General features: G+C 49.3%; 7 protein-coding genes and 1 long non-coding RNA gene across 11 annotated transcripts in view; 5 read left to right on the forward strand and 3 right to left on the reverse strand.

The window, feature by feature from the left end:
* Window positions 1–1,513: 1,513 nt before the first annotated feature.
* Window positions 1,514–13,811, reverse strand: MRRF (mitochondrial ribosome recycling factor). Of its 3 annotated transcripts, XM_050980905.1 has the most exons (7): window positions 13,751–13,811; window positions 12,743–12,940; window positions 12,336–12,491; window positions 11,005–11,123; window positions 8,285–8,376; window positions 3,071–3,230; window positions 1,514–2,027 (listed from the first exon to the last, which is right to left on the reverse strand). In XM_050980905.1, the coding sequence occupies exons 2-7, from the start codon at window positions 12,915–12,917 to the stop codon at window positions 1,950–1,952; spliced, it is 780 nt and encodes a 259-aa protein (XP_050836862.1). In that variant the 5' UTR covers window positions 12,918–12,940; window positions 13,751–13,811; the 3' UTR covers window positions 1,514–1,949. The 3 variants fall into 3 exon arrangements, with proteins under 3 accessions (XP_050836862.1, XP_030087413.1, XP_050836863.1); XM_030231553.2 differs by lacking the exon at window positions 12,743–12,940 and having other exon boundaries at window positions 13,751–13,804; XM_050980906.1 differs by lacking the exons at window positions 1,514–2,027; window positions 3,071–3,230 and adding an exon at window positions 3,275–3,521.
* Window positions 13,812–13,865: 54 nt separating this feature from the next.
* Window positions 13,866–24,031, forward strand: RBM18 (RNA binding motif protein 18). The gene is made up of 5 exons (XM_030231552.2): window positions 13,866–14,014; window positions 19,497–19,623; window positions 20,155–20,241; window positions 21,985–22,070; window positions 23,416–24,031. The coding sequence occupies exons 1-5, from the start codon at window positions 13,902–13,904 to the stop codon at window positions 23,573–23,575; spliced, it is 573 nt and encodes a 190-aa protein (XP_030087412.1). The 5' UTR covers window positions 13,866–13,901; the 3' UTR covers window positions 23,576–24,031.
* Window positions 24,032–27,372: 3,341 nt separating this feature from the next.
* On the forward strand, window positions 27,373–43,513 carry LHX6 (LIM homeobox 6). 2 transcript variants are annotated; one of them, XM_050980902.1, is made up of 10 exons: window positions 27,373–27,447; window positions 27,973–28,113; window positions 28,401–28,583; window positions 28,660–28,781; window positions 34,142–34,362; window positions 36,585–36,685; window positions 36,782–36,877; window positions 38,070–38,244; window positions 38,769–38,872; window positions 40,510–43,513. In XM_050980902.1, exons 1-10 carry the CDS (start codon window positions 27,373–27,375, stop codon window positions 40,528–40,530), a joined length of 1,239 nt encoding a protein of 412 aa, XP_050836859.1. In that variant the 3' UTR covers window positions 40,531–43,513. The 2 variants fall into 2 exon arrangements, with proteins under 2 accessions (XP_050836859.1, XP_050836860.1); XM_050980903.1 differs by lacking the exons at window positions 27,373–27,447; window positions 38,769–38,872 and having other exon boundaries at window positions 27,642–28,113.
* A 1,062-nt stretch (window positions 43,514–44,575) lies between these two features.
* Window positions 44,576–57,492, reverse strand: MORN5 (MORN repeat containing 5). The gene is made up of 4 exons (XM_030232868.2): window positions 57,346–57,492; window positions 56,997–57,108; window positions 56,002–56,133; window positions 44,576–44,810 (listed from the first exon to the last, which is right to left on the reverse strand). Exons 1-4 carry the CDS (start codon window positions 57,490–57,492, stop codon window positions 44,716–44,718), a joined length of 486 nt encoding a protein of 161 aa, XP_030088728.2. The 3' UTR covers window positions 44,576–44,715.
* A 399-nt stretch (window positions 57,493–57,891) lies between these two features.
* On the forward strand, window positions 57,892–60,421 carry NDUFA8 (NADH:ubiquinone oxidoreductase subunit A8). Its single transcript, XM_009093343.3, has 4 exons — window positions 57,892–58,008; window positions 58,093–58,256; window positions 59,556–59,721; window positions 60,176–60,421. Exons 1-4 carry the CDS (start codon window positions 57,958–57,960, stop codon window positions 60,311–60,313), a joined length of 519 nt encoding a protein of 172 aa, XP_009091591.1. The 5' UTR covers window positions 57,892–57,957; the 3' UTR covers window positions 60,314–60,421.
* A 12,924-nt stretch (window positions 60,422–73,345) lies between these two features.
* LOC103819109 (carboxyl-terminal PDZ ligand of neuronal nitric oxide synthase protein-like) lies at window positions 73,346–101,576 on the reverse strand. Its single transcript, XM_030232867.2, has 11 exons — window positions 101,428–101,576; window positions 97,755–97,826; window positions 80,939–81,031; window positions 80,272–80,330; window positions 78,719–78,827; window positions 78,260–78,401; window positions 77,702–77,862; window positions 76,512–76,679; window positions 75,682–75,859; window positions 75,103–75,451; window positions 73,346–74,998 (listed from the first exon to the last, which is right to left on the reverse strand). Exons 1-11 carry the CDS (start codon window positions 101,530–101,532, stop codon window positions 74,524–74,526), a joined length of 1,911 nt encoding a protein of 636 aa, XP_030088727.2. The 5' UTR covers window positions 101,533–101,576; the 3' UTR covers window positions 73,346–74,523.
* Window positions 101,577–103,787: 2,211 nt separating this feature from the next.
* On the forward strand, window positions 103,788–107,353 carry LOC108962502 (uncharacterized). The gene is made up of 3 exons (XR_001991139.3): window positions 103,788–104,071; window positions 105,856–106,002; window positions 106,950–107,353. It is a non-coding gene; the product is annotated as an uncharacterized LOC108962502 (long non-coding RNA).
* Window positions 107,354–108,272: 919 nt separating this feature from the next.
* TTLL11 (tubulin tyrosine ligase like 11) overlaps window positions 108,273–138,567 on the forward strand; it is a 35,776-nt gene continuing 5,481 nt past the window's right edge. Inside the window, 7 exon segments of the mRNA XM_050980899.1 lie at window positions 108,273–108,973; window positions 114,218–114,314; window positions 115,634–115,767; window positions 120,774–121,349; window positions 121,908–122,003; window positions 122,522–122,640; window positions 137,455–137,682. Coding sequence (XP_050836856.1) covers window positions 108,290–108,973; window positions 114,218–114,314; window positions 115,634–115,767; window positions 120,774–121,349; window positions 121,908–122,003; window positions 122,522–122,640; window positions 137,455–137,682 — 1,934 coding nt within the window. The 5' untranslated portion in view covers window positions 108,273–108,289.

Below are 138,567 nucleotides of genomic sequence, written 5' to 3' on the forward strand. Positions count from 1 at the left end.
CCCTTCCCCTCCTGGGTTATTTGGCACAGCTGGAGCTCCTTTCCCACCCGCCAACAGCATCAGCTGCAGCTTCTTATCAGCTCTGGGTGCAATCCAGGCTGGAACCAAGTGAGAGGTTCCTGCTGGTGCCAGGGGAGGAGTGTTTGGAGCAGGCAGACCTTGTGCTGCAGCTCCTGATGTGGAGCAGCAGGTGATTTGTGCTGCAAAGGGAAAGTGGGACCTCTCCAGGGCCGCCCTGTGAGCCAGCCAGTGGTGAGTGCCCATCCTCTCTTTTCCTGGGGGGTTCTGTGTGACTGGGAGGGGTTGGGGCTGTGCTTTTTTTCTGCTTGTCCTGCAGGGAGCAGGATGGACAGAGGGGGCACAGCTCCTCAGGTTCATATCCTGCCTGCCTTACTTTGGTGGTACCAGGGCTGAGAGCAGTTTCTGTGGGCCCTGTGGCTGCTCCTGGCTGATGCCAGGGCACAGGGGTGAGAGGGGAGCACAGGTAAACGGGCTCCCCAACCATCCAGGCAGCTCTGTCCCCAGCCCAGCACCAGGGTAGTTTTACCACAGGCTTTATTCCTTGTGTAGTGGTAAATATTTGGGCAATTCCCATGTGTAACCCCCTGTAGCTCCACTGCCTGCCTCCACCAACTCACTGCCACCACCCCAAGGGCTTGGAGAATGGGGAGAGGCTCCAGAAGCCTCCATGAGCAGCAGCAGCTCTCCACCTGCCCTGGCTTTGTGGAGCTCACAGCCCAGCAGCTGCTGCTCCTGCAGGTATCAGGGAAACCCTTCCAGCCCAGGCTGCTGTGGGGATGCTGAGGCTGCAACAATGGCAAAAAAAAAGCCCAGTTGATAAATGTCAGAAGAAATGCAGCAATCGGCTGAAAGCAATTTCCCGAGCTGTGGAACCGCCCTGGGCTCGCCATCTTCCTTTATCCATTTATCATGGTAAGGGCTTTGGCCAAAATACACAAAGCAGAGAAATTGTTGACATGTGGGGCCCTAGCAGAGCAAATCCTTCATCCTCCTCCCCCTCCCCGTGGCACACAAACTAACTTTTGGGGAGTTGTTTATTTAAGGAGTGCAGAGCACTTGGTGCTCTTTGAACCCAAATGCCTTGGGAGCAGGGCTGGGGCTGCCACCACCTTCCTGCTGCTGCCACCCCCGAGGCCTCTGCTGCCCTCGGGAAGTACCTGCTCCCAGTGAGGAGCTGAGCTGTGTCATGAGCTCAGGACCTGCTCTGCTCACACCTCCTCCAAGCCCTCAGCTCTGCTGCCAGAGACTCACAGGAGTTTTGTAGATGGCTGGGGAGGCAGATGCTGCTTTTGGGAAGTTCCTGTGTTGGCTTTAGGTCTTCTCAGTCCTGGCTGAAGCAGCTGTGCTGACAGCACTGGTTCCAGGGTACTCCCCACAGAGCCCACCCTGTGCTGAGCTCCCTCATCCCTTCCCACCCTGCTGCCCTGGCAAGGGGCAAATGCTTGCTTTGGATTAAGTGAGCCAAGGGAACACCAACCAACCAGGACCTGGCTGTCGTGAGGCTGCTGCTCCACACCTCCTTTGGACTTTATTTCAGGCAGAAATAAGTGCTGAGGTTTGCAGCAGGACAGGCAGGTTCCTCTCGTGGGTGGCTGAAGTTGTGGGGCAAAGATGGGGCACAAAGTGAGCAGGGCAGTCCTTCCTCTGTGCCTCCAGCAGTTTCCAGTTCTCCTTCCTGGTATTTTATTTTTGATCTCAGTTCATCCAATTCCGTTCCCTCCTGGATAAAGGACACAAGGAGAGCTCCCCCCTCCCTCCAGCACACCCCAAGGCAGGCCATGGCAGCAGCCAAGGCACAGAGCTGCCCCTGCCCACCCCTGAGGCTGCTGGCCCTGGGCAGGGGTGGGTGCTGGGGCTGTGGCAGTCCATTCCTGCTCCAGGGGCAGCTGGGATGATGTTTCTGATGTTTTTGACAATTGGGATGGTGTTTATCCAAGCAGCTCCTTGGTCTTTGCTGCCAGCAGCTTGTCCATCTCTGCAGCAGCCTCATCTGCCATTTGCTGGATCTGTGGCAAGACAGCACAAACCAGAGCTCTGTGAGAGGGGATGCCACAGCTGAAAGGGAAAGGAGGGAGCAAACCAGCCTTTGGAACAAGGCCTCACGTGACTGGTGATTGCTGAAGGCCTCTCCAGGGATCAGCTCTCCTGGGAACAAGGGATGGACACAGGCAGGTGAAGCCTGGAGCACACCCTGTGCTGTGCACTGGCTCCAGGGGAGTAAGATCTGCTTCTCCACAGGGCCTGACAGTGGCCTTTGCTCATAATGGAAAATCTGGGTACAAGAAAGGAATTCCACTGGAGCTGTCACCTCCACCAGTGCAGAACACATCTGTGTGCTCTGGGAGAGCCTTCCTGCAGGATTTGGTTACAATGGCATGGCCATTTTTCCTGCCTGCACAAACCCTCTGTCTATGGATGTTTATTTTTGTGAGCACACACAGAACTGTCCCAGAGCATTTGCAATGTATCTAACTTTAGCTGTTAATAAACAAACAGCTAAGAAGTAATGGCCTGCCTTCAGAGGCATCAGCTCAGCAGAACTCTCAGGCTTGTGCCTGAGTTTATGCCCAAGTAATTGACTTCAGTGACATCTGCTCTTAGGGAATCAGGCATGTGCTTAAGTATTTTCCTGAACTGGAGCCAAAAACTCAGAACAGAGATAATCCTGCAGGCCTTTTCATTAATAACAACTGGAGCAATGCTCATTAACACATTAGCAGTGGCCAGGCATGGCATGAGTGGTGGTACAACCATGGTCATGGGTTGTTCTGCTCCCTAAATTCTGCTGGTTTGTGCAACAATCCCTCCAAGTACAAAAGCTTTTGGGGAATTCTTTTTCCCTGTGTGAGCTTACAATGGCTCATATCTTAAATCTGGCTTTGAGATTGAAGCCCCAAATCTCACAAAGAAAAACCAGATACAAATGTCATTGCCAGCTCCAGAAATCCAACCCAGGGCTGTCCATTGCCCCACTGGGGTCTCAGTGCTGAGGATTTATCAGCAAGGGCTGGGACAAACCACTGATATGGCAGAAGGAAAGAAAAATTACCTGTTTTTCTAGCAGCCAGATGGTATCTTCTGACACTTTGTTCTTGGACTTCTTCACTTGGGTGATGCTTTTGCTTCTCACCTTTCTCAGGGCCTCTTTGGACTTGTTGGTGGACTGCTTGGCCAGCTTGGCCAGGCTCTCCCTGTGCTCCCTCGTGACCCTGGGAGAGAGAGGAGAGGAAAAACACCGAAAGGAAAAGCAGTGTCATGTGCAGCACAGCCAGATTTATTTTCTGTGGAGGACTCTGGGTGAATGAGTGATCCTCTCCAACTGGTGCTGCCCTGCTCAGGGACACACAAAAGCTGCTGGTTTTAGGTGGAGCTGGCTCTGTGTGGAGACACTGTCTCAGGGCAGAGGGACTGAACAGCTCAGGACACCTTTTCGTTCTGCTTTGGTCCACCTGGGAAGATCTGCCAGCTCTGCACAGCATTCCAAGGAAGCAGTCTTGAACCTAGAATGGAAAATTTCCAGCTCAGCCCTAAGCTGGGGATCTTGGACTGAATCTTGCTTTATAGTTCTTGCTGCAGTGCCTGAAAGTCATCTTGAAATGTTCAGACTTTCCTTACTGCCTGCTGCCAAAGCATGTGTGGGAAAGAGGAAAAATCCAGCTCCAGACTTGAAAGATCAAGTGAAAAGTGTCATCCTAAAAAGCACAAAACTGCAAAGCCAGGAGGAAACGTCTGCTCCTGAAACTGGGATTTGCCTCCCTACAGCTGAAGAGCCTGAATTATCTACCTGGAATCTTTCACTCAATCTTATTCCAGCTCACCATGAGCAGGATTTCCCACCAAGACGGAATGAGCACCTGGGATGACAAGAGGATGCTGCAGGACATGGTAAGCCACAGGTAACTCAGACCAGGAGAACTCCTGGTGAACCCTCCCCCTGATGTGGGGCCAGTTAATGCTGTGGTGTCACAAAAAATTGTTCAACTTTCTATCCCAAACTAAAAACTGGTGATGAGGGGGGCTGTGAGAAAAGGCTCAGGAATGGCTGAGGTGTCCCCTCAGCTTGGGTCATGCTCCAGCACCTACAGCTAACCACTGTCAACTGCTAGTGCTAACATTAATATTTTAATTATTTTTATAGCTCTTGGAGTTTCCAGACTGCCTGAGAAGGAAAAACCCCAGTGCACTCCCTGAGACTCACTAGCAGGAGAATGCGTGGGGGTGATACTGCAAAATAAACATTTCACAGGAGTATTTAGAAATTGCCTGGGTCACCAAAACCCTGGGGCCAGGACTCTCTCCACAGAGGGCTCAGGAAATGTGGGGTGAGAGTGCCTGGGCTGTGCCCCTCAGTGGGTGTGGGCTCTGGGGGCACAGCTGGACCCCCAGCCTGTCCCCACAGCCAGGTCTCTGGCAGCCATCCCCATTTCACAGTGCCAGAGGGAAGAGGTTTCCCAGAAGCAGTTAGTGTTTACAGGAACTCAGGATGGCCAGGAGAGCTGGCAGACCCAGAGAGCCAACCCAGCCCTGGCACCCAGGGCACCCTGGCCTGTCCCCTCCCTGTGGAGGGAGCTGGCCAGGGAATGTCATGTGGAATCTCAGAAAACCCTGAGCTGGAAGAGTCCAACTCCTGGCCCTCACAATCCCACCTGGTGCCTGAGAGTGTTGTCCAAGCACTCCTGGAGCTCTGGCAGCCCTGGGGCTGTGCCCATTCCCTGGGGAGCCTGGGCATGGCTCCACCACCCTCTGGGGGAAGAACCTTTCCCTGAGCTCCAGCCTGACTCACCTCGTGTGGCAGGAGGCTTCTGGTCAGCACAGGCTGGAGCCTGGCCCCAGAGCCTGAGCAGGAGGGAGCAGGGATCCCTCCCTATGGTTCCCCTGCATCCCAGCACTGATTCCTCTGGGCATTCCCACATCCCACCTCCCAGCAGAGCCCAGGCACGACCAGAACCCCCAACAGAGCTCACAGGCACAGCTCTGCCTGAGGGCACCTCCTCAGGCAGCTTTTTGGGGGGAAGTGGGCAGGGACTCCTGGCTGCTCAGCCTGCAGGAGGGAGCTGGGGGTCTGTCCCATCCCTGCTGGCTGGGAGGGAGCAGCTCAGCTCGGGGTGGGAGCCCAGCCCCGCGCTCGGCTGGGCCGAGGGTATCGCTGGCCTGCCCGGGGCTGCCGAGCCTTGGAGGAAATGTTTTTGTTTATGCAGCACTGCCAGATTTCCTCTGCTTCTTGGCACGGGGTCACAGCTTTCATGCCTCCCTGTCTGTCTTTATTAACACCAATTTCTTTTTATCACCGCGCAGTGCCGGGGAGTTTCTCAGCGGGTTTTATGTTCCAGCCAGACTGTGTGTAAATTCTCAGCAATGCTACCAATAATGCCAGAAACAGACACTTTTCCAAGCAGATGCTGTTTCTGGTTAAGGAATCCATCAACACGAGCCAGGCCCCAGGTTTCTAAGGACAGTTGTTCTAATCCTGCCCCGAGATCTGGGACTTTTAAGCTGTTCTTAGGTATGTTTGCTTTGCTGTCTAGTAACCATTGTCCCTACCCCCTCTCCAAGCCAAAACAAAGTGTGAAGTGAACTTGGGGAAAGGGGGTCAGATGGGGAATGAGGACAAGCTCCCACCCAGCTGCCCTCCCCTGCAGCCCATGGAGCAGCAGGGTCAATCCCTGCCACTCCCCCAGGGACAGCCTTGTCCTGCCTGGCCCGGGGCAAAGCCTGCTCAGTGACATCTCGGGGGGGGTCACATCTCTTTTTCTGAGGAATATCTTTTTTTCTGCCTCCCCCAGCACTGCAGCCCTCGAGGTCCCACCCCTGCATGTGGCAGAGCAGACCCTGAGAGGACAACCCAGCTCAACAGGAGACATTTCTCTGGGTAAGAGTGATTTCTGTACCTCCAACACCAGGAATTTCCTGGGAAGGAGAGGGATCAGCTAAAGGAAAGCAGGCTAAGCTAAACACTCTGCATTCATAATTGCAGATAAACACAGGCTGCAACATTTATTGCTCAATAAAACACAGGGAAGAGGCTCCTGATGATGAGCAGGAGCAGCTCACAACAGCTTTGGGGTGTTTCCAAGTGAAATTTTTTGGTCCTTTCTCCCCATAGTAGGTATCTGCTTATTTCTTAAAGGGCAAAGGGAAAAAAAAGGCTCACAATGAGTCATTAAACTTTCAAATGAGTCATCTGGCTTTCAGTAAAGCATGTGTAAAAATATTACTGATTTACAAACAATATCCAGTGTAACACAATGGGTCCAAAAAAGATGAATCTAAAAATGAGGCAATACCATAAAAGACACAAGGTCAGGTCAAATTCGGCCAAGAGATCAACCAATACAAATGTTCCCATGGATGGTTTTCTTTCTTTTTTTTTTCATCTTTTTTTTTTTGTAATTTTTATTTTTAAACCCTCAGAGGCTACTTTTTATACAAATAAATATTGCCTATGCAGTGCTAGCCACACAAACAGGAGAATGCCTTGGGGAGCAGAGGCATCCTGGCAGGCAGCAGAAGTAAACACCAACCACACGAGTGTATTTTTTCTGTTAAAACTGCATTGCAAAAACTAAACTGACAGAACAAATACTGAAAAGCAAACTCCATTTTTTAATGCTCTGTTGAAACATTCTGGAGCACAGCTGGACCTGCACAAAGCAAAATATGGCACATGTGTGTCCAGCTGATAGGTCAGACTGAGGAGGGGTTATAATAACAGGTAAGGACAATTTGGATTTGGTTTCATTTTTACTGTGCCTCCCTTCATGAAAGAACCAAAGTCCTCAGAACCAACATTAATATTGTCTCTTCATTTCTGATTTGCTGCTTATTTTGCACACCTGATGTAATTCTGCAATTTCACTGCATCTCTCTGTCATATTCTTTCATGAACTGCTGGAAATAATGCAAAACTTAAAAAAAATTGTTAAAAGTAAGTGAGGGATAGAATTATCTTTGCCCTTCCTTTTTCATTAGGGGGTTTTAAAAGGCTGGAACTGTTTGTCTTTAAGGTGAGTGGCTGGAACTCCCACAGCCCCAGACAAGGAGCTCCCAGGATCCTTAACTCAGGACTTGCCAGCAGCCAGGAAGGGACCAAGAGCTGCAGCCCTGACACAGGAGGGAACACAGGAGCACAGAGGCAGAGCTTCCCCGGGAAGAGAAGCCTTGTTTTCACTCTGCAGCACCACAGAAGATAGTGACAGACTTACACATTTGTTTAAAAACACGGGATTTTGTTAAAGCTGGGGATTTGCAGTTTTGGAGTTTCCTCCCCTGCAATTCGTATTCAAGGATGACCCAAGTGCCCATTAACAATCAAACCACTGTGCAGCAACCCAGGAGCCTCAGCAATTACAAAGATAATGGTGCCCTCCTCCTCCTCCTCTGCCTCCTCTCCTGAGGAATGGGGGAAGGGCAGGGAGCACAGGGAAGGAAAATCAGCAAATAGAATGATAATGTCATTCCTCTCACCGACAGCCACGGAAAGCTGCAATTAGACTTCTCTGATCAAAATGCTGGGTAAAATTCCACAGAATGTTTAAAGGAGGTTTACAGCACACCAAATGCCTGGCTCATCTTTACCAAGAAGTCACCTGCTTGTGCAAGGGGTTTGTGCATGCCCTGTGTGGGAGCTGTTTGTCTGTACCATGGTGGGACACCATGCCCAGGGACACCAGGGAAGTGATGCTCAGCCCTTGCCCAGGGGCAACCTGCTTTTCCAGCCCCATAGCCATTTTCCATACAGCCACCACTGTGTTTTACACAGGAGAGTGAGCAGATTTTTTTGTCAAAGCTATAAATTTCCTTCCTCTCACTTTCATCAGTTCCTTTTAGTGCTCTCTGCAGCAAGGTGCTCCTCTCCCTATACTGCTGGTTCAACACTGCTGTTCTGTGCTGGTGTATTTGCAGGTATTTAGAGCAGGGCAGCAAAGAATCAGCCCCTGAATTAAAGCAATACAGTTTCAAAAGCCTTTGGCTCTCTCTTTCAAAGTGCTGCAGCCAGCCAGGACCAAGCTTCCTCTGCAGAGGGAAGATGAAAAATCAGACCAATCTCCAGATACAAGATGTGGTGACAGAGCTCAGACACTCCCAGGAGGTTTCACAAGACCCTTCCAAGGGCTCAGATTTTTTCCTGAACCCAAACTACAGCTCTCTGGAAAGCAGCTGCATGGGGACACACAGCAATCGTGCATGTTTCCCCTCTGAAGGGCACTGACTGCAGGGCTCTGTGCTGTCCTGCATGGTGCAGAGCTGGGGCATCCATACTCACTTGGGCACTGGCACCCGAATCACCGTCCCGTCCACCTCGGGGTTCAGGTTCATGCCACTCTCCCTTATGGCCTTTGCAGCTGCAGCTGTGCTCTGTAAAACAGATCAAAAGGTAAAGGGAATTAGGAAATAATCATTCCCATATGCCAGAACTCTGTCAATAGTTGGCAATCCATCTCCATGGAACATGGAAACATTTACTTGTGTTACCAGTGAGATCAGGAAGTGACATTGGTGCAGAGAGCTTTGATCAGACCGAGTGGGAAACTCCAGCCCCTCGTGCTGGGGTAGGGGGCACGCAGGGAGGAGAGGGGAAGGGAAGCAACAACAAAAGAAAAGTGCTTTGCTTCTTTGAAACTGTTTGAATGGTTTGAGGCAACGCAGAGTGAAACCGCAACAAATTCCCAAGGCAGGGCCCGACTGTGGCAAAGGAGATGAAAGATTCTGAGCATTTGAAAATTCCAGCTGAATGTTTCCCCCCAGAAATCACCCAGTGCCAATTCTGAAACCCAAAGGAACTTAACCACTTCAGCACCACAAGCTGACCACAGGACTCTTCTCAAAACTCCCCTGCTGCTGGCTGGCAGCCTGCTGAGTTTGGAAGGTGGGGTGGCAGGTTTGCTTGGTGACTGCAAGGCTTCACCCCCGTCACAAGGTGAGTGCACCTCTACAGAGTGCCAGGCTTTGGGGTTAAAGCAGAGTTTGGCCAAGAACACCCACAGGGCTCTGCCAGGTCACTTCATTCTTGACTCTCACAAGCCCCAGGAGTTTTTTTTCTGTGGCACTCGTTTCCTACCAGGCACAATGCTATTTCTGATACTCTCTGCCATCATTAACTTTAGCTCCAGGCTGCTGCAGTATTTATGTAGCTCAGACTGTATTTATAAAGCTCAGCTTTTGCCAACTGAGGCACAAACTAAAGCTCTGCAGATTTGTTCAGGTCCCTCATGGGTGACATCACTGAATGAGATGAATGCTCTGCTGGTGTTCTGCAGGAGACAACTGCTGTCCCCTGAAACTACAAGGGCAGAGAAAATGCAACCAAAATGATCTCAGCTCTCCAGGAATGTCAGTGTGTTATTCCATGGACAGTGCCTGGTCTGCAGGAAAGAAATACTCAGTAAAAACTGAGTTGTTTAACACAGATATTGGAGGAGATAGAGGAGGAAAGTAATGAGAGAAGGGAAAATATTGCAATATTGCCTCCATCCTCTTGTAGCCTGTGAAAAAAATAACTGTATTTAAAAACCCAGTGTTGTTTGGTTTTATAACTCTTGAGAAGACAGACTTTGGCTCTGCAACTCCTCTTCTATGATTATTTTATTTCTCAAAGTCTTCAGGCAATTTTATTTGCTTCTCAGTGTCATGAATTACTGACTGTGTGCTGTAAATAATGACAGCAAGTGATCATGTCTCTAATGGTTTTAGCCCAACCTATCACAAAACAGGTGTGGGCATAAAGCAGCTGTGGTGAGAGAAATGTTCAAGTGGTCCTTTAGCACAGAAAGCAAATGTAGGCAATGCTAGCTAGAGGATATTTAATTTCTCACATGCCCATTTCTCAGCCTGAGCTCCTGCCTGGACATGGGATAAGCCATGGAGGGACTTCCCTGGCCCTCTCAGCACTGACACTCCGTGGGACCTCGCTGATGAGGGGCCTCCATTCTTCAGAGCCTTTAAACACAGGATTCACTCTAAGAAACACTCTGGCATCAAGTGCCTTGCACTGACCTCCTCTGAGACTTGGCTGACTTAATTAAATGGGGAAACCTTTGCAAAATAAATAGAGATAAGGCCTGGCACTGCTCCAGCCCTGGAGCAGGATGAATTGTTGACCTTGTGCTCACTCCTGCTGCCCTGTGCCTGGCCCTGGGACCTGCTGCAGGTCCTGAGCTGAGCTGGGATTTGGGTTTGCTGCCTCGTTCAGGGATGGGCCTAAGGCTCCTGCAGAAAATTAAAAGAACTTGTGTCTCACAGAAGATAAACCAGAGCCCCTGATTTGGGTTCTGACCTGGAGGAGCTGCCAAGCTCAGCAGTGCCCAAGTGGATCTCAGTGACAGCACTCAGCAGGGGCCAGCTCAGCCCCACCAGGGAAGTTGCTCAGAAGGTCACAGGCTCCATCACAGCTTCTCTCATGAACTCTCAGGGCTATCAGCAGCCCTGGTAATAGATAAGCAACTTTCAGAGGTGCCTGATGAAGTCCCCAGCACAAATTCCAACTACACATCTGGTTCTGTGCATGGCCACGTCTTAGCAAGGAATACAAAGGGCTGACAGAGCACTGCAGCCAGGTGAGTGTGTGTGCTCAGACTTCTCATAAATGCATGGAAATGAGGAGGGCTGGAAGGGCACAGTGAATCCAGCATCTGGTTCATGGTGCTCCATGCTGTTTTGCAGATCCAACTGAGGGAAAGCGCCTGCAAAGCAAACCCCTGTCACTGTGGCACTCCTTGGATACAACCCTGGGAGCAAGCACAGCACTCAGTAACTCTCCTGTGAGCCTGTGCTGCTGCAGGTGAGCTGCTCTGGGAGCCACGTGGGGCTGGGGAGCTGCTGTCAGCAGCAAAATGCCCCTTCTGTTCAGTGTCAGCTCCAAGTGACAGAGCCCAGCCCCAGGCTGCAGCCCTGCCACGTCTGACTGATTTTGTCTAAATGCTCCTTTGCTCAGCATCAACCTGTTTGTTCCTGTGGCAATTACCTCCCCTCCCCATGTGTCCTCACCTCTGGGAAACTGGTCATGTTCACTGTCAGGAGCTGAGGTGACTTCTGTGAGATCTGCCCCAGCTGGTTCAGCGGAAACTTCCCATCCTTTGTCACCACAGTTATGTGATCCAGGGCCCCTCAAAAGAACCAAACACAGGGAGCTTCAGTGGGACAGAACACTGTGCAGGGATACTGAAGAAAAACGTGTCCACATTGTCCCACTTCCCTTCTGCCATGCAAAATGCAGAGGTTACAAAGGAAAAAATGGTGTTTACTCAGACCTCAGGTGCTGTTTGTGTTCAGGCATCCCCTGTGTATTCACAAGGTAAATATTTCAAAGCTGCTCTAAAGCACAAAAACATGAAAAAAACCCTCTTGTTTGTTTTTGCTACTAGAATAGGAAAACTAGGCAGGATTGTTAAGAATTAAAGGGAAATGGTTATTTTTTTTAATTCTTACAACTTAAAGAAAATCAAAATGTTGCTATAAAAATCAAGACAAATATTGTCTTTAACTTAGCAGCGCTATCTAAAACCCCTCTATTTTTTTCCAGGCCCCGAGAGGGGTGTTGTACACTGCCCAATTTAAAGTACCCCATTTCTCCCTGAGCTACTCTTAACCTGCTCTCTATTTTCTGCTGCAAAATGTTAACAGGCCAAAAGGCACATGGGACAGGAGGTACTTTATCAGGGCAATTTAAAAAAATACCTATGGTTAAAATAAATAGTTAAGAGACCAAGCTATGCTTCCCAGCTCCATTAAAGACAGAAGTGCCCCTGCCAGAGCTGGGGTGGTGAATGAGTCAAATCTGGCCGTTGTTTAATGTTAAATTTTATCCCTGAAACTCGATATGCTCACAAATGCTCCGAGTGTTACAGTAACTGCAGCTTAGGCAAACACTCACATTTCTTCCTAAAACACAGAATCCATGAAGGAGGCTCCTACAGGTTACTACACACTAAGATGCAGGGCAGAAAAAGAGTTTGTATATGCCAGACACCAGGCCAATGGCAATTTCCAAAAGGATCATTTAATGGCAATTGGGTTTTTCCTGCCCTACTGCACCATTAGCTGACAACCTGCTTCTTCATCACATCTGCAAACAGTTCAGTTAGACACTTTTGACATCTCCCACTTAAAAAAGCTATTTCCAGGAAGCTATTAACAAAAATGGATCCTTCCTGGTCAAGCTCAGGGTGAAGAAAGCCTCTAGCTGGGGATGTCAGGGTTGTAGGAATTGGATAACTCCAGGAAAAGAAAATTGATTTTGAAAAAATCTGAGCTGTCTATTACTAGGATTTGTATCCTTATTGACAGGCCACAGAGCATCACACAAGGAAGTTACCAACCTGGTGAGGTTCTAACACTGAGATTTCTGCTGAAATCTTCTTTCAGAGCTTCTATGACTGCCTGCATATCTTCACTGGTTTCTTCCAGATTGATAATATCCTCAACTAGGGCAGCACTGATATTCACTTTGGCTTGACTCTGCCCTTTACCTTTAGCTGCAGATCACACAAAAGATTAGTTTCTATTTCTGACAAGTTAGTTAGAAAGTTCAAGAAGATATTAAAGTCCTCCTCAGGTTTAGAACCAAGTCTAAGATAAACTAAAGTAAAACCAAAGTAACTGTATTTTTAATGAGTAAAGAGCTCACCACCTGAGCACTTCAGCCAAAATAAATAAATATATTAAAAATACTTAATAAGTATTGAAAGAGAGGTTGCAAAACCATGAGAGAAGCTGCCGTTTTTACCTTTTTTGGTAGCCAGCTGTCGGCTCGGCAGCGTGTGCTGGCCACAGGGGCCGCAGCCCCCCGGGAGCGGGGCCGGGCAGCCCCCGGGAGCGCGGGGCAGCGCCGGGGCCAGGGCAGGGGAGCGGCGGAGCAGCAGCGCCGGGAGGGGCCGGAGGGAGCGCAGCGCCAGAGCCATGGCTCCGGTCCTGAGTGCCGCACCTGCAGGGCAGAGAGGCAGGAGGGCAGCACGCCGGGCATCGGCCCTGGCCGCCGGGAAAATGCCGCGGGAAGGGCTCGGCGGCTGCCAGCGCTGTCAGCACGGCCTCTGCACATCTGCCCAGATGTGCCCGTGACACAAACCCACGGCTGCCCAGCAGGAGCATCCCCCCGGTACCGGCTGTGCGCACATCAGCGGGGCTGAGGCTTCCATTTCTGCCTCAGAGCTCTGACACCCCCATATCCACAGGGTTTATTCCATTCCAGCCGGGCCGGTCGGGGCTCCGGCACCCCCATGTTCACAGGGTTTATTACACCGGGCCGGTCGGGGCTCCGGGCAGTGTCAGCAGCCGCGGAGCTGCAGCAACACACACGGGACTCGGGCCCCGCGGAGCTGCCGCTGGCGGCCACCGGAGGCAGCGGCCCTCCCTGCGCCGGGGACACGCGACCTGACCCTGCCCCCGGCGCCGGTCCCCGTCCCCGTCCCAGTCCCGATCCCGATCCCGATCCCGATCCCGGTGCCGGTGCCGGTGCCGCGCAGGTGCGCACAGGCCCCGCCCCACCCATCCATGCCCCGCCCCACCCATCCATGCCCCGCCCAACCAGACCACGCCCTGGCCCTGGTCCCGCCCCCACCGCTGCCCCTGCTCAGGACGGCCCGGCCCGCTCGCCCCGCTACCCCGTGGAAAGCCGCGCCGAGGAGCGGGGATCGGGGGCCGGCGATCGGGAATCGGGGGCCGGGATCGGAGGCCGGGGGCGGCCAAGGGGAGGAGAAGGGAGGTGGGGGAGGGCGGGCGCCATCTCCTCGCTCACCGTAGCGCGGCCCTGCGCGTCCCGGAGAGCGTCATCGCCGCGCCGCTGCGTGACGTCACCGAGCGGTGCCAAGGGCGGGGCGAGGCCTGCGCGGGGACGGAGCGGCCGCGGCCCCCGGGGACGGAGCGGGCGGCGCGGGCCCCGCGCGGCCATGGAGCCGGGCCGGCAGGCGCTGCCGCTGGAGAACGCCTCCATCCTATCCGAGGGCGCTCTGCAGGATGGGCACCGCCTCTGGATCGGCAACCTGGACCCCAAGATCACCGAGTGAGTGACCGCGGAACCCCCCCGGCACCGCCCCCGCGGCGGCACCGCCCCGGACGGGGCCATGTTCCCGCAGCGGCACCGAACCTCCCGGGCGGTGCCGCATCGCCCCTCCCCGGCCCCGGCGTTAGCCCGAGCACTGGCCGGCCCCCGGTGCCCGCAGCCCTCCGGGCGCTGGGGGTGCCCCCGCGGCCGGGCGGGTGCGGCACTCCCGGCTCTGGCTCTGCCCGCGGCCGGCGGGGCCGATCGCCCGCTGCGGGAGATTTGCGCTCCGAGGAGCGGCCCGTGCCTGCCGGGTGCTGCTGCGGGCAGGAATCGCCCCAGCCTGGGTGCGTCTGTGTGCGCGGTGTCCTCCCGCCCCCAGGGGCTCAGAGGCTGCAGACAGCACCCCCTGAAGCAGCGCTCGGGCTGGGAGCCCAGGGGCTGAAAACATCCCCGTGCTCCGAACTGGGGAAATGTAGAATATCAGGGTGACCGTGCTGCAAACAGTGGTAAAGCAAGGCATAGCCCTGGAAGCTGTACCCAGAGTGGTTGGGGTCTGGAGGAAGGAAGGTGGGCAGGGCAGAGCTGACGGGCAGGCATCTGTGCCAAACAGCAGCTCTGCTTTGGTGTTTTGCTGAGCGAGAGTTCAGAGAAGAGTGGCTGCAGCAGTGGGTGGTGAGGAGGTGCGAGTGGTGGGACTGGCTGCTGTGGTGGGTAAATGCATGAATCAAACGTGTGTGTGAGCATTTCATGTCTTCTCCAGGCTATGGATAATTATCTCCTGTGCAAGCATAACATTTGAACAGCTAAATTGTCAAGGGAATATGATGTGCTGTCCAGTATTTGGATAGGGTGCTGTGAAATCACTGTTGTATAAAATGGAAAGCAAACCAAAACAATTTGGGCTTTACACACTCACAACAAACAAGCATTTTTGATTAACTATTGTGTGTGCCTGTCGTGGAATACTTTTTCCTCCTGGTTCTTTTTGTGTGTGTGCAGGTGCTGGGGTTTATTCTGAGTGTGGTTCATCTGAGCAGAGCAGCTCCCTAATAGCCTCTAAATGGAATCATTAATGCTTTGTGATTTCAGCCATTCAGCTTGGGAGGTTTCTGCATTAATTACCACTTCTATCCCACAGCTCTGTCCCTGTGGTTTGTCCACATTCACTGACCACGTGAAATTAGATACAGGAATTCTTGAGTGGTGTTTGCTGGCTCCTCAGGGATTCAGGAGCTGGGTGAGGGTGAGGGTAGGGTGTGAGTGCATTGGATCCTTCACTGCCCAGGGGGATCCTCAGTGCTGTTAAAGACCCTTTCAGGGTAGGTTGTTCCTTTTAGTCTTGGCCAGATAAGTAATAGGTTTATACGGCAAAATTTACTGTTTCCATCACTTGGATGAAGTGAGTTTGGTGGTTTCTCAATCCTAGAGTGCTTCCATGCTCCTAAATGTTTAAAGTTTGCCCAGGGATGAGTGACAGTGCTTGCTGCTTATTTCAGGCTTTAAAATTCTGTGTCTTGCCTTTTGTTTTGCTTTAAAATGGCTCTTCTCTCCTGCAAATGATGTTGTATCTCCATTTCCTTGTGAATAAAAGAAGAGGAAGCCTATTTTAGCACATTATCAGTGTAAAGAAAGTGTGTGGTCAGTGAATTTCTATAAATCATCTTGATCCTTACTCTCTCATGCTAAGGGCTTACTTCTCTTAGTTCTAGTTGCTCCTCTGAATTATTCCTGTTGAGGTTACTACTCACATGACTAAATCAAACCCCTGAAAATGAAATGTTTCTGCATTTGCAGCTTTTATCTGTTTTTTAGAGAGCTGCCTTTGTTATTTCTAGGTTGGATTTGTTTAAGGCAGAGTAAGGTTGATTGAGTTGTTGGCAGAGTTAATAAGTGGTTGTGACACTCTCGAGCAGAAATGAGATCAGAAAGTCTTGAATCAATCCAAGACTTCCATTTAAAGAGCAAACTGGAGCTGCAGTCAAGTGCTGGGGAGTTAATAGGTAATGCACACATTGGAGCACAAGCTGCAGGAGCAGCATTTATAAATGTAGGGCTGCCCACGAATTTCAGCCTGGGAGCTGGTGCTTTTGGGAGGTTGTTGCACACACTGAGTGACTGTGACTCAGCTGGGGGTGCTGACATGCCCTGGGCACTGGGTTATGGTGGCTCTTCAGCTGGGCATTCCTCTCTGCTGCTGCTGGTTGTGGGTGACTCCTTTATCCAGCACCCTTAAAGCATTGCCTGCCATTGGGAGCAGGTGCTGTTGGGAGACTCCTGAGTGTGCTTTCAGCAGCTGGAAGGAGCACAGCTGGCACCAGGGCACCTCACAGCTGCTTGAGACATAGGATGGTGTCTCCAGGCTCTCTGGAAGCCGTGAGATCCCTGCCATGGGGTCTGCATGAGGATGGCAGCAGGTGTTTCCTTGTGGTTTGGTGTCACCACCGCCATTTGTGCCCAGCAGGGAAGGCCATGTGCTGTGGCTCAGCTGTGTGCTCTCATCCCACCCCAAGGGGCAAAGCCACGCAGTTCAGTTCTGTCTCCCTGTGGCAGGTGGGCTAGAATTGCCTCCTCTGCCCGTTCCTGCTCCTAAAGCTGCCTGAGACTTTGCAGCTTTTTGGCCAGGCAGAGATTTCGTTTTCAGCTCTCTGTTCACATGATCTGGTTTCCCGTAGCCTTTCAATGCCCATTCATTTTCCACGGGGACGAAGTAGGGGTGTTGAACTTCCTCAGCTGCTGTGCTGCTTGTCGAGGATCCCATCTCGATGAGTGTCACCTAGAAAACAATGTGTGCACAAGCTGTTGTCACAGCCCCCCACTGGCAGCTCCCAGTGGGGCAGAATTCCTGCAGTAATGGTTTCTGCATGTGGCCCGGCCCGCGCGGGTCCTTGGGACAGCATTGTTCAGAGGAAGCCTTGCCTGCGTCTGAATAGCGCTGGGGGTGCCAGGAGGAAGAGAGGAGGAAAAGGAAACGGGGGAGCTGCAGGTTTGTCTCGCATCCACATCAGATGACAGGAAGTGGAGATGGAGCTTGGCCGCGGATCCGCGCTGGGGCCGCAGCGGTGCCAACGCTTCCAGGCTCTGGGGGACCCACCTTGTCCTTGTTGCCATAGTAAAGCTTCTTACATCTCACCTTTTTTTTCTTTTTTAAATAATAAGGCTTCAGGTTTTCCATGACAGTCTTCTTCTTCCTTACCTCTTGGCCTGAAGAACTACTTGTCAAGTTACTGTTAATGCCCTCAGTATTTTAACAATAACAAACTGTAATCACAGCCTAAAACATTAATTATACAGGATTTCTGAGCTGCTCTACGGAGAGGAGGTGGCCTGCAGTTGTAAAATTGCAGGCATGGTTGGACAAAGGGTTCTGAATAAAGTAGATGACAAAAGTTACAAAGTAGATGACATAAGTTACTTCTAGGCTGTTGATGAAAATTGTTTTAATGGAAAAATGTTTTAATGATGAAAATTGTTTTAACGATCACCTCACTGTGAAGAAGATATTATTTGAAAGCAGACTCTCTCAAGGAAAAAAGAAAAAAAAGAAAAACACCCCCCAAAGAATTCATTTTGGCAAGGTAGCTGTGGGGATTTTTAGTGCAGAACTCAGGGAGAATCCTCCTTGCCCTTCCTCTGCCTCTGTAATGGCCAGAAGGGGAACAGCGTCCTGGTGTAAGGACTTTATTTCCATGCTGCTGAAATTCCAAGGGCTTTCTGGAGCAGTATGTTTACAGAAACAAACCTGAGGTGCGTTTACATCTCTTGGAGGCTCTGGAAGTCCAACATGTGGAGTTTTTTATACATCACATCTCCGAAGTCAGTGTTTTCACTTGTACATCTGTGTCTGCTTTTTGGAAGTGTGAGGTGGTGAAATTTGGCTACTGTGTAATCAGCTCCTTTTCTTCGCCCTGCTCTTTCCAGTTGCCCTTGCTTTCAGAGCAGTTTGAGAGCTCCTAGGTGTTGCAAAGGATGTAGGAAGCCTTCCATAATCAATGACAATGTGTGTGTTCCCCTGGGGGTAACTTGGCCCTCCTGCACTGCTCGTCTGCACACACGCTGCACCTTCACCTCTTTAAAAGTGCACATCCTGAATGTCCACTGTGACCCATCCTGTGGGATGACTCACATTCCTGGAACTTTCTTGCCTGGCTTCTGAAGCTTAACAAAGGGCTAAGGCTCTTTTCAGACATCCTATCAGGCTTTATTAGGAAAAATGTTGTCTGCCCTTCCCATCTGGACAGTGCCTGGAGTGCCTGGTGCCCTTGGCTGCCTCGGGCCACTGCTGGCCACTCATGTCTGGACATGGGAGGTTCATCTGGTGCCTGCTATTATCCTGGTAGGTTCTCTGAGCACTGAACACTGGAAACACTCAACTCAAACTCTGAAAACTGGGGTTAGACTGTGTGGCTTGCTAACAAACACTCTATAGCTGCTCGGGAGATGGGTCGTGACTAAGACACCCTTATTAAACACTTCAATAATTCTGAAATGTCAGGGATGGGGTCAGGCAGCGAAGGAGCAATGAGTGTCACTTTTCTCCTAGGTCAGCCAGTGTTGTTAAACACTTCAATCCCAGGGAACCAAAAAAAGCTGCAGAGAACTCTTGGGATTAGATGTGGCCTGTACAGCATATGTGCTCCTTGTTTTAAGTTGTTCAGTGCACCAGATACTAAGCAGACAGATTTACTCTGGCTTTCCCCAGTTTTATTGGAAACAGCACACTCCCCACTGGAAGGCAGGAAGATAATTGGCTAAAAAAGTGTCTGACTCCCATGAGCATGTCACTGAAAAGCTGTCTGAGCCAGAAGCACTGGCAGATTTAGGCTGGATGATACTGAGAGCTGGCTGGTGCCTTTTTTGCTGGGGCCTGCTGGCAATTCCTGGTTGTAGGTTGTTCAGTTTATTCTTCTGCCTTCCTGCATCTCCATCTTTTCCAGGCAAGTGTCTGTGTGCCCTGGGGTGTCCTTGCCAGAGCACTGACACTGGTTAGCACAGGACAGGGTGGGTTTGTTCTGGGAGATGGAGGGCAGCAGGAGCAGCAGGGTCCTGAGGGATGCAGGTGCTGTGGACTCAGAGTGCTTGAGCTGGGACAGGAGTACAGCTGGGATGGAGCTTCAGGTGGTCACATCAGGGCTAGAGAGGTGGAGACAGGAGGATTATGCTTAAAAGTAGGAGTGATTTAGTGAGGCAGGAGGCAAAGCCCTCCCAAACCCCTTGGGAGCCATTGCATAATTGTCCAAAAGGCAGCTATTAATAGATCTCTGTGCCCTTCAGCTGGCACTGCTGGGAGGGAGCTTTGTGCCTTGGGGCTTTGGAAAGTCACTGGTAGTGCTGCTCAGAGCTATGGATGCTGAAGGGGTGCTGCACAGGGCACCTACCTCTGCAGGGATTTGGGATTGTGTGTGTGACAGCTGAGTGTGAGCTCTGTGTGTGTCAGGGGTTCCTCTGTATCTGCTCACTGTCAGTGGGATGAAACATCATAAATGTTTTCTCTTCCCTTCAGATACCACCTCCTCAAACTTCTTCAGAAGTTTGGCAAAGTAAAGCAGTTTGACTTTCTCTTCCACAAGTCTGGTGCTCTGGAAGGGCAGCCCAGGGGTTATTGTTTTGTCAACTTTGAAACCAAACAGGTAAGTTGCTTTTTATCTAAAGTTCTGATATAAATGATGGACTTCTCTCCCATTTTTTTAATGCTAGTTCAAAGCTACAACAGGAAAGGTTAAATTCAATACTTTGTCTACACAAACCCACAGATTCTAACAGCTCTGCTCTGTCACAGCCACTTTGTGACTGCTCCTGGAAGTAGCAATAGTGATTTTCTACCTCCTCTGCTGTTTTCTCCTGAATCCTGTCTTTTAGTGCTAACCAGAAAGGGCCAGTTCTTTGGTCCATTTTGCAGCTGTGATAAGGAAGTCGGAAGAGCCCTAACACTGCATCTAGAAAATTAATCCCAGGAGGGTGGAGCAGCAAGGCAGATAAAGTCTGATTACTGGGAGTCTTTCAGAGGTGTGCCTGCATTGGGGTACAGCGGGATAAACTTTCTGTGCTGTCAGTGAGCTGCACTTACAGCAGGCTAAATAACAAAGAGAAAAGGGCTCTTTCCATGTGAGTGGGTTTTGACTAGAGGCTTGGTTTGTTTATGGAGCTGTCTTCCTGTGCAGGAAGCAGAGAAGGCGATCCAGTGTCTCAATGGGAAGCTGGCCCTTTCCAAGAAGCTGGTGGTGCGGTGGGCACACGCACAAGTCAAGGTAAGCTGGCTGCTGCAAGGAGGAGTTTAGTAGTTTGCAAAACTGAAAAGATTTAATAATAAAGCCTTCTTATCAAGGCAGTCCTTGCCTGGCAAAATAATTTCAGTCTGTTCTAGGAAATAACTCGGGGAGTTGATGTTTACAGCTTCTCCTGTCTACCCAAGCTGTGCTGGATTAGCTGTGAGTGAGGACAGGCCCTTTAACCTGGGGTTCTTTGGGAGGGGGTTTCTGCTCACAGCAGTGTGAACAGATTACTTCTCTAAATGCCCATGTTTTTACTTTTCCCAAACTTAGTGAGTAATTGGCTGGAAGTTTGAATCCTTCCCTTTGTGGTTTTTTTGCATAGGAGAGGTATGGAAATTCCCAATTACCGGTTGCTGTGTTACTTGGTTCCACTTCTGAAAGCACTTATGTGGCAGCAGCTCTAATTAGTTTTGACTTTAAAGTAACATACTCTGCATCTAAGCTAAATATCCTTTTATTCCTTGTTCCGTCACATAAACAATCAAGTTTTTAAGATTGACTTAGGCAGTTCCTTCTTTAACATCCTTCTTTTCATTTTTTAAAGGTCTTGTCCTGTTTCTCCTACAGTTATTGCTTTATCAAATACAAGATAGTAAATTTATTTTTAATAACTTTCTTTGCAGATAGACAGATTTTGGGGGAGACAGAGAGGAGAGATGCTTGTTGCTATTTTCCTTTGGGTAGTTTTCTTTTAGTTGATTATTCTCCCAGCAGCTTTCTGCTTTGTCTTATCAAGTATATTGGAGCATCTGCTTAAAAAGCCAAACCAGGTATCTTCATTAAAGGAGACCACATTGTTTTAGTTACTGACTTCAAGGGCTCTTGTCAGCACATCCAAGCTTGTGCAAACCCAGTCTCCATTTTCTGGATCTGTGGAGCTGCTGGAGTGCCACGTGCTTCTGGATGCCTGAGGAATGATTAGGCCATGCAGGGAGTCTGAGCTGGAGGAGTGAGTGTCTGCCCAGCTGCTCCTGGGTCTGGGGAGGAACATGCATAAATAATCACTCACTTCACATGGCATTTTCCAGTCCCTGAATGGAAAGACTTAACAGCACAAGCCTTTGGCTCATTGTAACAAGAGTTGTTTTAGACAGGACCAGCACGGTGCTGAGCAGCTCTGGGATGAGTGGCCAAGGCTCAGCAGACGCTGTCGGTTTGAGCAGCTCTGCTGAAAAACAAACCTGACTCTGTGCCAAGCGAAATAAGGAAGCAGAACACTGCAAATAGTTCAGGAGGCCTGTTGCCCACAGAGATGACAGACTCACAATCTGCCTTCTACAGAAAGGAGGGGGTTCCTGACTGATTTTTTTTATTTTTTTCCCATCTTTTCTCCCAGGACTGCCCAGTTCTGTGCACTCATGTGCTTCGGTTGCCTTCTGGCTCTGCACATAAAGAGCACAGCAAGTAGTGCAGTAGTTACCTTCAAGTTTACCATCTGTGCTTCCTGCCTTATGTAGAGGGGAACAAGGAGTGACAGGATAAGGTTTAAGGATCCACAGTACAATGCACATAACTGTTCAGTATCCAGCCTGCATTCCATGGTGGTACTAACCAAATATTGTGGTTGGGATTTGTTTCAGTGTTTGGCCACCAAAATCTTTCCTAGCAAAAGCTCCACAAAACCTGAGGCAATGCTAATCCAGCTTTAAAGTCCATCTGTGGGAAATGTTTCTTTGTTCCTAATTGCAGCTGACTCAGTCCTTGGTCTCTTGCTTGCAGAGATATGATCACAATAAAAATGAGAAGATCCTTCCAATCAGTCTGGAGCCATCTTCCAGCACGGAGCCACCCCAGTCCAACCTAAGGTAGGAGATGGGTTGGGTGAGAGGTGACCCTGCTGTGGGACTGGCAGGGCACCAACTTCTTCCATTTCAGTAAGATTTAGAGTTGTTGGCATTGTTTGTGTTAAAAATGTAGCACAGCAAAAAAAGCTGGTTTGGAAAGGACAGTGCCTGTGAAATTGCTCACTTGATGTGGGACACTTCAGACTGGAAGTTTATTTTCTAACGTGCAAAGCCAATGGGTACTAGGAAGGAAATGGGGTGAGATCAGGAATTGGGAATGCATATCACTCCATCTCCTTTGGCCAGAATCTCTGCACTTCATGTGAATTGGGTTTTTACTGGACTAATTTGGTTCAGCAAAATTCTTATGAGCAAGAAGTTCCACAATAGTGGCAGAAGATTAAAACAAAATCACAGGTAGTTATTTCACATAAAACTAATTTTAATTTTTTTTTGCTAGTGGTTTTTTGCCCGTAGGTCTTGTCTGTGGGATGTGGTTAAATTCTCCAACCACTGCATTTACCTGAAGCACATAGTTGCTTTGCTAATTCAGTTTGTTTGTGTGGTTTTCCTCTGTGTTCTGTCAGTGGGACCCTGTGAGGAACCAGGACCAGATTAATGCACTTGCCCAGAGATAAAATGAGCTTGTAACTCAGAAGTAACAGGCTAGGAAGGAAAGAGCAGAAGGGTTTGAGTCATGCAGATTGTTAACTGCACCAGTGGCACAAAGGGGTTGTTCTAGTGAGGATGGATGGTGCAAGAAGCCACAGTGGGGCAGGGAACATTCCTCCCCGTCCATACCCAGTGGAGGACAGTGAATAACAAAAGTCCTAGGAATTTGGGGTGTAACCTAGGATAGCTTCTCCCTTTGGGATAAACCCTGCTAATGCTGAAATAATGTTTCTTCCTGACCTAATTAGAGTCTGGGGTTTTCCCATCCCGAGCGGGCTGTAGCTGGGAGGAAGTCTGGCTTTCATTTCTCTGCTGTTCCCAGCAGTCAGCTCCGAGCTCTGCTCTGCTGCACATGCTCAGAGCTCCTGAAATGACATCATGTCACATGAAGGAGGAAGCCTTGCCGTGTTCTTGTCTCATTTAGCCTCCTCAAGGAAGCTCTGAATAGGTGCAGGGGCCGTTATTTTGTGGTGCTGAGGTGTCTCTTGGAGGAGCAAACCCGTGCAGAGGTTGAAATGCAGCAGTGTGGGCTCTGAGCTGTGCATTCCTGCCTCACTGTGGCTGCAGCAGTGGGGGCTGCCTGGCCCCTCCTTGTGCAGGAAGGATTCTCGTGTCAGCAGAATCTCTGGATTTCTGTAGTTGGGTTTCATGCTAAGATCAAGCTCAATTTCCATTCTGCTCTTTCTCTTTCCAGTGTCAGTGCAAAAATAAAGGCCATTGAAGCCAAGCTGAAAATGATGGCAGAAAATCCAGATGCGGAATATCCTGCAGCACCTGTTTATTCTTACTTCAAACCACCAGATAAGAAAAGGACTACTCCTTACTCCAGAGCTGCCTGGAAATCCAGAAGATGATGCTTCTGAATGGATGATGGTAGCAAGAAACACTGCTTTGTATACCTGGAGTCCTCCAATGCTTTTGTACTTTTGTAGAGTGGGAAGGACAGTGCCACCCGAGCAGGGCACGGCCAGCACAGCCCGCTGTCACACCCGAGGGTCTGCACGTTCCTGCCTGTGCAGCTCACAGCTGAAGGCTGTTCAGAGAAATAGGTTCCCTTCAAAACCTCTGCTGAACACACAGGCAACCTCTTGTTAGTGTGCATTCATTAGCCAGATTAGGAACAGTAACCAGCGTTCGGAGTAAAGCACATCCAAAAATACTCCATTTAACTGATTACTTTTTAAAGTATTTTTGAACAAAATGTATTCCAATTCATGTTTTAATGGAAGGGGAAGCACTTGGTTTTGATTAACATGCTGTAGTTATAATGGAAAAACTTTTTCATCTCAATAAAATTCATTTTAAATAGATCTTGCAACACCTTTAGTAACTGTGCATGCAATATTTTATATGCACCAAGGCCAATTGATTTTGCATTTTGATTTGCACACTCCACAATGTTACTTTATGATATGATAATGACACAGCACAGGTATTTCCAGTGTCATTTAGGCTGGAGGTGTGTGCCTGCCTTCAGGAATTAGTGTATTTACACATCTCTGACGTCTGTGCTGTGCCCTGAGCTTTGGCATTTGTGTTCAGTATCCCCAGTGGTGGCAGCTCCTCGTGATCCAGGTGTGGCAGTGTGGGAGTAACTGCAGCCTCTGAGACATCTTCAAGCCATGAACTTGGTGTTTGCCTCCTGTTCTGCCCAGCTTTGGTTTCCACGGGCTGGTAGAGATGGTCAGCTGCCTCTGGTGTGAGGTGGCACCAGGGTTTGTGGGGAGCTGGGACTGCCCCAGGGGCCAAATCCACAGATCTGATGGAAGGCATTGCTCTGAACCATCTGATCTGCAGCACATTTTCCCCCTAAATGTCTGCAAAATAGAAATCTGAGGAAAAAACACTTTCTGGCAGCATTTTCTCCTTTGTGCACACAGTGCTGTGACTGCATGTGCCAGGAGGATGTCACAGAACTCACGTGCTCAGGTCCAGGTGACACTGGTCTGATTTTCCCTCCCTAGTCCTGTCAGACCTCATCGGTCACTCTTGAGCTGCTCCCCCCAAGCTGGGTAATGGTGGTCTCAAACAGTAGGAGGAAAACAATTTGGAACCAGCCCCAGTTAGTGCAGGCAGGAGTTGCTCAGTGGCACAGCCCAGGGAGGTTTGTATTCCTGCAGCAGCAGCACACCTCCCTCCAGGCAGAGCTGGCTTCCTGCTGCCGAACCGAGCACCTGGAACGGAGCCGTGCCTGTCTGTGGCAGGGGATTGTTGAAAGCCTCAATTGTTCTGAAGTAGGTCTCGTGCTGTTAATGTTTGTTTCCTAGTTTCTGGGTACCTGAGTAGAGGGAAAAGTAGTATTCTTGGGAGTTTGTACCCCTCTGAATGTGAGTGACACCCGTTTGCATTCCTCTGTGAACAGCTTGTGTTTGTTCCTGTGTGCTCTAACATTTGTAGCTTTCTGGGTCTGTATCTGCATTGTTTAAAACAGCTCTGAATTCTGTTCCCATTAGGAAGATACCTGAAGATACCTGGCTTCAACTGGGTGTGTGGCTGTGCTCCCCTCAGAAACATCCTTTGATATTTATTTGTATTTCAATACAATTTGTTGAAATTCGTACAGCTCTAAATAAACATTTAAAATGCATGTTTTCCTCCAGGAAAGCCGAGGGTGGCAAGCAGGAAGTGAGTGAGGGTGGTAAATGCTTGGCATCAGCCGAAGTCCACTGACAGAACCGGGGTACAATAGCATCAGTCTTTTATTTTTAATTCTTTCCTTGCCCTGCCGTGGTCGCTAACAGAAGTGCCTTGTCTGTCCAGCCGGGCTCAGACCTGGGGGAGCTTTATTGCAGGTCGGTGCTTGTGCTGGTCACTGCTGCTGCCGCCGGCCTGGCAGGCACTGGTGCTGCCGCCTGCTCTCCCCGGGGCCCAGAGTTCCTCACTCTGGAGCTGGGAGGAGGGAAATGCTCAGAAACTGTTTTTTTTTTCATGAGTATCAGCCCTGGGACTTTGCATAAGACCGTAGTGAGAGAGATTTGAAGAGCGCCGGGGAGCGCGGCATCGCTGGAGCCGTGAGTAGGGAGGGTGGCAGCTGGTGGTGGGAAGGAGAGCTGGGCTTGGTGCCTGGCTCCTCCGGAGGGGAATTGGGCTGTTTCTCACCTCCAGGATGCCCTACTGTCCTCTGAGGGGGTTCCTTGCTTCCCCTGTATTTCCAGCAAACCCATGGGAGCAAGGTGGGTTACTGAGGGCGATGTTCACCATGGCCACAGTGTGGGGTTTTCCTTGGTATTTGAACCATTCTGCCTGTGGTGACAGTCCCTCACTCGGGACAGGCGTGGAATCTTCCCTCTGGGAACACAGAACATTCCCAACCCCAAATTCTGGGATTCTGGCCGAACTGCTGCTTGACACGCTGCCACCTTGTTGCTGCCTTGTGCAAACTCCAGGGCTGGAGGAGGGAGCTCAGGGGGGTAAGTACAGGGATGGACTCGGGGCTGATACCTGTGAGCTGCAGTGCTTTGCATTCCCCAGTCACTGCCCAGGCTCTGTCCCTGGTGCAAGATGCATGTGTGATATCTGTCTGCTCTCAGCAGGCAGTGAGAGCAGGACACTGCAGAGCCAAGACTTACTCCCAGGGCTGGAGAAGGGCAGAAGCTGGGCTGGAGTCACCCCATTCCTGAGCCTGCTCTGGCTTTGCCAGGTCCAGAGAGCTGGGTCTGTAATCATGAGAGCAGTGCAAGCATCTGCTTGGCTGAATGGTGCTGGCCCGTGGTGTTGAGCCGTGGCTGCCAAGCCCAGCATCGTTCTGGGGATGCAAATAAACCCCGCACGGCCCTGCCTCGACCAGTGCTGCGTAGGGGGACAGACAGCTTTCGTGGCTGTGTCCATGAAAACTCCTACGTGTTTCTCCTGGAGCAGCCAGAGCTAATTCAGGCCCCACCAGTGAGAACGAAGGGTTTAAATTGTCCTTTCTCAGCATCTCGCCTCTGCACTTGTCCGTGTCCCCCCGCACTCGGCCTCTGTGGAGCCGGGGACAGGGGAGGACAAGCTGACAGGCCTTGGGTTCCGTTTCCTGGGGGTTTCTCGGGCTTTCCTGCAACCTCGATGTTTAAACCTAATGCCTTGTATTTATTCTAAAATGGCTTTCATCTGATTTCCCTCTCGGTTAACAATTTAGCTGTCACAATCAATAACGGCGAGGATCCATCCCCGGCCGCCATCAGCTCACGTTACCGTCCTGCAATTACCCGGCGGTGGCACCGCTGCCGGGGCTTTGCTGGGGAATTATCAGGTTACTAATGAAGCCCGGGCAGCGGCGGGCGGCCAGACGCCGCGGCGGTGGGCGCGATCCCCGCTGCCGCGATCGGAGGGGGGCTGCGGGGCCGGCCCGGACCGTGCGCCCCGTCGGGGCGGGAAGCGGCGGGGGAGGACCGGGACGAGCCGGACCGGGCTGCCCCCTCCCCGCCGCGCCCCCGGGCGGTGCCGCAGCCGGTGCCGCCGCCGCAGGTAGCGGGGCCCGGCGGGGCGGGCGGCCCCCGGGGCGCGGCGGGGGGGCGCCGTTTCCTGCCCGGCCCGCGGCCGCCCCCGGCGGGGGAGCGGGGCCGGCGCGGTTCCCCGCCCGGCTCCCCGCCCTTCCTGCCGCGGCCGCGGGACGCGCCGCCCGCGGGCACGGAGAGCGGCGGCGGCGGGCGGAGCGGGGCGCGCCCGCCCCATGCACCGGAGCCATGGGGGCGGGCAGCCCCGGGGCCCTGGCCGCCGCGCCCCGGCCGGCGCCCAGGCGGGCAAGGTGAGAGCTGCCGCCGCCGCCGCTGCCGTCGGGGCCGGGAGCGGGGCTGGAGCGGGGCCGGGCTCCCCGCGGCGGCCGGTACCGGGGCTGGGGCCGGGCCGGGGCCGGGGCCGCTCGCTGCCTCCAGCGCCAGAGGGGTGGATTTTTCCATCCCGGCGTTTTCTGGGGCGTTTTGTGCTCGGCGGAGGGAGAGGGGGAAGAATTTCGATTTTTAATTACTACCATTAAAAAAATCAAATTTGCAATTCTTTGGGTGGCCTGATGGATTCCCTGATTGACAGCCGGAATTGACACTCTGGTACCTCTTATCTCGGGCATTTACGGCAATTTCTAATTGCAGGTAGTTTGGGGGGTTTTTCAGCGCCTTGGCTCGCATGGGAACCGAGCGATTACTTCAAGAGGCCCGGGTTAAGTGCAGGCAGGGGGAGAATTCAATCCACATTCAAATTGCTTCATTAAAGAGACGCAGCTTTTGTTGCAAAGGATTTAAATGGCCACTAGAAAGTTCTTATTTATTGTTTTGAGGCGGTTTATATAGGGTGCCCCGCGCTCGCCCGGCGCATGGAGCCGCAGCCTCCCTCTCCCGCTCTCTCCATCAAGGTGATGCCGCCGGAGCCGCTGCCCAAGGGGAGCGCCCGCTGTCTGGACCCGCACTCCCGCGCCATGGTAAGCGGGGCCGGGGGTTGCGGGTTCCGGCCGGGACAAGCCGGGCCGGGAATGAGGGGCCGCACTGGGCCGGGGGTGCCTGGAGCTGTGGGGATCCGCTGGGCCGGGGGCTGTGGGGACGCGCGGGACCGGGGATTACGGGGTCTCGCCGGGGATGTCAGGGGTTTGTGCGTACCCGCCGGGCCGGGGATGCCGAGGACTGCGGGTACCCGGCGGGACGCTGCGCTTCGGTGCCGCGGGGAACGGCGGGGCCCCGGCTGACGGCCCCGCCGTGGCTCTGCCCGCAGTCGCAGCCCGACGGGGAACCTCTTCCTGGAGCCCTGGAGAAGGAGGACGCCCGCTCAGCGCCCAGCACCCCTTCCACGCCGTCCGTCTGCTCCCCGCCATCCTCCTCCTCCTCCACGCCGTCGGCCGGCAAAAACGTCTGCTCCAGCTGCGGGCTGGAGATCCTCGACCGGTACCTGCTGAAGGTGAGCGTGGCGGAGGGCGGCGGGGGCGGCGGGGGGCGGCGGGTGGCCCCGGGTCTCAGCCCCTTCTCTGCCGCAGGTGAACAACCTCATCTGGCACGTCCGGTGCCTGGAGTGCTCCGTGTGCCGCACCTCGCTGCGCCAGCAGCACAGCTGCTACATCAAGAACAAGGAGATCTTCTGCAAGATGGACTACTTCAGGTAGGGACCGGGCCGGGGCCGCTCCGGGGGCTCAGCCCTCGCCGGCTGCCGCGGGGTCGGGGCCGCTCGGGCGCTGCCGTGGGGAAGGTTCGGAAAACCCGCCGGCCTCACTGGAGCAGCCGAGTGGGAGACGACCCTCAGGAAACGGGGAGAAAACAAGGAAGGGAGCTTGGGGTGCAACTGCACAACCGCCCGGAGGGATTCCTGCCCTATGGCCGGGCTGTACGGGCCGCCCCGAGCCCCTGCTCCTCCCGGCTCGGCGGCGACCGCGGCGGGGAAAAAAGACTGGAGCGGCCTCGTCCCGGCTCCTGCCGGAGGGGAAATAGGCACTGCCAGCCTGCGGTGCCCAGCGGCTTTCGGGGAGCCCCTGTCAGCGCTGTGGGCCCGCAGTGGCCGGAGCGTCCGCGGCGGGAGCGCGTTACGGAACGGAAACGAACGACGGGCGGCAGCTGCGGCCGGCCGGGGCTCGGCGGCGGCCCCGGGGCTCGGTCCGGACCCGCACACCCGGGGCAGCCTGCCCCGCAGGGAGGATGTTCTGGCTTCGACAGGCTTTCTGTTCTAAACCTTAAACCACTAATTTTCCTCCGATTTGACTCGCACGAGGGGACTGAGTATTTTGAGCTCCTCGCCGGGGTTTGACTAAACATTGGAACCCCCGCTCTGACTTTTCCCACCCTACCAGGATGAGGGAATGCTGTTTGACCCGGGAGAAAGGGGAATGGCAGGCAGGAAATGGGAATGACCCCGGCGGGGCGCGGGGGGCTCGGAGCATCCTCCGGCCGCGGCAGAGCTCGGGGCTGCCCCGACGACAGCGGGCAGGGGAGCTCGGGGGGCACCTCAGAGATTCCTCCGGTGTTTTTTGTTAAAGGGTCTGCGCTTGCCCGATTTTCCGCAGCTCAGCCCCTGCCCCCGCCGGGCTCGGTGCGGTGCCGGGAGTGCGGAGCTCACGGAGGCGGGTGTGGGGCTCGGAGAACCGGGTCAGTCCCGAGGCTGCGGTGCTCTGCGTCCTGCCCTGTGATGGTTTTTGTTGTTATTACTATTATTATTGTTATTATTTTCAAACCGCAATTTTCGGTGATTTCAGGGAAATTTTTCCCACTCAGCACAGAAAGGCACAAGGGGGTCCCGGGGCCGCGGTGCTGTTTCGGAGCACTTTGAGCGTTTTCATTCATTTATCGCCGTTCTGGTGCCGTTCATGTTTGGTTTCTTTTTCGTTTGTTTTTAAGAGTGTACCTTTCCAAAGGCGGTTTTAAAGTAGCGCCGGGATCTCGAAATGACCTTTGAGCAAATATGGCAAATAATAATGTTAAAATAAATCTGTTTCGCGACCCCCCCGTCCGAGAAGCTCCGAGCCCCTTCCCCGCTGGGAGCAGCCAGGCTCTGCCCGCCGGTACCGGCGGGGCCAAGGGAAATAAAACGAAAATCGCGGAAGCCGCCGCAGGACGCTCCCGGTTCCTGCGGCACCCGTTCGTGGGGCGCGGGGGCTCCCAGCCCGCGCTCCGCACTTGTCTTTTGCATAGAAAGGTGGGGGTTTGGAGAGATTTTTAAATTTTATTTTAGTGAATCCCTGAGCGGGGGCAGCGACGGCAGCGGCGGCGCTCGGAGCCCGGCGGGTGCGGAGCTGCCTCGCTGCTCCCGACCCCGCGGGGATCGCTGCGGCCCCGGCCGAACCCCGGGCCGGCCCCGCTGCGGTGCTCGGGGGTGGTGGGCGGGGGTCGCTCCCGCCGCCTCCCGCGGCAGAACCCGCCGGGCTGAGCCGCCGCCGTCGGTGCCGATGTGCTGCCGGGACCCGCTCGGCAGGGCTGGGGTCCTCCCGCTACCCGCGGCAAACTCGCCCCGTTGTCCGTTCTCTCGGCTGCCTCCTGCACCCACCCAGCCCTGGGAGCATCCTGGCTGGCATCTTGCTGACTCCGGCCAGTGAAACCTGGAGCGTGGCACGGGCTAAACCTGATCCTCGGGATGGATTTGGAAAATTTTATTTATTATTTGAGGCAGATTAAATGTGTGGGTTTTGTTAAAGCAAAGCAGAAACCCCATGCTGAGGCGTGTGGTCCTTGGTGCCGAGGCAGAGGGAAGGGGCAGTGAGATGCTCTGCACAGGTCACACGGATGCTCTGCATTCCTCTGACACCGGGGCTGCTGGGGGACGCTGAGGATGAAGGCTGTCAGGCACGGGGCTGTCATGTCACAGCCCCACTGCCCACGGGGAGTGTGGTTAGGCCTGCTCTGTGCGAGTGTCCTTTCTCTGTCCCCATGAGGGGCTGTGTAGGTGCTGGCTCTGACGTGACTCCATGGCCTCATGCGCATTTTTAAGCAAATGCTGCTGTTTCCTGTGTCTTGTCAAATAATTACATTTGGCATCTAAGGCTCCAGCGCTCCAAGGAGAACCAAATTAAAATTGGAGCTCACTGAGTAGAACACTGTGTTCCCAGCCATGCAAGGGCTGCTCACAGCCAAGCTCCCAGGCTCCGGTCACCGGAGGCCCAGCGTGATCCTGGTGTGATTCCTGCTGTGACCTCAGTGGGCAGTCTGCAGGCGTGTGACCTTGGGGTCCCTGGCCTGGCCGTGGCTCAGGTGGCCTTCATCCCTGAGGTTGTGTTCCTCCAGGATGATGCTCCTGCTCAGGCAGCGTGAAGGTCCTCGCTGAGGCACCGCTGCTGCTCCGCCGTGGGACTGGGCAGATGTGAGCTGCAGCTGGCTCTGAGGGCTGTGCTAGAGGCTTCCTACAGGGGGGACAGGAGCCAGGGGGCACAGGGATGTTTGAGCTGTGCCTGGCCCTGGGGCTGGGTGCCCCTTGCCCTGTCCTCACAGGCAGGGATGGACAGGAGGGCTGAGGGAGCTGTGGCACCTGGGGACAAGTGGCGTGGGAGAGACAGGATGCAGCAGGGGCGTCCTCCCGCCTCTGCTCTTCCTGCACCCCAGATGATGCGGCCGCCCCTGGGGAGGTGGGATGAGTCTCCCTGGGATGAGTCTCCCTGGGATGAGTCTTTCCTGGGATGAGTCTTTCCTGGTAACGTTGCTGTCAATTTCCATCTCCCACAGTTAACATTTGGGGAGAGCATCTGCTTACCTGACCACAAACCATGCATGCAGGGCATGAGCCCATGGCTCTGGTAGTGTTTGGTAATGCTGCAGTTTGTGCCACTGTTCTGGGCTTGGACAAATCCACTGGCTCTGTGTCTCTTGCTACAGTGTGGTCCTGTCCCCATCCCATCCCTGTCCCTACCAGGCAGGTAGCAGGAGTCCTGTGGAGCCCCTTTCCTGGGGGTCTTGGGCTCTCACTGCCCTGTGAGCTCAGTGAGCTAAATCCTGTGTTGTGTTTGAGCTGTTATTTGCAGCGCTGATGGTCGGGGCAGATTTCTTGCAGGCATTTCTCTCCCCATTCCTGTGTCCCTGGCAGTGGTGGTCCCTGCAGTGTCCCCTGTGTGGGGTGACAGTGGGTGCTGGTGCCTGGCCCCAGCCCTGTCTCTGCTGGCTGCAGCGGTGCCGCAGACGGGAGTTGGCCGAGAGCCGCAGGCGCAGCGTCAGTGCTGCTGCAGCTGCAGGCTGTGCAGCCCCGTGCCCGTGCCCGGCTGTGCTGAGCCTCGGCCTCTCTGCAGGCTCTGCTCATGGTGTGGCCCTACAGGGACAGGGACAGGGACATCAGCCTCTGTCTGTGCTGCTGCCACGGCCACAGGAGCCCCCGCGTCTTTCAGCAAACCCTGCCCAAATCCCTGGGCACTGCTGCCAACCTGGGGGTCCTGCCTGCTCCTCAGGAGATGCCTGGGTGTCTCCCCAGGGTCCAGCTGATGTGTGACCTTTTCTGTGTGGTGCCTCAGTTTCTCCTGCCTGTGCTGTGCTCCCCTGGCTGGGGCTGGAGCGGGGAGCGGCGATCACCACGTGCCATTAGCTCTGTGCGCCTGCCCCTCGCTTGATACTGTTCAGCAAGTACCACTGTTTACATAGCACATTGTTCAAAGTAATTCAATTTACAGGAATGATCTTTATTTCTAAATAAAAAATTAATACAGTTCTTTTGTTTGTGCGTTTATATAAACGAGCTGGCACAAAGTCAGTTTACAATGTTCCCATCTGAAGTAAATTAGTGAAGTCTCTTAGCTAAGTCTCTGTATAATTTCAGCACAGAAATGTCCTTTTTTTTTTTCTTCTTTTTTGGTCAGCTATGGTCAGGCTGAAAAATTTAGACCCTTCTTTTCCTCCCAAATAGTTTTGCTATTAGTAATCCCAGCACAGGACAGTATTTCCACATCTTGCTGGGCCCATGGTGGGCAGCAGTTCCTCGGTGTGGGGTCGGGCATGGGCAGCGCACTGGCCCTGGTGGCCTGGCCTGGGCTCTGTCTCTGCCTGTGTGCAGAGTTTGGGGCTGCTCTGGTCACTGAACCAGCGGGTTGGTGCTGCAGGGTCTTTCCTGTCGCTTGCTGTGGTCATTTCTTGTCGGTGTTTTGTGCCTGCTCTGAGAGATGCTGGAGCTGCTCGGGCAGGGCTGCCACTGGTTCTGCTTCCCACTGTGGTGAGGGGCTGGCAGGAGCCCTCTGGAGCTTGAGGTGACAGTGGCAGTGCTGGGGCTGTGTGGGGAAGTGCATTGACTGTGTTGGAGCCAGTACCACCTCTGGGGTGGCAGAGGAGATGCTCCCTTTTCTCCCGATGCTCTCACTGCTGTTCATTGCATTTATTATTTTAAGCAGCAGTAGAACTGAAAATGCAGATATCAAACCTGCCTGGCACCTCATGTCAGACACTGACCTGGGGGTTCAGGGCCATGGGCGCCACATCTGCTGCTCCCTGTGAATCACCTGCCCTTGACCACCAGCATCCCGACAGGAATGGGGGTTTTCACACAATCACCTGGTGAGAGGATTCTGGCTGTCTTGTTGCCTCTTGACTGTGCTGAGCTACCTCCCAGCATAGCTCACTCCAGCACAGTCATCATCCTCTCACAGTGAGGAGACCTCCTCCACGGGGGAAAAAGCAGATGTGTGCGCCTGTACGTGTGAGGAGAACACACATGGTTTGATTTATGGCAGCGGGAGAGAACCAGCTCTGACACAGTTTCCATCCGAGTGTCACACTGGCTGTTATCAAAATAAAAAACCCACGGGCTGGGAAGCTGATTCACAGGGCTGCAGTGAGTTACACCCACTGCTGCCCACACCTCTGCCACTGCCACAGCACGGGCACTGCTGGGGCGGCCCCACTGCATCTCTGCATGCACGGGTGCTTGGGGTGCTCGGGGTGAGCAACGCGGTCGGCAGCAGCACCTGCACGCTGACACGGTGCTGCCTGCCCTCCCTTCCTGCCTTCCCTGCCTGCCCTCCCTCCCTGCCTGCCCTGCCTGCCCTCACCTGTCTGCTCTCCCCGCAGCCGGTTCGGTACCAAGTGTGCGCGCTGTGGCAGGCAGATCTACGCCAGCGACTGGGTGCGGCGGGCACGGGGCAACGCCTACCACCTGGCCTGCTTCGCCTGCTTCTCCTGCAAGCGGCAGCTCTCCACCGGCGAGGAGTTCGGCCTGGTGGAGGAGAAGGTGCTGTGCCGGATCCACTACGACACCATGATCGAGAACCTGAAGCGCGCGGCAGAGAACGGTACGGAGCGGGCACCGGCACGCTGTCACCCTTGGCACAGGGTGCTGGGGAGGGTCCTATCATTGCCAAAAAGGGGTGATGCGTGGTCCTGGGGGGGTTGAGCACAAGGCCCTGGGCTGGAAGAGGGCTCACAGGGTGGCCAATGTGCTGGCAGCACCTGCGGCTCGTGGCAGACCTGTGTGCGGTGGGCAATGCCAGGGACAAATGCCTGGTCCTGCACAGCCTGGAGTGCAGAGCGTGAGGAAGGCGCTGGGAATTTGAGGCTGTGAGTCATGAATGTAGAAGGTGGGACTGGCAATTGGACAAAACCTTCCCATCATTTTCCACCGGCCCTGCCCATGTGAGGCTGTGGCACAGCCAGCCAGCCAAGCTGGTGACACTGGGGTCACACAGCACTGCAGCTCCTGTCCCTTCCCCAGCCTCCTGCATGGCAGTTCCCAGAGGGATGCTCAGAGGAACAGATTTGTGGGGTTAGTCCAGAGTGGTGCTTAGGGAGGCCAGGCAGTGCCAGGGCCTGTGCTGGTGTGGAAAGGGCTTCAGCACACGGTGGGCACAGGGAGTGACGTGCCGTGTCCCGGCCCATGCAGCATGTGGAAACCATTAACAACCTGACAGGAAAATAATATGGTTCAGTTTACTGTGTTTGAGAAAGAGGATGGAAACAGAGTGCCCAGTTGGGCTGGGAGGGCCCTGGCTTGGGACGTGGCTTGTGACGTGTTGGTCCATCTGGTCAGCTGCTGCGGGTGTGAGGGAGGTGATGGGGAGCAAGGATGGAGGGAGAGAAGCCACGTGTCCTGGGGGACCAGAATGGTGTGAGGACAGCAGGGTCTGGCACTGGGGAGTCCCTCAGAGCTGCTGCCCTGGCTGAGGGCTGGGATGGTGAGTTTGCTGCTACTGCTGCTCAGAACAACCTGCTGGTGTGGGCTGAGCACCAGTGTTGGGCAGTGCTGGGGCACCTGGTGAGTGTCAGGTGTCACTACCTGTGTCCAAGGGGTTTTGAGAAGGGGGTGGGATCACTTTGGAGAGCTGTAGCTGCTGTGGAGTTGCAGGGCCACACTCCCCCCCTCCAGTAATTACCCAGCAATTTCTTCTGCACATGAGGTTTTACATACAAGAAAAATAAACAGATGTTGCTGAAGTCAGAGTCCCATTCATCATCCGAAAAGAACAAGTCAAACTATATGAGAAAGTCCTTCAACTCAAGCCAAGACAATCACAGCCTGGTCCAGCTCGGGGAGCGCTCTCCGGGCTGTGCAGGCGCATCCTGGGAGTGGGGCGAGGCCAGCCCTGCTCGCTGCCCTCCCCCACCATCCCCGCCCGCCCCTCCCTTAGTGGGGCTTCACCCACCCACCCTGCCCGAGCAGCCAGGCTGGCATGGGCTGCAGCAGGGCCCAGTGAGCAGCCAGGCTCTGGGCACCTCTCTGAGGCTGCACAGCAGCGTGAGCACGGCTGGGCTCACCCTGACACAGGGCTGGTGCCCCCGGAGTGTCCCCTGGAGTGTCCCCTTAGTGTGGCTGCTGCTCCTGCATGGCCACCCCAAGGCCCTGGGGACGGTGCTGCTCCTGCTGCTGCTCTGGGACCCAGGCAGAAGAGGAAGGTCAGGATGCTGGGACAGTTTGGGGCTGGGGAAAGGAGCAAAGAGCCCATTGAAATGCTCTGAGCAAATGAAAGGACTGATGGAGGCAACGCCCACGAGGGAAAACGGGGTCACAGGGGGCAGCAAGGGGCAGGAGTGATGGATGTGGGTGAGCCTGGCAGAGACAGGGTCCCTTCCCAGCCACTCCCTGGAGAATGTGGCCAAGTGGTGAGCGGGAGTCAGGGCCAGAGGGACATCAGTGCTTGCCCTCACACACCACCTTGACCCTTTCTTGCTGCTGTCTCCCCTTATTCCCTGTGGCCTTCACCACTTGCTGCATTTTTCTTAATTCCACAGTAAACTCTTGGGGAATGATTGTTTCTCCTTCCCTGTGTGTGGAGGGGCTCAGCAGACCAGGGCAGCTCCTGGGTGGCCATGCTCCACTCTTTCTGCTCCCACTGCAGGAAGAGGTGCTTTAGCTGTGCCAGGCTGTGATGCCAGAGCTGTTGTCCCTCCGTTGAGGGGATGCCCTGGGTGTCCCACGCTGTGGTGCCACCAGGTGTGGTGTCCCCCAGAGCAGCAGCTTCTGCACGTAGTGGGGCAGGCAGGCTTCTGCCCTGTGCCTCAGAGGACTTCTCCCCTGCAGGCAATGGGATCACGCTGGAGGGGGCTGTGCCCTCGGAGCAGGACAGCCAGCCCAAGCCAGCCAAGAGAGCCCGCACCTCCTTCACCGCCGAGCAGCTGCAGGTAGGGCAGGGGCCAGGGGGCTGCGGGGGCTGGGGCTCCCCAGCCTCACCCAAGCCCCTCTCTTCTCTCCTCTCCTCTCCCCTCCTCTTCCCACAGGTCATGCAGGCACAGTTTGCTCAGGACAACAACCCCGACGCACAAACGCTCCAGAAGCTGGCAGACATGACGGGGCTGAGCCGCAGAGTCATTCAGGTGAGGCAGGGACGGGCAGGAGTGGCCACCATGGGCCAGGCAGGACAGGCAGGGCAGGCAGGGGGCACCTGGAGGCTGGCACCAGCCAGGGCTCACACTCACAGCCCGTGGCTCCTCACCCCCGGACCTGCAGCATCCATCCAGCAGCTCCGAGCCGCCTCCCTGCCTGCCCTGCTCCCGCAGCGATGCCAGCACTGTTCCTTCTCTGTCTCACTCGTGGGTTTTCTATTTGTTTTCCTTCTTATGATGCAATGAATCAAACCCCACAGCCCCAGCCATCCTCAGTAAATCACTGGGTGGGGAAGCTGCCGGTAGCAGCGGGTCCTGGAGCACTGTGCTCTGTCCCAGCTGCTGCCGGGAGTGGGAGCTCCCCCGGCAGCCACCCCTGCCACAGAGGCAGAGTCAGGAGGAATTGGCTTTGAGAAGTTTAAAGAAAAAGGAGTTTTGCAGCTCCAGAGGGTGCTGTGGAAGTCCCCACCTCTGATGTGGGAGGGGAGGGCGGGTGGTGCTGTGGGGACTGAGCAATGTCCCCTGTGCAGCTCCCAGCTCCCAGCCAGCTCAGCTCTGCCTCTTGGTGACGTTTGTACTCATCACTTCAACGTTCTGCTCGCATACTTTCTGCATACAACAAAAACACGAGTGGTTAAAATAAATTTGGAGCTTTCATCCGAGATTGTTTTGCCAATGACACTTTTGAATTTTATGTGTGAAAATCTGACTTGAGCCTCTGATATTGAGATTCTTCATTTAGCTAAAGATCAAGCAGGCTGCACACCAGGTGATTTTTTTTGTGGATGTTTTTTAGAGCTGCTTTGAACAGGAAACAATTTGTCAAATGCTTAGAGTGTTTCCTTCTTTATGATCCTGTGTGCTCTGCCTTGGAGAACTGATCTTCACTCAGTCTTGGAGAAGGTTTTTACTCACAGCTACCTTTCAGAAATTAAAGCATAAGAAACAGATCACCTCTTTAGCATAAAAACCCCTTCCCATATATGTTTTAACTCTAGGATGGAATTCCCAAACTACTCCTTTAATTCAAGGCAGTGAGATATGATCAGAGATCTCATACCTGCTGCAGTTCATTCCTTTTGTAAAGACTTAGAAGAAACACCCATCCAAGGACCCTGGTGAAGGAGCACATTTTAACCCATTTGTCCCTCAGCTGCCACAACGCTCGCTGCTTTCTTTTCAGGTTTGGTTTCAAAACTGCAGAGCCCGCCATAAAAAACACACCCCGCAGCACACGGTGCCGCCCTCGGGAGCGCCCCCGTCCCGCATCCCCTCCTCGCTGTCCGATGACATCCACTACTCGCCCTTCAGCAGCCCCGAGCGGGCCCGCATGGTGACGCTGCACGGATACATCGAAAGTAAGAGATGCCAGGGCTGGGGCAGGGCTGGGGCAGGATTGGGGCAGGGCTGGGGTGGTGGCAAAACCCTCCTGGTGCTGCGGGTGCAGGGATGGTGCCCGTGCTGCCGCTCCTCCTCTCGTGTCTGATCAGCTTTGCCCTTGGGGTTAACTCGTCCCCAGCCAAGTCAGTGCCGGGGTTTCACTGCCTGGTCCTCGGCCCCCCTGTGCTCTCTGTGTCATGGAGAAGAGGTGTGAGTGTGCCCTGTGGGGCTCGGTGGTCAGTGGTCTCCTTCCTGCTCAAGTTGCTTTCTCTGTTCCCAGTGAATGATTTGTGAGCAATGGGCAGCTTTGGTCATGCCTGGACAGAGGTTTTTGGCTCTGTGGCTCTTGTGGGGTTTCTCCCCTCCCTCACCCACGAGGTCAGGGCTGTGCCCCTGCCCCTCCTGCTCCCCGTGTTTCCTGGTGGAGCCCAGCTGTGAGCACAGAGGGCTGTGGGCTGTGTTGTTTGCAGTAACAGAGGCTGAAGCCCCTTCTCATCCACAGGTCAGGTACAGTGTGGACAAGTGCACTGTAGACTTCCCTACACTGCTCCACCAGTGCACCTCAAAGCAGACATGGAAGGACCACTGTCTAATAGGGGTGAGAAGGTAAATGGAGTCCCTGCTCCAGGCTCTGGGGCCAACCCTCGCTGTAGCAAAGATTTGTGTGTGACATCATTGCCACCTCCTGTCAGCATCACTGCTTCTCCATGACCTCCACAGCTGCCACCCACCCATGTGTCTTCCCTTAGTTTTGGGGGTCCTAGATGCACCCACTGTTGGTCAGAATGGCATCACTGTGTTTTCCCTTGGGCACCCCTCGCTGTTGTGACGTGCTGGGACTCTTTGCCTGCATCCACTGAGGGCTCTCACATCCTCCTGCCTGGATCCTCCCTGGGTTCCCCTTCCCGGTGCCCTGAGCTCTGTCTGCTCTGTTCCTCAGGCCCCTGCACGTGTGGTCAGTGTGAGCAGCACCTGGCTGGTAACAACAGAGCAGGGGGGACCTCTGACATGTGCTAACTTCCCAGTTTTCCACGAGTTAACAAAAAAGATTCATTTATTGTGGATAGCAGTATTGCTTAAAAATAATAACAACTGGCTGTTACAATATCTGAAGTAGGAATGTTATTTCACAATGTCTGGCCAGGAGACAATATTTATTGCATGTTGATATTTTTCTGTTCAGCTCTTACAGTATCTGTTCTAACACACAGCTTATGGGGGGCAAGAATTCTCAAGCATGCTTAGGTTTGGAAGATTTTATTTAGGACCCCAGTTTCAGTGACTTCCTTCTGAGGCAACAGCGAGCCTTTGGCAATTCTGAATGGTTTTAGCTTTTGGCTTTACTGTTAGAAGTTCTCAGCACCTCTCTTTTCAGATCTCTCTCTTCTCAGTGCAGCAGCTTATTGAGCTCTGTTTCAATGGGCAGAAGCAGGGGCACAGCAAAGATACCTTTTCAATCTAAATTCTACCATTTTGTCATATGTGCCCAGCAAGCTGCAGAGTTTTTAGAAAATATTATACAGTCCTGCTGCTGTTGTTAGGGAGGCTTCACTGCAGCAAGCAGCTCCTGATTTAAATGCAATTACTGGCTCACAGCTGTTGCAGAACAGGGTTCTCAGGACACGGAGCTGCCCCCCAAACAGCTCCTTTTCTAAACAAACTCTTGCATGTTGAATTCCTGAAAACTGAAGTAGCTTTTTTTCCCCACATCTAAAAATTTTTAAAAGCAGAGATAGCTGAGATCCTGGGAAAACACATTTCAATGCTGAGTGTGTGTGTGTGTGTGGGGCAGCCCCACCCTCCTCTGGGGATGCCCAGAGCAGTGGCTGGTGAGAGGTGAGAGCTGAGCTGTGAGCAGCCCAGCAGCTGCTTCCCCTGGGCCTGCAGAGCAGCGAGGTGCAGTTTGAGGGGAGCCTGTGCTGGTCACTGGGTGAGGTGGACACTCAGGACTGCTGGGCATGGTCTGTGTCCTTCTTGGTAGCTGCTGTATCCCAGAAGAGATGCAGGAAGTGCCGTGTTTGGGGCGCTGCCCGGTTGTGTTCGGTTCCACAGCCCAAGGTGTCTCCTGTCACCTCCCACCTGGGCTCCTCAGTGGCAGCTCCTTCCCTGGGCAGGGCTGGCAGCTCCTGGGCAGAGAGGGTTTCCTGCAGGAGGAGGCTGCCCTGGCAGAGCCCGTTCTGCTGCTCCCTGCGGTGCGTGGCCGTGGCCGGGGCCGTGCCGCTGACGCTCCCTTCTCCCCCCAGGTCATCCTCTTCCAGTACTGACTGCACAGACTCCTCCTCACCTGCCCGTGGCCCTGCCAGCCCCGCTGCCCCTGAGCCGCTGACAGTGCCCGGCCCGCGGGAGAAGCTCAGCCCCAGCACTCTCAGCGCCTCCCAGTGAGCAGCACCTGACGCCCGCTCCGATTGCTCCAGCGACACTCTGTGTATGTGTGTGTTGAGTGCACAGTTACATTTTACACTTGTTTCTTGTGGACTTGTAGAATGACCGTGAGTCTCTCCAAGGCAGTGCCAGACACAGTCAAAACTGGTGACTCTGCTGTGCTTGCAAGTCTTGCTCCCAAACCCACGGGAATACGAACAACCCAGGACACGCTGAGTCTCAGGGGGGTCGATGATCGCCTCTGAACGCAAAGGAAGGAGGAATTTTCGTGGTTTGGCCTGATTCTCTTTTTGCACCAGTGAAGCAGTTCCTGGACATCCCTCCTTCTTTCCACTCGCATGTGTGAAATCTGAAATTGGCTTTTTGGCTCAGCAACTCGATATATAGACAGACCTTCCTGAGCCAAACTCGCAGGTAGCTGAGACTCCACTGAGTGGAAAACATGATGCCAGCTGGAAATAGGCAGTTTTCCTTCCTCCTCAAAGTGCTTTAGAATCACATGTCCTTTGATCACTCAAAGGTAAGTAAATCTTAGTGTTTTTCCCCCCGTTTTATAGGAGGGGAAGCAGAGATGTCCTAAACTGAGAGGAACCATGAGGGTTGGTGGCAGAGCCAGGTTTAGCACCCTGAAGTTTTTGAATGCTGACTTGTTCTTAGAACACTGAATATCTCTCTCCTCTCACAGCCATCTGCCAAATCTTTTTCGTTTTTTTTTTTTTTAAAGTTTTTTACTCTCATTCTTTATTAACAAGCTACTTTATTTCCTTGGAGTCATATTGGATCACAAATGGGTGATTTCAGAATGTACCTACAGAAAACTCTCAGACAATCCATACTCTGGGACTGGGAAATGCTCGATGGAAGGAGGCCATAAAGGTGTAGAAATGTTCTGCCCTGCTGTGGACTCAAGTTCAGTCAGTGGAAAGAGTTGGGTAGAAACTGGAGCCCAGTCAAAAAGGTGAAAGCCACATTATGGCCAGCAGGAACCATCACTAGCCAAGTGGACATTAAGGGGATGGCATCTTCCTTAGTCTGGCAGCATGGCTCTGATCCCCTCTGCCCTCCTGGTCTCCCTTGCTGGGGTAGGGCTGTCACTCCTGCCAGGCCCTGGGATGAGGGTGCATCCCAGGAGAATGGCTGGGCTCACAGGAAGCACTCAGCAGTCTGGCCCCAAGTCAGGAAAAGGACTCCAAAACGATCCCATCCTTCATTGATGGTAATAACGAAAAGTAAACAAGAGACCTCTGCCAGCCCTTCTCAGTTTGCACCGAGCCAGGAGCAGGTCTGTAACAAAACCTCTCTCCATGCAAGCACATGGGTCTGTCCTGCTGTGAAGTGTCTGTGAGGCTGCTCTTCCAAGAATGTGAAAGCCTCCCCTGAGCCACAGCCAGTGAGGGATGGGACTGAGCCGTGCCCGAGGAGCAGGAGATGGGAATCCCTCTGTTCCATGACTTGTTTGTAATTGCAACTGTAGATCCACGTGTTCTCCTCTCTGGGAGATCCTGGATCAATCCAGGTGGGAACCATCCCACAGCTCTGGCCAGCCCACACTGCCCACATGGGGAGCCTCCTCCTGCCCGTGTCCCTGAACTTTGTGTGACACCAGCAGCCAGACACGTGGCTGCACTGAGCCCCCAGGAGCGCCCCGGGAGCGGCGTGGGGAGATGGGGACCTCTGCTGAGGTGACCACTGAGATCTCTTGGCTTGAGTAACAGCTGAGTACAACAAACACACTTTGATATTGGAACAAATCCACACCCCCCTCCTGTGTGTCCGTGTACTGAGGGTGATGGCACTACCTGGGACAGCTGGGCCAGTACCTGCCAAACTGCAGCCAGCAGCTCTAGTCCAGATTCAAAGTAACCTTTGAAAGGAGAGAGGGGAATTAAGTCCACAAAATGCTATTGTCACTTCCAGATGTGTGAGTGACCATTTGCAGAGTGTGACCAGTGATGAGGCGCTGCCATATGCCTGACCTGACTGGAGCCACCTCTGCAGAGGTGTCCCTTGGGGAGGGGACAGTCACCAGTTGCTCCAGGTGCATCCTTTTTGTCCTTTTCATAGAATGAGGGAAGGGTGAGTGCTCCCTTGGCTGGCTGTTGCTGAGTGTTTGTCATCACAGGTTGAGGTGGTTGCTGTGCCAGCCTTGAGATGCTCGTGGGGGGTCACTGGGGCCTGACTTTGTTCTCCATTTGTGCTTGCACATCCTAATGACCATTTAGTTGTGGAATTAGTGCCATAAAGGAATGGGTAGTTACTCCATTTGACACAGAAGGAGAGATCCAGGCTGGAACTTGCCCTGACATCCCACAGTCTCTGAGATTGCCACAACGGTTCTGTTGAGGGAGAAAAGGGTTTGATGTGTTTCTCCCTTCTGTCCTGGCAATGCAGTGAAAGGGGAACGATGAAATATGTATCTGTTAAACACCAACTTGATCAGAAAAACCCCACTTGGGAATGTCCTGGGTATCCAAGGGTCTGTAAGCAGTGCCACGGCAGGGCTGAGGGAATGTCGGTGTTTCTCTCCAGGGATGTGGGCTCACCACAGACTGTGCTCGGGGCACTTCCCCCCATAAGTAGCCAGGAGCAGCTTTGCTAATTCAGAAATCAGGCTCTGTTTATATTAAGCCCAAATTGTTTGCAAAAACTGGAAGCAATTCAGCTTGTGCAGTTTTAGAGCTAATTATGTGTATGGAAAATACTCAACTGTACCAAGAATGTAAGAAATCTTCTAATTTATTCAATACATTGTTTCACAACATATTTCACACTGACTGTTGCCACTGAACCAAACCTTATCTCAGGTCATTTGCATTCATCTCCTGTCTGTGGATTAAAAAAAAAATAAAATTAAAGTCATTCTCATTTTCTTAGTTTATTCAGTAATTGCCAGATGGGTTCTGGTGCAGCAATGCAGACTCCACGCACTAAACTTTCCCAGTTGCTATTTACAAACCCTTTTGCAGACAGAATCCACTGAGGACAGCCAGTGAAAGGCTCTTCACTCCAGTTTAATAAGGTGACTAACAGAGCTCGGCTCTGGGAGAGGGATGGTTTCAGGTTTTCTCACCAGTGATGTTTCCTGGCTCATGCTGGTTGGCCCAATGCCCGAGCTAAAGGTGCTTACAGAACTCACTCGTTGGGACAGGGAGTGGGAACCAATCCTGCACTACCATCAGTGATTTATCTGTAGGATGCCAACTAAACACCAGTTTTATTTCATCTGCCAATCATTTTGTGCAGCATGTTGCAATTCTGCATGTCTTGGCTACAATGGTTAAAAAATTTTTTCTCTGAACGAGTGGACAGTCAAGACTAATATTTATTTTAAAAAAGTAAAACAAAATTGTAAGCACTTTTTGTAAAACCAATGTCTGTTTTGTTACATACTTTTAATGTTGTGCTTTGTAAATGTCTTATTTGTGTAATAAATAAAGTTAATGCAAGTAGAAGTGCTGGCACTTACATCCAGAAAATGATGTAATTCCATTTTATTTTATTTTTAAATACTTTCTGGCTTACTAATCAAGCAGCAACCCACCCAGTTTTCCTCTTTTATTATTTTGTTAAACTCTGGCTTCAGGAGAGTTCAACAAACGTTCGTAGTAAATGGATATAATTTCCTAGTTAGCAAACCCGTCATTAAAGAATACCTCTGGTGTACATTATTACAATGATCAATCAATATCAAAGTACTGAGCAAAAAGAGAGGAAAGGAATTCACCAGGACAGCTAACTAAAATCTGGGAAAATAATGTTGATTAAGATGGATTTGAATGACTTCAACACCGAATCTGAGGCACTCTTTTTAACAAATTGTTTTCAGGCTTAATAATGTTTATACATACTACACTGCACACCTCTCAGGAATATTATTGTGAGTACAGTTGGCTCTTTTGCCGTGGCTTTTGCTCAGCATGACTGATTAAATGATTATTTCCATTTTTCTTTGAGCTGACAAAGATGACAGAAAGATTATATTCCTGTCGAGGGAAAGGGTGAGACAAATCCACGAGGACAAATTGCATTTATTGTGAATCAGATCACCTGCTTTGCTGGAATACTGTCTAGGAGAGGCTCTGGGATGGTTTTGGTTCCTGCTCATCCATTAAGTCCCAGGCTTTCCGGCAGGTCCGAAGGATCCATTCGTGCTCATCATCGTCTGAAAGGGAGAGAAAGGAACCTTAAATATCCCTGTGCCAGAGCTGCTCCTTGCACCCCTGGCCTCCAGTCAAACAAGCCATTTTCCCCCTGAAAAAGAAATCCATTTTTTAGCCATTGGCATAACACTTTTTTTTTTTTTTTTTGGTGTTTGTTGAAAAGATTTTGTGCTGTTTGTGGGAATTTGTCAAGGCAGGAGGGACTGGCTCTGTGGCAAGGACTGATTATTCATCTGTTTGATAAGCTTAGCTTGGGTGAGCCACGAGATTTCCATGCATAGATTTTACATTTTGCCTTTTTGGGCAAAATACACAGGAGAAATGTTGAAACTATCAGAAATGAAGACAGGCATTTAAAAAATACTCTGGCTGTGTTGCCTGTTGGTTTATAAAAAGCGAAGGTAAAGAAAAATTGTCAGTAAAATCCCAGGTTCTTGTCTTGGAGCTTTTCTTTCCATGCTGTTTCTGAGATGGATGTTGTGGCAGGTATTGATAAGCTGATGTAGTGGCTGAGAGATATTTTAGACCAACTCCTGTGTCCCTTGTTAGTATTCATGTCTGTCGTATTTATTCTGAGAGCATAATGACAGTGTGGAAAGAAAATAAAAGCAAAGACAATGTAGGAAAAAACAACTGACCGGCAAAGTTTGAATAGTAATTTTCTGCATGATTTGCAAAAAAATAGCTTGGTGAATGTTAAGTTGTGGCTTCTTAATTTCAGGGATTTAAATTGTCTTGTCTCCAAAAACTGTTCTGCAGCCTTTTCCTTTGTGTTTGTGTAGGAGAAAAGAGATCTGTATATTAAACCAGGAAAAACAAACTTCAAAAAGCCTTGGGGAAAAAAAAAAATCAAAGTATTACTTACAACAATACCTGTATTATTTTTATACAAATGAAATATATTCGAGCTGCTTCTTGTGTTTACCACTGTCTTAACAAATTCATATTAGCTGCTTGTGATGTGTGTAAAAATGTAAATGTTGAGGGTTTGTGGCAGCCCCTGTTACGTACAAGAGCAGATGATGGGAGGAGGATGGAGCCGAGGGGGTGTGACCCCTGTGACCATCACGGTTCCATTTTTTCACCCTGCTGAGCACCTGCCTGGGCAGGTCAAAGAAAAGGGAGAAAGAAGCAGGTTGCTTCTTTAGGAGTCAGATTTTCGGGGAGATCTTTTGATTGTGGAGTTGTAGCTTCATGCTGAAGTGCCAGAGGAGCATTGAAATGCAAAGGGGAGGAAGGTGCTGGGAATGAAGTGCTAAGCTAGGAAGTTTCCAGAGGGTTATGTGACAGATTCAGACGCACAGGTTTGGGGGTTAATCCTATTCACTGTGATGGCTATGGAATCGAGCTTTGTCTTTTCTTTTTCTTCCCCCATTTATTTTTTTCATGCTGCCCTCCCTTTTCTGCCATTGCTGGCCCAGCAGCTGGGGGCACACCCTGAGGTGCTGCTCACATCCAGCTCTGCTGGCACCCTGGTGCAGGCAGGAATGGTGCCAAGGTGCTTGCTTTAAGGGCTGCAAAATAGTCATCATCTGGATCAAATAGCTAAGTTCAGCTCTTTCTGTGTTTCACTGATTTTTTTTATTCCTTAGAGATCCACAGATCCACAACAAAATATCCTGTTAATGGCACATTTCTAATTTGGGTGTAAAGTAGGTGAAAATAGATGCTGAAAAAAATATGCTAAAAGGGAAATTAAAAAGATGAGCACAGAATCTTGCTTAAAGACCATGCAATTCTCACAGGCAGATTCCACCGAGGGCTGCAACAGGAATGCAAATGTGGTCCTTAAGCTTTCTTAAAAACAACATCCAAGCCATAATCAATGTGCTGGCTTTTGTTCTATGCACTAGGTGTTGGAGATGGGATCACGTGAGCCTGGCCTGTGACAGATATTGTCCACTCCGTGTGGCTCTGTGGGTTTAGCTGGAATTGCCTTAAGTAAAAAAAAGATAGTTTAACTGAGCTTGGAATAATTGCATGTAAAGGGAACTTTTGTCTGTTTCTGTCATGGTGAAGGAATAAGAAAACTTAGAGATGCTGTGCATCACCTTGTCTGGCTGGCAGCTGGGCACACCTGGCTCACCTGAGTGCTAGAAATAACCAGCCTGAGTCTGACTGAGCCCTTGGCAGCTCTCACTCAGCTGAGCATCAAGGGCTTAGGCACAAAGAAGGGCAGATGCTAACTTGGCCTCACAGGTTTCCAGTATACTCTGGGATTTCCTAGTCTAGGAAAGCACCCAGGACAAGTCACTCCAAGGATCTTGGCCCTGCCGGACTGACTCCCAAAATGTCTTTAGTTTGTGCAGTGATCTGAGCCTGGGCAGATTCAATACATGTTGATAAGCCCTGCTTAATCTGCTTGGAGTTTAACCAGATGTAAAAACTGGAGAGGTGTGAATTTCAACTTTGTGGATGGAAAGGAAATATAGATGGGATGACTCAAGAAGTAAATGCCCAGAACTGCCACCCAGCCCAGTGTGAGGTACAGCTGCTCCTCGGTCTAGGTAAGGGGAAATGAAAGAATTGGTCCAGGCTGGGAAGAAGAACCACAGCCCAGGGATGAGAATGGCTCCAGGGCTGGCTATGGGAGAGGAGGCAGGGAAATATTAGAATGTAAAGAGTTAAGCTATGGTAAAACATACTTTTGCTACACTAAAGAAGACTGGTTGATAATTACTGTAGTTTTAGGGCTATTTGAATCAGTGCAGCTGCAACCTCTTCAGTAGTAACCCCTGAAACAAGACAAACTGGGTTTATTGTACTGAACAAGTCTTAAAGCTCCTCCCTGATTGTTAGTAATTGGCAGCAATGGACTTAACAGCCTCTTGACTACCCTTTTTACACTCTACCTGACTGTGCAGCTAACAATTTAAATCACAGATGCCGATCCTTCTTTGTGGCAGCTGCTTGTTAACTACACGTTCCTCTTTTTCTGCCACTGGCTGCTTCCATAACCCTGCAACACCAGGGTTAGATTGGAGAATCACATTTCATCAATATTTAAAATGGAATTAAACCTTGAAGTTTGATTAATGCTACCAGATAGTGAGTTGTAATTACTATTTTGCAAATTACAATTGTTTGAATATGTTAATATGATTGTCTAAGCACATCTTCACCTTCAGAAGTAATTTTCCTTTTAAAAAAGATTTGAAAAAAATACAAACTCTTTAATCAGTGCTAAATTATCACCCTGTGCACAATTAGGTAGAATGGGGTTCTTCGTGTGGTGTGCTGAATTTTGTGTCAGCATATTTATCTTTAAAAGTTTATCCATTTTTTTAGATTTTCCTCAGCAGAATAAACAGTGATGGAACAGACTTTGCTGAAAGAGGACTAACCATGCTGGTGTTTGAAGGTGAAGGGAAAAAGCTTTGTCTGAGCATTTCACTGCAATCTGGTGTATCCCTGTACAGTTAGTAAATGTTACCCATTTTAATTCTTCCAAAGTCAGTGAAATATTATCATTATTATAATGACATATTATTGGAATCTTGAAACTGAAACAGCAAAAGATTGTAATGGATGAGCTCTTGAATTATTTCCTTGTGTCTCAATCAAAAATGAGATCAGTTTCTAGCACCCACTAAATATATCTGGAATATTGTGGGTGAGCTCCTCAGCCAGCCCACACTGGGACAGCTCTCTGTCATTTTTGGGATCAGTTCAGGCTGTTTTCTGTGGGCAGGCAGAGGCACAGGGAGCCAGCCCTGGCAGCCACCTGCACCACTGCTCCCAGCAGCATGCAGGAACAGCACCAGCCCACAGGAGGTGGTTAAGCAGGAGGGAAGTGTCCTGGTGTCCTGCTGGACACTGTCACCCCACAGGTCACTCTGGGGAGCCTCTTTAGGTAAAGCTGAGGCTGTCATGTGTTCCCCTAAGGAGCCCATTGCAAAATTGGTTCTTCTTACCAAATATTGCCTGGCATGTTTCTGCCTTGTTTTGGGGGGCTTTAGGAGAAGTTCTAAATGTTGGCCAAGTCCAAACAGGTGTGACAGCCACTGTTAGGTGTATTCACAGTGAGTTCCAAGTGCAGCCCACGAAAATCAGTGGATTTCTGCTCTCTGCAAAATGAAACCACTTGCCTCCTTTCCAATGTTCAGGCTAAAAGTAGTGGCAGAAGAGATTTCCCCAAATACCACACTCCAGATTTATCTCTCAGCTGGGATTAGAAACAGCTGAAAATTCAGGGTGGCCTTGCTTCAGGGTGCTTCCAAGGGATGTCATGAGAACACACTGTAATTGAGGTGCGTTTAATCTTGCTATATTAAATGCATATTGCAAAGTTTAGAATTATTTGCTTTTAACTATCATGTTTCTGTGTTGCTTATGGAAACCTCAGCTGTGAGAGGCTTCTGAGGACTCTGCATGCTTAGGTGCCTGCCATGGCACAGAGCTGAGGCTGACAGCACTGGCACTATTGTCATGGAGGCTTCTCTTAACTATTGCTTTCCCAGAAAAACACCTAGAAGTTTGCTAAAATTAGAATGCCCAGTGGTTTGAGCAGGGAAAAAATGATATTGTTCACCTTTAAAACCTTGCCTGACTCTGTTAGGTCTTGGCAGCTGTATGTGTGCCTGATGTCTCAGAGGCTGTGCACTCTGAAATTCAGATCCATGGCTCCCTCCCCTGCCCAAGGGCAAGCTGGGACCTGATGTGAGTGGGTGCCAGCCCTGTGTGTGCCCTGTTAGAGCCCAGGAGGGGAGGCAGAAGTGAGATGTGAGTGGGTGCCAGCCCTGTGTGTGCCCTGTTAGAGCCCAGGAGGGGAGTTGGTGTCCCTGGGAGGTGCCACCACTGGCACAGGGAGCACTGGGAGCCCTGGCACAGCCCAGGCCCAGCCCTGCCCAGAGCTGCCCACAGTTTGAGGGGTGTGTTTGGATGGTCTGTGTTTACAACAAAGCATCCTCCAGCAGCAGCTGAGCTTCCTCCCCGTTTGCAGAGGGCCAAGCACACGCAGCCCATTGTAAACAACAATATCACCGAATTCTTTCACATCCCTGACTCCTCCCAGCACCCGCAGAGCAGCTCATCATGTTCTTCCACTGCACAATCACAATGCCCTGTGATAGCATCTCAGCCATGGGCTCTGCCTGGCACACCCCTTCCATTTCCACTGCTCCCCCCCCGGGTCCCTAGCACCCCTTTCCTTACTGCACCTGACCCCAACAACATCAAGGCTGGCAAGAAAATGGAAAATATGTTTTCAATTAACCTTTGCTTCCACCCACAAATTCTCACCCTTCCACTCTCTTTTAATTACTGTCATTCCAAAATGGCCCCCAAATGAACTTTCCATCTCTTGTAAAAGTTGTTTTCACATGAGCTGTACATTGAATTAAGTGCCTATAAGATTGTGTGTAACCTATTTAATGGATTCACAATAGGATGGTTAGCACCCAAACAAAGGTGTTATTCTTGGCATGCCACTCTTTGGAACTGAAACTTCCACAATTTTCAAAAAGATAAGGCCAGGAAACCAGAAGGAACAATATATCTGCAAAAGCTATAGCTACTGAAATTACTGTGGTAACTTCCATCATGATGCAAATGTTAATATTATCACTGCTGGCTAGAGCCTGGAATATAAATTATCTTGGTTCATCATCTATTTTGCTGAATGACGGATGTTTCAGATTAAAACATGTAAGCCAAATTTAATCTGAAAATGTTCTTGGTTGCTCAGATGAGAAGTCTCCAAGTGTGTCTGTCTGTCACCTGAGTAGGATTTGACATTGTGAAAGATGCATGTATGAATTTTGCAATGGCATCCAAAATGTGCTTGATCTTCACACATTTCTATACAAAAAGATACAAAAAGAGCATGTGATGGGTAGGAACATTGGCCTAACATTTAAAAAAGTGTTTAGGGTAGAGTAAGGAAAAAAAGGCTTCTCATAGGAGTCTGGGAGTGTCATTTGAAATGAAGGGGACTCAATTTCTCTCTGCCATCTTCACTGCTCAGCCCTTTGCCTTGCCCACTCAGCAGTCCCACTGTGATACCTGCCAGGGTTCTGCCTCTCCTCCTACTGAGATCTGGCTCCTCAATTAATTTATTGTTAAGCATTGAGGATTATTGAGATCCAGAGCTCTGACATTGGAACAAAAACTAACTAAAAAAATAGGAAGAGGTAGATAAGTGACACTTTGAAGATCCAGATCAAAGAGCTATAATACAATTTCTGACCTGCTTCTGGATGTAATATTTTTCAAAGCTTTTGGCTACCACAAAGTCTGGAAAGCAAGTACCAGAAAACTGGAATTGTATGAATGTGGCTAAAAACCCATGTCCTGGAACTAGATCCAAAGGAAAAAGGTATGTGGGAGATGGAGGAGACAAGAGCAGAAGGTGAATTTGAGGGTGAATTTGTAGGTAGCTCTGCAGAGCCTTGTGGGCAAAGACAATAAGCTGAATGCCATGGCAGAGAGAGAAAATATTTTTTGCAGTGGTATTTTGGAGGAATATGAATCAAAGAGGCCCGAAGGAGGAACTAGCAGTAAAAAGGACAAGCACTGCAGCTGTTGAAAGAAAAGCAGAGGGCTACTCACATTCATATGCTCTGCTTGTGTAAATGGAGAGCAGCACTGGCTCTCTGCTTTACAACCCTGCTTTCAGAAATAAGTTTTTCAGCCAAAGTAAAGAGAAAAAGATCAATGGACTGCAATAAACGGCATTTAACATAAAAATGAGTAAAATTTACAATCCAGTTAACTTGTTAAATGTTACAAAATCAGCAAACAATAGACACAATTTGTTTTGTTCAGAGCCCAGAGGTAGAGACCAAATCCTCTAAATTAATTTCTGCAAAAGCTGGGGTTTTTTTCCAAACAGGTCTGGATCCTATTCGTTGTAGAATATACTGATTACCAACTATTTTTAAGAGCTTTACACAAACATTATTTCTTTTGTTGTGTGAAATGCAGAATCAGCCATCTGGCAAATGCCCCAGAGCTAAAATCTTTTACATGACATATAATTCAAAATGATTAAATATACAACAGAAAATAGCTATAGCATTGCACTTAAAATAGCATGAACTTTTACTGCCGATCAAAACTGATTTCTTTAGCCTAACAAGTATCCAAAGAACAATTATTTGAAGAGCTTTTAAGAGTTTCAATATGTAAGAACTAAACCTCATCTAAATTCAGTATCTTAAGTCAAATAAAAAAGAAACAAATGTACAAGAGATTAAATGGTCCTGCCTTATAAGTAGACATTTAAATCTATGGGAAGCTAAATTCATGAGAACAAAAATACTATATTCCCTCTGTATGTGCATTGCTGGGGCTTTCCTCTGCTCACTCAGGGCATCTGCCAGAACAACTCGTACATTCTTAGGCAATGACACGGGGACTAGCCTGGAATCAGGCTGTTCATCCCCTCCCTCCATCAGCAGAACGGGCAATTTCAAAGAAGAGCAGGGAATAAAGCTCCGTGCATGATCCCTCAGTGCAGTCAATCTTTTTTCCTGCACTGCAGTTGACTCGAAGTTAAATTTGCTGTCTTTTTTCCAGAAATACTCCAGGCCTGAAAAATTGCCAGGTCCTCATCCCACACCCAATTCTCCAGTAGTTTCTGAGAAAGAGCACGCAAACATCTGCATGTATTTGGGGTACATGAGGGTAGGTATAGAAATATTACCCTGAGCGATTATTGAGTGGTTATGGCTGTTTCTCAACTGCATTTTTCAGACAAGTCAAAGTCTACATTTCCCAAAAAGCACTTGGTGCAAGTCAGAGCTGAGCTGTGAGGGAGAAAAGGCCAAATGTAGAGATTTCTCTCATGGATTTGTGTACTTGGATAAACCTGAAATGGTTGAACACATCATCGCTGACTGTCCAAAATATTTCTGCTTCTCAGCTCTTTCAGACCAAGCATGAGATCTCCATCCCAAGGTAACAACATGAGGAAACTGTAAGTCTGTGATTAATAAGGCTTAGAATTAGAATGGCTTTGCTCCCTTGCTTGGGGAGTTGGGCCAGCCTCACAACCTCAGACATTCTAACCCCAGACTTCTCTAAACTACACGAAAATAATGTTCTTGAATCTTGACCTTTTCAGCTCATAATGATTCCTGAAGCAGCAGGATTTTTCCTGCTGCTTTTCACGAGACTTTCAGCCTTGTAGAATTGCTGATTGCTGGCTGGCTTGGGACTGCAGCAACACCAAAACCCCTCTTAATAAGACACTTGTCCTGGCCTTCCAGGCCTAATCCTGCTCTTAATTCAGTTCCCTGCCTGAGCTCTGAGTGAAAAGGCAGATTTTGTGTCTTTCTGCTCTTGATTTATAGGAAGAGGTACAAATGTATTTCAGGTAATACTGACTGCACTACAGGAAGCTCCCCTATGGACCATGATAATTAAACCTGAAGAAGAAATATGAAAATAGTAGAATAAATATTCTCATATTAGAATGAGGGAAAAGCCTGTTTTATATTATTTAACCCATCCCTGTGAAACCACAGGAGAAACAAGGCAATTTTCATCAAAAATATCTTTGCTTTTCATCAAGACAGGTGACCCAGGCAATCTGCTGAGATCTTTTCCATCTCAGTATAAAAAAATTCCTTGGTTTTGATGGTATTTTCTCTTTGAAAGTTATGGGCTTTTCTGATATTCAGAGGGCCTAAAATCTGACTGTCACAGCTCTTCTTGTACCTCTCTGCTTTGCATTAAAAATAATGTCTTGAAGTTTCTACTTTTCACTGAAAAACTGGGAAATCTTCCGATCTTTCTATTGACCAAACTCTGTTACAAAGGTGCCAGGAGTCCTATTTCTGAGGGGGAAAAAAAAAAAGCAATACTCCTGGTGAAACAGGAGCCTGGTCCCGGTATCTATTAAAAATAAACAAGGTATCTTCTTACAAATGAGCCTTCCCATTCTTATTTATGTGCTCAGTTCTGCGTACTTCGCAATACTGGCAAAAGGAAAAGCTTGAAGAACACATGGAGAACCAGGAGAAATTTGAGCATCCCCAAGGAAACAGAGGTTTAGGGACGGAGTAATAACTGCGAGGCTGTAATGAGAATTTGGAAGAGTTTGCTAGATAAAAACTAAAACAAAGCTGCTGCTGTCATTTCATTCCCTGGGCCCGCTGATGTTTTCACGAGGGGCCTTTGCTGCTCCAGCAGCGAGAGCTCCGCGAGCAAACGAGGATCAGAGCTGGAGCTGAGCAGTGCAGGGCTGGCCAGGCTCCCCAGGAGCCTCCCTGGGCTCCCCATCCTCTCATCCCCACGGAACAGTGCTGCCAGCAAGCTCAGGGGGTTCCAGGGGGCTGCTCTGCCCTGCCTGGAGCTGCACCTGGCCGTGCCAGGCTCAGGGATCCAGGGATGCCTCGCTCTCTTCCACCAACAGCCCAGAAACAATCAGCCACTGCTTCAGAATAGGGCCGGGGTGAAAGGTGAGCCCTGGAGCATTCTGAAGCCTGCTGCCAGGGCTGAGGAAGATAGTGTCATTTTGGTAAACCTGTCAAGCTGTTGTAAGAACTTCCTGAATGCTTCCTACCATCTGCTTTTGATGCTTTCAAGACTTGGCTGGAAGCCTGGAGGTTTTCCTGCTCTTTCCTGCCCAACCTATAATGGAGTAATTCTGGATCTGTTCCCTGTCATCTCAGCCTCTTCCTCAGTTTCTTCTGCTTACAGCTGGGGTTTTTTTTTTACATTTTTTTTCTTCTCTTTGCTTCAGCGGCCTTGTGCCCTGAATCATCTCTCCTGGGGCGGCCGGAGTTCCTCTGATGTTGAACAAGTGCCGGGCTTTTCAATTGTGTTCGTGTTCTTGAGAGGAAGGGTCTGGCCTACACGACACATTCCTTCTTCACCCTCACATCAACAACTTGAACTTTGTGTGCAGGCCTGGCTGGAAGGGCCACACCAAGGCCATCTCCAGCGGCCTGGAGGCCGCACGCTGCGCCCGCCGCCGGGCCCGTATTGATTGGTATAATTTGTAGGGCTTGAGATAAATGTCATCAAGGACAATGAGTTCAAAGAACAGATTAAAAAACAATAAATTGAATTCCAAGGCGTTCCCTCCTGTACTAATCTGTGGAGGTTCCTGTGTTTTTGGAAAGCATGTTGCTTATCTTCCTCATCAGTAGGCCCACTGCATTCCAGTGTTTTGGATCAATGCCATTTGTAATAATCTAGATCAGTTTTTATTCAACGTTTATAAAACAGGCCATGTATCACAGGGTATATTTTATAGCAGATGGTATCTCCAATTCATTTAACCCCTCCCCACTTCCCTCTCCAATATCACAGTGCACACTCACAAAAGCTCTCCAAAGTAGAGCGGAGCAGAATTTTTTTACAACAAACAGTAAATTTGCTGAAAAATGGAGTTTCCAAGCAACAAAACTGTTAAACTGTAGCACACTGAAAATGAAATGTTCTGTTTCCCAGAAAAAAGAGGTTTTGCAATTTGGACATTTGAAGAAAAAAAAAGAAAAAGCGGGGTGGGTGGCTGTTTTCAGAAATCAGTTTCATTTTAAAACCCTCTGCATCGAAAAGGTGATAAACACAAAGATTAAATAGCCAGAACACAAAGTAGGGTTTTATTACAAGTCAGATTACTTTTTTTTTGGTTATCCCACTGTCAACTGTTTGGGGATCTTCTGTGGATTATAATTTGAAAAGTTTCTCTTTTGACTTGGCAAGAACTAATTTTCCCCAAGGTTTATTAATTTGAGGACCTATCCATGTATTTGCCAGACTCTGCTCCCAACACAGCTCTCCAAGGTGAAGGTTTCCTTTCAGGAAGGTAAGACCCAGACTCATTTTAATAAACTGGACTATTCCAGCACGTAGAGATAAGCAGATGCTTAGGCACTTTGCTGCTTGACAACATGGAGCTTTTCAGCTTTCAGGATCAGTGATGTGCCCCTCACAACCACTCCCTTGCTTGAGATCATGACAGGAGAGACTGAAGATTTTTCTGAGATTAACATACCAAATGGTAATAAAACATATTTATTCATATATGCTTGGGAATACTTCATTGTAATTTTGCAAAATATGATTTGTACAGCTCTGGGGATACATAAATCACTGATAAAATAAATAAGTTGAAGATATTTTAGCTCAGTGATAATAGAAGCAGGTCATGGAGTTGTTTATATTTTGGCTTAAATCAGGCAGCCTAGAAGATATAATAAACCCTTCTTAGTTTACCTTGCAGAAGAAGTTAAATCATACCTGCATTTCTCAGAAACTTGCGTTTGTAGTCAACAACTATTCTGGTTTTGGGGTTATAGAATCCATCACCACAGTCATAACAACCTTTTGGGATTATTTTGGGAGGATCCAGATTTGTAAGCTGAGCAATGCCTGAAGGGGAAAAACAAGGTTTAATTTTTTTTTTTTTAATTTATGCCTTTGATCAAGATCACTAACATACATCTCCATGGTGTTTGCCATGAAAATAACAGAGTTACCTCACAATAAATTTTGTAAAACATTTCATCAATTTTGCAGATGGGGAAAATGAAAATGGAAAAATGCACACACAAAGATTGTGTGATAAAAAAACAATCACTTTGATTTCCTCATTCACAGCCCTGTGATTCAGCCCACCAAGTTAACATTACAAGTCCAACCCTAAAATCCAAAAAGGGGCCAGGAGAGAATCGCTGGCTTCACAGAACTCCATGTCATCACTAAAATATTCTATGTATTGTGTGTATTAAATTACAGATTTTACTCACTTTTTTCCTTTACAAACCCACCTTTTGACTAAAATAAATAACATTATAAAACTCTTCAGCAAAAACATAGACTGAACACAAACATCTGTTTTGGCATCTTCTAAAAAGCTACGTGGGGCAGATGCTTGAATTTTCATTTGGTGTGCTGGATGCAAACCAATTGCTTTTGCTCGACTTCTCTGTATCAAAAGCACCCTGCTGAGGCAGTGAGGGTGAATGGTATGAAAGGGTTAATCAGGATGTCAAAAGCTGCAGATGATGAAGGCCTGTCCTGCCCCAGGAGAGTGCTGTGGGTGCAGAGCTGCACCCCAGGCTGTGCTGGTGGAAGGTGCTGTCCACATTCTCCAGGCAGCATCTCAGGCTTGTATGAAATTAGCCAGAGCATTTCTGCTCCATGTTACTCATGTAGCTGAATTAATCTTTCTTAAGCAAAGTTGTTAGTTTAATTCCTTCCAGACTCTCAGGATCGCAAATGCAATTTAGTACCTGGTGGTTTAAAGCCAGAGCAGATTTCTGTATAGAATCTTCTGTCGTAGCCGTCGCAGTAAAGCCATTTTTCCTGCTCGTATTCGAGACCATCTGTAAAAGTGTATTTCCCCTGCAAAACACGTTTGAGTGCAGAGTTAATAAACATGATGGATGGACGGAACCAAGGCCAGGTCGCTCCGGCAGAGCCGCAGCAGGGCCAGCGCGGCTCCGCTCGCCTTTTGTGGGGAACCCCGCCTGCGGTGCCAGCAGCCTCCCCCCACCCACCCCGAGGGGTCCAACACCGCTCTGGCTCGGAAACCCGCGTGTTTCAGCCCAGGCCCCTGGGGGCGCAGCCCCCCGGCCGTACCTGCGTGGGCAGCCCGCGGTCCCAGAGCGCCCGGTACGCGCCGCCTGTGGGGCGCCGCAGCTCGCCCTGCCCGTGGAACATCCCGTCCCACAGCGAGCCCCGGTACTCGGTGCCCATCGGCAGCGTGTAATAGCCGAATCCTTCCATCCTGGAAGAGATGGCAAGGGTGGACGGTGTCAACCCCGCGCCCCCGGGTCCCACCAGCTCTCCGCGACCCCCGCCTTGTCCCCATGGCCCATCTGCAATGCCCGCGACTCCCCTGCCCTCCCAGTACCCCCCCGCTCCCACGTGTCTCCTGCGCACCCCTCTGTGCCCTCCGTCTCCACGTGCTTCCCCCCGCCCCTTCGCGCACCCCCCGCCTCCACCCGCCCCCGGCACCCCCCGTGCCCCTTCCCGGTGCCCCCGTGTCCCCCGTGGTGCCCGGCCCCACCTGCCGCGCATGACTCCCCCCAGGTACCGATCCCCCACCAGCTCCATGGCGGCCCCGACGGCGCGTCCCGGTCACCGGGGCAACGGCCCCGCCCTGGTCCCGCCCCCGCCCTGGTCCCGCCTCCCCGCGGCCGCGCGTGCGCGGTGCGGGGCGGGCTCTGAGGGCGCTCAAGGAGAGCCGCCATGCCCGGGGTGCTGCGGGTGCCCCCGCTCGAGGAGCTCGATGTGCAAGAGGTGAGTGCGTGAGGGCCGGCGGGATCTTCCCCGCTCTGCCCTGCCTTCCCCGCCCGCCCTCACGGCCGCTGTTCCCCGCCGCAGGTGGCGGTGAGCTCGGCCGTGCTGAAGGCCGCGGCGCACCACTACGGCTCGCAGTGCGACCGGCCCAACAAGGAGTTCATGCTGTGCCGCTGGGAGGAGAAGGACCCGCGCAAGTGCCTGAGGGAGGGCCGGCAGGTGAACCAGTGCGCCATCGACTTCTTCAGGTGAGCGGCCCCCGGCCGGGAGACGCCGCCGCAGACCCCGGGCCTGGAGGTGACGGTGCTGCGGGGCCGTGCCCGGCACTGTCACTCGAGCGCTGGCGGTCACTCGTTCCAGCGGAGCGCCTGTGCTGTGGAGACAGGTTGGGAGAGCTGTTCGGCCTGGGGAAGAGAAGGCTCCGGGGTGACCTTAGTGACGCTTTCAGTACCAGCAGGGGCTACAGGAGAGCTGGAGAGGGACTTGTGACAAGGGTATATGATGTGACAGAACAAGGGAGGGTGGCTTCACACTGACAGAGGGCAGGTTTAGTTTGGGTGTTAGGAAGGAATCTTGCCCTGTGAGGATGGTGAGGCCCTGGTACAGGATGCCCCAGAGAAGCTGTGGCTTCCCCATCCCTAGGAGTGTCCAAGGCCAGGTTAGATGGAGTTTGGAGCGGCCTGGCATAGTGGAAGGTGTTTCCTGCTCATGGCAGGGAGTGGAATAAGATGAACTTTAAGGTTCCTGCCAACGCAAACTATTCTGTAATTCCTTTATTCTAATTAAAAATGCTGCCACCATCACCACGTTCAAAACTTTTATACCTTCTTCTTAAACTTTATCTCCTGGGAATAGAGGCCATGTGTATTGTCTTGCCTATTTCTACATGGGTTTATCCTGTCACTTGAAGCTCTTGTGCCTTTGTTCCAGAGCAAGCAGCCTGGGTTTTTATTGGGAACTCAGGGCAGTGGTGTGAGGCTGCTGGACCTTGCAGCTGTGTGATGAACTCCAGAAACCAACCTGTGTGTTGCATTGTCTGTCCCTGTCTCACAGGTGAACCACTGAGAAAGCTTGAGCAGGTGCACCACCTGCCTCTTCTGACCAAACACGTAGCTCCAAGGCACATGCCAGTACTGTTTGTACAGAGCCTAATCTAATTACCTCAAGGCATATCCACCTCCAGCGCAGCAGCTGAAACATCTGCTCTAAGCATGGCTCTTTGAGCTTCAGACACAAAATTATTTAGAAGCATTAGAGCACCATATAACGTAACTAAATTACTTGGCAAAACAAAGATGTCCTGTTGTGGTGTTCACCACATCCCGTGGAGGAGCTGTGAGCATGCACCCAACAAAAATCTCTCCACATTCCAGTGAAGTAATGGAAATTTCACAGGTACCTTTACCAAATACTGCCTTGAGTGAAGGTTTAGCTGTTCCTGAGGACTTAAAGCTGCGAGACCCGCTTGAGCCCGAGCTGAGGTTGGGGTAGAGGAGCCGGAGTGGCTGAGTGGTGGTGCTGAGGGGTTTGTGCTGTGGTGTCCCCAGGAGCATCCGGACGCACTGCGCCGAGCCCTTCACCACCTACTGGACGTGCATCGACTACACCGGGCAGCAGGAGCTGCGCCGCTGCCGCAAGCAGCAGGCGGCCTTCGACTCCTGCGTGCTGGACAAGCTGGGCTGGGTCAGGCCCGACCTAGGAGACCTCTCCAAGGTAACTTCTGACCCCTCGGGGCACGCAGGCAGACCCTGCTCTCCTTCCTTTGCGCGCCTTTTGTCCAGAGCAGGTCTCCGGCACCTCTTGGCCTGATGGTGTTTCGTGAACTCGGCGCTGGAAGTTTGTGGGATAGTAGAAGTCAAGAATGGCAGCATTTTCCAGGGTTGCTTTTCCAAAAGACTTACTTAGACAGTGAAATGCTTGCTTTTTTGCTTTTCCTGGTAGAGGCTTTTCCTTTAGGAATGAAGCTCGTGCTCACGTGGAGCTATTCTGTAGTTGTGATGAAACACCCCTCCCTTCCCTTTTCTTAGAAGTATTGAGGAGCTCTCATCAGCTGAACGATGTGTCCTTACTATTGTTTGGTTCTTGGTAGTTATTCCTTGAAGTTCTGACTCAACCTGGCTATTAAATGCTGTGAGAAGTTGTATCACTTCTTTGCATTTTTTTCCAGGTTACGAAGGTGAAGACAGACCGTCCTCTGCCTGAGAATGTCTATCACTCTAGACCCAGACCGCAGCCAAACCCACCCACAGAAGGGCAACTGAAGCCCTCTCCCTTTGGCAGCAGGCTCTTTTTCTGGTCCTGGTGAAGTGGGCAAGCTGTGCTGTGACTCAAGTGCAGAGGTGTGGCACTTGCACATGTAAATTGTGTGGTGTGTGCTGGGTATTACTAATAATTAAAGAGCCCAAAACCATTACATGGCTGAGCAGACTTCTTTAAACTCATGGCAACAAGAACAATACATTTCCCTGTTTTGCTCAGAGCTCTCTGCAGTCACACAGCCCTGGGGACCTTCTGGGCACCAGTAACGTCAGCTGGTTGATCATGATTACCAGGATTGTCTGGGATGTGTGCAAACGTAGTTCCAGTCTTTGACTGCTGGCCCATCAATCACAGACTGGCGTGAGACTTGATTTACTTACTGAGAACATTGCCTCATGGATCAAGGAAACTCTGGGAACAAACAAGTCATTAATGTCTTCCCTTAGTCTTGACAACTGATAATTGTGCATTCTTTCCAAGAGACTCCTGTAAAGGTTTAACCTAAAACCTGTCTTGGAGCAAGGGGTTGGTGGAATCTGGCATTTGCTAGGTATGGGGCAATACTGTTTCAGCCATGAAGATCTCTGTTGTGCTTCCCAGCTGCTCATACAACTTTGGTTAGGGACTTCCACTTTTTGGACTGTTCTACTGGGTGAACACAAGCTACTTTATCAGAAAAATCATAATAAATTTTCAACACCTTTCAGGAAGAAATTTTCTCCTAAAGGATCTTGTGCCCCATTAAGCAGGGTAGGAAAGGAGGTTCTATTCTGTCTCAAGTCTGTGACTTTGAGAGTTTGGGGCAAATCCTTCCCAATTTTTCATTGTGATGTTCTTTTCGATGGAGAAGTTAGTGAGCTTTTTTAAATTGATCTTTTCTACAAAATCTGAAAGTCACATTTTTCACAGGAGTTGGATCTAGTCTTTCATTCACCTCCATCCAATAGCAAGGTCAGAAAAAAAAATCCAATGAACTTGTTTTTCAAAAGCAATATGCAGTTTAACCTGCTCTGGGTGAGATTGTCTCACCTGGACCATGGTGAAGAGTGGAACTGTGCTCTGCTCCTTGAGTAGCCTGCTGGTAGTAGGATCTGAAGATTTACCATCTCCTTCTTTGAGGTGGGATTAAGCTGTAATAGTTCTATAGCTGCAGCATGTGTTTCTGATCTATGGAGCTAGAGGGAAAATTGTGTAACATTTATCTAAAATCGCTTGTGCACTGTGTAACTTCTGGGTTCTTGCTACTTTCTGCTGGGGTGCTTTGACTGAAACCCAAGGCAGGTGCTGTGTTTGCATTTTAATGTACATACCAGGCTGTCTTAGCAGCTCCTTGCCTAAATCTGTCAGCTGGTGCTGCACCTTTGCAGCTTCTCGTTGTCCATCACTGGCACCATCTCGGAGCAGCCTCGTCTTTCTTGCTGCAGAAAGAGAACCCTTCTCTGCAGAGACTGAAATTGGGACAAGCTTGGGGTCTAATTGTATTCATCTGAGTGAGTGCAATGAGGTCTGGCTGAGGGGAGGATGAATTGTTCTGGGATGTTAACACGTATCCCATCAGATCTTTGCTGAACCACTCCAACAGTTGATCAGGAGTTTTTAGATCTTACCATGTTCTGTTAATAACTTACCATTGTCAGCATATTGCACTGCTGAACATCTGCTTTGGAATTAACAGGCATGGGCATTCCAGTAGTCAGCCCCTAATCACAATTAAAGAGTATTTTTTCCTATTAGATTGCTTCTGAAAAGAAAGACATTCATAAGTAGGGGGGGCAGGTTTTTTCAACAGCCTGATAGGAACCCCACCCTTAAGTTGGCCAGTACAGTAAGCAAAAAAAAAAAAAAAAAAAAAAAGTGATTTTGATTTATGTTGAGCCTCAAAGGTTTAAGATTATTTTCTGTTTCTTGACAGCTGAATATACAGCCTCTTGGGTCAGAGCTGTGGGATCCAGTAATGATACACTGATCATGGTTTAAAATGTCAGAATTAACTGTCTGCTGGCCTAGATTCTCTCTTCAGTTTCAAGCAGGAGTGGGCAGGTGAAAGTACAAAAGAGATCAGCAGAGGAGGACAACGAAATGATAAAGTCAAGTAGAATTCAGCTGTACTCTGAGCATTTCCTTCATTAACCTCTCCGTGATAATTGGTTCTTGTCTTTATCTCTTGGCCAAATCTCTGGAAAAAGTTGCCAGAGGCTTTTCATGGTGCTTTGAACAGTGCCTGAAGGCAGCTATTTCTGCTCAAAATTCTGTGGCGTTACTCAAACCTGGATGCCCTTTTGGAGCTGTAATGGAAACTAGAACAAGTGGATGTCGAGATTCAGTAAAGACCATAAAAGTATTTTTGAAGAATGTGTCTTGACAATTTTTTGGCAGATGGAGAGCAGACACAGATTCAACACAGATATTTCCCTGGCCCTGTGAGAAGTGTTATTTGTTGTGCTGTGGGATCTCAGCTTTGCCAGAGTTTCTAATCACATGGTAAATTAACAGAATGTTAAGCCAGTGTTGTAGCGTGTCCCACTGTGGGTCAGATTCGACAGAACCTGCTCCCTTCTTTCAGACTGTGGGTGGGAAGAGTAAAATCTGAGCATAATATCAAATCTCAGTAAGGTGGGACTGCATTTCTGGTGAAGCAGACTTGCGTGGCAGTAGTACAACAGCACATTTCTGAGAACATCTCTCTCCAAAACATCTGGCAGTTGGAGATGCCCTGGTTTCAAATGGTTCTGCTCAATTCAGGACTGTACAATCCTTTTGAAGCTCTCTGTGTGCTCTTGTACTGAAGAGTTTCGAAGCCAGAATCCATCTGGGCAGTAACAGATTTCAGACTCCCTCTTGTGGCTGTGTTAAGCTGATTTTGGGCATCTCTCTGAAGAGTGCCATCGTGAAAATCCAAAGGCTACTTAAATACAGAAACTTGATTAGATCTTTTGTCTTTGCTATAAAATTCATGTTGTCTCAACTTGATTTTTCCTACGTATAAAAACTCTTCAGTATGAAGAGAGGAAGAAAAATTATTTGAAAGCTATTGCCTCAGTCACATTTGATGTGGTTTAAGGAAGTTAAGGTAGAGTCAAAGTAGATGGAGGTGGCTGGGAAGTCACAGTGTACATTATAATTCCTTCTCTGAATCCAGAAGGAGATTACTCTGGTGCTGCAGAGAGCTGGGTGGTTCTGCACTTGTGGGGCTGGTGTGAAATGAGTGGGCAAGGATGGGAGCAGTTTAATTGCAATATTTACCTTTGCATGAAAGCACATTATTTCTCTTTGTTAGGAACAGACATGGCCTCACCAAATGGACTTACTAATGTAATAACTCTGTTAATAATTTTCTGGTTTTTCATGTGAGCCCTCCTACCTGGGGACCTGATCTGAATCTAAGGCACGTTCTGCATGGCTGAGTGTGGTGCAAAGAGTACTCTGGCAAAGAGAGGAGCTCTGACAAAACACAGCACAGCAAACTAGGAGCACATAGTCTGTGGTGTGAATTTGGCTTTAAAGCAGTAAATCAGCACTGCAAGCAGAAGCAGATGCTGGAGGACAGGTGGCTCCCAGACCCCCAAGGCAGGTCAGCAACAGCTCAGGAGTTATTCCTGGGCTTGGTTTCTGCTTCAACAAATTTCTCCACTCCCACATGCTGCCAGAGCCTTGGCAAACCCCACACAGGCACAGTGCAGGTTCCTCTGTGCATGGCAAGGGCAGGCAGTGAGGGAGGAGAGCCCCTGTGCCCAGGCTGTGCCTGCCTGTGGAGAGCTGCTCCAGGCTGTGCCAGGCTGGGACACAAGCAGAAGCTGTTGGGACATGAGTTTTGCTATACATCATACATCAAAGAAGAGAGCGTTTAATGGGGTAAAAGCTCTTTTTTGCATCCCGAGCATATCCCCAGTGCTGCTGCCTGAGAAATATCTTAGATCACGTTTGTCTGTTGCTGGTGCCTGAACAAAAGGATTCCAATCTGCAAGTTCCTGTGCTCTTGGCTAGGCTTGGCAAGTGCAGGTGGTTCAAGGGAGTGTTTGGTTCACACTGTGTTCTGCAGCACAAAATGGCAAACAGCTTTTGCACTTTTGATAGGGTTTAAATTAATTTTTCCCTTCTCACCAGGGTAAATGAGGGCTGGGAAGAATGGCCATGCCTGTTGCTTTGTTAAGCTCGGCTTTGGCTCCAATTCTGGCACCAAGAAAGGAAATAAAATACAGGGAAGGGGAGCTCTATAAAAGAGCTATGGGTCTGCTCCCAAGTTGATAGGTTAAACCACACAAAACCCTGAATCTGAGGCATTGCTCTAATATTTGTAAAATCAGCATGGCAGCTCTGTTAAGGGCTATGAGTCAGCCTGAGGGTGGTTCAGCTCTTTATAAGTAGTAGCACAGCCTTCTGCTTCCATGCAAACAGGAGCGAGGATTTTAATGGAGTCAGAATTACCCCTTTGGTTAGAGCACCGTCTGACCTCTGCTTTGTTCTCGCTGCCTCCCGTGTGCAGCTGTGCCGAGACAGGAACCTGACCCAGCTTTGGGAGAAAAGGGCTGGATGGAGCCCCTAAATGTGGGATCAGCGCAGCCCTCCCTCCCTGCTGCCCCTCCCTGCCCAGCCCGGGCTCTCTCCGGGCTGTGCCACTCGGCTCCTTGCGCTGCTCCCGAGGCCCCAGTGTGTGCCTGGGCGCTCAGGTGTGGTCCCCGGGGGCCGGCGGAGCTGACCCGGCCGTGTGCGCCCCGCGGGAGGCTCTGCCCGGCCCCTGGCGCGGCCACCGGCGCTCGTGGCCAGCCTGAGCTCCAGGCTAAACAGAGGAAGGTGAGGGTCAGCCGCCGAGAGCTCTGCCCAAAGCTCAAGAAGCACATTTTGGCAGAGGAAAGAAATACAATACAAGCAGGGAGGGAAACTCGACTTCCATCCAACCCCCTCCAAGAAGCTTTTGGCTCCCTACAGCTGCTGGAGTCTTTACTACCAGTCACTGGGCTCTTTATTTTTACAGGCTTTCATGTGTTTGTTTTCTGTCTCTTAGGCCAGTGTTTCAGAGGGGACAGAGCAGAGCAGGAGCAGTGGGGACTGGAGGGTACAGCCCTGCACAGGGGGACAGGCAACCCAGCTTCCCTTTCCTGCCTGTCACTATCTCATTGTGTGGCCTTGGGGCACTGTCACTTCCCTCTCTGTCCTGGCTCCTCTGCGATGGGGTGGTTCCACCCAACACAGCTCTCTGCTTGTTTACCATCTTTGTCCTTGTGAAGTGCCTTAGGGGAGTCTTGGGGGAAGCTCTGCCTGGGCAGGGCAGGCACAGCCATGGCCCAGTGCTGTTCTTGCCCAGAGCAGCAGGAGCCACACAGTCACAGGGTGTGGGTGGGCAGAGAAGTGCCTGTCACCTGTCCTGGAGCCTCTGCCCTCTGTGGGCACCCAGCTCTGTGATCAGAGAGGCAGCTGGAGACCTCACTGTGGGGTGGAAGAGGAGAAATCTCTCTCTCAGCACTTTGGCGGGGTATTTCCCAGTTCTGAACTGCTCCTGCCTGTCAGAGATCACAGTGGCAGCACCCTGCCTTCTGCTGGGAGCCATCCTTTGGCAGTGCTGGGAATGGCTGTGTGCAGGGAGCAGGGAGGAGATCACAGCAGAGACAGTCCCCAGAACACGGGTAGCATCCAGCCCTTGCACACCCCTCTCTGCTCTCCATCACTGCTTGCTCAGAGCCTTTGTTTCTTCTAACCATGAGTGAAACCAGTTGTGAGAGGTTGTGCTCAGCCATGACATAATCTGAGTCTGGGACTCCACTGGAGGAATCCTTTTGAAGATTTACTAGTCTGGCTAATTACAATAAAACTATGAAGGTGCTGTGCTCTAAATCATCAGAAATTAATAACTGGAGGTTTCTGCTTTCTTGTGCTTTTTGCTAGGACACAAACCAGAGCAATTCTGGCTACAACAGCAGTGTTTTCTTTCAGGAAGGTCTGTCAGAGGCACATTAATGTGTTCACAAAGCCATTGTCCATCTTTGGTTTTGGTAGCAGATAATTTGATTAAAAAGATGTCACTTCCTTGCTCCTTTCTCTGTGTTGCCTTTCTGTGTTTGTTTCAGCTTTAGCAGCAACAAAGGCCTGCAGGTTTTATCTGCTGTTTATTGACATTTTCCCTTTCTGAAGCGCATCCTTACGTTACCCCACAGAGTTCAGCTTGTGTCAACCACAGACTGGTGATTTGAAGAAAGGCAGCAGTAGCTGGAAATGCCCCTTCCATCCCCATTCCATCACAAAATACCCACATTAGCAATGCCCTTAAAAACTCTGAATTTTAATATCTACTTCACTTTTACCTGTTGTTGACCTTAAAATATGTATTTGCTATTTTCTTCTGTATTTTACATTTTCATCTGTATCCTACTTTTGAGAGGGTGTGTAATTCCTGGTCATCTGGAGTAAGCCTGTGGTGTCTCATTCTCTGCTGGGACCGAGTCTGCTCCCTCTCGGTGTCCCTGCCAGGCTGTTCCTGCCTGGTCACTGCTATTTCCTCTCCTTTTTTGCCCTGGGGTTGTAGCTGGGCTCACTGAGGTTGGTGTCTCACCTGTAGCTTTCACATCCACATTCACAGGTGAAATCTTGTGTTAAACCAGGACTCTGGAGCTGTGGAGAACCTGGGGGACTTCAAGCCCCATCTTGGTGTTTCTTTCTGCCACCACAGGCCACCTGCCCTGTGGATCTGGGGGAAGAGAGGCTGAGCCCCACAAGCACTGCTGGAGCTCTGTGTCCACCTGTCTGCAGAGTTTCCAGAGCACCTGGAGCAGCCCAAGCTCCCGGGTCCTGGCGCCGGGCCGAGCCCGTCGCTGGGATGTGGGTGGCTGGGCCCTGGTGGGCAGGCAAAGTGCTGTCGGAACAAAACTGAATTGAAGTGATTCTTTTCCTCTCCCCTTGGCCTGTGAGGAAATCTTTTTCCATTTACTATAAAACATGGTCCTTAATAGTGCTGAAGTGTTCTACATATTTTAAATAAACATGAGTGGATTTGAGCCCAGGAGGACATGAAAGAATGCAGCATTTGCGGGGTACCGGCCCGGCACACATGTCAGCAATTTGGCTGCCTTGTGTACTTTGGCTTTTAAAAAAGCATTTAAAAGTAAACAAATGAAGGAAAATCTGGCAGCTGGATTTCAAAGTAAATTGCTTTCAGCTGATATACCCTGTTTCCAGCTTGCTTGGGTAGTATCAAGCCATACACATCCAGCAAGAAGAGCGAGCGGCCAAGGAGAAGAGCGGGGGCGGGAGAGAGAACAAAAGCAGGGAAGTTCTGTGGATTTAATTCTTCCATTTCCTTCCTTTGCACCAAACCCTCCCTGCCTGTCAGTGCCCTCTCATCAGCCAGACAGGTTCATGCTTCAGACAGCAAACTGTGCTCCATCTTCCCCTGGGCCTTGTTCTGCCAGGTTCTACCTCCCTTCCATCACGTCTGGAGCAGGAATGGGATGGTGTGGGATGGCATGGGAGTAGCATCCATAGAATGCTGCTCAGCTGGGACCTGTAGTGCTGCTTGAGCTGCTCTATCAAGTCTTCATCCCAGCCACTGCCCCACCAAATATGGGGTCAGCCCCATCCCACTGCCCAGACCAGTGAGATGAATCCATCCATGAGGGGTTTGGGAAGTGCAGGCTGGGATGCTGCTCCTTTGGGACTGCCAGTCTGGGGGGGGGCATCGCTGCTCTGACAGTGGAGGGAAGCAGAGGTGGAAGTGACAGAGATAACAAGAGATAACAGAGTCATTAGAGGAGCAGGGCTGTGGGGAGGCCCCGCTCCTGCGGAAGGGCCTGGAGTGTCCCCAAAGGAGGAGATTCAGCAAATGCTGACAGATGACAGTGAGGTCCCAGGCTGGACAAAGGGGAGGTTGCTGAGGTCACACTTCAGCTCAGCTTAGGGCTCCTTCTGCTTTGACTTGTGTTTCCTCAAGTTTATAAAACTTTCCACGGGTTGGTTCAGTGGAAAGGGCAGAGGAAACTGGTGGGTCTGGAGTCCCGGTGGTGCGGGGCCAGGGCAGGGCTGCTCCAAGCCCTCTGACATCTCCTGTATGCACAGCACTCATTGCTGGGGCTGTGAGCTGGGGCAAGCCACCAAGTGTCCCCAGAGGCTGCCAGGGGTGACACAAGGAGGGTGCAATGCTGTGGGCAGGTGCCCTGGCTCAGCAGCCCTGCAGAGCCCCACGGGCCCAAGCAGAGCACAGACACCTGGGGTGACTGTGGTGCAGGTGCGGTGGCCCCATGGAGAGAGGGTGAAGGTGGGACCTGCTGTGCCTGCACAAGGAGCTGTGGCATTTGTCCAGTCCCTTGGGGACTGCAGCCGTGCCACAGGCGAAGCCAGGCTGGCAGGTGATGCCAGGGTCACAGGTGATGCCACACTGGCAGCGTGTCCTTGGTGCTGCAGTTCCCCTGGAGCACCCAGGAGCCTGTATGATGCTCTGTGCAAAGCAGCAATTATTTAGTGTGTGCCCCCTCTTCTCCTCCCTGGAGCTCAGCACATGGGCTTCCTTTCCCAGTTTAGGACTAACTCCTGGCAGTGCAGAGGTGCTGCCAGCTGGAACCTGCAGGGCAGAGCCTCGGGGTGGGCAGTGTGGGAGCTGGAGGCAGCTGGGGCTCAGCCTCTGTCCTCGGCTCATGCTGCCAGCAGGGCTGACAGTGCCCATGTTCCAGCATGGCTCCCATTATCCCTTGGCACAGGAGGACCCTGGCACCTCTGCTGGGAGCTGGCGGTGCCCACATGCACCTGCCAGCACCAACGAGCTCACCTGCAGTTTCTTGTCCCTCATTAACATGATGGAAAGTCATTTTTTGGGTCCTTTTCCCACTGCCATCCCCTGGATGAAGATAGGCATGGGAATGCCCAATGTGCCCATGACCCTCCCACCCCAGGTGCACAAACCCCTGGCCCACCTCCCACCAGGCCAAGGGGAAGGAGGCCCTTCCCAGCAGCTCGTTTTTGGCTGATACCATAAAGCTGGGAGGGAAAAGGGCCTCCCCTGTGTGGAACATGTGGAGCCTCCCTGCCTGCAGCTCTGGTGAGTGCTGTGGGTACTGGGTTTTGGTGGGATAGGTTGTGCTGTGAGTCAGGCTGTGTCACACCAGTGTGGCTGTCACAAGTCCTGCCAGGAGCCCTTGTTGGACATCTCAGGTGCTGTTGGGAAGTGCTTGTGCCTGTGCATGAGCACATGTGCCAGGTGGCTGCAGCTGGAGTGGGAGGGTGAAACCCACTGGTGTCCAAGTGTTCATAACCCAAAAGTTCCTGGTGACCCGTCGTGTGCCCATCTCCTCCCCTGCAGGGTGGGCAAAGGGCTTTAAGGCTCTGTAGAAGAGACAAGTTGCTCCTATAAACCAAGAAATGAGGGAAGGGGGAGAGCTGAGCCTGTTCCTGGTGTCCCTGGCTGTGGGCAGCTCTGCCAGACCCTGCCCTTGTGGGTCCCCAAGCCCCTGGGGCACAGGGACCCCTGGTCCCACAGCCTCTCCTTGCCCATTCCTGGGTCTCTCCTCAGGCTGCGGGCTCGGCGTGCGAGGCCAGGCTCTGTCTGCTGTTTCCTTATAATTTAAAAGCCTTCCTCACATTAATCTTTTTATTTTTATTTTGACAAATGTATGTTTCCAGGAAGTTGCTGAGGTCAAAGCAGCATCTGTTGCTCGTTATTTTGGGGGATGCAGAGGGTCTTTGTGAGGGTTTCCAAAGCAACAAGGAATTAAGTGGTTTGTAAAGCGGAGAGGAGGAATGAGGAGCAGGCTGGGGCTTCCCGAAAGGCGGCTGAAGATGCTGATGAAAATCAGATCAACTCGGCTCTATTTTCTTGGAAACTTGATCTATTTTTCTTGTACAACTGTCAGCTTGACTCCTGTATTCCAAGTGCTTGGCCACTGCCAGCTCCACGTTTCAGCGCTGGGATTAGCGTGGCCCCGGTCAGACTCACTTTCCCCGGCTCGTGCCGGGTGCTGTGGGAAGGGAGTGGAGCTTTTGGGAGTGGCAGTGCGTGTCCTCTGGGGTGGCCCTGGTCAGGGACACGGGCCAGAGACCCCTGGGATGGGCACCAGGCCACTGTCCCCTGCCCCAGAGCTGTCCCTCAGCCCCCAGACTCACACCATGAATTGCCCAGTGCACCCCACAGGGGGCCTGTAGCCAAAAGTGCTTTTTCTTCCAAAACAAGCTGAGGAGAGTCTGGTGCCAAGGCGAGGGCTGCAAGGAGCCCAGGAGATTTATCGCTGAGGAAATACTTTCTCCAGCGAGGGCTGACGGCCGCAGCAGGAACAATGGGAGATTCGCAACGTGAACAAAGCTGATTTCGTTCTTCTTTTTATCAATGCTTTTTCCTTGCGGATCCTCCCTTCCTGGAAGTGGGAGATGCAGCTTCCCCCGCGCGCCGGCCGTGTAATCAGCAGGAATGGCCATATCCTGGCTGGGAAGCGAGCTGTGAAACGCTGTCGCCCGCAGTGATTTATGAGCCCGTGGCAGCGGCCAGCGGCGGGGCTGGCCCGGGGACAAGGTGCCAGGGCGCGTGCAATATCCACGTATTCTTTCTGCTCCTCGCCGGGTCCCCGGGGAGCCGCCGGAGGAAGTTAATGGATTAGACACACACGTTCCACTTGATTTTTATTTTTTATTGCCGTGTCTTTCCAAATGCCTTTAGCAGATGTACGAGCACAATGGAGTCGGGCGATGAGCATCCCGGCCGGGCGGGCAGCGGGGCAGCAGCCGGGCTGGAAAGGTCAATGGGGAGAGTGCTTGCGAGGGGACACCGGGACAGCCTGTCCTGGCGGGTACCGTCCTGCCCCACCGGGGCCGTGCTCCTGCTGCGGAGAGCGGGGATGAGGGCACTGCAACTCCTCCGCAGCCGGTGCTGACCAACAGCCTGAGACCAGCAGCCCCTCGCCCGCAGGGCCATGGCCACGGTGGAGGCAGCCGGTGCCTGGAGCCGGGATGTCCTTCCCTGGGGGCTCACGCCTGTGGAAGAGGATCATTCCACCACCAGGCTCACACTTCTGCCACATTATGCAATCTTTACCCGATACTGGGAATATGAAATAATTATTCCAAGTGATCAGATTTTAATTATGCAACACAGAGGATGATTATTGTACACCAAATTGGTGCCGAGTGCTTAGTTATGTATATGCCAAATTTAGTCTATACTATTATACCCAGTGGGTGGCCGTAGACAATCAGGAAGTAATTAGTTTTGCTGGAGGTTGTTCGCCTGCCTGGTTCGCTGTGCTGTCTGGGGAGCGTCTTGCTGCGCTCCGTGAATACCGCGGGCTCCGAGTTCAATACCGTCTTTTTGTGACAAGCTAATAAGCTGTCTGCATGGCGGCCTGTAATTAGCGCTGTCGATATTCATTTGGAAACGGAGACCGCGCTGAGCGGCTCCGCCGACGGCGCTTCCCTTTGTCGCGGCTCTGGGCTGGTCCCCCCGCACCGCCCGGGAGGGCGATGGGGATGGGGATGGATGGAGATGGGGATGCGGATGCGGTCGGGGGCCGGAGGCACTCGCGGCACCCTCGGGTCCCCACTGAGGACAGCACCGGCCATGAGGGTGCTGAGCCCCGGAGATCAACACCTGCCCCTCACTCACTCCTGTGTCACCCCGGCCCTGTCCTCCAGGAGGGAGCTGCCACTGGCCCCAGGTGTGGGATGTCCCCAGGGCTCTGTCCTAGAAGGCTGAGGTGGTGTGGGGTGTCAAGGGGGGTGGGGACGTGGAGGGGGCTTGGCCACCCCCTCCCCAGAGTCGTGGGCACTCGGGGAGCCCTGAGCATCACTGGGGTGTGCTGAGGTGCTGCATGTTTGCACCTTTCCAGGCAGCCTGGTCCTGTGGGATCTGGGCTTTTCTGCAGAGGTCTCACATGCAGAATTCCTGAAGGGCCTGGGGCTACATGAGCTGGGAGATCACTGGAGCATCATTCCCCTGAGTAGTGTTTGCAGCTGGTCAGTGTTGTGGAGACACGAGGAACCGTCCACTTCTGTTGGAATGGTCTGGATCTGCTGGGTGGGAATTGTCTGAAGTATGGAGCAACTTTTACCTCTGTTACACAAAGGAAACTTTCCTCCTCTTTCTGTCGGAGATGCTCACTCCATTGAGATGATTGGCATACTGGAGAGCTGAGAAACTAAATTGTTTATACACTAATGAATAGAAGCTTGATTGCAAGATCCTGTTTGGAAAATTATAGTGCTGAATTGAAGCCGTACAATTACATCCAAAATGCTGCATATTCATTTCATCTGCTTTGCATAGAGATTAACAAGCGAGCCCTAAAGCAGACTCTGAAATTAAAGCTAACACCAGATTTAGTCACAGGTTACAAACTAAATGGCATTGTTTGATGGATATGAATCTTTACCACCTGCCTGCCTGATGATTGCTAGCAGCTTAGAAGACAGCAAAGGAAAAAGTTTCTTCCCATGAAGGAAGCATAATAAGGCTCTGGGCTAGAAGTGCCCCCTCCCCAGGCAGGCAGCCCCCTGGCAGATGTCTGCAGTGGGCCTGGGGAAGGGGCTCCCTGCTCCCCACTCTGCCATGGTGAGGCTGCACCCACTCCATGGAGGGAGGGAGAGGTAGCCCTGAGACCCCACAGAGGTTCTGGGTGCTGGGTCCCTCCATTTGGGCCTCCCGTCCTGCACGGAGGAACAATCTCACAGGGTCCTTGTCCCTTCTGGGTTTCTGTGCTGAATTGTCCCTGGATTTCCTTCCTCACCTTGCAAGGGTCAGGAGTCTGCAGAGGGCAGGGGTCTCTTGCCCATTCTGGCTGCAGGCAGCCCTTGGGATCCCAGTGCTCTGGCATGCCACTGGTCCCATCCCATCCGGCTTTGCAATCTGCATTCTCCCACCCTCTATCCTCTTGCTGTGGCCAGGATTTATTTCAGCAGTATAAATGGGACAGGAAAGAGCAAAAGGAGTGTGTGGGAAGCAGGGCCCTGCCTGGTGGTGCCCATCCTGGCAGGGGCTGCTCAGGGAGCAGCTCAGGGGCTCAGCAGTCATTCTCAGCAGGAATCTTTCCTCTTTGGGAATACCTGGGAGTTCCCAGTCCACCCCACAGGCTCAGGACCCCCTGTGCATGGGCCCCACGGGGCAGAGACACAGCACTGGCTCTGCAAATCTGTTTATTTTTTTCTTTAAAAGTCCATTACCAAACCGCAGTGTCCTATGGAGGGGCTGAGCTGTCACTACCACACTACAGGACAGCCCAGCCAAGCTTTACAACCCCCAGCCCAGTCCCCAGCCCTCTCCTGGCTCTCACTGCCATGGCTGGCTCTGGGTGAATGTCCTGTCACCCCCTTCTCCCTGTAGGAGCAGCATCATGTCAGGGACAGGCAGCACGGCTGCTCCAAGTCTCCATTTCTGCTTGACACTTCCCAACTCAACTCTCTGACACTTCCCAACACCCTCTGACAAACAACCAAGGTGGATGAGAATCACCCCACTTCTTCCTTAAACCTTAACTCCTCCCAGGACACTCACATTTCTGAGACCAAACCACACCGTGACACCCTAAAATCAGCACAAGGAGCAGCCTCCTGCCTGCAGCCACCAGCAGCTCGGGGGACACGGGAGGGTTCTCTGCCCTGACCCCAAGACATGGGGTGCACCCTTCCTTAGGGGGTCACCCCCCTGCTGCAGGCTTCCATGGCCAGCCCTGCACCCATCAGTGGCCTCAGAGGGGGTGGCCCAACCCATGTGGGCAGTGGGTGCTGGGGAGTGGGAAAAGGCACCTATGGAGGCAGTGGTGGCTTCACTGCATGGGGACACATTGGTGGGGCTGCTGTCCCCAAAGCAGGGCTGGGCACAGCGTGGAGCTGGTGGACACTGGCAGCTCTGGAGAGACCCAGTGTGGTGGCAGTCTGGGACATACCCTGGGGAGCTGGGCAGGGGAGTGGCACCATGGCTGTGCTGTGTGGCCCTGCTCAGGCTGCCATGGGTGGGAAGTGATGAACAGAACAGCCTCTCGTCCTACAGCGCTGTGCCGTGCCCTGCCCAGGGCTTCCACCATGCAGCTCCCTGGGAATTCTCTGCTGTGAGCATCCCTGGCTCTGTGAGCAGGGACAGGATGGCAGTGTGACAGCAGTGTGAGCTGGTGCTGACTGAGGCAGGGCTGGCCAGTCCCATCCTGTGGGGTGGCCTCTAGGTGGTGGGGGAAGCCATTCTGTGGGACAGGAAAGGGACCTGTCTCGTCGCCAGGGCACAGGGACCCCCAGTCCCAGCTCAGGGTTGTGGATGGAGCTGCTGGGCCTGCCAGCCACCAGCTACCACCTACTGTGGCCCCACTAGGAGGGGACTCTGCTGGGCCCCACGGCAGTGTCCAGCTCATCTTCGGAGAAGCTGATGTGCAAGCAGGTGTCATCTGCAGGGGAGAAGGGCAGTGAGCTGTCCGTGGGGCTGCCCAGGGCCACTAACTCCTTGGCCAGGGTCTCGCTGGCTGTTGGGTCATGGATGCTGGCCAAGGGGGACATTGGCCCACTCTCTCCGGTCCTGTCCTTGCCCAGAGTGCGCTGGCAGGCCCCGGCAGGGCCGGGCTCCGTGCTGGAGGCAGCACTCCGTGCAGGAGTCCTTGCCTCAGGGTCCAAGAGGGTGAGGGAGCTGGCAGTGATGCTGGTGAGGCTGGAGATGCTGGCACTGGGTAGGCTCAGGTGGGCAGTGCTCTCAGGCTTCACCTCCACTTCCAGGCTTGGGGAAGTCTTGCTTGACCTTTTGCGTAGGATGGGTGGTGGCGGGTTGAGCTTGGGAATGGGCGGCTGTCGCCTGCGGAGGGAAAGCAGAGAGAGGAGGTGATGGGCAAGTACATCCCTGCAGCACTCAGGGTGTTCCTGCTGCAGCTGGCAGGACACACAGGTGGCACACTCTACCTGTCCTCATCCCCTCTGGCAGTGTCCTCTGCCTTCTGCCGGCTGCTCCCGTTGGGCAGAGCGAAGTCGCCGACCTCGGAGCCCTCCACGCGCCGGCTGAGCCCATCCTGCCCCTCCAGACACTCGTCCCCCTCCTTGCTGCTGTAGCAGTGGCTGCCCCTGTCCAGGCTGACGAGGTTGAGGTAGGAGTCCCTGGGGCCCAGGGAAGGCAGCGAGCCGGGGGCCACCGGGCTGCCCAGGATGCTGGCAGGGGTGGAGGTGGACGGCAGGTGGACATCCAGGCTGTAGTGGTTCTTCAGGTTCAGGGAGAGGGACTGGGCCAGGGACAGGTTTTGCAAGGAGTGGTCAACTGTGAGAGATGGACAAGGGGCATGTGAAAACTGGGCATCTCCAAAGCAGCTGCTCCCCTGCACTGTGAGGGGTGCAGAAATGCCCCAGACACCCAGAGCCTGCTGGGATGGTACTGGGAGCACTCCAGTTGTTTCCTGTGACTGAAGGAATGCAGTGATTGTCCAGAGGGATGGAGCTGGGTTCATGCCAGCACCTAAACAACCCCAGTGAGTGTGTCACTGTCCTCACCCGATTGCCGATGCTCATCCCGGTGCTCCTCCCGGGCCTCCAGCACTGTGAGCTGCCGCACCAGCAGCGAGACGTGCTGCAGCAGGTCGCGGTTGGTCAGCAGGAGCTGCCGCACCCGGGCCTGCGCCTCGATCCGCGCCGCTGTCTCGGCCGCCAGTTGGTCCTTCAGCAGCTGCACCTGCAAGATGGGACGGGGAGATGCGAACAGGGTCGTGCGGACGGGATGATTCGGACAGATGCGGGACCGGGCGATGCGGGAGGAGCATCCCCGGGAGCGCCCGGTACCGGCGGCGCCACAGCGCCCCCTGCCGGCCCCGCCGCGCCACCCCCGAACGGTCCCCCCGAGCCGGCCCAGCCGCGGGCGGGGATGCGGCGGCATCCCGGGGCTGGGGGGGGGGGGGGGTGTCCTGCTGTCCCCCCGGTAACGAGAAACGCGCAGGGGATGTGCCCAGATGGGAGGCACCGGACTCCCCTCTCTGATGCTGGATTGGGGGTGGGATGGTTTCCAAAAACGAGATGAGATGGGGTGAAACGAGAGTTGGGGGCTCTACCGGGCCCTGCAACACTCCCAGAGCAGCCTGGGGCTGTGTGAGCAGCCAGCTCCGCGTCTGGGGGAGCTCAGCTGTGCTGCAAGCGATGCCGCACGTGGCGCTAAAAGCAATGCTGCGAGCTGGGCTGCAAGCGATGCTGCGAACGCTGCTGAGAGCTGCGCGACCGGGAACGCTGCCAGCACTGCTGCGAGGGCCCGGCCCGCTCCCACCTGCCCCGCCAGTCTGGCTCAGGGGGAGGAGAAGGGCTGGTGCAGCCTGAGGGGAGGGCAGGACGTGTACCTGGGCCACAGCCACCTGTGTCTGCTGCTGCTGCTGGAGGAGCTGCTGCTGGAGCAGCTGGAGGCAGTGCTGGGAGGCCAGCGGGGTGATGGAGGCCGAGGAGCAGGGGCTGCTCGGGCTGAGCAGCTGCTGGGAGCTGGCCAGGTGGAGGGAACAGTTTTCAGCATCCTGGGCACAAAGAAATGGGCAGGTGAGCAGATTGACTGGCTCAGGCTGGATTTTGGTTTCCCATGGCACTGACCCCAGCACAGCAGAGGAGCCCCTGTGCTCGGGACATTCAGGGGGTGTTGAGGGGCAGCCCTGGGCTGTCAGCTCTGCACATCTGAGGGATCCCCAGGACAGTGTTTCAGAGAGGCTCCTTCCAGAGAGCTGGCAGAGCTGCCTCGGCTGTGTCTGGGGAGGGTGGGTCCCCAGGGCTCCCAGGAAGGAGACAGCAGGGAGTGACCCAAACACTCCACACCTTTCCGTGCTGTGGCTGCCCAGGCTGGGCGGTGTCCTGGTGCCTGGAGCATTTGCCAGTGCCTGTGGCCACTGCCCTTCCTGCTGCTGCCCTCCCCTGCTTGAGCAGGCCAGCAGGAATGTGCAGGAAAGCCCAGCCTTTGCAGGCACGCAGACGAATCCCATGGATTTGGGGAGTGCATGTCACTGCAGCTGTTTCCAGGCAGCCCTGTGAGTGTTGTGTGAGCTGAAGCAATGCCATTCAGGCCTCTGGGAAGGGCTCCCAGAGCTCTGTGGAGCACCCATTCATTAAGGTGGAACTGCTGCTGGAGCCCAACGTGCCGCGGGTGCCTGCGCTGCCAGGGCTGGGCCTCCTGGGGACATTGCTCCCTGGGCCTGGAGCATGAGGGCAGACAGGGACTGCTGCCAGGGCAGGCAAACAAGCAACTGCTGCAGAGCAGCACTGAGGGCACAGAAATCCAGCCTGGGGGGGTGAGAAGCCTGCTGAGCCATGCGCCGCAGCTCCCACCCTGCCTCTCACCTGAACTACCCCAACCCGGCCCTGGACACGGTCTCACTGCAGGTGAACTGGGAGCTGAACAGCCTGTCCTGAGCAGGGAGCCAGGAGGGAGAGCTGCAATGGGGTCTCCATGAAAGCACCTCCAAATCAAGCCATGATATAGTGACCCTGAGCAGAGGGCCCTCAGCAGCAGCAGAGTGCATGAACTGTTCTCCAGCCCACCCCCCATTACCTGGCCGTTCTTTTCCTTTGAGGCTTGCCCAGGTTTCAGTATGCCAAGGTCCCCCCTGGCACCTGACAGCTCTCTGGGTCCCCTCTCAGACACACAGATGCCACCAGTATCGATGCCAACCTCGTCCACATCCGTGATCTTGGAGCCCTTTATCTGGTGAACTTCAAACAAGATGGACACATGAATGTGAACCTCCCTTCCCTGCCAGGACTGCAGGAAGAGCTGGGCCCCCACACAGGGCTGGGAGCTGGGGGAAGCTCAGGGACAAGGGCCAGGAGTTGCTCCAAGTCTCAGCATGCTGTGCAGGGGCAGGAGGGAGGGATGGCTTGGCCGAGAGGCTGCAGACCCTCAGCTTGCTGAATGAGGGGGCTGAGCCTGCCCCTTCCCAGCGCTCAGTAGGAGTGGGCAGGCAGGGCAGATTCCCCATGCTCCCCACCCCAAGGGGCCCAAAGCTCTATCCCATGAAGGAGGTGCCACCTTGTGTGTCCCCACCCCAAAGCATCCCCATACCCTGCCCCAGGGAGGGGTGTGCCCAGGCCCCTCAGGGCCGCGAGTCACCTTCCAGTGGCTGCTCCTCGGCCGATTTGTCGCTGGCACCATCAGCCTGCCCGTCGGCGTTCTGCAGGGCGTGCTGCAGGCTCAGCTTGTGGCACACCTCGAAGGCCTGTCCCACGGTGCGCACCACGCGCATGGCCTGGCTCTGCCAAGAGAGAGCCCAGAGCCGTGGGCTGCCACCGCTGCCCCGGGGGCAACCGCAAGCCTTCCCCGCCTCCCACCCGCGCTGCCGCCTCTCTTCCTGTGCTGGGCGCTCCAGCAGCGCCCCCCAGTTCCTCACAATGGGTCTGGGGGCTCCTGTCCCTGTGCGGAATGTGCCGCTGCCCGGGCTGGGCAGGAGGGGACAAGCTCCAGGTATGCTGTTTTGGGGATACCCAGCACTGGCGCTGCCTTGGTGGCTCCCCAGGGACCTGCACCCTGTGACCCCGCAGTGATGTGGGTGCACCCCCAGGAGCATCCTACCTTCTTCTTGGATTTGAAGACGTTGCACCTGAAGGAGTTGTTGGCGCCGTCCCTTGCGATGTAACTGAATATTTTCAGGTCTTGCGAGTCATGAGAGACGTAGAAAATTCTAGGTGGGAGAGAGGCAAAGTGAATTAAATGAACACCACAGGGAGTCTCTGCCCTCCAGACCACCTCTGCTCTGTGTGTCCCCAGGATGGGCTGGCTTGCAGCCCCCAGGACTGGAGGAACGAGGCAGTGCTGGTGCATGGCCCCTCCTGCAATTTTCAAGGCAGGAAGCGATGGATTTAGAGAGCATTTCAGGCTTGATGGAAAACCTTCTGGTTTCTGAAGTAGGCAAAAGGTTTTTAAAGATCCTGCGGGAAAGTGAAAAAAGCTATAGTCTTGGAAAGCGAGTGGCTATTTTTAGCCCCAGCAATTAACCCCTGCCCAGGCTGCAGCGAGGCAGAACTGCCTTCATGGTGGTGGCTGTCCTGCCCTGGGGACCCAGAGGGCCCCTCCTCGGCAGTGGCAGGTGGCACTACACAAAAGCCTCTCCCAGGGATGCTGAGTGCAGTCCGAGGATTTCTCTCTCTGCTGCTCAAGCTGACTCTCCTCCTTTTACTGCAAAACCATTTTGAAGATTTTTATATATGTTTGATTTAATTAGGTGAAAATGTGACAAGTGAGCTCAGCCCTGAATAGGGAAGAAACCAAAGGGATTTTTGAAATGTTTTTTTCCTTCTGCTCTTTCTGTCACTGGAATTTTTTGTGTGTTGAACTTGCTGTTAGAGCAGTTACTGCCAATGTACCGCATCTTGTAGTAGTCTTTAAAGAAAGCCAGAGGTGAGAAGTGGGCACAGATAATGTGTGCATCAGCACATCCTTTGTTCCTTATCTCCTCACTAAGGGCTCTGATCCCAAAAACCAGTGTTGGGGAATCCCAGTTCTCAGGGCTGTGGGCTCGGTGCTTGTGTGCAAGAATTCACTTTGCAGATCCCACAGCCTGGAGTACCCTGTGCTCTTAACCCGTCCCCAGGCCATGCACCACCCCTGGGGTCACTTCCCATCCCCAGGGGCTCCTGAGGCACCAGGTTTATGTTTGGGGTAAACCTCTGGCTGGGGCTTGTGGCCTTTGGAATACCTCCATATCCCATGGAAGGTGCTATGGAAAGTCAGTGCTTTTTTGCCATGTCTGTAAGGGTTAATTCCCAGAGAGCACTTACACCTTAGAGTAAGGCCCTGCTTCAGAAGCACAGGGAGAGCCATGCTCTGAAGGCAAACCATGGGAAGCCTGTCTTCAGAGGCAGAATCAGAGAGAAATGCAGGTTGCAGCATCTCCAGGGTCACCCAGTCCAACCCTGTTCAAAGCAGAGCCAGCTTCAAAGCCAGATCAGTCCATCTCACTTTCCAGAATGTATGAAAAGGATTCTCCAGCAGCAGTAACTTTGTACCCTCGTTAATTTTAGATGCTCCTTTGGAAAGCCTTGGTGGAGGGGTCTCAGCAGGTGGGAGGAGGGCACGGATCCCCCAGGGCTGACTGGCCCTCCCTGGCTGAATCCCCTGCCATGTACCTGTACACGGGATCGTGCATCACCACCATCTTACTCTCGTCCCAGGTCCACTCCTTTCTCTGTAAGCAGAGACAAAATTACAGTAAATCAGGTGAAAGGGAAACTAGCAAACTGAAGGGCAGGGAACCTAGGAAGAGTGCTTTTGTCCCAAGCCACAATCCAGGCTGCAGTGCGATTAGATGAGCCATGGCTGTTTCAACAGTATCTCAGATAAAAATAGATTTTTTTTTGGATCGTTTATCACATCTGATCACAGCCTTCAGGGCTGAAAATGGTCCCTAAGATTAATTTATAACATCAAATATGCAGAAGAGCTACATGCTTTGGGGAAGAAGGCTTGGAGCTGGGGCTGAGGAGATCTGGATTCCGTGACTTGGTGGAAAGGACAGTGGGACAAAGAGCTGAGGGCTGCTCAGACCAGGCAGCCTGGAAAAAGCTTTCTCGTATTAGCAAGGGAAGGAAAAAATGTATCCCATGAGAGATACATTTTTTGGATAGGAAAAAAATCCTCTTCCCACACTGTAGTATTCCCACTCTCTCTCCAGCAAGGTGTTGTAATTAGTAGGCTGGAAACTGGAGTGTTTTCTTGTGCAAATCCTGGGTGTTTTTTAGGAGAGGGGCAGTTTTGGTGAGCAGTGTGAGTATCCCTGGGCTGGAGCAGCCTCACCTTCTGCTTCTTGCGCAGGATCACCTTCACCCCGTCCACGGACACGATGATGCTCACCTTCTTCTTCTTAATGTTCTTGGCTTTGAATTCGTACTGGGGGAAGAGAAACCCGAGTTTGAGAGAGTACTGGGGGTACCTGGGACAGGGTGTGGTGGTCAGTGCCTGACAGGAAAATGTCAGGTCTTGGTTTAATCCAAACTGCTGAGGAAGGTGGAAATTTGTTTTATTCTGCTGAGAAAAACTGTTTTGGGATGGACTTGGTGCAGTAGGTGGGATGCCACGCAGGATCCTGGCTTTGTCAGGAGCATCCCCTGGGAAAGGACAAGTGGAGTTCAATCCTCTGGACAACACCCAGACTGTTAATTTGGATCTGGGAAGAGTCTTCCCGATGCACTGGCCATGCCTGGTCCAGCAGGACTCTGCTCCAGAGGTCTGATGGGGAGGTGGCACCTGCAGCAAACGCCGAGCAGTGACATCTCTGGTGCCCTTGTGTGTCAGCACTGCGCTGCACGGGGAATACAAAATCACTCAGGAGCTGCAGGGAGGGCCAGATGGGCGGCAGCAACGCAATTATACCTCAGTCATTTGCATAATCACATTAACCTCTGTGGGATCAGGATCTCTGGAGAAAAAGCCTGCAGGTGTCTGCAGCCTGAGCTCACCTCCATTTGTGTTAAAAATTAAACACTGACTTTTAAATGTTGCTTTAGCTGACAGAAGCATGGCAGAGCCCTTCTACTCTGGAGACCTTTGTTTACAGCACTCATCCTTCCTGCCCCCATTTTAAGCACCGTTTTTAGCTTCCAAACACAGCATTTTGATACTCCATATTTCTTGCAGTCCCTGTTTGAAATCCACCACTTTGTCACGTTGCTTTGGCAAATCAATGCAGACTCTGATTCGTGGATGTGGATGTGGAGGAAAAGGCAATGCCAAGCAGCCTGAAATCTACCAAGGCCATGTAATTAGACATTTAATTAGAACTCTGATTTCTTTATACAGTTGGGGACATGCAGGGAGCGAGTGAGATGTTAATGGAGTCCAGGCACCTCTTTTGGGATGCCGAAGTTGGAGGAGTGTGTGTGGCTCTGTCACCCAAGCCCTGCAGAGAATATAAACATCTTCCCCACTCCTCAGCACCCATTGTGAGCCACGCCAGCTTTACAGACAGAAAATTGGGTGGCTTTCATGTTGATCAGGCTTTTGATGCTGCTCATTGAATTCTTAGCACTCTGCAAGGTTTATGGTATCAGACAGACCCCGGATTAACCACAGCCTTTTGATCTCCCCATGAATTATTACTTTCAGACAAGCTCTTTAAAAATCTATCTCTGGTGCTCTTGCGTGTGAAGCTGGAACTAAATTAGCTGTACCCGTTTTTTATTTATGGGGAGGAGTGAGAGGAAGGATGAGGTGCTGAGTGCGTCCTGCAGGCTGCCAGGGCCCCCGGGGTGCAGCAGGGTCTGGGGTCAGGCAGATGGACTCAGGCTCAGCACCTGAGAGGGCTTCCCCACCCTCTGCCCCTCATGCCCAGTCCCCCCAGCCCAGCTGCTCCCCCTCCCCTGTGCTCACCAAACTGTTTGTCCTTGTCTGCTCCATGAATGTCAATAAACCCGGGATAGACTGTTCTGCCCGCTAAAGAGCTGTTTATCTTTCTTTATACACAAATGGCTGGGAAAATACTAGCTGTGCTTTCCAAGAAAGAGCAATACAGTGTATTTTCCCATTGTAGCAACAGGGGTGCAATTACATTCAAACAAGGCTCTTTACTCAAAGGCTTTAAGCAAAGTCCAAGCCTGGATTTTGCAGAGATGCCTTTTCTTTCTCTCTTGGACAGAAAGGAACAATCGGGAGCAGCAGCAGTGAATCTGTGGGTGCTGCCAGGAGTGATGGCAAGACTCTAAACCCAGGGAACTCCAGCCAGCTCCCACACAGCACCACCCCAGCCTGGCTCTGTACAGGGTTCAGCTCCAGGCAGAGCTGTGCAGCACCACGAGCTGGATGTGGCCTCAGTGAGGAAGGAGTTTGTTGTCCCTTCCCTCTCCATGGAGCCAGTGGCCACTGCTGCATCCCTGCTGGAGCACACAGCCAAGGCACAGCTCAGCCATGGCCAGACCCAGCTTGGCCTGAAAACAGTTAAAACTCATTGGTGCCTCAAAACTTTTCTAAAAGGAGAAACCCCTCAAGCAGCAGAAGCTGCAGGATGTCCCATGTCCCAGCAGAGGAAGCAGGAGCAGCAGCTGGGTGAGAGCACAAGAGGAGGGCAGAGCCCCACACTCACATGGCACCAGCTCACCTTGGACTCTCTCTGCATCTCTCCACAGAAGAGGCAGATGGAACACAGCTTCAGTCATTTAATTGCTTCCTATCAAGCAGGAATCAGTATTTTAATGAACTGATTTCTATAAGGACAGGAAGGCACATGGGAAAAGGCACGCTGAGACAGCTGACTTTCTCCTGTAGAATGTTCAGGCATAACCCAACCTTTATCCTGGCACAAGGCTCCAGGCTGACCTGTCACTGCTGTCACAGTACAGACTAGTCACTGAATTTCTTCTTACTATTGAATTGATGGGATTTTTCCCCCCAGATTTGTCAAGGTTACAACAAATCCAAACCCACACAGGAACATTTCTCTCTGCTGCCTTCCACAATTCAATCGTTACTCTCCTGTTGTTTGTGCTGTTCTATGGGGAAAAGCTTTCTGGATGCTAAAGGATCTGGAGTTGCCCCTACAAGTGGCAATACAGCAGCCTGGCAGCTTTCTTAACTATGGAGACAAGATGGGACATTTTATAAAAAAATGCAGGTCAAACAAGGGTAATAAATTTCATTTATTTTAGCAGCGTCATTAATTCTATATCTGCTGTGTTTGACCTGGAATACATTCCATTTCTGCTCTTAAATCCCTGTGTTCAAGACTTTGCCTTTCCTACGGTCCCACACGCTGCTGGCATGAAATATTAACTTACCTATGAGCTAAAGACTGTATGACTAGAAATGTTAATGGCGCTGTGTGATGCATATTTCATTGGATAATTCCACCCAAGCAGATATAAATTACACATGCAGTTACCAGCTTCCATCTGCTGATGAAACTTGGGCTAATGCACGTTGGAAATCATGTGCAGTTTCCAGCACTAGGAACAACCTGCATGAATACAGTTATTCAAGGAAGCAATTCTTAATGTGATTAATTACTGAAGGTATCAGGGCCTTCATTATGCAAATGAAAACTGTCATAAAATAGAGAGTTTGCAGGTCTTGGAGGCACTCTCTGCTTCCAAAAAATGCATCTTCTTCATTAACAAGGAGCCACAAGGCCAGAACATGCTCCTGGCCACGGTTCAAATGGTGTTTTAAGCTGTATTAAGGGAAATCAAAGCAGAGGCTCTGAAGCTGGAGTATGTCAAAGCCCCCAGTCACAGCTGGGTATGGACTTATTTGCATGCCCAAAGGAAGATGCCACAGGCTTGGAAACCAGTGACTTCTCCCTGTGGCTGTAAATTCCCCAGCCAGCCCTCAGCCTGCTCTCCTGCCCTGGCCTCCCCATGGCCCATCCTGGTCTGGCAGGCTGCAGGATCGATGTGTCCATAAACAACCCCAACAATAGCCTGTCCCAGCCCCTTCCCCAGGCTGGCCTTCCAGACAGACACAGGGAGCATGGCAATGAGGAGTGGGAATGAGCTCAGCTCTGCCCCCCGACTGACCGGCTCCGGGCAGGGACCCCCAGCCCCTGCTCCCTTCCCCTTCCCTTTCCCTTCCCTTCTTCCTTTCCTTCCCCTTCCCTTTCTCTGGTACTATACGAGTCCCATTTCAGGATTCAAAGCCATGATGAATCCAAGTATTTCCAGCTCAGGAATGTAATTAATTTCAAACCAGCTGACCTACACGGGGTGAGGACAGGGTGTTATCTGGGCTGCTCTTTGAACTACCCATGCTTGGAATGCTGCCCTTGGAGCTGATGCACCGGAAAAGTCCGGAGTTCTCCCAGCAGTGGGGCTGCCCTGGAGCTGACAAACGAGCAGTGTCCATCCCCACACCTCACAGGCTTCTGGCTGCCCATGCTGATCCCCCCCCTTCGGCATCACATCCACCTTCCCGAGGTCACTGCCGGCCCCTGTGGCTCTGTCTGGAAGTGCTTTCCCCGTGTGCCCTTGGGAAGCAGGGGCCTGTGCCCCGGGGCTGCTCTGAATGGGCCGGGCATAGCCTGGGCTGTGCTGCAGTAGCTGGGCAACACGGACACAAAAGCGACGCAGGAAGCGGCGGAGACCAGGAGTGCACCTCCTGCCCAGTGGAAAAATGAGAATTTATGATCCTTGGAAACATAAAACTGCTCACTGGAAAGCAGAAACCGAAAAGGGAGTACAATAGGCAAGGAGAATGCTGGCAATGTACTCAAAGTCCTTTTTTTCTCATTTAAATGAGCTCCTTCCACCATCCAGCAAGCTCTCTGTAGATGCTGCAGACCACTTCCCCAGCTACCACAGGCCTGCTGGGTTTCTGGGAGTCCCTGGAAGGGCAGCAAGGAAATGTGGCCCAGGTCTATCCCAAAGGATCCTTGGCTGACCTTGGCCAGGGGCAGTGAGGATGCTGCCCTGGCTGCAGCAGCTGGAGGCTGATCACGTCAGGGGGAGAAAGAGCTGCATTTTGTCCAGGTCTCCTTTGACACCTGAGGAATCCACCTTCAGGGCATTCTGATGAACATGGCAATACAGGCCTTCCTCTTCATCCCCCTTCTCCTCATTTCCAACAGATTTTATCCTTGAAGTCTCAGACAGCCCTTAAGAATAACTCAGTCTTTCCACCCTAAGGTGACATGGCAAAGGGCGTGGCAGGAGTTCAGACATTTCTCTGTGCCAGTCAAAAGGATGTGGAGGAAAAAGCAGAGTTACACCCACGGGGCTGAGTGGGGCTCCTGCAGGTGATGGGAGCTGATGGAAGCCCAGGGCTAGCAGTGGCTCTTTAATTAGTCTTTTCCACCTCTGAAAAACCACAGACTGTCCTGGAACAAAGCTTCTTCGCCTGCTCTTAAGAAAGGGTGGGACAAAAGCAGCCTTTTCATTGCCTCCTCCCTGTGGGAGAGATAGTGCAATACTGCTGAGCTCCATCCTGAGAGGCACAAGCAGCCTTACAGCCCAGCACAAGGTGACATCATCTGGCCTTTGGTGCCTCTCTGACAAAAGCCCCATTGTGTGTCTGTCACTTCCAGGAGCTCCCTGCTGTCCCCAGGTTTAATGGGGAGCTTTCCCACACACGGCCCTTCAGTTCTTGTCTTGCCAGGGCAGCCCAAGCCCAGCTCATGGAGAAGCTGGGTTTTATTTTCCTCCCTACCTCTATTCACTTTGCAGGAGGAAACAAATTACCTTTTCCATCTCCAGTGCCTTGGATGATTAATTAGCAGCAGTAATGAAGAAGTGTCTCGGGACCCCACCCCAACAGGAGCATGAAAATGTCCCTACCTGAAAAAGCTGCTAGGTTACTGCAGATAAAAAGTGCTAATTTCATTAGAAGCAGGTCAGATTTACCTGAAATAACCCTGAGAAGTGAAGCTGCAATAAACACTGCAATATCTTCAAGTAATTCCACAGTCCCCTACAAACATCTGTGTCACCCTGCAGAGAAGGGCCTGGTTTAGTGCATGTTTCATATCCTACTTGCCCTCCAGTCTGGTATGTAGGACAAGAGACAAGGTAGGAGGCTGGATTGCTTTAAACCTTGTCCTTCAAGGTTCACACAACAAAGCTCTGAAGAGCAGGAGCCAGGGCTCTGCAGCAAGCTCAGAGCTCCATGAAAAAGCCCCCGACCCCCTGCATGGCTGTGGGAAGGTAACAGAGTATTTTCTATGTCTGTTTCTCACTCAGAAAGCAAGGATATTCATTTTCTACTTCATTCATTCAGTTGTTCTGGTTACAGCCAGCCCCTGCCAAGTGACAGCTCCCCAGCACCTCGCTGGCAGGGCCAGCCCAGCAGACACTGCTCGTACAGACAGGAGCAGGAGGCAACTGAGGATTTCTGCTGCCTGCTCCAAAATTCCTGGTGCACTTTCAGTCCCTACCCACCCCTCTGCATGAGCCTGACAGGCCACGGCAGGGGAGATGCTCCTGGCTCACTTCCTGCTACTCAGGTTGGGCTGTGCAGAGAGGGAAAAGAGGAGCTGGTGTGCTCAGAAGCAGGAGGGGGAAATGAGGCAGGGGTGATTAGCAAGGCTGCTTTGCTCTGTCTCTGCAAGTTGGTGTTTATTGCTTGTTTGGAGAGGGAATAAAAGGCCAATGTTGTTCTTCTGCGGCTTTTCAGAGGTGTGTTTGTGATGCTGCTCTTCAGGAGAGCAGAGCATTGCTCAGAGCAGTTTGTGGCCATGGGAGCCAGGCAGGGCCTGTCACTGCAGAGTGTGGGGCAGGGGCTTAATGAGGGTCCTGGCAGGGACTCACTGGCACAGCACAGAGATGGGGAGAAAACCTAATCCCACTGCCATGTTCAGGCTCTGGCTAAGGCAGGCACTGGGATTTTAGGCCTCTAAATAATGCAAGACTTTGTGTTTATGTAAGGATGCTATTTTAGTGCAGGTAGTCCAAGGGAAGGGGGATGGCAATCCAGAGGGAAAGGCAGCCAGAGCAGGCTGGGAGCCACACCCTGAGTTCAGGGGTGGAGAGAGAATGTCAGTGCTCCTGAGACCTGGGGCAGGCACAGGAGGTTCAGAGGAAGAGGCAGAGAAGTGCCCACGTGTTCAGATAACCAAGTGAAGCCAGCCCTGGCTCCCAACAGCCCCAGGTGTCACCTGCTGGGGTTCTCCATTTTCATCCCTGTGCTGCTCTGCAGCCTCCTCCTGAAAGCCTTGGTGACTCCAGGGAGCTCAGCATGTCCTCCCAGGGTGGATACCTATCCAAAGGAGAAGGAGCAATCTGGTTTGCTGTTGAGAATCTGGAGAAGCTACATCTGTATGACTAACCCCTACTCTGTGTAAATGCTGCAGGGAGGGAACATCTCCTGGCTTCCACACTTGCTATCACACCCCATGTGCATCTTGGGTGCTTCCTCCAGCTCTGTGTCTTGCCATTTCTCCTAGCCACCTACTAGGGAAATTAGCATTTCCTTTGCATATCCACAGCAGAGTCAGGAAGCTGGACTTGGCACCTTTATCTTTGAGCAAGCAGAATCCAAGCTAGAAGGAGGACTTGATCTCCATTTGCATTCAGAACCAGCACTTGATCACAAACTAGAGCAGAATGACAATGGGGGATGCTGAGTGTGCTGCTGGGTGCAGACCAGGCTTCAGCACTCCTCTGCTAGGTGCAATCCATCTTTGTTCTCCTGCAGGGCTGAGCTCTTTGTTAGCTCAAGCCCTGGGTGCAGCTGAACCTTTCCACAGCTCAGTGCCATGAACAGCCTTGCTGTGTGCTGGTTTGAGACACTCAGGGACAGAAATAATCTGCTTTATTGCCAGGCAAGGAGACTTTTTCTCTGTAGCTGTTAATTCTATCGATCTCCAGCAGTTCCACTTGAGCAAACATTTCTTACAAAAGCCCAGTGACTTATAGCTGACCTCCAGGTGTGCACTGAAAGGATGAGCATTACCCAGATGTGCAGCCCTGAGCAGAGCCAGGCACAGCACAGCTCCCACACTGCTTCCCTCCAAGTGGGCCTGGCTTAGAAATTACTGAGTGCTCATAAAACTGCAGCTCCTAAATTTAAAGGGAAGTCTCTGGGTTCTCCTCAAATTGTCCATGAAACTTCACTCCAATTTGGAAACAAGACTGCTACTGTAAGAGAAAGAGAATTCAAGTCTAATTGTGTCATTTCCAAAACTCCAGAATATTAAGCAGTTCAAGGACTCTATTAGCCTCAGGGGAGCTACTGAGATTAGTGAATCATGATGACAGAAAAGCCTGGGTTTAGAAATGGAAATTATGGAAAAAGAGGGTTTTATGCTCTCAGTATTTATTGTCACTGAGGTCTTGTCACCAAAGCTGTACCAGAACATCACGGGCTCCTCTCTCCCTGCAGTGCTGTTCCTGTGTCCCTGGGCTTGCAGTGGTGTCAGCAGGAGGTGTGAAGTGTGGACATCAATGCATCCTGCACTGCTCACACACAGGTCAGTGATTAACCCCAGACAGAGTCCCTGCCCCAGCCCACAGCTCCTGCCACCAGCTGGGAACCAGGAACAAGCAGGAGATCAGCAGTGCCCTGGGGGCAACAGCATGAAAATGGGAAATGTGCCTGGGATGGAAGTTTGTGCCCTGGAATCATTAACAGAGGAGCACAGGCTGCAGCAGGACTGAGCAGGTCCATGGTGCTGGGGGATCACTGACCCTTGAGTGCTCCATGAGCCACCTGTGGCTCTGCAGCAGGAAAAGGACACTCAACAGGTGGCAGCTGGCATTTGAGCCTGAAGGGGACCTGTGTGCCTTACACCCTCCTGAGGCAGCTGTGACTGCCTCTTCCTCCACCACACTGCACCTGGCCTGAACATGTCCCTCTGCTCTTCTTCATCTGACAAAAATAATCTGATTTTTAGGAAGAAAAGCCTGGAGCTCAGAGGGTTTGGTGGGATTCCAGGGAGTACACTGGACCTGGCTGTGCAGGGAACAGGGTGGTTTGGGGCCCTGGCCTGGGATGCTCCTTCAATGCACAGGGCCACATCCTGCCCTCCAGCACAGCTACCCAGGCAGGATCTCTGCAGCAGCCCGGACAGAAGGATGGAGGAAGTGGGAAGTGACTCAGGTGTCCTGAAAGCTGTCAGGCAGCTGCCAATTAGTCCAAATAACCCATCTGGTCCAGGGAAAAGACATTTAAATAATGTCTAATCACTGCTGCAGGAAAGAAAGAAAACCATTCCATAATGCCTTTAAAAAAATCCCTGCTCCCTCATCAAAGCATCCTTCCTTCCAGGGAGCCATTCAAGACTTTTATGCTTCAGATTTATCACACAGTTATTTGGCCAAAACATGAAGTAGCTTGTCAAAGTACAATGTGAAGTAGCATGGATTCTGTCTGTCCTCAGGCCTCATTCAGTACAGAGCAAAGGCAGATTGAAGAAAGCAAGCGTAGCACCAAGCTATTGTCAGCAAATCTTATTTTACTGGGCTGGATTTGGCTCTGTGGTCCCAGTCCCTCAGGGTCCCTCTCCTCAGAACACTGATCAGTGAAGTACAAAGGGCCCTTGCATGGGACAAAACCAAGGCAACCCCCACAGGGGCACCCACTGCTGTGCCCTGGCTGCCTCCTCCTGTGCCCAGCACAGACTCCACCTGAGAACCAGAGAGGCTCAGGCAAGGCATGAGGATTACCACTGTAGGCACAGGATGACTTTTTTTTTCAGGTTTTTCTCTGCACAGAGAGACTCTCGTGGGACAGATTTAAGTGTTTGTATCTTCATGGGTTATTTTGTTTTGTTCCTGGAACACATCACCCTGCTCTGGTGGAAATCCAGCCCTGCTGGATTGGCTGGACAGGGAGGGTCTCTGCTCCACGCCAGGGGCAGCCCCAGCTCTGTGCCCCTGCAGCTGTCACTCAGATTTAGGCAGCTCCTTGTTACCCAGCCAATCCAATGTGCTCTCTGCACTCTGGTTACAGTCTCAATTACATTTTTTCAGGCACCAACAAAGAAGCGGCTTTGAGTCGTGGCTGAGTGTTCTTCACCAGAATGTAATTTGAAAGCCATTATATTTCATCTCTGTAATACTCTACAACCAGAAACATAATTGGTGAAAAAGTCTCTTTATTTCAAACTAGATAAAAGCTTTGCAGAGATCTCATACGGTGATATTTTAGCTAGGGAAATTAAATGCTTCAGTAATATAATGATAATACTGTTAAAGCCACTTTATTTTACAATTAAAAGGTACCTGCTTCATTGCCAAGATTCAGCATCAGACAAAAAGCTCTGTCTTGTTCTATTTAGCACTAACATTTTAATTTAGCTTTTATCCACTTAAATGCTGCTTTTATTAGCCTTCAACTAAACTCCAATCCACCATGACTCTTATGCAAAACAGAATTAATGTGCCTGACTGGTTCCACCCCCTCACTGGAGAAGCCAGGGGGTTCTGAGGGCTCTGAGGAAGGCAGAAAGGTCACTGTTGCCTGGAGATGACACATTTCACTGCCTGATCCCTCCACCCATCTGTTACCAACTCTGCACCGTGCACTCTGAACAGGGTGGAGGAACTGAAGCATCTCAGTCACCAGCCACTCCTCAAAAACTGGGTCATGAAATGTGGCTACCAAAAATGCCCTCAGCTGCCTTCTGGCACAGTGGCCTGTGTTCACAGCTTGACCAGTCCCACTCGTTTCAGCTCAGAGGTTAAGTGACAGAAGGACACTAATTATTCTGTGGCAGGAAGTCCAGAGGTGATTTAGGGCTGGAGATGAGCAGGGTGGAAATCTGCAGGAGTTTCTAAGTCAGTGGGGCAGCTCCATTGTAGGGTGAGACCCCCCCAAGCAGTGAACAGAAGGTTGGATTCTTGTGTAATCTCAGAGGTGTTTTTTCCTCTCCTCCCACTCAAGACACACAGAGCACAGTCAGTTCTCCACCACATCACACAATGCTGCCTAGAAACACTGTGCACCGTGCCACTGCAGAAACAGCTCATTAAGAGCTTCTTCCCTTTGTTTTGAGATAATACAAACAGCAGAAAATGGGTAAAACAAGCTTGGGTTTGTCTGAGACAAGGCAGACTCAATTTTTCTAGAAAGCCAGCTTCCACATTTTAATTAGTCTTTTGTAAGGCCAGGAAAGCAGCTTGTGCATGGAGCACAGCAGAGCCTGTCCAGGTGACCAGAGAACACATGGAGAGGGGCCTAAGGAGCTGCACCTGCAGGGCCCACCCTCCTGGGGCCTCCTGGCAAGGAGCTCAGGGGGAGCTTGTCCCAGCTGGTGCTTTGGCTAAGTGGGGCTGCAGGGCAGACTGGGAACGGGGAGAGGCTGCAGAACTCAGCAGGGTGAGGAGCAGTGCCTGGGAGGCTGCAGCTCCTGCAGTCTCACACTGAAGCCACTTGCTTCGCCTGGAGAAATGGATTCTTGCCAGACATTCTGCCAGAGGGCTCAGCTCCTCCAGCATCCTGTGCTGCATGCACGTAAGACCCATAACATGTCTGTCATCCCTTAGGGTAAGGTGGCATCTCTGTCATGCTTTATCTTCCTAAAGAGCAGGAAACAGACTGGGGGAACCAAACCTGGGCCCATTTGCAGTGTGGAGCAGTAGAATGCTTTGCAGCTGAGCTGTGCATTGAATGGGGTGGTTTCAGGGCAGGCAGGAGCTTTCTGGCAAGGCTGAGAGACCCTCAGAGAACATGGTGGGACTCCTGCCTCCTGGGAAGCCCAGCCTGATCCCCATCCCTGTTCAGGAGACTCTGCTATAGATGCAACAAACAGGAAAACAAACTAATGAGGCATTAGGGCTAAACTTAGCTGCAATTAACATTTAATTACTATCCTGAAAACACTTGCTGTATTTTGCCAGGGCCTGGAAAGGTAAACCCAATTAGCTTAATCTTGTGTGGTAGGAACCTTGGACTGGTTGAGATGCCTGGTCTCATGGATGGGCCCTGAGAGTAACTGGTGTTTCTGGGCCTGGAGCTGAGCAGCCCTGTGGGCTGATCATGTACTGCCTGTGGAAAGCTGCAGGGCCTTTCTTAGACCTCTGTTTTGGAGAGGAGTCAGAACTGACACCAGACCTTCTGCAGAAGGTGCCAGAGCAAGTTTGTACATGCTTGTGTATATTGGTTTGGCTGCCACAGCTCCCTCCTGGAGGCCACAGGCTGTGTCCAACACTTAGCAGGGTAAACAACCCTTGCAAGGCTCTCCAGAGATGCAGGGAAGGTATCCTAGAAAGTGATGCTCTCTTGGAGCATTCTCTGGGGTGAATACAATGTCTTTGTCTTAGTGTGGGGGAGCAGGAGAAGAGATGCCTGTGTTTCACACTCTAACCTTGTCAGAACTGTCACTGTTTCTCCTGCATCCTCCTGTAAATGAAAGGAAGGTGCATGGGGTTCTGAGAACTAAAGAAAGGTCCACCCCAGCAGTCTGAGGCTGCTGAAATAATTTAAGATACTAGGCTTGTCTGTCACAGCCCAGGGCTATCATTAGCTGAGCTCTGGATGCTCTTCCAAAGAGGCTGAAAGGGAAAATCCTCCAGGAACGGCAGCAGAACCAACTCCCATCCAACAACAACAGCTCCTGGCGTGCAGCTACAGAGCTCTGTACCCCAGGGCAAGTGCTCCAGCAGTTTGCACTTCCATGTTTGAGTCTGTGCCTCAGCTACAGCTGACCAAACACCTTCATTACAGAGGGAGAGGCTGCAGAGTCTAATCAAGAAACCCAGCTGGGAGTTCAGCTTCTCTCTTTTTTCAGTTCTGATCACAACTCCAGCTCAGATTAACATGAAGCTGGCAGGAAAACACAGCTCTGAGCACAATAACCCAGGAAGGGCTTATAGGCAGAATATGTCAGAGGAATCCATGCAGCAGTTCCTAGGGAACTTCTGCCTGCCTGGGAAAACTGAGGGAACTGTGTTCTAGAACAATCTCATGGACAAGCCCATGAAACATCCCTACCTCTGAGACCTGTCACACAGTAATAAATTAAACTGAGAGGGCTGAAGGCAATCTTTCTGCCCTCTGCCATCTGCCCACCTGGTTCCTCTCCTTCTGTAGGAAGAGCAGATAAATCCCACCCATATTTGCTCCTGAACCACTGGAATTTACAGCCTGGCAGGGCTTTAAGTGCAAGGTGCTGTGTGAGCCAGCCCAGCTCTGGGGCTGGGAGCTCTGGAGTGCACAGGCAGGTTCCCTGCAGCTGTCCCTGCTGCCTCTACTTCACAAGTTTGTGCAGCAGGACTGTAACTTAGTCATCCTGATTTAAATTGCTGTCATGTCACACTTCAACACCACCAGTTGATACTTGGCAGTCAGTCTGAGTTACAGTGTGGCTGGATTGCACCTCCTCACTCAAGTACTGTGTGGAGAAACTGCAAAGTGCTGAGGCTCTGCTCAAAGAGGGATGCAGCAAGAATGATCAGGACAAGAGAGAGGCTGAAGTGAGAACCCAGTTCTCATTCCAAGGAGAGCTCAGGCATTTCTCATGTATCCTGCACTGAGATTTATAAATGCTTCTGTTTCTCTGGCACACTGGCCTCTGGGGAAAAGGCTTCTCAATTAAATTAAGCCCAAGAAATGTGGAGGTAACAGAAGACACATTACTCTGGATGCCTGCCTGTTTGCTCATCCTGGTGTTTGGGTAGGCACAGCACCAGCTGGCTGTTCCCTTATAGAATGATTAAATAATCCAACATCTGGCTCCTTTCTGAGTGTCAATACCTGCACAGGTCCAAGATAAACCTTCCAAACAAAATGAAATTTGTAGGCTTCAGAGATTCTTAAGTGCAGATTCCAGGAAAACTGATTTTGTGCCTTGAAGGTAGACAGAGTGTCTTGGGGAATTGCTAGCAGCAGGCTGTCTGTGGGGGTGACAGGCTTTGTCACTTACTCCTACTGTGTCCTGGTACAGCTCAGCACTCAAAATAGCAGCACTAGGCCTGCTCAGCTGGCTGTGAGGTGCTGGACTGAAGATAGAGGTGCTCTGGGAAGGGAACAGCTGACCTTCTCACCTGGTAAGTGCTGGCTCTGGGGAATGCATGCAGGACGTGTGGTGATGTTAACCCTGCACTCAAAGCCATCCATTCCCTGGCTACAATTTTCCAAGCAACCTCAGCAGCTTCAGGGAAGTGTTTTGTGTTTTACAAAACCCATCTTCACATTAGCTAGCGCTTGAATTGTGAGGAGGAAAGATCTTGATTTGTACATCAACTCCCTGGGGTGCTGAGAAGGCTCCAATACCTGCAGAGGGATCCACTCCAGCAGAAGGCAGCTCCACCAGAACGCTGGCAGAGCACAGGAGCTGCCAGACACCCAGACCTGGATGGCCTGGAGCTGCTCCCTGGGAGGTGGGGAACACCTGCCTGGGGTGCCTGGAGCTCTGAGATGAATTGGACTCTCCTGAGCAGGCCCTCGCTGTGCCTGTCAGGGAACAGTGTATTTATCCAAGCTGCAAACTCATTTCATCACCTCCCCTGCCAGGGCAAGAGGTAGAAGGATTAGCTTGAACTCTGATCATATAATAACAACATGGCAGCTGTAGGCAGCTAATAATCCACTGGGAGGATTAGCAAACTTAAAGTTGTCTAGCTCTGCATAATGGAAAGCTAAGAACAGCAGCTTCCCTGTTCTACCTCCTGCATTTGCATTCTCTCCAGTGGAAGCATAGAACATGATGAGACAAGGCTTTCCAGCCTGTTATGAAATGGGATCTAAAGTGTGACTAATGGAGTATTGCTGGCAATTCTACAAGCATCCATTCAGCCCAGGATAAGGATTGAAGCTTTACTAAGAGACTGCACCTTAAATACCTACTGCCAAAGAGCAGGCCACCATTTCAGCAGGCTGATGCTAAAACTTGTTATCTGAGGCTGTCTGGGAGTAACATCCTCAAGTCTGCAGGCACTGCTCTGCTTGCACATGGAGAATCCCACTGATCCAGAATCCTGGTACCATTCATGTGTGACTGGCAAAAGAGCCCAGTATAAAACCCAGCACAGGCCAAGGAGCAGACTCATCACCTGCTGCTGCTGCTCTCCTCAGGACCCTCACAGGATATTTGGAGTTCCTGCCTTGGGAAGCTTTTCCCCAAGGCAGTTTTGGCAATTGTATCAATTTACTGATGAGTAACCAGAGTAAGCAGCTCTGACACAGCCTGGAAAAGACAGCTGTGACTCCTCATCCTCCTCCCTGCTCGCTCTGGAGCAGCACAAGCAGTGAGTAAGAGCCCTCCTGAGCTGTGGGCCAGCTCCAACAGCACCAGGATGGCTCTCACTCCTCCCATGGCACAGGGAGTACAGGGAATGCTCTGCTGGGGCTTGTACTGCACAACTTTTCTCTTCTGCTCCAGTGGAGAATTCCAGTGGAACACTGGAGTGCAGAAAGGATGAAAGCTTCACCACAATGTGCCCCTGCCAACACTTGGCAGGGCTGTGGGACCTTACTCACTCTTGCACTGCAAGCAGGCACTGTCACTCACAATAACATAGGAACAAAATACTCATTTCCCCCAAGAGCTTCTTCCACTGTTTCCTCCCAGTTGTAACTGGTGCTGCTGAGAGTCCATGGGAAAAAACTCTAGTACAGCCAAGGCCTCTGCATGCAAATGAATGCTACATAAATAACCCCCATCTTCCCTCAGTTCCTAGGTTGGGTACTCTGTGCACCAGAATTCTCTTCAAAGACCTCCCAGTTCATTCTTTATGCTCTAATTAAGGATCAGTGCCAATTAACTATCTTCAATAGAGGAGCATCTTCCGCTCAGCAGCCAGGAAGTGTCTGAATAAGATCCTGCTGTACAATGAGCACATGAAAAGGGAAGCCCTCCCTTTTTGGAATGGGCTTCCAAGATTAAAAACTCAGTATAGATTACTGGATGCCTGCTTTAAAAATCCTGTGTGACAAGATTAAGTGACGGCACCCAGGAATGCAGAATGGGTTTTTCACATGTTTCTTGTGGTACTCAAGGATGCTATTGCACTGCCAAGGCTCTGAGCTAGGTACCACTGTGGCAATAGCAGGTGTGAAAACAGAATGTGACACTTTATTTTGAGTGATATTAAAATACTGTTTGCTTTTTCTTACAAGGGTGTCATAGATCAGCAGAAGTGCAGTGTCAAATCTGCTGATAAATATTGATTGAGATGAAAAATTGCCAATAATTATGCCAGCACCTAAACTGCCCTGGAAGTCCTCACCTATTGCTTTTACTTCCTACAGATATTCACCTGTTCCATAAATAACCAGGCAATTTAGACTGCTGCTGAACTGTGTTCTGAGCAAGAGCTGTGCTAATAGTCTGAGCAGGCAAAGGGAGGGGAATGTCATTTCTAAGCTTGGCTGGAGATGAATACATCAACTCCCCAGCCAGTTACAGGCTAAGTTTAAAAAACACTATTCTAAAGGAAAATTAGATGGTTAAACACTGTGGGGGAAGGGGGGGAAATAGGATAATCCCTTCAAAGCTTTAAATGGAAGATTCTCAAACTTGCCTCAGCTGATGTGAGACATATGAACAGCCTCAGAATTAAGACCCCTGCAAAATTTCAGCCAGACACAACAGCTGCACTGCCTTTTGGGGGAGATGCACTTGAACTGGTTATACACGAAGCAGATGTAAGCCACCCAACCCTGCTAATCACAGCTAAATCTGGGGACCATTCACAGGCTGCTCTGCAGAATAAAGGGGCAGAGCAGGAAGAGAGCAGCCTTGGTGATGAGAAACAGGAACTGCAGAACTGTACTGGAGCATGGGGAAAGCAGCAAATTATTCTAGGAGCAGCAGGATCCACAAAGTCTAGTCAGATGGGATTTACATCAATCACACCTGTCAGGGCACTGATATTTCAATATATAACATAATATATTTGGAACTGTCAAGGAACTCAAGTGCTTTGGTGAAGCACATTGTGTCCAGCTTATTTTTCACGCACACAAAATTCCAAACAGGCTAAATAAATCTCTTCTGTTCAGGGAGAAGCCCCATGGCTGCTCAGCACAGGAGAGGGGGTTACACTTGAGTTTTGATAACAGATCCCTTTGCAGAGAGCACAGGATGGGCCTATGCTAAAATGCCTTGAGAATTTCTGGAGAAGCTTGTTACAAACCTGACTGGGCTGACATTTGAGCTCCAGATAGGAAGGGCTGTGGAGGGAATGTGGAACAGTAGATTGCAACCAGGTCACTCTGGGGAGTGGAGGCTCTAACTCTGTGTGGGACTCACCCGGATCCTCCTCATGGCTGCCACGATCTCCACGCGGCTGTTGGGCCTGGGCACGTCCAAGCTCCCGATGTACTGAAAGACACAACGTGACATGGCTGGGCTGTAATGCACAACTTCACCTGTGGCCTTCTTCAGAACAGACAGCACTCCTCACTTATTTAGTCCCTCCTTGCTTGGACTCCTTTGAGCCAGGAGAGGATAGGAATATTTGCTGTGGATAATGTTATCAAGTTGGGGATTTCTGAGGTTGGGTGTGAGGCTCTGACCTCATTCAGGTTCTGGATTTGCCTTTACCAGTGCTCTGCAGGGCAATGTCTGCTGCTAATTGAGTCATGATCCTGTGTGTCCGAAAATGGGACTGTCTATCCTTTGCTCCTCTTTACTACACCTGCTCAAAACTGAAAGCACACAAGAGCTGTAAAGCTTCCAGGATGTGTAACAAACACCTTTCCTGGACCAGCTTTGTGATTCCAGCTCAAGTTTTCAGTCTGGACCATGCTAACTCTTGATAGTGCTGTCCCTGCTTGGTTGGACCAGCTCAGCTGTCTGCAGAAGCCTGGCAAACCCACCCAAATCTGTGTCCTACAACCCTGCTTAGGGGAGCTGCAGCCCTAACCCAACTGCTGGGGGTTGAGTGTCTGCATTCCAGTGTCTGTGCCAGTCCTAGCAGGGTCCCTTACTGGGGTCTGAGACGTGGCAGGGCAGCCCACTGCCCATGTTCCACAGGTTATCATGGAACACCCAGGGCCAGCTTCCTGCTGCTGGATTTCTCCATCCTGTGCTGCCTTTTCTCTCCCCTCGTGTGCCAAAGCAGAACCTGCTCGTGCACCCACTGGCAGGAGGCAGCAGCTGCTGCCCGGTGGCACTGGTGGTGGCACACAGCGGTGGCACCAGTGACAGCACACAGCAGTGGCACACGGTGGCAGCTCACGGTGACAGCACACGTGGCACGGCTGCACAGGAGTGCCCTGTGCTGCCAAGGGGAGGAGGCACAGAGCTGCCAGCTCAGCCTTGGCAATGAGGAAACGTGTGGTGTCCTGGACAGTCATGGGGAGCAAAGGCTGCTGATGCTGTGGCTCAGCTCTGAGGGAAGACTTGCTCGCCCAGGGCACGTTGGGGAGGACAGGGAGAATGTCACAGAGTGAGAGGCTGATGACAGCATGTGCTGGGAGTGGCCCTGGCAGCTGAGGGCAGCTGCTGCATTTGGTGCTGCTGGGGCCCAGTGGGGTCCATCAGCTCTCCCAGGGTAACACAGCCCATCTCTGCTGTTAGTGGTGGGGACTGAGAGCAGTTCACAGAGTTTAGTGACTCTCCCAGGAGCATTGGTTCATGAACTTGTCTGGTTTGTAGTGTGTGGTTACAAACTGTTGGTTTTTGGAAGTTGTTCCCTTGTGGAGAGGAAAAGGAGCAGCTAATCAGGAGGCCACTGCAAACATTGAGGGTGATATTATATATATGAACAGAGACAAAATAATTCCCCAGAACAGCCCCATAGGTATTGCTGTTACTGACAGTTCTGGATTTATTTCTCCACTGTACTGCTTGCAGATTGCAATGGGTTTTATCTTGTAAAATGTCTGCTTAAAAGGGCTTTCAGAGATGAGCTCTCCTGGCTCAGTCTTTAGTGCTCTTTCTCCTGCTTTGAAATAAACACCACAAGCAATCTGAAAGGTCATCTGGCTTTGCTACTGCTTCTGTAAATGCCTTTGCAAAATGGCATTTTTAAGAGCAGTTAAGTTCATCTATAGCCTTTGGTAAACCACAGGAGAACCAAGCTCAGAGCACGAGAGCTTGAGGGCAGCAGGGAGGAGAGCAGCAGAGCCAGGGCTTCCCTCTGGGCTGGTGGGGAGGGCAGAGCTGTACTGCTGTGATCTGTGGCCTCTTTGGTGTGCAGATCTCCTTCCCTGCTCTGCTGGCTGTCAGGACAGTCACTGATAATCCAGATGAGCTCCTTGCAGCTGGCTGGCCTTTTGTCAGCAGAGCTGCAGTGGGGAACAGGCCATGCTCCTAATGACAAATTAATTGGGGCAAGAGGACAGCTGGGACTGCTGAGCTAGAGGAGATTCTATCAAACTCCCTGCTCTGGTCTGGCTGCAGAGTTTGGGTACCTGTGCTCCCACACAGAGCCATGAAACTCATGAAACAGCACACAAAGCTCTGCCCAAACAAGCAGCTCCCAGAGCTGACCTCCTGAAGATTACAGGGGGAGGAAGGCAGTTTGGAATGCGGAGATTAGAGAGCCAGTGTGGTCAGTAAGATTGCCTGGTGCCAGACACCTGCAGCCAGCTGCAGCCTTGTCATTGTCAGCGTGGCAGCTGACTGATGTGCCCACAATGAGCAGCATAATTGGACGAGACAGACTGTAAAGCAGAACTGAGCAAGCATGTTACTAAGGTAATGCAAACCCCATCCCAGACCCACACATCCTAACAGGGTGTTATCCACTCGCCAGCTCTGGATGCTTGGAGCTGTCAATCTGAAAAGCCAGTTTCACTCAGTTAAAGGTACAGTTGCTTCCTATCTTTTAAAAATCAAATTAAGAATTTTTCTTCTCCTCAGCACAGTCTGCAGCACAGCAAATGCTAATTCAAATAGAGAAATCACAGATTAAATGTTTTCTTCCCTAAGGAAGATAAATTTTTTAAAAATACATGATTAGCTGACTATTCAGATTCATCCTGTATCCTGCTTAAATCTTACAGCTCTTTCAGCAGGAAAACCAAGAGGCACAAAATCCGTATTTCAAAGCTTTATTGGAATGTATATGCCCCTTCTTTCCAGCTCAGGAGACAGCAGGCGTGAATTCCATTTCTAATCTGTGTTAGGCCACCTGCAAAGAGGGGAAGGGAGCCTGTGAGTTGCTCCAGCAAAATGCAATTCTTCTTGTCAGCTGAATTATAAACCATTCCCCATGCTGTCTAAAGAATGCCAATTCCAATGGAGTCACTTTCTGAGAGTGCTGCTGTGCTGCCAGGCTGTTCTTCACGATCAATACAGAATTTCTGACAATATCAGTATTTCTTTCTGATGCCTGAAGGCTGCAGACCTTGTCTGATCCAGCTTTTCATGCAGAGAAGGGGTCAGCTGTAGTAAGGCACTATTATTTGAGCAGCCCATAGCAGTCTGCTGGTTTCCGGGGGTATAGGGAGCTGTCACCCCGCCGTGGCAGGACAGGACAGGCACTGGATCAGGCAGGGACGAGCACCTGGGACAGCATCCACGGTGCTGTCAAGAGGGTCATTCCAGAGCAGTTCCCAAATGCAGCACACAAGGCAGCGTCTAAGGATTACACAGCTGCAAAAACACTAGGAAAAGAGCAAGAACCTGTTTGATTGTGCTAATTAAACGTAAGGCTTTCATAACTGATTGCTGTTTTCTTTAGACTCCCTTAGCATGGCCCAGGGGCACTTCCAGAGCTGAAGAATAGCCGTGGCAGAGCTAGGGGGGCACGGCGAGCCGGGGGCCATCGGCCCGCGGCCAGCGGGGGCCGCACCGGCGGCTGCTGGACAGCACCGGAGCGCAGCCCGCGGGGTCCCCGAGCCCGCAGAGACCCGCAGCGCCCTCTCTGCAGCAGCCCAGGCGGGGGAACCTCCCGGGCTCGGGGCTGCGGCAGGCGGGGCCCGCTGCGCCCCCCGGCCCGGGGGCTGCGGAGGGGAGCGCGCCCGGGGCTCACCTTGGCCTGGAAGTGGATGCCGTGCTGGAAGGCCTCCTCGTTGTGCAGCGGGACGCGGGAGTCGCAGCCATCGTCCACCAGGTTGTACCGGTTCTTCACCGGCATGGCGGCGGGCGGGCGGGCGCCTCAGCCCGCGGCCCCGCCGGGCATCGCGGCCGGCAGCGCCCGCCCCGCCGAGCCCCGGGCGCCGTGCGGGGCTGCGGGCGCCCGAGCCCGGCCGCGTTTTGAATGAGCGTCCGCGGGAGCGAGCGGGGCCCCGGCCCCGGCGCGGCGCCATTGGCCCGAAGTTCCCTCATGTGATGCGGGGGGCGGTGGAGCCGCCCGGCCCTGCCCGGCCGCCCCGCCCCGGCCCCGCCGCGGAGCCGCCGCCGGGACCGGCTGGAGCGCTCGGGCTGTTCCGCGAGGGTGATGAGGGCTCTGGAGCATCTCGGTTATGGGGGGACGCTGCGGGAGCTGGGCCTGGTTAGTCTGAAGAAGGCTGAGAGGGATCCCACCAATCCATACAAATATCTCCAAGGGGTGTCCTGAATGAGTGGTCACTTACGTTATGTATGTTTCATGTCAATGTGACTTACAGCTCTGTTGGAAATTAGCACACGTCCTCTCTCAGAATCTTGACGCACAGTCGGTACCCACTGTGTCACTCAGAATCCTGTGATGCTCTCAGGATTTGTGGCACCCCGTGTGCTCACGGTGTCCTATCCTCCCAGCTTTGTCTAGGTGACGAGGCACTGCCAGGCCCAGGAGAGCCCTGCCGATGCCACTCTGGGACACCCGGCACACCTGAGTGTGACATTCCTCAGCAGGCACCAGCACAGGGAAGGGATGAGATGTGCCCAGCTGTGATGGCAAGGCCCAAGGTTTGTCTTCTGACTCTTAGTATAGCCACACTCCATTCACAGGGATGATCAGAAATGTGAATTTTGTAGAATCCAAAGGGTGGAGGGTGACATGTGCGCCAATGGATCTCATCTGGGTTCCCTCAAATTAATTTTTGAGTCTTAAAAGTAACTCCCAGACAGGAGTTTGAATGTTTTTGGACACCACCTTTTATGTGGCTTTTGCATTAGCAAGAAAGAAAAGTTTGACCACAGGCAGACTGTGCACAGTTCCCAGTATCCATCTCAGGAGCGTGATTACCCTGAGCTTCTTGGCATTTCTGAGTACTTGTAAGTCAGTGGGAGATGGGCAAGAGCCAAGAATCCAGAAACTTATAATTAAGAGAGAGAGAAAAAACCCAAGGAATTAATATTGGTTCACAGACTATGACCCTACATGTTCAAATATTTTTAGGTATTAGCAGCTCTTTCTGGGGAGGTCAGCCTTCTGTCTTTGTGAAGTTTTTCTGTTTCCAGACTTCATTTCTTCCAATCTATAGCACTGCATTATCTTCTCATTTAAATATTCACAAGTTTATGCTAATGCCAGTTTCATACAGCATAACTCAACATGGGTTTTGTCAGTTGGTTTCTGTCCAAGAGGCTCCTCTAGATACACATCTTGCCTGCAGATGCATCGGTTCAGTTCTTTGTTGGGGATTTTTTGTGTGGTCTGTGCTGGTGTTTAGTGTTTACTTAGAACATTTCATGGCACTTTTCTTATCTTGTACATATCTTGATCAAAAAAATATCTGTTGACCTGAACGAATAACATAGATTTTGTGTGTAAATGTCCTTGGGCTGATTGAGCAACGTTCAGGTCTTTGGTTCTCCTAAGCCCAAGGAGGAGGAGATGCCACCCAGTCAGGCTATGCCTTTGATGCTAACGCCAGCAAAGCTCAACTCATATGGGGAAAAACCTAACACAGCCACTGGTGAGTGTCTACATTGATTCTGCAATACTGCATTTCAGCTGAGGCGTGCAGGAACCTGCCATCGTGCTGAGCTGCTCAAAGCTTCTCCTCATTACCCTCCCATTGCCACAAGAGCATTCCTAGGAACGTGGGAGCATATGGACTTCACTTGGGATAGTTAAAATTTAAAATCTGATAGAAAGAACAGGATGAAATAACAAGAATGGTCTTTTTGATTCCATTCTGGTGCTCTCCAGTATCCCGCAGATTATAAAATCCTTTGGGTAGGAGGAAAGAAATATCTCATGGGAATCCTGAGAAAAAGAAAGCAACTGTTATTTAATAAAGCTTGCAGTGCCAGTTTCTGTTAGATCACAATTGAATGGAGGTGTTTAATACTCCCTGTTAATGAACTTCTGTGAACTTTTCATAGGGCTTAAACCTCCTGAGGTTAATGGTTTGGATCTGTGTTCGAGAATTGAGTTTGAAGGCTGCTAAACTTAAAAAGCCATTAATTTTCTAGTTTGTTTGTTGGGCAAAGAAAATTCTTTGACTCCACTGGAAGTAAGAAAGCTGTATGCCTTTTCTTCTGGACAATGAAACTGGGCAAATACGTGGAATGAAGCCTTTACACAGGACATCGTCACGGATTTAGTATAAACAAACCCTGAGTAGCATTGAACAGTTGGCCAAACCTCATGGTGGGTGTTTGCATCACATGGAGGTACTGAGAGAGTTATTCCTTTGATGTGCAAAGCACTCACAGAAAGTCCTGATTCTCTGAACACAGTAGGAGTGAAGCCCCAAGACAGCTTCTTGGCTCAGAGCTGCAAGTGTTTTTGCAGGGACCAGGTTTGTATCAGCTTTCTTTCTCGGGTGCAGGCTCCCAAGATTTCCTTCCTTCTCTTTCTCTCACATGGGTGCACATTCCTGCCTGCCCCAGGACTCTGCATGAAGTCCCTTTTCTTACATAGCTTCACCTTTTGAGGAGACCTTGAATGTGGTGTAAATGGGATGGTGGGTGTTACATGCAGGGTGTTCTTTAATCAGGTACTTGGTTGGTTTGTAGGGAAGGAAGCTTTTGCTCCCAGTCTGATCCTGTCAGATTTTTCCAAACCCACTTTCATAGATGAAGGAGGAGACCTGGTCTTGATGCCATGGAATTTTCCTCCTTTCTGCTAACCCTTTTAAGCACTTATATCTGCCCAGCAGAGTTGCAGAGATTTTGAATGACAAATCAGATGTGACACAGGAAGAGCAACAAGACAGACATCAGTAATGGCAGACAAAACTGCTTTTACAGGAGAGCTCTTCCATATCACACATAAGAGCTGTGAGGTCTGTGCACGCTTACTGTCCTAGGAGATCTGGGTTTGTCATGCCACTTTAACATTACAATTAACATTATTAAGATGTACTTGTGCTGGTGCAATTTTTAGAGCACAGCCTCCAGTGTACTAGCACACCAGCAGACTTCCTAGAAATGCTGCTGTGGGATGAAATGTGGGGGCAAGAACAGATAAACCAGCTGCTGTTGACTGTTCTGTAATGTTATCCCCCAATGCATCGGGGATTCCAAGAATACTGAGAAAACTCCTAAACAAAATCTTTGAGTCTCTTGAGCTTCCCTTCGCCATGAAGGGAACTCAGAGGTGACACGTGGAACTCGGAGGTGACATGTGGAACTGATGGTTTCAGCCCCCTCAGCGAGTGTCATACGTGTCCTCTGCGAGCACAGGGGCTGCTTGGTGAGATGATGACAGCAGATTTGTGTTGCTCAAGAAGAAGCAGAAGCTCTGTGTCTGGGCAGTTCAGCTGTGCAGCACGGCCAGGCAATGTGCCCGTCAGGACTGCAAGCCTCTTTCATGCATGGCCAGCTCCAAAGGGCCGTGCAGCAGGACTTGGCAACCAAAAATGTCATCTACAATTATGCATATTTTCATCATCTTCTATCATGCAAATCCCCCCACCCCAAATATGCAGCAAATGTTTTGTTTGCATATGTAGGTCAACCACAAATCTTCTGTGGTTGAACATAAACATGGGCAGCACGGAGTGATGTATTTGGATTTAAATCCAGCCTGAAGCATGAGCCCACCACGGACGTTTTCCAAGTGGAGTCTGTTTGCTAGATTTGTTTTCTTCTGACTTTTCATTTTAGAGAGCATTGTTTTCTCACGGATTTGGGAAAGAACAACTGACAGGAGATACCAGAGTTGCAGAGCACTATTAACTTCAGACACAGATGGATAGCTCTTAATGAGTAACTTTTTTTTTTTAACAATAGCTTAAGGAATGTGCTCTTTTTCAAAAGGGTACACTGAAGTATTTCTGCAAATCTACATTTGGCAGGAGGCCAATTTTATATGATGTTTTAAAAAGATGGTATGTTCTTTTTGCAAATTACATGCTACTTTGTTTTTCTTATCTTGGCTATCTTTAAAAAATAAAAGTATAGAAAAGAATACAGTTATTGCCCTTATGATGCTACATAAAAGCTAAAAATGTTGATCCCAACTTGGAAACAAAACTGCTTACTAGAAGAAGGGAAATATATTAGTAAAGAAAAATGTTACTTGTAACCTCATAAGCTTGACATGTTCGCATGCCCAACTCACAAATTCCATGTACCACAGGTTGGCAGTACAGTCCCTCAGTGTGAGCTGCTGGGATCAGCATGGTGTCATGAAGGAAAACTGTTCAGTTTGCTGCATCTGTAAAACTGCTTTATTCCTGGATTCCTCCTCGGACCTGGCACTTAGCTGTGCACACACAGACATCAGGTAAGTGAGGATTTCAGGTAAATGAGAGTGAAGTTGTTGGTCTGAGAGATGAGTGTCCAATCAAACAGGATCCTTCCCCACTCCCATTAAATTAGGCCAGTACCTCTGCTGTCTCTGATATCCTGAATTTAATTAATGAGAGCATAGGGACATTACAGTTCTCCTGGATGGAATCCACATTTTTGTTCTCTTATTATCACAAGATAGTAACAGTCTGTTCTTATCAACAACTCCCTCTGAGCAAGGGTCTCAGGAAACAGCCTTGTGTTTAAGAGTGCCCTGGAACTAAATTTCCCCTCTCCTCACAGGGGCAGGTGATCTCAAGTTTCCCATTTCTCTCCTGCTGCTAGACCCAGCTTGCTGTATTCAGCAGGATTCTCCCTCTGCATTACCCTGTGCCTCACTGCTGGCCAACCTACACTTTGCTGCCCACCTTGCTGTACCTGAATGCCACGTGCAGCCTGACCCCACGCTGCACACGGCAGCCCATCCCTATTTATCCCAACAGGAAATTAAGGTTTTATCCACACCACACAGGCAAACCAGGTATGGGATTTATTACAGCTTCTCTGGTAGAGGAACAACTAGTCTGTTATTAGCCTGTAAGAAATGTGGATATATGATAATTAGATATAAAAATATTTCCCCTTTGCAATCATTTTGTTTGGTATTTCCCATGCTCCAATGTCTCTTAATGCTTTGGCCCATCTTAACTCTATCCCTGGCTTTCTTTCAGCACTGCTGACATTGGTGAGGATAAATTTCTGGGTTGAAAATATTCATCTGGGAGCCTGGCAGTAAAATAAGAGACAGTCAGAGTCAGGTCACCGCTTTAAATCACACTCCAACATCTCTGAATTGCTTTTCCTACAACTGAATTTTTATGCCAATGTCGAACATAAGCAAAATATTAATTTTTCTTTCCGATTTGTACCTGCCCATGGAAGAGGTTTGGAATGAGATCATCTTTAAGGTTCCTCCCAGCCCAAACCTTTCTGTGATCTGGTGGTGATGGTGAAACGAAGGATGTGTCTTCAGTGATGGACATGGAAAAGACACCACCCAGACAACTCATCCTGCCAACATTACCAGCCCCTCTGAGCTCCTGCTGGAACATGGAAACGCTCCCAAGTTTTTAATTAAACACTGCCACAGCTACAAAAAAAGAATGTACATCTTTTTATAGCAACATGAGAGCACCCAAGAGTAAGCTACCTGACCTCGGCCTTCCTGGTCCCTTCACGTTGCAAGACACCACTCTGTTTAATTAATTATTTTGTTTATTCGTTGTCTGCAAGGGTAAATGATGGAAGACTGGCGAGGCACTGAAAAAATAAACATCTTGACACGACCTTGTTATTTTATCTCGCAGCTAACTGGCAGTGCCAGCTTTTTCTGCATTTATGTAAATTTTGCTGTAGTTCAAATAATTTCTGCTGAGATCCTGTTTCAGTCCTGTTCCAGATCACGACTCTGGTGATCGCTCCTTGCCACAGAACCCTGATTATTCCTGTTTTTCCCGCAATCCCGGCTCCCGGCAGCATTTCCCGGGGCGCAGCGCCACCGCCTGCCCGCAGCCCCTGCTCCTGACCCGAGCTGGGCTCCTGCCGCCGCTCCCCTGCCCCGTTCTGCCCTTGCCCGCCTCACAACCGCACCGTGAGGGCTTCACGTGCTACAGTCACAGCTCTGCAGTGCTTTGGGCCGGAAGGGACCTTAAAGTTTATATACTTCCAACCCCCTGTCCTAGGCAGGGAACCTTCCAGCTTGCTCGGGTTGGTCACGGAGCTGCTGTTAAGGTTATTCATTCCATTGCTTGCAGTGTAAAAGCCGTTTCCGTATTTTCCTGCTGTGCTTAAGAGAGTTCAAACTACGCAGATGGGCTCTCCCAGTATGGATGTAGCTAAACCTGAAGGGTCCATGGGGAACACCCTTTGTGAGAGGCAGCGCTTTGTAACGGCGGCCAGAGCCCCGTCTGGCATGAGAACCTTTCGGGCGCACGGTAAGGAGCGGACCAAGTGTCGGAGCCGCCCGGGAGGGTCGGTGGCGAAGGGCACGGCGGGCACCGCGCCCGCCCCGCAGCCCGGCCTGAGGCGGCGCCTCGCCCGCTTCCAACATGGCGGCCCCGCCTACTCCGGAGGCCATTTCGGGCTGCGCGGGGGGGGGGGGGTCGGGCTGTGCCCGATCCCAAAATGGCGGGGGCGGCGTCAGCTCCTCACGGCGGCGGGGCGGGGCCAGCGGGTCACCGGCCGCGCCGCTGCCATGGCAACGGGCGGGGAGCGGGGGCGGGATGGAACCGGCGGGGATGGAGCCGGCCGGGCTGGGGACAGGGACCGAGGGGATGGAACCGGCGGAGACGGGGACAGAGGGGACACAACTGGCGGGGATGGGGACAGACACAATGGAGCCGGCCGAGCTGGGGACAGGGACAGAGGGGACAGAACTGACGGGGACAGAGGGGATAGAACCGGCGGGGATGGGGACGGAGGGGATAGAACAGGCGGGGATGGGGACAGAGGCAATGGAGCCGGCCGGGCTGGAACCGGCCAGGCTGGGGACAGTGGGGACGGAGACAGAGGGGACAGAACCGGCGGGGATGGGGACGGAGGGAATAGAGCCGGCCAGCCTGGAACTGGTCCGGTTGGGGATAGCGGAAATGGAGTCGGCCGGGCTGGAACCGGCGGAGATGGAGCCGGCCCGCGAGGCGGAGGAGCCCCCGGGGTCCCCGGCCCTGCCCGCTGAGGCCCCGCAGGACGGCCCGCCCGGCCGGGAGCGGGAGCAGGAGCGGGGCCGGCGCGGGCCCGGCGCGCAGGGCTCGGCCGGGCGGGCGGCGCGGGGCAGGGCCCGGCGGGCCCCGGGCCGCCGCAGCGGGACCGAGAGCGCCCGGCGGTCCGGGGTCACGGTGGACAGCTCCAAGGCCAAGACCTCCCTGGAGGCCCTGAAAATCAGCCTGCGGCAGCTCCGCTGGAAGGAGGTGAGCGCTCGCCAGCGGGACCCTGCGGGGCCGCGTCTCCATCCCTGCCCCTGCTCCGGCCTAGCGCCGGTCCTGCCCACGCTCCGCTCCCTTGTCTCGGGTCTGCCCCCGGCAAAGCCTTCCTCCATTCTCCTCCTCCTCCTCCCGTGCCTTCCAAGGGCCGCTGCAGCCGGGGGTCTCCCGGCTGTGCCCCCCGACCCTCGGGCTATTTCTACCCAGATGCCGGGTCCGGAGCTGATTTGATTCATGATCACGACTGGCACGGCCAGTTATGCAAGCCAGAACAGGGGTAATCGGGTATTGCGCTCCCGAGGTTAAACTGATCGGGAAGAGGCAAGAAAGAAGCCCGCTCCCGCGGGGAAGGTCGGACGCGTTGGGTGGATTTGCATTTCTTCCCTCCCACCCTCCCGCAGGGCTCGGGGAGCGCAGGGGGGTCTGGCCCGGCAGAGCCGCGGCCCCTGTGTCCCAGGCGTGTCGGAGAGCACGGGGTCTGGATGCAGGAGTATTAAGCCAGCTGATAACACACACATAACGGGCTTTAGCCTGCTAATTTACTTTATGTAGAGCAGCTATAGCTGGTTTTTTTCTCCTGCTGCTCGAGTCATGTGTTTTCTCATTGCTTTGTGAGGATTTCTGTGACTGCCAGTATGTGCTGAACTGGAATCAGGACAGTAGGGGAGCTGGCACAGAACTGATGCTTTGCAACTCCTTATTTAAATCCTGGAGAGATTTTTTACATATATCTTACTGTAGATGGTAAATCGTTCTCCAGCTGTAAAGATTTTCTTTACCTAACAGCTTTATAAATGGCTTTTTAGAAGTTGAGATGGCTTCTAGGAGCTTTGTGAGGAACTTGTGAAAGAATAAGGGTACTTGTAGTCCATTTGTGAGAGGCAAAAGGAGGAATAAAACCTGAGGATGAACTGTTTCTCACGTGCAGAGCTAAGACAGAGCTGTGTGATCTCTGACCTGCAGCTACTCCACTTTACAAAGCTGTCTTTGGGATTCCCACTTACAAGATTATATTTTTGTGCACCTGATGCCTATTAAGCAAAATCTGTACAGACTTGGGGTAGGCAGTATATTCTGTGCTGTTCCTAACCTCAGTTAAATACTGCAAATTTATTTTCTGGAGGACTGAGTCGCAGTAAATGTTGTCCATGTTTATTCATAATGTCCTGCATACCAAATCCCACAAGGATATGTATGCTCTGTGTCAGGAAGAGTAGTGCTTTCTTCTTTTCTGACTTAATAAAATTCTATTTCAGTATTTTTGTTATTTAAATCCAGTGGCAGGATTTCAAGACCGCTTTGCACCAGCGCCCCAGTTCTCAACTCCTGCTTGTACAGCAAAATAGTAACAACATACCAGAGCCCTGAAATTCAAACCTGCTACACTTACCTCTCTTAGCCCTCAGTGCACCTGTGGGGTGTCTGTCAGCAGCCTTGCTCGATGTTTTATGCAGTGACATGCAGAGCAGGGGCACTTCACACTTAATTTCTTTGGTTTTAGGGTTAAGTTTTATGTTCTGAGGGCGGGGAGCCATTCCAGAGAGGGTTTCTGGATCGCTAATATCAGTTAGCCTTGCAGATTGTGCTGGGAATGAGCCACACTTAGTGGTAATTTTTTCTTTATAGTTTCCTGAGACTTCACTGTTTTGCATTTGTCTTGCACTTGATAGCCTTTCCTAGTAATTGACTTGTTCCACAAGCTCTTGTTCCTCTCATGAATCTCTGTGCTGCATTAATCAGCTTTTTCCTTCCTGCTTTGCATCTCCCAACAGCAATTGCTGCTGCCTTCACTTCATCTCTCTTTGTTCCCTGTCTCCCTCGATATCCTCTCTCCTCCATCTCTTTCTTGGGTCAATATATTTCATTTAGTTTGTTGCTTCCTCCTCTGGCCACTTTGTCTCTTAGTAAAGAAGAGGCCTAATACAGAGTTTTGTGCTGCCTGACTGCCCCATCTGGGTGGCTGATAACTCATTCCCTGTAAACAAGTCACTGTCGTGTATTGCTGTGTATCTTCAGTTTATAAATAGGTTAATAAGATCTGGGCAAGGTTTGAAGAGAAAAAATTAAAAAATTGAGAAGATAAATCCAAGAAAAACTCTTTATTCAAGCCACGTGTAATTCTGGAAGCTCTCCCATTCAGATGTTTAGGGAAATAGCAATAAAATACCTGTTCAGACCTCTGTCAGGGATGGCCAGAGCCTGGGAGCTGGCTGCACTGTTACCACAGGACCAGCAGAGGGAACACGGGTGTTGCTTCCAGGACCCATGAAAATAATGCCGAAAAAAGTCCTGGAAGCAGTAATGAAATGCTTGTATTTTAAATACTGATGTGTCAGGGACTGCTATTCTACTCTTATCCCTTGTATAATACTTTTGACCCTTTTTCCTCTCTACTTTTACATTTTCCTGTTCTTGCTTTTGTTTAATTTCTGCTGTTTGCTGCTGGATGTGTTGGCTGGAATATTTTGTTGGGAGGAGACAATATAATGTGCTTTTTCAAGTAGGCACCTTTTGATCCATAACTTTTTCTATCCAATGTATAGCACTCTTACAGTGTCACATACCCATTTTTTATTATTTTATTATTCATTAGTGAATGGACATGTGGTAAATATCATTAGAAGACCCACAAAAAAGGGAAGAATAAACATTGGTAATATTGGTGACATATTCTGTGGCACTGATATGTGGGGAACAGGTGAAGGAGTACAAGACAGCAAACTGACCATTGAGATTCTGTTCTCAGAAGCAAAAGACAGGAAAAAACCCAATTATTTTTTTCCAGCTGTGGGAATTTTGAGTAAATGAAACCCTCAGGTTTGATAGGGCTGTGTGGGGGGACCTTCCAAGAAGCAGTGCAGAGTTCCCCTGCGTATGCCAGCTCCTGGACCGTCTGATGCAGCGTGTCAGATTCTTTAAATAAACATGATATGCCAAATGAAATAATGCGCACAAATTGAGCTTGCATCTCGAGTTTATTCATCTCTTAATAAATTATTTCTTCAGCAAGCTTTCAATTACCAGGAAAATGGAAGAAGCAGATGTCCTAGGCATCAAATATCCCAGCGCCGAGCGTTTCATTTGTCTCGCTGTTCCGGAGAGTTTCAGGTTTTATGCTGGGAAAAGCTGAGGGGAAAACGAGTCATTTAACTTGTCATTAAACATGATGGAACAGACTGATGTGACCTGTGAGACAATTTAAGTTATTGGCTTCTAATCCAAAGGTAAAAATGACCTGACAGACAGATTTGACTGGGATGGATTATTAATCATGTCAAAGCTGTGGAAACAACTCTATTCTCTTTATGGCTCCTTGTTGCTTCTTTTCTGACAAATGTTGCCCAAATCTGACTAAAAAGAATTTAAAAGATTTTAAAAAAGGATGGCTCCAGCCACCTTTCTTTTTCAGCCACTGTCCCACACTAGGAGCTGGGAATGTGGTGCAAAGGCCTCTCCCCCATTATAAGATTCATTAATGTCTGCCTGGCACTGCCAGAGGCACCAATAATCCTCTCCAAACACCACTCTTATGTAAAGTGCAGTGCAGAGGTTACAGAATCCAGCCAGCTCATTCAGAAGGTGAGTTTGATCCCATTCCTGGATAAATCCAGATAATCTTGATTTCTCAGGAGCAGGGCCCTTGCTGTGCTGTCCCAAATTTCCAACAAGAGGGTGCAGTGCTTCCATCTTCCTGTCCAGAGCTGCTCACTCCTCATCTGTTGTGAAATGAGTTCTATGCAGTGTTTGTAGAGAGCTTTGATATCCTCTGTAGATGAAAGGTGTTATATAAATGCAAATTTTGTTCCTTTCATTTCAATTTCTTTTAATAAATAAATAAATTGTTCAGGTGTTAGTGGGAAGGGAACTCTGAGACCGAATGCTGCATCTGTATTCTGGATATACCAGTGGAGACAGGGTAAGGCCACTGATTGTCTTTCAGAGCCCAACAGAATTAATTTTCACTTGTACAAAAACAGATTTTGCAGGCTGAATAATAATGAAATAAGTGCAGAATCCACTGGCTCTTGTTAAATTGGGTTTCTCATCCCTGCAAGTAAGGAAACAGAAAGGATGCATTGCTCAATTAGCATTTTAAATTAATTTTTCAAGGCTATTTACTGAGGGAACTGAAATTTTAATTAAAGTAGCAAATAAAGTAATGCACTCAAAAGGTTTATGCAATTCTTTTTTTCTGTCATGCTCAAAGAAAAATGATCCACTGCATAAAGAAATGTTTTAAAATAAGAAAAATTACATATCAAGTCAAGAACAAGAAGTTTCTGCAAAATACTGTGGTTCTTTCAATAAGTAAATGGCACTGGGTGATGAGGGTGGTAGATACTTAATGCAAATGTGTCCTAAAATGCTAAATATAGCAGATTTATTTGAAAAAGATGTAGCCTAGTAATAGAAGCTATTCCTGTGCCTGGATTCCATATGGTAGTTAAATGGCATCTTCATGGAGCTGCAGCTAAAATGGGGTTTTTTGGATTGATAAATGGGGCCGTGTCAAAGAGAACAAGCGTGAAAAAGAAGAGCACCTTCTTTGCACAAAACTAATTGGGTTTTTTATAAACCACTTTACTACTATTAGAAACTTGCTCTCAGTAATTGGCAGTGCTGCTTCTGAGCTCTTCAGACTGCTTAAAAAAGGTGATCTTTTTGATAATAGAAAATAAACTACAGTTTTCCAATTTACAGTGAAATCATGCGTGAATGGGAAGAGAACCTGGAGTACTTAATATTGTTGGAATAATCACCTCAGTTCTTGATAGTGGGAATATATATGCTCAACAAATGATTAATTGAATTGCAAGCTTTTATTTTAATTACAAGCTATTAGTACCAGAAAGGAATTAATACTGCAGAAATTAATACTTATAACTGGATATACATGAATGAATAATGCACTTCTTGCTATTAAATATCCTGCTTTGGATGTCCACTTTATAACTTGATTGTGGTTGATCAGAAGCTCAGGGATTCTCACTACAGCTGTGCCTCAGTCATTTGGGTTTGGTTTTTAAAAACCTCTCCTGGTTTGTTCGTTTAAAGTCTTTGAGCTGATCCAAATATTCTCAGTTTTGCAACCAATATACAGAGCGCATTTTCTTTTGACAGTCAGAAGACTGTTCTTGAGTGGTTTATGCTTCAGATGAGTGTTCAAACCAGACAGGAATGAGGAGATATTCCCAGATTGCTCAAAACTTGTCTGCTCTCTCTCTTCTGCAGTTTCCGTTTGGCCGCCGCCTTCCGTGTGACATCTACTGGCACGGGGTGTCATTCCATGACAGCAACATCTTCTCAGGGCAGGTCAACAAGTTTCCAGGTACTTCACTTCCCTTTCTAGTTCAAACAAATGCTTTGAAAACAGGGTTATTGGACCTAGTTCTGGTTTTTAAAGTCAATTGTCTGCCTAATCAGCTGATAGTAAATTTGGCATATTGCTGGGTTTGGTGAGGGGTGGGAATATCACAGTGGGTGTCTTGAACAATTTCTGAACTGAAATTTGTTTTGGAGAAGAATACTTCATACACAGGAAGTTAGGAAAAAGCAGAGTATTAGGCTATAATTTAAGTGAAGTATGCAATTACTGACTGTTATCTGGCACTGATAACAGTGCTGTATCTTTGGATTTGGTTTTGATTCAAAGTGGAAAGAATCTGTTTTGTTTCATAGTCTGGCTTATCTCAGGGAGAAGCTCAGAGCAGAATTCCTTAAATGGATTTTTTAATATTGAAGAGTTCATGTCAGTCCTCATCTTATGATGACTCTTCTATTTTTTTAAGCTCCTTTTTTTCTCATTTAATCCCTGTTGAGATCTCTCTAAATAAGAGCTAAGAGCTTAGGTATTGACTTATCTAAGCCCTTTACTTCAGATTTATGGCTGCTGTTAGTGTGCTGTGAGCATAAGAACCTCAGCTATTGAACTCCAGGCTTTATTTACCCTGACTTCCTCCTGCCTGAGGGAAGTTCCCACTCAGGTGTAGGATGGTGTTGTTGTTTTCTGATGGTTTAAATCCATGTTAAATGAATGTTACCTGTCTGTGTTTCGGCTTCTACCTGGTGAACAAGTGGCTGCACAGGAATCAAACCAGAGCCCTTCTGAACTAGACCTGATTTCCAGGAATGTTGTGCTAATTTGATGCAGGGTTTTACCAGAACCTTTCCCAGAAAAATATCTTTTTAGCCACATTCCCAATGGACATAAGACTTCAGCAAATGTTTGTTTGGCTGTTCACAAAATAACCTGTTTGTGATACAGATACTTAAATAACTGCAAAGTAAACCAAAGAGGTTGATTACATTTAAGTTACATTTGTACCTGTTCCTGGAATGATAGATTAGAAAAATAATTTTGGATTATGGCAAAGGCACTAGTAAGTATTTGACTAAAGCTGTCTTTTATTCTGAGCTATATTTTTGATAATTAATTTTTTTCTAATATTATACAGAAAGGCATACAATTGTAACTATGGCAGGGCAATGCCACAATTACCATGTCAGATTTAAATCTCATGTTCAGCTTCATTGACAGCAATGACCAGAGTGCCTTCCCAGCAGGAGAGTAATGACACTCTGAAATGATTCATTTACTGTCAGGAGGAGGCTGCAGTGAGGGGTTTTGTAACTTTGTTCCCTTCCCAGGCATGACGGAGACCGTTCGGAAAATCACCCTGAGCCGGGCCATGAGAACCATGCGAGATCTCTTTCCTCTGGAATACAACTTCTACCCTCGCTCCTGGATTCTGCCAGAGGAACTGCCTCTCTTCGTGGCTGAGGTACAGAACTGACTCAGAATACTGTCACTTGTTGGATGTTGTCATCCATGTCATTCTTTAGTCTTCTATACCTACCAGATTATTTAAAGCCACACCTGGGCATGTGGATGACATCTTTTCCAGTCACGGTCTGGATGTGTGGATGTAAGCTTTGTTTGTTTTCTTCTGGAATAAACTTCAAATCTCTTACTCTGCTGTGCCCAGGAGAGGTGTCTGAAAATTGAACCTTGAAGCATCAGCCCTTTCCCTGTATTTCCTGCTGGCCTAAGGAGGTTCCAGTACAGTGTGGGTTGTAGTGTGCTTCACCAGGTTCATTGTCACTGAAATAATTTTAATCCACCTGGTCTGTTGTACCCAAACCCTTCTGAAGAGCATTTTGCTTTGTTCATCGTTAAATTCACTCACACCATCTCACGTCAAACTGCTCTTTTGTTTAAATATTCAGAATGTAATAAAATGCCATTATTTTTCAGCTTTTTTTTTTAAGAGTTATGCTGTGTGTTGCTGTTTGGTTCTGTTATTACAAATATTTTTAAATATGATGTGTGTTTGTTTAACCCTGTCTGACTCGCCCAGGGTGTTCTTGCATCCTAGAGTATGCTGTGCTTGGAAATATGAGAGAAGAGAGGTCTGGGCTTTAACAGACTTTTGCACTGGGTGTAACTTCTTAGCTAATTACCATATCCATAATCCAGTCGAATTCTTTAACATATTTTAATAGCTAATCTTTAAGTAGGTTGGGTCACTGCTGTAAGACAGTCTGTAAAAGGAGCGTAAACAACCCAAGCAGTTTAGCAAGGCCAGGTAGATGAGTGCACATGGCTGGGAGGCAGAGGGTGGGGCTGGGATGAGGCAGAGGGTGAGGAGGGTGCAGTGGGGCTGGGATGAGGCAGAGGGTGAGGAGGGTGCAGTGGGGCTGGGATGAGGCAGAGGGTGAGGAGGGTGCAGTGGGGCTGGGATGAGGCAGAGGGTGAGGAGGGTGCAGTGGGGCTGGGATGAGGCAGAGGGTGAGGAGGGAGCAGTGTGGGCCGGGCTGAGCTGCAGGTGCCACGCTCCGCTGTGAGCTGGCACCAGGTGGCACTGCGAGTTAACGCTGCTCTGCTCCCACTCTGCAAACGCTGCCGCTTGTGTTCCAAGAGGAACAGATGTCCACTAACACACTCCTAGGAGTTTCCTTTGCATATGTTCTTCCATCTGTGTTGGAGAAAAGCATAGTTCTTGTTATCAAACATTATATTTTATGTTGTAAGAGTTTATGTTCTACTTAACACAAGTTTGGAGTGTAACCCCTCCAGAACAAGAAAAAATACAACCCAAAACATTCCAAACCCCCTGGGGACCATAAAAGGTTCAGAGAGCTTCTCACTTGCAGTTTGGTGAGTTCTCAGCAGGAGTTCTCCAGTCTTTTCTGTTGTTTATTTGTTCATATGTGGTTTTGTTTGCTTTGCAACCCTAATGCTGCCAAAACCGTCAGCTCTCTGAGCCTGCATTTCAGCTTGTTCACAGCAGACAAGTGGGGAGAGCTTTGGTGGTGCCTGCATATCAGATGTGTCCCTGGAGGAGCTGGAACACTCTGGAATATGTTAATTATCAAAAGTCAGATTGTGTCAGTGCAGGTGTAGGTTAGACATGAGAAGATGGTTTGGTGCTGTTGGTAGTGCAGGATTTTGTTGCAAAGGGCTGGATGAGAAATGAACACCTGTGAGATTTTGCCTGTAACAGAAATGATTATTGAAAGAAAAACTCCATGAGAGTTTAAATTTTGCTGCCTCTGCTGATGCACTTCGAAATTTCAAAACAATTTATTTCTCAAATATCTTTTTTGTGCCTCACTTCTGCAATCATGACAGTGAATTTTTTCATACAAATCTATTAATGAAATCAGATGCTGTCAGCTCTCCCTCATACCTAGATTCAGGTAGAAAACACTACAGGTAATCTAATATTAATCTTCTGTGCTTTGAAAGCCAGTAATTGAGAAAACTGCACTGGAGTTGTGGTGGATGAGCTTCATACTGGAAATACCAACAAAAAGGGGTTCCCTTAGTGTCATTTGTATTGAAATGAGATGGTGATAGATGTTTTCATCAAAGGCTTAAAAGTTCATTTTACTCAGTAAATATCTATTTAGCTATTCTCAATATTCACCAATTTCTTATTTTCTAAAATGTTTTGTACTAACATGTCACTATAACAAAAGATGAATTACAGATAAGCAAATCTCTCAGGTGCTACAGTCATTGCTCCTTCACTAGCAGTGAAGAATCTCTTGGAATGTTTGTGCTAAGGACTTACTTCTAACATGAAATCCCAATTTCTGAAGAGTAACTGGCTTGGGATTCAAACCAGGACTGTGATTGTTCTCATACTTCCTTCTTTGTGTTGTCTGTGAGGATGATGAATAGGCCAGTGTGATTAATTTTTAATAACAATCTAATTTGGATGGTCTAATTTCCAGCACAGCATATTTTTGGTGGTTTAATCAGGTTTTTAGCTTTTGGATACCTCTTAGTCATAGGCATGAATATTCCAGTCTTTGTGCTGTCAGATCTTATAGCCCATTATATGCATTTTTTCCAGAATACTATATTCATTCAGCCCGTGTTTCCTTGTGAAAGCCAAGCCTGCAGATTTTCACCAGCTCTTCTCTTGCTGTTAACTGTGAATGGTTAACATGTTTTTTAAAGGTAATTTCCTTCTGTCAAGCAAAGGACACAGAAATATCTCATTTAATATAAACTCATTTTCCTACATGACTGAATTTTCTAAGTCTGGACAAGCCCCCTCATAATGAGAATTTGAAAGAATATAGTTGAGGGGATTGCAGAGAATTTGAAGACGACTGTTGGGAATTTCCTTGAAGATCAAGAAACCATCTGTTTTCTTCAAGACAGTAAATCTGCTGAAAAACAGACTGAGGCTGAGTCTGGATTACTACTCCCCCTTTCCCTACCAGCCTATCTTTGTCTGCCATGTGTAGGTTTTGATGGACTAGAAAACCTGAATAATATCCAGTCCTTTTAGTCAATTTAAAAAAATGGAATAGAATTTGATGGAGAAAATTATTTGCTTCTTATTTTAAGAGAGCTCTCAGAGACCAGTGATTGTTAGAATGCAATATTTTGAAAGGCAGGTTCTTTTTCATCTTCAGCAATAGTCCCTGGAAAGCATCATCTCTTTTGGAAAGCATCATCTCTTTTGGAAAGCATCATCTCCTTTGGAAAGCATCATCTCCTTTGGAAAGCATTATCTCCTTTGGAAAGGTGCTGCTGGAGCTGAGCAGATGCAGCCTGAGGGGTGAGCAGCAGATGTGGGATTGGGGGCAGATTCTTCCTCCTGGTGCCTCAGAGATTCTTCACTATTTTCTGCTCTAGGAGAACACAACTGGCACTTTGTGTGTTCAACAGGAGTCCCAGAGGGTGTGTTTGGTCACACAGGGTTCAGATTAGCCAGGTGTCTCTCCGTGGTGCTGACTTTAACAACAGTGAACCAGAGAACTCCTCTGCTCTGCAGGGTAATGTCACATCAGGGGAAGATTATTCTATAGTGCTAAAAAGACTAGGACATAAATCCTGCTTTCCTTCTTTGCTCATCTAGGCCTGCTGATCTACTTGGACCTATTTATCCACATGCCATTTATGTAAGCCTGACCTCCACTGAGGGGTTTATCTCTCAGAGTGACCTATTTTGCAGAAGGATCTTTCACTGAGTCAGTGTGACACCTGTCCACGAGAAAAATCCTAGTCTGGATAATGGATCTTGAATTCCTGCTGCAGCTCTTAGCAGTGTGACTCTGAGTGAAATAAATAACTGGGTGGGGTAGAGCCAGAAGTCCTTGAGGCCTTGGGAATGTCACTGCTGACAGAGCTGGGGGTCAGCAGCCTGATGTTACAGCAGAGGTTGCTGCTCTCACAGTGATCTGACCATGCTCAGCCTTTTCCTGTGGGCTGATTTTTTCATCTTCCATTCTCCAGGGCTGATGGTGGCAACTGATTTGTTCTTTTCTTTGTTAGCTTTTGTCCTCAGGCTTCTAAAAGTCAATCTGCAGTTGTTGCTGGTGAGCCACAGGGTAAAACCAGATCTCCAGTTGGGCTCAGCATGTGCCTGGCTGCAGGGAGAAGGAGAGCAGCTGCAGGTGGGGCCCTAAAATGTGGGAGTGCAAGAAAGGAGTGGTCAGTGCTGGGACATCCCTCTGTTTGGGGAGGAAGAGGCTTTGAGTGCTCTATTGTCCTGAATGCCATGAGTAGCTGATAAACCTGCTAGCCTGCATCCTGCATTTCTTCAGCTGCTTGCTTTGTTAGGGCTCCCCTTTCTTCCTCAATTTCATTTCTGATTGAGGCATTCCCATGTGTGCAGTTCTGACTTCTGCTGTACAAGTAATAAATAACCTAGAATTTATTTAGGTAGTGGGAAATACACTTGTAACACGAAAGCTCTGATGTTCAGCAGATGTGTCAGTGACATAGTTCTACCTGTGCATGGTTCAGCATTCCCCAGTTTTATTAACAATGAGTATCTGATGGTGCAAAAAGGTATTGTTAGTGACAAAGTTTTGCTTCACTTTTCCTTCAGGTAGTATTTGCATTCATACCTCAGTACTAAGGCACCTTTCCTTAAGTTAATGATTGTCAGTAGTTGTTCAAAATGCAGCATGAAAGTTTAACTTTGCAGTTTCATATACATTAGTGACTACTACAATGGATCTCATGAGATATACCGCATTTCCTTCTGTAAATTGGAACAGAACATTAAAAAGAAGTTCCTGAAATGATTTATACAGTGGCTTGTTAAATAATATGACCTTTTATCTGTCCTAGTAATTCCCTACTCATGCTTTTTTGTTTCTCCTTGTGCTTGTCAGCACTGTTCATCTTCTGCCTTTTTTGCATGCTGTTTATTACTCTGGTGATGTATCCATGCTATTTTAATTTTTTTTGTTGTTGACTGGCTTTCACAGGGCCAGCCCTTCTCCCCTTCCCCAGTCACTGTAATGCTTTTCCTTCTAGGTTCGTACGATGAAGGACAGCAATCCGTCCTGGAAGCCCACTTTCATTGTAAAGCCTGATGGAGGCTGCCAGGGGGATGGAATCTACCTCATCAAAGACCCAAGTGACATCAGGCTGACAGGGAGCATCCAGAGCCGGCCAGCTGTGGTGCAGGAGTACATCTGCAAACCACTGCTCGTGGACAAACTGAAATTTGATATTCGCCTCTATGTCCTGCTGAAGTCCTTAGAACCCTTAGAGATTTATATAGCCAAAGATGGACTTTCTAGATTTTGTACAGAGCCCTATCAAGAACCCACTCTCAAAAATTTGCACCAGGTTTTTATGCACTTAACCAACTATTCACTAAATATCCATAGTGGGAATTTCATCCATTCTGCCAGTGCAAACACTGGCAGCAAGAGGACTTTTTCAAGCATTCTCTGCAGACTGTCTTCCAGAGGAGCTGATGTCAAAAAGCTGTGGTCAGATATAATTTCATTGGTGATTAAAACAATTATTGCACTGACACCAGAACTGAAAGTTTACTATCAGTCTGACATACCAGCAGGAAAGCCTGGGCCAACTTGCTTCCAGGTAAGTTGGGATTCCTGCCAGAAATGCAGTTACTTTATGCATAGATTAATTTTCTAGGTGGTTAATGCTTTTTCTGAAAGGTTTCTCTAGTTATGGTGCTGCTCACTGGTGGGAGCTCAGAGCTCCTCACCCAAGTCAAACCTCAGTCTCCTGAGCTGTGTTACTGCCAGCCCTAAGCAGATGCAGAGGATTTTCAATGGCTGTAGTTTGTTAGTGACAGTTTTCACTCCAGATTCCACCTTCTACATATTAGAAGTGAAGCATTGCAGGTTCCTAACACAGTTTAGATCCTGGCAATTTCAAGACCCCCCTCATCATGGGTGCCAAGATTCCATGTTGGCAGGTGCAGTGTTCAGGGATGGGGGTGCTGTGAAAGGAGCCATTGCTATGGGAGCCAAGTGGCTTCTGGAGGTATTCAGCGCTGTGGACAGGTTCTCAGTTACTTCTTCTCTGCCCCTCAAATGTTTACTCCTCCTCAGTGTTGCCATATGGACAAACACTGTGTCCTGTAGAACACCCTGAGTAGAACTGCAGTGACATATTGCTTGTTATGCACAGATTTTAGGGTTTGACATTCTCCTGATGAAAGACTTGAAGCCCGTGTTACTGGAAGTAAATGCAAACCCCAGCATGAGAATAGAACATGAGCAAGAGGTAAGAGTTCTCAATGTGATACTGGAATGAAATTGCTTAGGTTGGGTTTTCTGGGCTTTTTTCCATGTTTGAAAGATGAAAGCTGTCTGCTAATATGAAACCTCCAAGGTTCTCAGTAATTTTCTGCTTTGAAATCATTGCTAATCTTATACATAGGAAATATGACTTATTGGAATTGTGAAAGCTCTCCATCATCTCTGTCATAGATGCATTTATTCACCATCTCCTGCAGTCGTTAATTGTGTTTAGGGGATTGTTAATAATTTTTTTCATGTTTGTATACATAATATAAATGATAACATCAGCAACAATCTTATTTATAATATTTCAGTTTACTAGAGGAATTTGTTGTAACAACATACTGAAAATGTGCAGGTATTTGTGCATCCTTGAAGAAGTATTTTGTAATCCATCATCGTGCATTTAAAATATAGATGAAGCACATGGAGTTTCAGCAAATGTGGAATAAATCACCCTTAGCTCTGTAGTGAATAACTGTATCCCTCTGTGATGTAAAGCTTTCTCCTGGAGTATTTGAAAATGTCCCAAGCCCTGTTGATGAAAAAGTGAAAGTTGCTGTCATCAGAGACACTCTGCGGCTGATGGACCCTCAGAAAAAGAAGAGGAAGGATACTCAGTAAGTCTGCTGATTGTCCCTGGTTTTGCATCAGTGCCTTGCAATAAATAGAAAAATAAGATTGTTTTTCCCTGAGAAGATGCACAAGTTGATAGTAAATCAGGATGTTCCAGTTTCCCAGGATGTACCAGTTTCCCTGGTGCAAACAGTTTAGAAACCCAGATTTATTTATTTACACTTCCTCTTGAGGCCTCTTTCGTTTTTATTCAAAACAGTAACGAGACATAAATTTGGGTATTAATTTGCTTGAAAGTCACAAATTACTCTGAATGAATTGCCCCATTGGAGCTGAAAAGTATGAATATTGTATTTAAAAATTGCTTCCTTAATCTGTGATAATAAACAGAGTTAAATCTGTGATCTAGAAATGAGAACTGCCTGCAGCAGCTTGCACAGGAATGCCTGTGGTGGGATCAGGCTGAGAGAAATCATATCTTTTTTTTTTTGATGAAACACTTCATTTAAAGCAGTTCTTGAAGACATGAAAGGGTGATTTTTTTTCTCTTATTTTTTTCCCTAGAAATTCTTGCTCATAGGTCTGCCTCCATGCTAAAGTGTCCATTTTGCTCTTCTCTTGGCACTTAGTAGTAACCTGAAATGTTATTCACATTCTGTAATGATTTCAAGTGCAAATTTGCTGTCCTTATGTAGACAGAGGCCCATGAACAAGACATGACTGATAATACTAACAAGTTCTGTATTACTGCAATATTATTATGAGATCAAACTCCTCCTTCAAAGGCAGTGCCACACAGAGAAGTTGCTGTGGTCAGTGTACAGAACACTCTGCAAAGCAATTTATACTCTGTGTTGCCTGTACTTAACCTCTACCTTTAAAGATTACTTCAGTGCATGGAGCTGAAAAAGATCATTTTTTAACCTGTAATTATGTAACTAGTCATGGTGGTTTTTTCTGCTGAAGTTATGTCAGGCATTCATTAACTTCATATTATATATGGAAAAAAGGCAAATGATAATTACAAATAAATTGCTAGAGGACGCCAGTGTGTGGGGAAGGCTCCTTCAGCTGAGGATTCTTCTCTGATACATTTAGAGTGCTAAATAATTTCTATCAGGATTTGTTGGTGATGAGATAAACCACTGGCTCTTCACAGCAGGAATTCATCATTTCCTTCCAGGATGATCTGGTTAACAGAGCACCTTGGAGATGAATATTGGTGTGTGCACCATAAGTCAGCCTGGCCAGGGCAGTGCCCTGGGCCCTGCTGGTGGGGATCTGCAGGAGCTCTGGGACAGCTGCCCATCCTACCCCTGACATCTCCCCCTTCTGCCTCCAAGTGCTTTTTGGTGAACTGGGGACACTGTGTGGAACTTCTTGACCAAAACTTGGCCTATTGACAGAAAAAACAATTTGACAGAACTGCTGTTCTGACAGCTAACCAGTGGCAAGCCTCACAGACTCAAATTTGGATGCTAATTAAGTAACAGGCATTAATCTCAGTAAGGTTTTAGCAATATATATAACATAGAGTTTGAACACACAGGGGAAATACTGAGAAGTCTGAGCTGCATCACAGGTAAATATTCTGCTGTGGAGAATTTGATTTCCTTCTAATTATCTCCCAGATTAAAATAAATGAGGCATCTAAATGAAAGTGAGTTTTAGAAGTCATCCTGAAGTACTTCATTATCAGGAAGGATTAATAGCTCAGAATTTTTTTTAGTTTAATTTTCCCTCATCTTCATGGTGTTTTGATATTGGTTTCCTCCTTCCTATCATGTGATGTATAATATTGGAAAAAAAAGTTAAGCTGAATTAGATCAGTTTATCATTCCATACATATCTCTTAATTTTTCCAACACAACTCCAGTCTTACATTCAGGGATTGCTAGTAACTGTCTTGGCACTGCCAGCAATTAGTGATTGAAAATCTGCATTGATACATGTTCAAATCAATGGAATGAAATATACATGGTGGCTTTTCTTCCACAGCAGAAGTGACCTTTTCCTAGTTTTAAGTCACTTCTGTGGAACTCAAGTTTCACTCATCATTAAGAAATGAAAATATTTAATAAAATCTCATGGCAGGTACTGATGTTTGCTCTGCCTGTGTGGCAGTGCTGTCCTCATGGGTTTTAAGGCTTGAGCAGATGATGGCAAACATCCAGGCCATTGACATGCTGGAGCTAACCCAGTGATTTGTGGGACTGAAACTTGTCTGAAGCTTGAGTAGGAATTATTAAATTTGCTCTGGGTTCACTCCTTACACCAGAGGTGCTGTTCACAGCCTGCTGAAGGTGGGAGAAGGCTTCAGCTAAAGGAAATTTGCACAATTAAGTGAATGGTCTAATGACACCAAACAACATGTAAAGTAAATCAACGTTACTTATGTAAACAGCAGTTTAATTAAGATAATCACTGATGCAAATCATTGTGTATGTTGTGCCTCCAACAGAAAATCCATTTCAAAAGGCTTTGCAAACTTCTATTTTTCTGTGCCTAATTTGAAATCTTGATAGTAGTAAAAAGGTTTTAGTTTCACTGTTTGTTTAATTATTAGCAATTTATTCTTCCTCAAATAGCATTAAATTGGAGGAGCAAAGAGGAGTCTCAGTCTCATGTAAATGCTGTGTATTCTCCACTGGATGTCAGATGTTTGGAGGTATAAAGGCAAGCTGGCAGGATCATTTGGAGCAGGAGTGCTCAGCATGTTGTAGGAGGAACATTTCTATCATCCCAAAAGTGCTAATGACCTGCTTTCCTGTCCTGTCAGAAATATTTATGGCCTGGTTTATTAATGCTAATTACTCCAGCAATAAGGACTCCTTTGTATTTCAGTTGCTGTTGTTTACTCTGTGTCCTAGTGTGATCTCTTGCATTTCCAGGCCTAGTTTCTTACATATTTCAAGACAGAAAAGAACCATTTTATTCTTTTGATAAAGAAATCATGGCACTATGGCATGCGTGTCATTAGAAATACGAGTTTATGGCTCATGGAATGAAATCTGCTTTTTCCCTGCTAGGGATGATGAAGGTGCCGCCCCCCTAAGTAATATAATGACTTTTATTCAGCTCTGAAATAGCCATTGACAGAAGAAAGAATTGAAACACTTTGGAAATGAAATGTAATTTAATCTATGGCTGTTACAAAAACAATCAATTCCCTGTGCCCTCCAAACGGAATGCTTTTGGTTTATTACCTAGCACAGCCTTGCTGTTTCATTGCTAGTTTATCTTTTCGTGGGTGCTATTCTCTGTACATGCCACTGCAGTGCTTTTTTTCCATTTGAAACCAGCCTTGAAATTTATTTGTGATGTTCTGATTTTTTTTCCCCTTCTTTTTAAAAGATGTCAGGCACAATTCTCTTCTCTGGGTCCTGTGGCTCTAGAAAATGTCAAATATCATTAACTAATTTCCTGAGCAGGAAGAACCCCAATGTGGTTGCTCTCACATTTTTGCAAGATCAGCATGCAAACACTGGCTAATGTCACTCTGTTCTGTGAGCACCCTGTAAATATTAATGTCTGTCAGACTGACTTTTTTATTTTATTCTTTTGGTGTTAGGAAGACATTCAGTCAAAACAAGGTTTTTTTAGAAATTGCTGCACAAAAGATCTTCCTCTTGCTCAAAACAGGGTGGTTCATTTTTTCCACTGTGTTGATTACACAACTTTAGCTCTTGAAATGATTCCTTTCCATGATAGAGGAAAAAGTGAATAGTTTCTAGGAGGAGAATGGGATCTGTATTTAATGAAAACATGAATTAATTTCTGGTCATTCTTTTGTATGTTCCAAAGACGTTTTTCAAATCCTAATGCTGTTTTAATTTCTTGATGTTTAGGAGCAATTTTGTACTTTTTTTAAGGAAAGTCAGGAAATCACCTGTTCAGATGTATTCCATTTATTTTCCAGATATTTTTCTTCAGTTTCATAACCTCCCCTGATGTTAGAGTCATGTTTAATGGAAAAATGAAAATCCACTGTGCAGAGATGTCTCGAGAGTATGATTAGCCTAGATGGTGTTGGTGATAAAGTCATTCTTGCCATTTATTACTGTGTTTATCTCCCTATCCGCAGTGTAGGGTTATGATTGGGTGACAGGGGTGGCTGAAGAGGGTCAGAAACTCAGTGCACAGACATGTGGAGAGGCTGGATGGGGGTGCTGGTGCTGCAGCTATCACTGAAAATCAGGAAATAATGACTGTTCTTCAGGCTGGCTGTAATGCATCTTCCTCTCTGCTGCTGTGAGCAACTGTGTTCTGTTCCTCAGGGATTCATTACTCAGGGCTGTCAGTGCCTTTTGCATTATATGGAGTGAGTTTAGTGCCTATCAACATAAGCTTGTAATAAACCCAGCTATGGAAATATCAGTGTTTGGGTTTCCATTTGCTAATTGACTTTATGGGCTGACTGCCAGAGCTTTTGGTTGATTCCTGCATCCTGCAAGTCTGCTCAGGTTTGCAGCTATTCAAATGCCTCTCAAGCATCACCTCTTCACTCCAAGCCTTCTTTCTGCCTGAGACTGTATAAATTCATATGTGTGGCTTTCTTGAGATTGATCTTTCTCCTCTGGTTCATTTTGAAGGCTGACACAATTCTTTTCTCCATCAGTCAAGATGACCCAGCGTTCATATTGAGGCTCATTCTGCCAAAGCCCTTTGGAAGCACATTGAATTAGCCCCTTTCTCTTTCCTACAGGGCATTCTGGTTCAGTCCTTCATCAGGCAATCTGCCAGCTCCACTATCAATTCCTGTCTGTTACATTAGCCTGGGCAGCTTTTGATGAGTTAGACATGTGAGGGAGACTTTTAAATGTGATGTTTGTCAATGTTCCTTCAGTTCAGATTACTGAAATGTTAACTTGGTTTTTCTGTAGTTGAGAGTATTTATTTCTACTGCTATTTCTCATCCTGCTCAAGGAACTTGCCTCAATGACTCTTTTCAGTTTTGTGAAGCAGATGTTGTGGTATCTTGATCCTTGCTCTCTGTTCTTGCTTTTCCAATTATTTATCTGCTACATCCTTAAGAGCATTTAACCTTTCTCCTATTGATTAGGACAGGCTCTATTGGAAATTCTATGAACTACAGTGTGAGCTATCCCTCCATAAAGGGAAGGATCTGGTAGTGCTTGACTGACAGAACAGTTCTACATTGGTTTTAAGAGCCACTTATGTTGTACTACAACAACAAAAAAACCACTACTGAGTGCAGAACACTGGCAAATAATTTGAATGTGCAGTGGCAGAAGTCCCAGCACAGAAAAGATAATTAAATGTGATGATGGATCTTTTACTTTCTAAGTGGCTACAATCTGAAATATAATCTGAAACATTTTAATTGACTAAAAATGGGTAATAATGGGTAATAATATTTCTTTAAAAATAGCTAAAACCACCTCCCTTGCATAGATACAGATTAATTTATGATTATTCCTATTTGAGCCTTCACCACTGCAAAAAGTGCTGTTATTCACAGTCCAGTTTTGCAAGCAGGTCTGTGTTAGCTCACACACTGTATTCCAAGCACTCACATCTTGACTGGACAGGCTGTACTTTAACTTGCACATAAAGAGTGAATTCAGTCTTACCCTGAATCTCTTGCAATGACCCTGTATTGAGGGACAGCTGGAAGTGCTTACAGTGTACTCAGCAAGTGAGTGGATGACAGGCCCAGCTCATTTGGAAATTTTAATGGACAAGAACTGATATGGGCTGCAGGACTTGAAAAGGTTTCATTTTCAGCACTGTGGAATTAATTGGCCCAAGCCCATGGTGTGCTTTAGCAGTAATTGGTGTGTGCAGTGCCCCTGGCTCTGGGGTGAGCCCAGCTCTGGGTCTGTGCTATCAAACTGGGACTGGAGACTCCTTTGGCCAATTAGACTTGAATCACAGTGTTTTGAGATGCAGCTAATCTAATTAGTTTTTTATTGACATCTCTTTTCTTTCTTTTTTCTCTCTTGTGAGCAGTAGAGGAAGGAAGGGAGATAAGCTAAGGAATGTGACCTGTGTCTCCATAAAACCTGAATTTTCCCAACATCTGAATGTATCAAAACATGCTCTAACAATTACATCTCTGAGATATTCACACCATATTACATTTTAAGTTGATCATTAAGAAGGGTTTGGTTTTCTTTTTCCTTTTTCCCTCTTACAATGATTCTTACATAAAAAGAAAGCCTTTGTGATAAAGTGCAGAGAAAAGGAAAATGATGTCTTTTCCCTCAAGTTTTTGTAGTGCAGCTATAGGATTGCTGTAATGTCCAAGGTTTGCCCAAAGAGAAGGGAGGTCAGGAGTAAAGGGGGGCTGCTTCATCTCTTTCCATGTGGCATCAAAATGAACATGGAGGTCTAAATACATCTTTGGATTCAGTAATTTAATTAGAAATTGTCAGTGAGTCTTGGTGGTAGGAGAGCCTGGTTTCAGGCAGGTTGAGATGCAGTTTCTGTCCCTCAGCACTGTCCCAGCAGCTCTGGCTGGGGCTCAGCTCTGCTGTCCAAGCCTCCTTCCCAAAGTGCCACGTGGATCTTGGAGCTCCTCTGCTGCCTGCTCCTGCTTTGGCTGAATTCTAACAAAGTAAGCTGCTTTGTGTTGCTTTGCTTTGTTTTTTAAACCATGAAGTCAGCAGGACTTCAGAGCATCCCTGGGAGCTGTGTTGCATGCAGCTGTTTGCTGTACCCAGGCATAGCTGAGGGGCAGCTTCAGCTGGAACCAGTGAAAATTCAGGTTAAATATGGCCAGAGATGTGCTCCAGTTACATTGGGTAGGAAATAAAACAATAGCAACTCTGACCTTACTCATCAACTACTGAAGTGTTTGGTGGAGCCAGCCTTCTGCTGGAAGGCACCTTAGAGATCATCTCATGCTACCCCCTATAATTTCCTCTTTAGTTTTCAATACAAGAAAGCTGTTGTAACTTGAAGCTAAAACCACTTTTTTTCCCCTCTCCTAAAGTTAAAGGCAACATCTGTGTGTGCCTTCCCTGTCCAGGGGGGTTCACTGAATTTTTGTGTTCACACAGGGAAGGGCATTCATAGGTAGGTTTGAGTGCAAAGTGTTTTTTCCTGACACTTCAATATGGTAATCATTTGAGCTGAGTTTCTGCTATCAGCAAAATCATCTTCACCTCTAGGTAGCCTGTAGCTTGCTAACATAATCTAGTTTTTGGGTGGTATCTACTGCAGAGCAGTGATTCAGCTGCACTCTCAACTGTAGAGATTTTTCCTGGCTTTTGTATATGCACAATTTCCATTACTAATCTTCAGTTAAATGCTTCTTGAATGAAATTTGATTTTCAGAATATTAACTTAATTGCCTTGTCTAAAATGAAAGATATATGTGTATTTAATTTGACTTTTTTTCTCTTTCACCTTTGGAGTGTTTGTGCTGCACAGAAGCAACTCTGCCTTTAGATCAATTTTCCCAGTTGCTCTGTAATGTAAACTCCAATAACTTCTAATTTTCTGTAATCTCTCTTATACTGAATTGCTTCCCACCAGATAGTTTTCATAACATAAGTGTACAGTATATACCACAAACAGAAATTGTAGTTACAGTGTGTATTTATGTTTGTATGTACAGCAGGGCTATGTGTGTATGGGAGAAAAATGTCTGATTTCATACCTGTCTCCTTGATATCTTTACAGTCTCTGTGTTATGTGTAACTGAAACTGCAACCAGCTGTGAGAGTTTTGTATAAAATATCTGGGGGAGCCCTGACTGCTTTGTCCTGGTCTCCAGTTCCTTGTGTGACTCCTGAGTCATGGCATGTACTCTGTGTTCTCTCAGGAATGGCACAACCCATGAACAAACTGATTTCCAAAAATCAGATTTCATGCAGCCTAGAAGATGTTAGAACCAATTGATCAGCCAAGGGCAGGCTGAGGTGCACCAGCTCACCAGGGAGGAAACAAATCCCTCCTTGGAGTGGGGCTCCATCACAGACTCAGAGTAGGTAACAGTGAATGCAAGAAATGAATGTGCACACACAGATTATATCCCTGAACACCAGTGCAAAGTCCTTACATTCAGGTGCCTTGTAAGAATTAGAATTTAAAATAACATGGATATAAATGATAGCTGAAATATCTGTCTTTTTTCCTTTGACAGTACTGTGATTTCTTGGGACAAAGTTGAAAATTTATCTTTTTCTGGCAATATGTTTACATATCAAGACTTTTTTCCCTGTTATAATTATGTGATAAATGAAAGCATTTATTTTGCTAACATTTGGTTTTAAATAGATACGGAAAGAGAAGTGAAGGAAAAATGGAGACTATTTCACAGATTTTTTTGTAGGAGGTTTATTATTCTCGTTAGCTTCAGGCCATCAGAAAGTTACATGTCTCAGGCACTGCACATAATGAGTGAATATTGGATCATAAACACATTTGAGAACTGTTTGCTTATTGTCCTGTTCATACTCAAGTAATGGTGAGGGAGTGCAAAGCAGGTTTTTAAGGGACAGCAATATTAAGTGCTTGGATTTTGGTTTGACTTAAGCAGAGGCATTGAGCAGAAAAATAACATTTTCCCTCTTACAGATATCCTTCAGGTGTCAGTTCTGCAGGATCCTGGTTTTATTACATCAATCACAAGCAGCTTAAGGCTTCCAAAAACACAGTCACAGACAGATGTTGAGCCTGTCTGGGGATTAGAAATATCCTCTTCCATTAAGTATAAATTAACTTAATCACCAGGTATGAAAGATAAGCAGCATAAACATCATTCCCTGAAGCTTTCATTAAAATTAAAATTCTATTTAAAACTAGGCTTGTACTTTCTATGACTTGATCCCCCTTCAAAGAGATTATATCTGCTGTAAATTTTTACAGTGACAGAGTGACAGAAATTAATGTATTGGGGGCAGTGATGTTCTCTATAATTTAGCTTCTGCTGCAAGTCATCTTTCAGCAAGAGAGATGATTGGCTTATTTTTAAGTAATAATTGGTCTCTAGTCTCTGAAACACTGAGAAAGCAATAAAACTGCCTAGCACCCAGTAGCCACAAAATGAAAGCATGAAGTCACATGACTTAATAGCAGTGTAATCATCAGGAGTGTTATTTTGTGTATGAGAATTCACCTGCTTTAATAGGAGGATTAAAGCTGATAGAATGCAATTGCAGTGCTGCTTTCTGCTCCCTTGGATGACAGGGTAAAGCTCCTTTTCTGTCCCAGCAGAAGCACAACTGCTTTCTAAGAATAATTTCCACATGGGAAGAAATATCCTGGGGTTTTATTTTTTTTTTCTGCTCTAATGTAAGACACTTGGTGGTCTAATTTCAGTGTGTTCCCAGGCTTTACAGCTGGTTTGCCTTTGCACTATCCTGCATTATTATTTTTCAGGCACACTTTTCTAAAGAAACAAAAGAAACTCTGCAGAAATAATGAGGCACATAAGTACCTTGAAAGCAAATAGTGAACACAAATAAATCTACTAGGAATAATAACAGCTACCTCCACAGAAAATAAAGTATTGGGGACTATATTTAATGATCTTTGTTCTGTAATAATTTTTGCTACAGTGGAACAAAGTCTTTGGATGCAGGATTTGCATTGCTTATCCATTATTTCATTACAGTAATGCCATATTTTCTGCTGCACTCATAGCTGACAGGTAATAACATAAGCATTCACTGCTTGTGTTACATTAAGAGTAATAAATCTGTAGTGAATACAGAATGATACCACCATTATTCTTAAGAGGAGAAAGTTGGAAGTAAAGAATCTCAATTAATAATTAGGGAAAAGCTGGGTTTATTCAGCACCTGAGACTCCTCAGATGCATTTCTCCTTTAATTATTTAAACTATGAATTAGGGAGGGCTATAGAGATCAAACCACAGCTCTAGACTTCTCTGCATATGAAATGAAAATGTCAGTACTGTTCTCATCCCTGGCTTTGTGTCCCTGGTGTGGAGCAGAGCAGGATCCCTGCCAAGTTTCTACATCTTGGAAACACTCATTAACACTGTGTGAAGGCAGCAAACTTTCCAGTCTTCTGTTTTCTGCCAAAAGCTATTTAATCTTTAATGAGAAGTGTTTATTTTTATAATAAATCCATCAGTCTGAAGAGGCAGTGAACCATCCTTCTCAGAAAGGGGGCTGATGGCTGTGGCAGACAAACAGCACTCCAGGGACAGAGCAGAGAGCCCAGAGCTGCTGGGATGGCTGCTGGCAGCATGCAGGGGCTTGGCCTTCACTTTTCCAACAGTCTCATCAATTATTTTGGGTTTGTTCCTCCAATGGCAAAGCTATGGAGTACATTTTACCCATGGATTCACCTAAAATGTGTTTGCCAACTCTCCAAAAGAAGCAGCGTGCTCTGTGCCCTCCACTGTCAGGCCTGGAAGCTTCAGGTGAGGTTTAAAATCTTGAGAGGTGATTTACCCAATTTATTTCTTTAACTGAAATACTGGGGTTTTGTTCTCTCAGAGAGAGATGGAAATTCTGCTTTCAGCATTTTCTGCTTCCCAGAGACAGGACAGATGCTGTTTTCAAAATGTATTTGGTGTGATCAGAAGTTCGTTGTCTCCAACACCGTGGTGATTATCAATCCTTCTGTTTGATTGATTCTGCTCTGTGAAATATGGACTCTTTACTGGGGTTGCTCTGCCTGCCTCAAAGCATTCTCCAAAGTGTTGAATAAACTATGTAAGAGTCATAATTTTTCCAACATCGTGTCAAAAATCTCTTACTCTGTGGGTTTAATATTCTTTTAATACTTCTATCTTTGTGCAACTCTATCATTATTTTGAAAGGTGGAAATTCTTGTGCTATTGATGTTTTTTTTCTTTGCCAGAGGGTGAAGAGAAGATGAATATTCATTTTCTACAAATGGCACTCAGAGTGGCCAGAACAAAACAAAAGCTGATTACTCACACAACATGCAGGCAAACCATAAAACTGCTTGCTATGACATCCTGGGAGAACCAGAAGTCTCTATGTTAATAAAATAATGGGATTAGTTCATAAAAGCAAATTCATGAATGGTTGATAATGCAGAGACAGTGCTCTGGCTTGACCTTAGTTTCCTAAATGATTTATTTCTGTGAATGAGCACATGAATATATTTCCTTCCTACCTGCTCCAGGTACAAACACTTACCTGTTCTTTGGGAGGTCCATATTCTGTGGTGATAATGGGTGGATAGATAGATTTGTCATGCAAAATATTCTCTGCTTTTAACTATGTTAACATAGTCCTTGCTTGGAGAATAGAGACTCAGCTGAGGGAATAATTATAGCTTCAAAATCCAGAACATAGTATTTTCTTTTATTAGGTAAGCAGTTGTAAGCTGATACTGAAATTGCTTAAGTTATACTTCTAGCAATGCCCTAAATGTAAAATACATCAAGTAAGCATTCTTAGAAATATTAATATTGTGATTCTTACCTCATTTTACTTTGAATTTGACAGCTAGGTTTTATGTACAAGTGTACAAAATGCTGCAAATTTTGAAGCCTTTAATTAGTAGTTGCAAATTTGTTTGTCCCTTAGCAACTTGTATTTGCATAAAGATTAGGGCTGGTCAGAAAGAAAGGAATAAAACATAGATGGAGGAAACATTAATAAATTAGTAATAATGTATAAAAGATAACTAGTCTTAGATATCATTTCCATAAGCTTTATTAAAATTTAATTTTTTTTTTAAAGCTGCACTACAGTTGATCTTTTCTAAAGAGTGATCTTTCATAAGCTGCAGAATTAGAGAAAGGAATGTATTGAAGTCAGACATTAGTATGTAAATGAAGCTTTGCTTTTTTCTGTGTGGCAACAGAAGCATTACCTTATATTTGACCTTTCATTCATTTGCCTGACTCAGCTGTGCCAGTCCAAACAATTAATTCTAATGAGCATTTTTAGAGAGTGGGGCTCAGCTCTCTTCTCCTCCCCTGGCCTGTTGGAAATCCACAGGAGAGGAGCAAAAGGAGGGAAGCTGGGGAGCTGCTGGTCCCTTCCCCAGAGCCCCACTGCAGCCCTCAGTGAGCCCGTGAGGTTGGCACACCCAGCCCTGGCACAGGGTGCCCGCAGCAGCTGTGCCTGCCCCTTCCCTGGAGTGTTCCAGGCCGGGATGGACGGGGCTGGGAGCAGCCTGGCATAGGGAAAGGTGTCCCTGCCCATGGATGGACCTGCATGGCCTTGAAGGCTCCTTCCAACTCAAACTATTCCATGGTTCTGTGAGATTACAAAAATGAGCACTTGTGTGGTTTTCAGCTGACTGCTGAGCTAAAGGCAGGCACGGAGATGAAAATCCCCCTCACATTGTCACTGTTGCTGGACTCAGAGCTGTATTTCTGCTCTTTGTAGCTCCTTCCTCCTGCACTCTTGACATCATCTCTCCTCTCTGCTTGTTTTTTTTTCCTCCTTTTTCTTCCTTCTGCTGTGCTCTGAGGAAGCTCTGACCCTGTTTTTGGCTGGGTGACCCCTGGGGAGCTCAGTCCCTCATGTGGCACTGGCAGATGGCAGCAAACGCCAGAGAACACAAAATGGGCATTGCAAGGGGGGCAGTTTGAGGCAAAAACAGGCTGTGCACCCTTTCCTTGGAAATGTGCAATCCCAGAAAAATTCTGAATTTATAGGCACTGCACTTGGCTGTATGGACCTACCCAGGCTGTTTGTCTTAATTAGTCATGTTGAGACCACACCGAGGTGGGGGCACACAGGTGTGTGAATAATACAGAAAATAAACTTTTATTGAGAGAGTGTCCGTGGTAGCAGTGGAGAATTGTACCCTGAATATAGGCAGTGTAAATCAGGGAAGGTAAGTGTGCAGAATAAGCAGATTGTGGATCAATTCATAGTGCAGACACAGGCAAGCCCTTGTGCAGGTTTGTTTTGGAAAGTCTGAGTTTTATTAGAAGTGCAAAATATATCTTTCACTGTAATTCAAATTGTATGATCATATTAATTGGGCTCTAGTGTTTTAAAAAAAGGAAAAGTAAGGAAATCTTGTGGGGAAAGCTAAAGAATGAAAACAAATCATTAAACTTAATGAAAGTCCTAACCTGCAAAAGCAAACTAAGAAGTGTGTTCTCTTTTCTTTCTTTTTTACTGAATAGCAGTACAACATTTGGTAATAAAGACTAGATTAAGTTTTCTTGTCCTGATTTAAATATTTTACAGACTTTCCCAATGTATAAGTGGAAAGGAATGAGACATGTGGTAGCATATAAAAAACCACTGGTTTAATTTTAAAATACTTTCCTAAGAAGTATGGATTTAAGAGCTCTTTTCAAACTTCAGTAAAAGTTTGAAATGGGATGCTGGTTCTGAGCTTTATGCTTGACCTCAAAGACAGCTGTGGGCTTTTCTCCATAGAAAGGAGGGGAAGCAGGAAATTCTGGGTGGTACTTTAGAGCCTCTGCTTTATTGCATTCGAGAATATTTTTTCTTTGACCAAAATACAATTATTTTTTTAATTCCCTCAACCAAACCAAAGATATTTTAGTAATTTGGCTGTGTCCATTCCCCCTCAGCCAGGGTGACAGAGTCTTCTGTGGCTCCCAGCAGGGATGATGTGTTCAGAGCACTGGGTCTGGTTTGGGTGTTCTCTCCATGCCACTTCTCATTGCTGTGGAGGATGGAGGGTGAAAAATGAAGGGCTGGAAAAAACCTCCTTTAAAGTACTTCATCAGAAATTCCAGGGGCTGCTGTTCAGCAGGGAAGAGGTGTGGTTTGGGAAGGAGCTGTAGGTTTGCAGAGGAGGAGATGCTGTTCCCCAGCCCAGTTTCAGGGGTTTGAGTGGATGGACAAGGCTCCAGCCTCGCCCTGAGAGCACTGGGCAGAATTCAGGGCTCTGAAGCTGATCCCTTTAATAGTCTCTTTAGTGTTTGCTATAAGAAATGAAATATTCTCAACTCTGCTTCCGCCTTGTAAAGTAAAGCTTTACATTTTTTTAACTAAAAACATTAATGATGAATGAATAATGTACAATCCAAAACACTGTTGAATTTAAAATGAGAAAGAGTTTGGGGCTTCCAGGCATCATTAAAATAAGAGTTGTGTTACAAACAGCACAACCTCCTCTCTGCTGGGTACAAGGTATCACATTTGGTCAAGGTCTGGTTCAACTGGCTGAAGATTTGAATTTTTAAATTCATGAACAGACCTTTTAAGATTAAAAATAGAAGCCTGTGTGCTTGTTGTTTCTTGGTTGTACATACTCTTGCTCTTTTGGCAGGTGTTCAACAGCAGTGACACCCCCATCCCATCTTACATGAGAAAGAATAACACGAATAACTAAGCTTTACTTAACTAATGACAAAAATAACATTATTTTTCTACTTTGCTATCTGCAGCAAAGAGGAGCATTATCAAAGCACTACCTAAGGTTGTTATTTATTTTTAAAGACTTTTTAGGCTTTTATAAAAACCGCAATCACATTTATAGACATTCAACCTCAGTGAGTGTAAGTGTGGATACAAAAGAATATAATTATTTTAACATTTGGCAGCAACAGTCTTAGAAGGCCAGGTGCTTTGCAAACAGCAGTGTGACAGTGCCATCCCAACAGCAGTGGCTCAATGTCCACGAGTGCCCTGCTCTGTGGGAGGTGTCCCTGTGGCAGGGGCTGGATGGGCTGAGCTCTGAGGGGTCCCCATGGCAGGGGCTGGATGGGCTGAGCTCTGAGGTGTCCCTGTGGCAGGGGCTGGATGGGCTGAGCTCAGCTCCCTCCCAGACTGAGGTGTCCCTGTGGCAGGATGGGCTGGGTGGGCTGAGCTCTGAGATGTCCCCGTGGCAGGATGGGCTGGGTGGGCTGAGCTCTGAGATGTCCCTGTGGCAGGATGGGCTGGATGGGCTGAGCTCAGCTCCCTCCCAGGCTGAGGTGTCCCTGTGGTTCTGTGCTGCAGGTGCCAGAGTCCGGAGCGGGCACCGGGAGCGAGTGAGGAGCCTCTGGATGCTGTCCCCGGCCCCGAGGCCACTCTGCCCTCGCTGTGCCTCAAGCAGGTGTTCCCCAAGTACGCCAGGCACTTCAGCTACCTGCGCCTCGTGGACAGGGTGGCCGCCCTGTTCATCCGCTTCCTCGGGGTCAAAGGGACAACCAAGCTGGGCCCAACGGGGTTCCGCACCTTCATAAGGTCAGTGGGTGGAGGTGGCCCTGCCAGTGGTACCCTCAGCTTGCAGGCTGTGTGATGTCTTCCAGCGTGAAGCCAGTGCCTGTTCTGTTCTAAAATACATTCCATCAATCCAAGCTCCTGGAATACCTGACCTAGGAGCGTGTGTCTGGGAGGAAGTTGGGTCTTTATTTGACAGCAGATCAGTGATACTGTGGCAGATACAATTTGCCGTCTTCGTCAACATGTCACGTTCCGGTAAATGGTGGAAATATCATTGTGAGGAAGTGACAACTGAAATTGGGTCACTTGATGTGATTCTGTCGGCTCTGGGGGCACTGCTGGCCGCCCCAGGCCACAGGAAGGATTCCCAAATGCCAGTTCCTGATGCACCGTGCAGGGAGGATTTGCATTGTGAAATTGCACCTTGCAATGTCAAGGAACTCAATTTATTTTTTCACATACTTTTTTATTTAGGAGGGTTTTTTCATTGTTTTTTATGGCTATATCTGTTCTAGTCATGGTACAAATACCTCATTTTCTGTCTTTCATTGACTATGACAAAAGAAATGAGCAGCAGCAGCAGATGTACTCTTAAAACACAGATCCTGTTTCTATGCAGATGCATTTAGCATTCAGGAATGAATATAAAACAACTTGGTTTATACAAATGATGATATATAGAAAATGTCTGAAAGCATCTGCTCTATCCACAGACCAGCACAGGATTGCATCCAGTTCTGTATTTTTTGTAGCTTTATCCAGCCTTATTTTGGCACTTGTCAGAGGAACACAGAATAAATGCCAACATTTTCTTTTAAGAATATTCAGATAAATTGCCGTAGCTCAATGAAATAGCATTTGCAGTTTCTTAATGCATGTTAAATTAAACTTTTTAATACTGGCAGA

Source organism: Serinus canaria, chromosome 17 (assembly GCF_022539315.1).
Source record: "Serinus canaria isolate serCan28SL12 chromosome 17, serCan2020, whole genome shotgun sequence".
Lineage (NCBI taxonomy): Eukaryota > Metazoa > Chordata > Aves > Passeriformes > Fringillidae > Serinus > Serinus canaria.

Excerpts from the sequence above, each read along its gene's own strand:
- MRRF (XM_050980905.1), bottom strand. The coding sequence starts at position 12,917 with ATGGCTCTGGCGCTGCGCTCCCTCCGGCCCCTCCCGGCGCTGCTGCTC. Across the intron at positions 12,492-12,742 it reads ACAGCTGGCTACCAAAAAAG|CTAAAGGTAAAGGGCAGAGT; the intron begins GTAAAAACGGCA and ends TGTGATCTGCAG. Across the intron at positions 8,377-11,004 it reads ACATGACCAGTTTCCCAGAG|AGCACAGCTGCAGCTGCAAA; the intron begins GTGAGGACACAT and ends TCTGTTTTACAG.
- RBM18 (XM_030231552.2), top strand. The coding sequence starts at position 13,902 with ATGGAGCCGGGCCGGCAGGCGCTGCCGCTGGAGAACGCCTCCATCCTA. Across the intron at positions 20,242-21,984 it reads GGGCACACGCACAAGTCAAG|AGATATGATCACAATAAAAA; the intron begins GTAAGCTGGCTG and ends TCTTGCTTGCAG. Across the intron at positions 22,071-23,415 it reads CCACCCCAGTCCAACCTAAG|TGTCAGTGCAAAAATAAAGG; the intron begins GTAGGAGATGGG and ends TTCTCTTTCCAG.
- LHX6 (XM_050980902.1), top strand. The coding sequence starts at position 27,373 with ATGCACCGGAGCCATGGGGGCGGGCAGCCCCGGGGCCCTGGCCGCCGC. Across the intron at positions 28,584-28,659 it reads TCGACCGGTACCTGCTGAAG|GTGAACAACCTCATCTGGCA; the intron begins GTGAGCGTGGCG and ends TCTCTGCCGCAG. Across the intron at positions 38,245-38,768 it reads GCTGCACGGATACATCGAAA|GTCAGGTACAGTGTGGACAA; the intron begins GTAAGAGATGCC and ends TCTCATCCACAG.
- MORN5 (XM_030232868.2), bottom strand. The coding sequence starts at position 57,492 with ATGGAAGGATTCGGCTATTACACGCTGCCGATGGGCACCGAGTACCGG. Across the intron at positions 57,109-57,345 it reads ACCGCGGGCTGCCCACGCAG|GGGAAATACACTTTTACAGA; the intron begins GTACGGCCGGGG and ends CGTGTTTTGCAG. Across the intron at positions 44,811-56,001 it reads CAAGTTTCTGAGAAATGCAG|ACGATGATGAGCACGAATGG; the intron begins GTATGATTTAAC and ends TCTCCCTTTCAG.
- NDUFA8 (XM_009093343.3), top strand. The coding sequence starts at position 57,958 with ATGCCCGGGGTGCTGCGGGTGCCCCCGCTCGAGGAGCTCGATGTGCAA. Across the intron at positions 58,009-58,092 it reads AGGAGCTCGATGTGCAAGAG|GTGGCGGTGAGCTCGGCCGT; the intron begins GTGAGTGCGTGA and ends TCCCCGCCGCAG. Across the intron at positions 58,257-59,555 it reads TGCGCCATCGACTTCTTCAG|GAGCATCCGGACGCACTGCG; the intron begins GTGAGCGGCCCC and ends TGGTGTCCCCAG.
- LOC103819109 (XM_030232867.2), bottom strand. The coding sequence starts at position 101,532 with ATGCCGGTGAAGAACCGGTACAACCTGGTGGACGATGGCTGCGACTCC. Across the intron at positions 80,331-80,938 it reads TCCTGCGCAAGAAGCAGAAG|AGAAAGGAGTGGACCTGGGA; the intron begins GTGAGGCTGCTC and ends CTCTGCTTACAG. Across the intron at positions 77,863-78,259 it reads CGAGGAGCAGCCACTGGAAG|TTCACCAGATAAAGGGCTCC; the intron begins GTGACTCGCGGC and ends TCTTGTTTGAAG.